General features: G+C 54.3%; 4 protein-coding genes and 1 pseudogene across 4 annotated transcripts; 1 reads left to right on the plus strand and 4 right to left on the minus strand.

Moving 5' to 3' along the window:
- Positions 1 to 928: 928 nt before the first annotated feature.
- Positions 929 to 79,193, minus strand: TRIOBP (TRIO and F-actin binding protein). The gene is given in 25 exon segments (XM_010389214.2): positions 929 to 1,626; positions 2,602 to 2,766; positions 3,648 to 3,734; positions 5,078 to 5,191; positions 5,266 to 5,425; positions 6,301 to 6,403; positions 8,566 to 8,713; positions 15,668 to 15,778; positions 16,789 to 17,314; positions 19,244 to 19,353; positions 19,716 to 19,805; positions 19,922 to 20,029; positions 23,023 to 23,079; positions 34,500 to 34,637; positions 36,809 to 36,886; positions 41,173 to 42,171; positions 43,177 to 43,291; positions 51,332 to 54,614; positions 60,847 to 61,015; positions 63,364 to 63,571; positions 66,395 to 66,534; positions 75,939 to 75,986; positions 75,988 to 76,113; positions 78,544 to 78,651; positions 79,149 to 79,193. Coding segments are annotated over 22 exon segments (7,017 nt in total). The 5' UTR covers positions 76,054 to 76,113; positions 78,544 to 78,651; positions 79,149 to 79,193; the 3' UTR covers positions 929 to 1,626; positions 2,602 to 2,607.
- Positions 73,364 to 73,613, plus strand: LOC115892866 (annotated as a pseudogene).
- Positions 79,194 to 83,805: 4,612 nt separating the features above from the next.
- On the minus strand, positions 83,806 to 89,242 carry NOL12 (nucleolar protein 12). The gene is made up of 6 exons (XM_010389213.2): positions 89,095 to 89,242; positions 87,607 to 87,712; positions 87,263 to 87,311; positions 86,645 to 86,787; positions 84,778 to 84,875; positions 83,806 to 84,392 (listed from the first exon to the last, which is right to left on the minus strand). Exons 1-6 carry the CDS (start codon positions 89,175 to 89,177, stop codon positions 84,230 to 84,232), a joined length of 642 nt encoding a protein of 213 aa, XP_010387515.1. The 5' UTR covers positions 89,178 to 89,242; the 3' UTR covers positions 83,806 to 84,229.
- An 8,048-nt stretch (positions 89,243 to 97,290) lies between these two features.
- On the minus strand, positions 97,291 to 101,800 carry LGALS1 (galectin 1). Its single transcript, XM_010389212.2, has 4 exons — positions 101,658 to 101,800; positions 100,294 to 100,373; positions 98,443 to 98,614; positions 97,291 to 97,490 (listed from the first exon to the last, which is right to left on the minus strand). The coding sequence occupies exons 1-4, from the start codon at positions 101,664 to 101,666 to the stop codon at positions 97,344 to 97,346; spliced, it is 408 nt and encodes a 135-aa protein (XP_010387514.1). The 5' UTR covers positions 101,667 to 101,800; the 3' UTR covers positions 97,291 to 97,343.
- A 13,251-nt stretch (positions 101,801 to 115,051) lies between these two features.
- PDXP (pyridoxal phosphatase) lies at positions 115,052 to 129,927 on the minus strand. The gene is made up of 11 exons (XM_030914462.1): positions 129,502 to 129,927; positions 128,201 to 128,243; positions 127,893 to 127,997; positions 126,739 to 126,815; positions 126,348 to 126,459; positions 126,181 to 126,257; positions 125,566 to 125,710; positions 124,655 to 124,723; positions 124,370 to 124,489; positions 123,378 to 124,125; positions 115,052 to 116,427 (listed from the first exon to the last, which is right to left on the minus strand). Exons 1-11 carry the CDS (start codon positions 129,558 to 129,560, stop codon positions 116,111 to 116,113), a joined length of 1,872 nt encoding a protein of 623 aa, XP_030770322.1. The 5' UTR covers positions 129,561 to 129,927; the 3' UTR covers positions 115,052 to 116,110.
- Between the last annotated feature and the right edge of the window lie 5,357 nt (positions 129,928 to 135,284).

Raw genomic sequence — 135,284 nt, forward strand, 5'->3', positions numbered from 1 at the left:
CGCCATTCTCCTGCCTCAGCCTCCCGAGTAGTTGGGACTACAGGCGCCCGCCACCTCGCTCGGCTAGTTCTTTTTTGTATTTTTAGTAGAGACGGGGTTTCACTGTGTTAGCCAGGATGGTCTCGATCTCCTGACCTCGTGATCCACCCGTCTCGGCCTCCCAAAGTGCTGGGATTACAGGCTTGAGCCACCGCGCCCGGCCCTGCAGCGTCATCTTTCAAAGCTGCCTCCAAAGGCACTCTTCCACCTGCAGGCTGGCCCGGGGTCTCTTCTGCGTTCTCACAGCCTTCCAGGACCCCTCCCGGATGTGGCCTATTTCTGTGGCTCAGAAACGGGACCTCTTCCCAGCCCCATGCGACCACAATCAGCACAGCTGGCCATGGTGAGGACTCCCAGCCCGCTGGACCTGGGCCTGGGGCAGCCACAACCCTGCCCTCACCCCGGCCCAGGGTTGGGCATGACCTCTGGGAAAAGCCTCAGGAGAGGACTGGGACTGAAAGAAAGACACCCATGTGATGGAGAGGCAAACTGAGGCTTGGTGAGGGGTGTGACTTGCCCAAGGTCATGGTCAGGGCCAGTCTTAGCTCCACGTCTCTCTCAGGCCTGGGCCCTACTCCAGGGCTCCCCAGACTTTGAAGGTCCCGTGAATCACTGGGGCACCTGTTAAAATGCAGACACTGGTTTGGTAGGTCGGGGTGGTGCTAGACTTGTTATTTCTCACTTGCTGCCACTGCCACTGGCCTGTAAGCCACACTGGGGGCGTCGCAGTCCTTACTAAGGGAGACCTTGGATTTTCAGCCCCACCCTCAGAAGCCCAGAGGCCACTGCTTTAGGAAGGGTGGCGTGTGGGTAGGGTGTGAGTAGGGAAGCCACTTCAAGAAACCCCAATCTCCATTTCTGTTCTGTCAGCCATCTAGGACACCAGAACTTGCTGGAACGTTTTATTAAGTTAAGAGGTTCAGGGGGCAGGAGAGAATCACCTTTTGGGTGGCTCTGGCGGTTCCGCACCCAGCACAGCCTCAGAGGAGGCTGTGGGGCCATGGAAGCCAGCTGCTGGCTCCCTCTGTCCTGAGCCCCATGGTAAGGGTCCAAATGGGGCAGCAAGTGTTAGTAGGAGGTAGGGTAGGAGGAAGGTGGCAGGCTCCCGCCTCTCCCCTGCAGAGACACCCCGCCATGGCCGCTGCCTGGGCCTCCACCAGACCCCCGGACCAGTGCCACCAGCCCAGAAGCCCAAGCAGAGGGTGGCTGGAGACAGAGCGGGACCAGGGCTGGAGGCACACGGCCACCAGGAATTGTTGTTGTTTTTTTTTTAAAGTATAACGTGTTTTGGAAAAAAAGGAAAAAAATCTATATAAAAATCTCTTCACATATAAAATCCTGAAGAAGGTGCAAGGTAAGACCCAGTGCGAGGGGCGCGCTCAGATACGCAGAGTGTGTGTATGTGTGTCTGTGTGTACATGTGTGCACGTGTGTGTGTGTCTGTGTCTGTGTGTGGGTGTGTGTGGTGGGTGCAAGTGCACGTGTGGCCCACAGAGGGTGGGGAGAAAGCTTGGCTTTTGACTTCCATCCAGGAGGGAAAGAGGGCGGCTGGTCCTCCAGCCTGGAGGGTCTGCAGCTGAGTGGGACCTGAAAGACAAAGTGTGACAGGGCTGAGGCCTGGGCTGAGGGGCTGCGAGGCTACCCCGAGGCCAAGCAAGGGTGTTGAGTGGGTCCTTTCACCACCTCTCAGCCCTGAAGGTAGTCAGATCCGCTCTTCCTGGCTCCTTCGTGAGTAGCTCGGCCATAGGGTGGCCTCTCCTGCGTGCCTTAGGAAGTCCATGAGGATTTAGCAGAAAGAGGATGCTCCAGGTAGATGTGGCATTGAAAAAGCAAAAATAAGAACACTTGGGCCAGGTGCAGCGGCTCATGCCTGTAATCTCAGAATTTTGGGAGGCTGAGGCAGGTAGACTGCTTGAGCCCAGGAGTTCGAGACCAGCCTCGGAAATAATGGCGAAACCTCGCCTATACAAAAAGTACAAAAATTATCTGGGCATGGTGGTGTGGGCCTGTGGTTCCAGCTACTCAGAAGGCTGAAGTGGGAGGATCCCTTGAGCCTAGGAGGTTGAGGCTGCAGTGAGCCGTGATTGCATCACTGCACTCCAGCCCAGGTAAGAGTAAGACCTTGTCTCAAAACAACCAATCAACCAACCACTTTGAGCCCTGCTAAGTCAAGAACGAGTGTAACACTAAATGGGACAGAGGCCTGGCCTTGGTGTGCGATGTCTGTGTGTGAAGCTCAGCGGAGACTCACTGTGGGGGTCAGGGATGTGAACACTGCATTTGCCTCCAGCCCCAAGAACCGGGGTACACTGAGCAGGCCGTGGCTCTGTACTGTGCCGCCCAGCTCTGAAGGAACAGACTTAAGCTGATGAAGCAGCCTGTGGCCCGGGTCTGATGGGATCTCTGCAACAATCCCATGTTGCTGGGTTCATCGTCCCTTTTACAGAATGGGAATTGGAGGCCAGAAGAAGAAAGTGGCCTGGCTGGGGTGGTCCAGGAGTTCTGGTTGTGGGAGAGCCTCAGCCCCTGCCCACCCTGCAGGGCGCACACCTTGGCACCCACCTCTACTCAGCCAGGGCTGTTGCGCATCGACTCCTTCTCCTGGAGGGCGGCCATGGCAAGGCGCAGGTGCTCCTTCAGCTGCTCGATCTCCCGCTCGGACCGCGTCTTGATGTGGCTCAGCTCCACGTAGACATCCTGGTACTTCCCCGAGGTGAAGCGCTTGTCCTGGGGGGCAGGAGGCAGGTATGAGGGCATGAAGCCTCTCCCTCCAGCCCTGCCCACCTGGCACATGGGCACCACCAGCAGCCAGACCTCCCCGCGGCCCCTCACTTCATCCCTCCAGGTGGCTCCCCGAGATGGCCCTGGGTCCTGGGCTTCCCTCTCCCACCTCCCTGGTACCACCTAGGGACACAGGTGCCATTGTCATCCTCATCCTGTTTGGGGGGGAGGAGATTTTGCCCAAGACCGCAGGGCAGTGAGTGGCTGGGATGAGAACCAGGTCAGCCTGGCTGGGTGCTCGGGCCCTTCCTGTGAGTTCACGCCACCTGTTCTTCAAGTGCAGTAAACATGGTCTGGCTCAAATGCGCTTACAGAACCACCAACGCGTCCACTTCCTACCCCAAACTGACAGAACGCACCAGGCAGTGACACAGCAGCCAAGCGTGGGCCAGGCGGGCTGCAGACTCGGACCTGGGCTGAACCCTGACCCACCCAACTCCTAGCAATGCGGTTATTCTCACTGGAGTGCAATCTCTCCACGGCAGAGATTTGGGGCTATTTTGTTCACATCTGTCTTCCCAGCGCCTAGCACAGTGCCCGGGACATAGGAGGTGCTCAATAATAATCAATAAATTAAATAATGCTAAATAACAGAAGCAAGTATGGCCTTGGGGAAGTCACTTCCCCTTTCTTAGCCTCAGTTTCCCCGTCAGTGAATGGGGATGACGACACCTACGTGGGAGAAGCACAGGAGAGCCTGAGGCAGGATGAAGCAAGTGGAGGGCTTGGCACAGAGCAGGTGCTCAAAGGATGGCATCCAGGTGGCTCCAGAGGCCCCCACGGCCCCCACGGCCCCCACGGCCCCCACGCCCAGCGGCGGGACCTACCTTCTGCATCATCTGGAGTTCATCCCGGAGGCACTGCACCTCCTTCTTCAGGTACTGGAGTTCATTCTCTTTTACACGAAGCAGCACCTGGGGATACAGGTGCTGGGCTGACCCAGAGCCAGAAGCCAGAGCTACCCTGGCCCACAGTGCCCTGCAGCCCGGGTTTTCTCTGCCTCAGGCCCCTAGAATGCAGCCCCTATCTGCACCAAAACCCTCTAAACCCTGGAGGCAGACTCCTCCAGGAAGCCCTCTCTGATTCCCCTGCTTTGCCTTCTCTTACTCTCACCCCTGTCCAGCCCATGTGGATGGATATCTCATGGTCAACTCTGCTGCAGCCCTCATGCAGCACCAGGCTCTCACCTCAGGGGTAAGATGGATGAAAAGAAGCCCTACATAAACCTGAGCAGGCTGAGCCACTCCACAAGGCACCTCATTAACCCCTCCCCAACCCTGAGGGCCAGGTGCTGCTGACCTGACCAAGGAGGAAACAAGTTCAGCCAGGTCTGGGGGTGCTTAAAAGCTCAGAATGGAGCCAGACTGCCTAGTTCAAATCCCAGTCCAGCTATGCAAGCTTTGGTAAGGTACTTGACCTTCCTGTGTCTCAGTTTCCTCATCTGTAAATGGGGACAGTAACAGTAGCTAATGTATGGAGCTGTCAGGAAGATTAGATGAGTTAACAGACAAAAAGGGCTTCCAGAAGTTCTAGGTACACAGTGAGCCTCACCTAAGTGTTTGTTAAAGAAATAAAATAGGCCGGGCGCGGTGGCTCAAGCCTGTAATCCCAGCACTTTGGGAGGCCGAGATGGGCGGATCACGGGGTCAGGAGATCGAGACCATCCTGGCTAACACGGTGAAACCCTGTCTCTACTAAAAAATACAAAAAACTAGCCAGGCGTGGTGGCAGGCGCCTGTAGTCCCGGCTGCTTGGGAGGCTGAGGCAGGAGAATGGCGTAAACCCCAGAGGCAGAGCTTGCAGTGAGCTGAGATCCGGCCACTGCACTCCAGCCTGGGCGACAGAGCGAGACTCCGTCTCAAAAAAAAAAAAAAAGAAAGAAAAGAAAAAAGAAAAGACAAGACTACAGTGATCCTGGCATCAAGCACACACACACACATACACACACACACACACATATTTTCTTACCCTAGTATTTCCCAGTAAGGAAGGTGCTGGTGCCATTTTACAGATGAGCTACTGGGACTCAGAAAAGTGATTTCCTATGGTACACGGCAGGTAGGTGACACAACGCAGGTGGGAGGGAAGAATTCTGGCTACTGGATGTGTAGTAGGTGTTCTGGCCTAGTCAGGCTGGCCAAGCCACTCAGAGACTTGACTTTCCTGCCACAGGTGACACGCAGCCTGTGGCGGGGGTGCACCACGGCCCTGGGCCCCGAGAACCACTGGGCTGCCTGGTGCTAGTGAGGGCACTCACCTCCAGCTCGCAGGAACTCCGCTCATTGCTGCGCCCGCAGCCGTTGCCCATGCCCTGCGAGGCAATGAAGCCGCGCAGCTGGTCTATTTCCTCTGACAGGCGGCCATGCAGCTCCTGGGAGAGGCACGGTGGTCAGGGGAGGGGTGCTGGGACCCGCCCGTGTCCTCCCAACCTGGGGCCAGGCCCACCTGGTTGTGGCGCAGCAGCTCCTGGCCCTCCTGCTGGCAGCGGCGCAGCGTGTGCTCACGCTCCTCGGCCTGCCGCGTGAGCGCCCCTATCTCCAGGCACTTCTGCGAGTACTGCTCCGATAGCACCTGCAGCTCCCGCTTCAGTGCCTCCACATCTGACCTGCCCCAGAGGAGGAGCAAAGGAGAGCATAGGTTATCTTGCCCCTGCCAAGCCTGGAGTCCAGTCAGGGCAGACTCAAAGCATGCCAGGACTCTGGGGTTCCCTCTTTAGGTTTGCCTTTAGCCTGCTGTGGGGCTGTGAACCAGTGATAGCCTGTCTGGGCTACAGGTATTTCCCCTAAGTGAGGGTGGTTTGGAGGAGCCCATCTTTTTTCTTTCTTTCTTCTTCTTTTTTTTAAATGGAGTCTTGCTCTCACTCTTGTTGCCCAGGCTGGAGTGCAATGGCACAATCTTGGCTCACTGCAACCTCCACCTCCTGGGTTCAAGTGATTCTCCTGCCTCAGTCTCCCAAGTAGCTGGAATTACAGGCACCCGCCACCACACTCGGCTAACTTTTGTATTTTTCGTAGAGATGGGGTTTCACCATGTTGGCCAGGCTAGTCTCAAACTCCTGATGTCAGGTGATCCGCCTACCTCAGTCTCCCAAAGTGCTGGGATTGAGGCATGAGCCACCGTGCCTGGCCGGAGGAGCCCATCCTTAGTCCCTGAAGCCTCAACATTCCAAAACTGTGTTCTGGGGCAGGGAGAGGCCTACTGGTCAACAGTGACACTGCAGCCCAGCTCCAGGGGAGACTAAAGGGGTGAAGAGGTGGGTGGAGGCCGGGACCAGCAAAGACAAGAAGGCACCTGAAGAACTCTGTGAGGACTGGCATGGGGTCTGCCTGAGGACCTTCTACTTCTGTTTCTTGCATCCATGAGACTGGAGCAGGAATCTCAGCTAGGGGCAAACTGATGTGTCCTCTGCCAAGGGGCCTCAGCAAAGTTCCTCAACCCATAACCATCAGGGTGGGCAGTTGGGCCCTGGCATCATCTTACTGGTGCTGCTTCCGGAGCCCATCCGGGCCCTGCTGGAGACTCCGTGTTTTGCTCAGCTCTCGGCTCAGCTCTTCCTGGTAGGCCTTCTTCATGGCTTCAATGGCTGGAAGCAGGGCAGAGAGGCACAAGAGAGACTAGAGGGGGTCACCAGCACCAAGTGCCACCAGCTCCGAGACACCACATGTACTGGTGGAGATAGGACCAACGAGTGCTATGCAAAGAGAACCGAACCAGGAGTCCAGAGCAGCCTAGGCTATGTCATAAAATGAGTGGCTTGGGGTAAGCTGCTCAACCTCTCTGAGCCCATCTATTAAGGAAAGATAATCCTGTTGGATGGGCCCTGCTGGGGAGACAGCTCAGTGTCTGACAATTGGTACCTCCTGTTCCAGTGATTTCTGGGTAGGACCCCACCTAGTACACCCTCCCTGCAGACTCTGAGGGCTCTCAAACAAGGCCTATCTGCTTTGCCCAGCCTAGTGGTCAAGAGCTCAGGCTCCACAGTCAGCATAAATCTATGTGACTTTGCACAGGTGACTTAACCCCTCGTGCCTCAGGTCCCTTATCTGGAAAATAGGGATAGATAACAACAGTACCTTTCCTCCATGGGGTTACTGGAAGGTGTGTGAAGTATTTAGAACAAAGCATGGCTCAGAGTAAATGCCCCAACATTAGCTCCTGCTGGCTTTATTCTCAGATTGTGAGCTCCTAAGGACTGAGACCGAGGCTTTTTTTTTTCTCACTCAGGGCTGTTGTGAGGATTAAATAAGTGCCACCCATAGTTTTACCCACAATTCTAAAATCCCAAACCTCTGAACATTGAAAGTTTCTTTTTTTTTTCTTTTTGAGACAGTCTCACTCTGTCACCCAGGCTGGAGTGCAGTGGTGTAATGTCGGTTCACTGCAACCTCCGCTGCCCGCTTTCAAGCGACTCTCCTGCCTCAGCCTCCTGAGTAGCTGGGATTACAGGTGCCTGCCACTGTGCATGGCTAATTTTTGTATTCTTACTAGAGACAGGGTTTCACCATCTTGGCCAGGCTGGTCTTGAACTCCTGACCTTGTGATCCACCCACCTCAGCCTCTCAAAGTGCTGGGATTATAGGCATGGGCCACAGTACCCAGACTTTTTTTTTTTTTCTTTCTTTTAATGGAGTCTCACTCTGTCACCCAGGCTGGAGTGCAGTGGTGCAATCTCAGCTCACTGCAGCCTCTGTCTCCTGGGTTCAAGAAATTCTCCTGCCTTAGCCTCCTGAGTAGCTGGGATTGCAGCAGCCCACCATCACGTCCAGCTAATTTTTGTATTTTTATTAGAGATGGGGTTTCACCATGTTGGTCAGGCTAGTCTTGAACTCCTACCTCAGGTGATCCGCCTGCCTTGGCCTCCCAAAGTGCTGGGATTACAGGCATGAACCACCGCACCCGGCCTCTGGTAACTCTTTTGGTGACAATCCCCACCCTGAATGGACATGAGGCTATTTATGGTCTTTATTACTACACTTAAGTGTGATTTTTATCCATTTCACAGCAGAAACCTTAGTACCAGATTACAAGGCGAAGTCCAGACTCTGCTGAGGAGAAAGGGGTCTCTAACACATGTGGCTGCAAAGATGGTCTTCCTAAAATGCAGAGCACACTGGCCCCAGGGCTGGGTTCAAGTGCATGAGCCCATGGTTGTTAGCTTCAGATCATGTGACATTGCCAGCATTTCTATTGTTCTACAAACCCCTAGTGATGCCTAGGAATGTGCCAGGCACACAGCAGGTGTGTGGTGGCAGGAGGGGAGGGAATTGTCCAGGATGAAGGGTGCTCCCTTGGGAAACATGTGGGGCCCAGTGCCTGGTACACAGCTAGCATGGACAATGCTCACACTTTCCCCTGCTCTCCCCAGGGTCTGGCCCATGTGCCCAGGGAGCAGGCACTCCTGTGAGGACCGGGGATGCAGCTGATCAGCCTCTCCCCACTGCATGTAGGTAGTATGTGGCTTTAGGCACTCTATGGTGGCTGAAGGCCCCTGAGCAGGAGGAGTCACCACCCATGATAGTGGTTGTGTTGGGGGTGGGGAGGGTGTCTTTTACTGCCTCAGTTTCCCTTTTCGAGTAGGGCTACAGGCCAGTTCTTGGGGCTTACAACCCCTGCTGACCCTTTACCCCAAATGTGGCACTGAGATCCCTACATCTTATTTGATAAAGTCCTCCCCAGTTTGGCTAGGAGGAGCCTCAGCACAGAGGCTCAGGGCCCAGCCCACTGTGCCCCACCGAGGGTCCATACCTGAGGCCGTGGCTGCCGTCTCCTCCGCCAGGAGCCACTCCTTCTCCTGCTGCAGCCGCTGCAGCTCCCGCTCATGGTGCCGCTGCAGCTCCTCCATCACCTGCTGGTGTGAGGACTCCATCTCTGCCAGGCTGCGCTCACATGCCTCCTGTGGGCCGGAGGCCAGGGTATCACCGGCTGCCCCATTTCTCTGGACAGCAGCCCTTCCCCAGCCTCCAGAGGAGAAGGTTCAGGGGCAGGTACACCACCTCTTCCTGGGTCCCAGCACCTCCAGTCTGCACCTGCTCCTGCTCCCACCCCCACCCCACGGCTCCTCATTCACAAACCTCACCTCAAGCCCTCCAGGGACTCCCCGTCCTAGAGTCAAGTCCCTGTTTCCATGGCTGACCTTTACGGTCTCATCCCTGGTCCTTCTCTGCCAAGCAATCTTATAGTTATGGTTGCAGCACGTTCACACCTCTCAGCTTTAGCTCATGCTATTCCCACTGCTTGGATTTTTTTTTTTTTTTTTTTTTAGTAGAGACGGGGTTTCACCGTGTTTGCCAGGATGGTCTCGATCTCCTGACCTCGTGATCCACCCGTCTCGGCCTCCCAAAGTGCTGGGATTACAGGCTTGAGCCACTGTGCCCGGCCCTTTTTTGTATTTTTTAGTAGAGACGGGGTTTCACTGTGTTAGCCAGGATGGTCTCGATCTCCTGACCTCGTGATCCGCCCGTCTCGGCCTCCCAAAGTGCTGGGATTACAGGCTTGAGCCACCGCGCCCGGCCTTTTTTTTTTTTTTTTTTTTTTGAGACAGAGTCTTACTCTGTCACCCAGGCGGGAGTGCAGTGGAGTGATCTCAGCTCACTGCAACCTTCACCTCCTGGGTTCAAGCGATTCTCCTGCCTCAGCCTCCCAAGTAGCTGGGACTACAGGTACACACTACCATGCCTGGCTAATTTTTATATTTTTAGTAGAGATGGGGTTTCACTGTGTTAGCCAGGATGGTCTTGGACTCCTGACCTTGTGATCTGCTGACCTTGGCCTCCCAAAGTGCTGGGATTATAGGTGTGAGCCACTGTGCCCAGCCTGGAATGTTTTTTTGGCAATTTTACCTCCCTGGGTAATTTACTGACCTGCAGCCCAGTTTAAATGTCTCTCCTAGCTCTGTCTCTGGGAAGCCTCTCCTCTGCCTCAGAAGGTTCTACTTCTGCTAAACCGTAAGTTCCCTGAAGACTGAGAACATCTGCCTGGTACAGTCCCCAGGGTCTAGGCCAGGGCCTGACATGTGGCAGGTGCTCAGTAAATGAGCTGAAACTGATGATGTAATACAAAATAAGGCTTAGTAGACAAGACGGGCAAGTATCTCAAAGACTAATAATACCCACTGCTGGGAGTGTCTGCTATAACGGTGTTGCAGGGGTGCGGGGGTGGTCCCGTGGCATCATCACATTCTGCGACCCCACTGGTTGACCTAGCAGGTCCGCTCCTAGGAATGATCCCACAGAAAGTTGTATGTGTACAGACTTTTGGAACAAGGGTATTCCCTACGGCAAGGTTGGTAACAGATGAAAACTGGAAACAATCTAAGTCCCTATCAGGGGAACTCTTGAATAAAAGATGGGATCGAGCTTGACAATGGGCCACAGGCAGCTGCTAAACAGTTTTTGTGTGGATGCTGTGGAAAAAGATCCCAAAATGAAGTGGTGAAAGTTGGCTTCTGACACTACACATGGTATGATCCCACTCATGGGAACAAAGGTGCAGACCTGTCCGTCCCAGTGAATGAACGCGAAAACACAGAAAAGGTAGGGAGGATATTGTGGGGGGTAGAATGATAGCCCCCCAAAGTCTTCCACATCCTACTCCCAGGATCTGTGACTACATCATGTTACGTGGCAAAGAGGAATTCAGGCTGCAGAGGGAATTAAGGTTGCTAATCAGCTGACCTTTAAATCGGGAGATTATCCCAGATTATCCCTCAAGCCCAGTGTAATCACAAGGGTCCTTAAAAGTGGACGAAGGGGGCAGAAGCGAAGAATTCAAGGGAGGTGTGACCAGGAAGGGATGGTCACAGTGATGTGGCGGGAGGACTCGACGTCCCCTCTGCAGGCTTTGAAGATGAAGGAAGGGGCTGAGAGCCAAGGGATGTGGGTGGCCACCAGAAGCCACAGAAGGCAAGGGATACAACGGGTGCCTGCCTCGGCTGCCCATGCCTCAGCTACAGCACAGCAAGACCTGCATTAGATTTCTCGCCTACAGAAGCGTGAGGTAATACGTGTGCATTATTTAGGTAGCTGTGGTGACAGGTTACAGCTGCCATCAGAAACTGATAGGCAGGCGGCAGCAGCCACTAACGGGACCCCGGGGTGGCAGCTGGCAGCGGAAGGAGTGTGGGGGTGTTGATTTCCACCCTTTCAGTTTGTTTAAATTATTTTTGAAAATGTAAACCTTTTTATTTGATAATTTAAAAAATGTTTAAGGTCATTAAAAAGGGAAGGGGAAGAAGAGCCAGGGAAGAAACTGAGGCACAGAGGGCCAGATGAGGGACTGTGTCTCCCCCATGCACAGGCCACCTCCCTGCCTCTCTGGCAGCCACACCTGGGCTACAGGGGATGATTTTTTTTTTTTTTTTTTTTTGAGACGGAGTCTCGCTCTGTCGCTCAGACTGGAATGCAGGGGCCGGATCTCAGCTCACTGCAAGCTCTGCCTCCTGGGTTTACGCCATTCTCCTGCCTCAGCCTCCCGAGCAGCTGGGACTACAGGCGCCTGCCACCTCGCCCGGCTAGTTTTTTTGTATTTTTTAGTAGAGACAGGGTTTCACCATGTTAGCCAGGATGGTCTCGATCTCCTGACCTCATGATCTGCCTGTCTCGGCCTCCCAAAGTGCTGGGATTACAGGCTTGAGCCACCGCGCCCGGCTGCAGGGGATGATTTGATGGAAGAGCGAGGGCCAAGAGCTTTATGTGGGGACAGGAGTGGCTGTCCCCTGGCTTCTGTTCCTGCCCTCTATATGTCTCCTGGCTTAGGACAACAGAACATGGCTTGGACCTCAGAGGGGTCTTCATCCTGGCTGCGCCTTGGAGTGAACCTGAATAAACCCCTTGCCCCTCTGAGCTTCAGTCTTGGCGTCTGTAAAGGAGACCTCGCAGGAGCAGCCCCCGAGGCTCCCTGGGCACGGGAACCCTGTGCACAGAGGGAGTCAGTATGCCAGCGCCCACCACTGGGGAGCCCAGCAATGTGTGGGTGGGCACTGCTCTTCTGCAAAGGGCCAGACTAGGCAGGCAGACCTGGCAGCTCAGGGGTACAGGGGCTGACACCAGGAGGCGGGACTCAGCTGACAAACAGGGGCTCCTAGGTGGCCAGGGGCTGCTCTCTCACCTACCTTCCTGAGTGGCCCAAGGTGTCCTGATCCTGGCTGCCACCTCTGACATGGACATCAAAGAAGATGAAGAAATGCCTGTGTTCCCCACTGCAATAGTGGGGAAGGGTTCTCTTTACCAGACATCCAGTGGGTGAAGCCCCAGACCACTCAACAGCTGTCCTGCAGCAGCAAGCCCCCAACCCCTGAAGGAAGGGCACCCACTCAGCCTGAGATACCAGCTGGGGAATCCCTCCCAGCTGTCACTCCTCCAGGTCCACCGAGTTTCCAGCCACCTCCTCCCATGCCTGAGGGTGACACAGATGACTCAGCACCTCTTCTCTGCTGCCCTCCACATCTGGGGTCACTCCTCCACCTGCCTGGTCTTCAGTTCTGTTTCCCAATTATTCCCTTCTCCCCTCCCACCTGCTCCCCCTGCCCACCCCACCCTAACGGGACGAAACACTGACAGACTTTGATGCGCCCAATGGGGAACCTGGGGACCAGAACGCCTGGACCCCAGACACAGGTTTGCCTATAGCTCAAAGGTCACACCCTTCTGTGGGCCTCAGTTTTGCCACCTGTAAGCTGAGAAGCCAAAGCAGTGCCTTTTAAACTTCATAGTAGTGGCAGAGCCTTTATCCAAAGGAATTCTGAAGCTGGCTCTATGAGTAAAATGGACAAAGACAGGCCAGTGCAGTGGTCACATCTGTACCCCCAGCACTTTCGGAGGCCAAAATGGGAGCACTTGAGCCCAGGAGTTCAAGACCAGCCCGGGCAACATAGTGAGTCCTTGTGTCTACAAAAAATTTTTTTTAATTAGCCAGGCATGGTAGTGTAGCCTGTGGGCTGAGGTGGGAAGATTGCTTAAGCCCTAGAGTTCAAAGCTGCAGTGAGCCTCTGTGCCACTGCACTGTAGCCTGGGTGACAGTGAGAGACCTCATCTCTAAAACAATGAAAATAAATAAAATAAAATGGAGGAAGATGAAGCCGCTCTGACTATAGGTGGGTATGAATAGGTCCCAGCCCCTCCCACCCAGAAAGTAGCCCCTGGAGCTTCTTAGAGCAGAGCGCAGGCAGAAGCCCCCTGGCTGGGGGCCTCGGAGGTCCTCCCACCTGCTTCAGCTGTGGTATTGGGCCTCCAACTCCCTTGTCTGCCTCAGGGTGGGGGCTACAGGCACAACACTGGCTCCTCCCTGCCCCTCCCTGGGACAAGGTAAGCCCCCAGGCGCGCCCTCTGTGTCCCACCCCAACTCCCCTGCCTACTCCTCTATCAGTAGAACCTCCATCCACTACTTGGCCCCAGGACGGTCTCCGGGCTTCCCTGTAGCAGCAGCCCCAGCCTCAGGGCCCCCAAAGGCCCCTCTGCCTTCTGTAGAACCGGTCATCCAGTCCTAAATTCTCCTTCCTCCATATCCTTGACATTCACCCTCCTTCAGCCATTTCCTAACACCTTACACCTGGCCCTCTCCCAAGCCCCCTCCACTCTGACATCACTTTCTTGATGTCACTGTCTGACCCCAAACCTCCGAAAGTCTGTGGAATGAGCTTCCTTTTATTTGATTTGTTCTTTTTGTTGTTGTTTTTAGATAGAGTCTCACTGTTGCCCAGGCTGGAGTGCAGTGGCAGGATCTCAGCTCACTGCAACCTCTGCCTCCCAGGTTCAAGCGATTCTCCTGCCTCAGCAGGAGAATCTGCCACTGGAGTAGCGGGGATTACAGGTGCCCACCACTGTGCCCTGATAATTTTTGTACTTTTTTTTTAGTAGAGACAGGGCTTCACCATGCTGGCCAAGCTGGTCTCGAACACTTGACCTCGAGTGATCCACCTATCTCACCTCCCAAAGTGCTGAGATACAGGTGTTAGCCACCATGCCAGGCCAGAGCTTCTACCTCTTAGCTCAGCACTGAAGGCCTCCACAACAGACACCAACCAGTCTTCCTTCTCATGCCCCAGTCAATGCCTTCCTGAGAGCCCCCTCACGACGTGACCTCCCCTTGGAAACTTCTAGAAGGCTCCTCCTGCCTAGGGCCTAGATCTCAGCCTTCTTTTCTGTCGCCAGGCTGGAGTGCCATGGCACGATCTTGGCTCACTGTAACCTGGGCCTCCTGGGTTCCAACGATTCCCCTGCCTCAGCTTCCCAAGTAGCTGGGACTAGAGGTGTGCACCACCATGCCCGGCTAATTTTTTGTATTTTATTAGAGACAGGGTTTCACCACGTTGGCCAGGTTGGTCTCGTTCTCCTGACCTCGTGATCCACCCACTTTGGCCTCCCCAAAGTGCTAGGATTACAGGCATGAGCCACTGTGCCTGGCCCCTTCTTTTCTACTTTAGATAATGGTGTGATAGGTGTGATAACTACAGACAGCTGATTGTCAAATTTTTAGGAATTCTGTGATGTAGTTGTTAAGCACAGCCATTAAAAATTAAATTTATATACTTATAATTAAATTAACTACATTAAAGACAACGTAACAGATGCTCAAATTTATTACTTTCTAATTATTTCACTGTGTTTTATTATGCATGCTCTTGGGGTCAATCACATCTACTGCATCTGCATGGTGGAAATCCTACTGGATAGTGTGAACATCTCTTCCCAACTCTGTGTCCAGGGACTTTGTGCTGGAAATGCAGCATTGGCCACAGTGGGAGTATTTACACTGCAGAATTTGTAAACATTACACATCAGGGCTTGATTTATTGTTTTGTTGACTGTCTAGACTTAATCAAGTGATAAGAAAATGTTAATAATGCAGATTAAACTTAAAAGTCTGTCATATCTATAACCATTACATTGTAAATAGAACAAAAAATTGCAAAAATATTCTTAATAGAAAATTCTCAAATATTCTCAGTAAAAAACTACTATCCGATTTAGCAAAGAAGTCACTCACAACATGGAACAGTAACGTTTCGACAAATGTCTTCGCATCTTACTCATTACCATAAACAAAAGTGTCAACCAGTATACATATTAAAAGAACCCCCGTTTGTTAATTAGTTGTGGATACAAGAGTATGGAAAAATCACTGAAAGCATTTTGAGAAAAATCCATTTGCTACATGAAATTCACAATAAAATTATATATTTTTTATTTGTAAATTGTGTACTAAGCATTGTTTTTATTGGTAAAATGTATAATAAACTCATATATGTGTACACACACACGTTTTTTCTAGAGAGTTAGTTTGCCCTAGTTGTGACAACCAAAAGTGTTCCCAGACACAGCCTAATGTCCCCAAGGGGGACAAAATGGACCCCATTGAGAACCACTGTCCTAGGCAGACAGTGCATTTTCTGAGGGCCACTGGAGGCTCTCCTGTCCTGTGGACCTCCTTGAGTGGGGCCTGGCCTGCTGGGCCTCAGTAAGATTTCCCTGTGTTCAGGGAGTGACTCTCGGGGCCACTGGCCCCCAACTTCCCCAGGGCAAGGGTCCAAGTGCAGAGTGTCACATGGGGACTCACACACAGGCTCTGCCGTCAGCCGGACCCTCGCTCAAATCCCACCTTTGACACCTGCAGGCAGGGTGACCTCAGGCAAGTCACATAACCTCTCAGAGTTCAGTGGCCTTGTCTGTAAAATGGGCACAGTGATCACGCCCACCAGCTGTGGGGAGAGTAAATGAGATGACACATGTCAAATGCCCCACACCTGGGTTCCAGCACACACAGGAAGGGCTCCCAAAATCTCAGCTGTTTCCTGATAACACGGCAACCGGAAACCTGCCCCCTCCCCCTGAAAAACAGCCCCTGGCCTTACCTGTGAGATGTAGCCCGGGGGGATGTGGCCGTCCTCCTGGGATCTCGGCGCACTCTGAGGAGCCTCCCCTTGGAGACGCCATGCCTCCAGCTGGGCCCGAAGAGCCTGAACCTACGAGGGAGAAGGGTGGTCAGTGGGGCCTGGAAGCTGGGGCAGGGCTGGTGGAAGGCAGTGAGGAGCCCACAGGCTTCCAGCTCCACACGGATAAAAGCCCAGCATCCCTGGAAGGCTTAGGAATGGCTCAGGGTTTGAGAAGAGCAAGCAGCCCTGGAGTGAGATGTGGCCAGGGGACATGCTGGGCTGTTTCCTGGATGGCCAGGTCAATGACCTGGGAGAGCCTTGGCCCAGAGAAGGCTAGACAGGGTTAGGAAGAGGAAACTATGGTCACAGATGTTTACACATCATGTAGGTGGCAGAGGAAACATCTTTGAGCCTCAGTTTTCCCGTCAGTAAAACCGCTGAGGTCTACCCTAGCGGTAGAGGCCGCTATGAGGATTCCATGAGTCAGTGCAGGCAGGGAGGTCACGTGCAGCAGACGCACAATAAACGGTCTCTCCCTTCTTTTTTTTTTTTTTTTTTTTTTTTTTGAGACAAAGTCTGGCTCTATTGCCCATGCTGGAGTGCCGTGGCTTGATCTCGGCTCAGTGCACCCTCTGCCTCCCGGGCTCTAGCCATCCTCTCACCTCAGCCTCCCAAGTAGCTGGGACTACAGGTATGCACCAGCACGCCCAGCTAAATTTTGTATTTTTTTGTAGACATGAGGATTTGCCATATCGCACAGACTGGTCTAAAACTCTTGGCTTCAAAGTGACCCTCCCACCTTGGCCTCCCAAAGTGTTAGGATTACAGGTGTGAGCCACAGCGCCTGGCAGGTCTCTCCCTTCTCTTCCCACTTCCCTTCTCTATGGCAGCTAAGGGCAGAACTAGGGGAAAAAAAACAAACAAACTACTAAGGTCTAAGGAAGAAGATTCTAGTTCGCAGGAGTGTGGGGTACATACTCACAGATTAGGGGTGAGCTCCCCATTACTGTAGGAGTGCAAGACAAATACCAGGGTGTGAATGCAGGGACTGGAGGGACGTGGGGGCAAGGGGCCTCCTAGAGAACCAGCGTGGTGCCTACCTCCTTCTCCAGTGCCTCGTGGCTGTCACTTGGGGTCCCTCGGCGCTCTCCGCGGCTTTGGTTGAGCAGGGCAGTGAGGGGCACCCGCTTATTCTCCCGCAGGGGCAGCTTCTCCAGCTCCTGCCACTTCTTCTCGATCTCCTCACTGAGCCGATTTTGCTGGTCCTCAGTCAGGGGGGCACCCAGGCCCCGGCGCAGCCCCTCACCAGCGGGCACCTCTGGGGTCCTGCTGTCTGTGGCCTCGAACCACTTGCGTCGCTCCTCGGAGCGCTGGGCCAGGTCCCGCTCCAGCTCCTCCTGCTTGGCCAGGCGGTCAGGAGTGCGGGCCGGGGTGCGGGCCCGCTGTGGGGAGGCCTGGGTCAGCGGGGAGAGCTCCACGTAGTCCAAGGCCTGCCGCTGCCCATCTGCCTTCCGAGGGCCACCCCGGCTGATGACCTCAACGCCCGCCCGCTGCTCCCCTGCCTTCAGGGGGCCCTTCTGTGTGCCGTAGTTGTGCAGCGCGTTCTCCTTATTAGAGTCCGAGAGCCTAGGGCACCAGCAGAGCCACGTCAGGTGGGTCCTCACTCCTGAGTCCCGCAATGAGCACTTTCGGAGTGACACCTGTGTGTCAGGCCCTGTGCCAGGGGCTGGAGACAGATCCCAGGGAAGGAAGCAGCCTGACCTAAGCTTCCTGGTTAACAGAGCCCGGGAACCTCCCAGCTCCACCACTCCACAGCCCAGGGACCCACCAGGATGCCTGGCTTCCCTCAACCCCTCTCGTTTCTGTTTCTCAAGGAACAGGGTCTCACTCTGCTGCCCAGGCTGAAGTAGAGTGGTGTGATCATAGTTCACTGCAGCCTTAAACTCCTTAGCTCAAGTGATCCTCCTGCCCTGGCCTCTGGAGTAGCTGGGACTATAGAAAGGCACCACCATGCTCAGCTAATTTTTAAAATTTTTGATAGAGATGGGGTCTCAGTATACTGCCCAGGTTGATCTCGAACTCCTGGGCTCACGTGATCCTCCCACCTCAGCCTCCCAAAGCTCTGGGATTACAGGCTCACGTGAGCCACCACGCTGGTCTCTTTGCCCTCTTTGAGCTGCAGTGACCTCATCTGTAATGTGGGACAGCAACGCCTCTCACAGGATGGATGTGAGGACGGGGTGGGCGAATGTGGAAAGCAGGCAGAGGGCTTTTTGCAAATGGTGATCAAGGAGTTGGTGTAGGACACAATGTCCCAGGTTCCCAAGGCTCACAGTGGCAAGGGGGATGCCCACAGTCACTGCTGATGGGGTGAAGGCAGGGACCTTGGGGTGCAGAGAACACAAGTTGTGGCGACTTTGAACAACTATGGCAGTTCTCTTTATCCACAGTCATAGCTGGGTACGTGGTCACCCTGCCAAAAACTATACTCGCAGTGTTCCCAGAGCTACCTGTAGCCACGTGACTATAGCCTGACAAGTGGGTATGGCACGTGGCTCCCCTGAAAGGGCAGACCGAGCCCCACCAGGCCAGGTCTGCATACCTCGGGGCTGTTCTGAAGGGAGACATAAACATCTGTCTCGATTAAGCGACTGTGCCCAGGGCTTCCTTCTTAAAGCAGCTGGGCCTATATGCTAAGTAACAGTCCAACTCACTGCACTTCAGAGTACACAAAGTGCTCTGGGCACATCATTGCACATGTACAGACATGACACACTAATATGACAGATAGGGACTCTGAAACCTAGACAGGGAAAGAGCCTCTGGCCTAAGGCTGAATAGCCATGGTGTGGCCAGGCTGGGGGACTCGGCCTCCAGGCTCAGATGATCCTCCCACCACGGCTGGCTAATTTTTAAATTTTTTGTAGCAACGAGGTCTCACTATATTGCCCAGGCCGGTCTTGAACTCCTGAGCTCAAGTGATCCTCCCATCTCAGCCTCCCAAGGTGCTGGGATTACAGTTGTGAGCCACCACGCCCAGCCCAGCCCCCTTTAATACCATACTCTGTTCCCGCTGCCCAGCAGCTCCAAGTCCCAGCACCACATAGGCATCTGGGGTGTATACGGTGGGGGACTCTGCCACTGGGTAACTCAGCCCTCCTGCCCCAGTGCCCATGGCAGCCTCCAGAGGGAGTGAGCTCCCCATCCCGGGAGGCGTGGGCTCCAAGGCCGAACTGCCTAACCACCCCTTCCCGACACAGGCTTAGACACGGCCGCCACGGCACAGAGACAGCACAGCCACCTGGCGGAGGCTTTTGACTCACAGGCATCTCCACCAAAGAGAAGAGGCCCCATCACATTTGAGGAGGCAGATCAAACCTCAAACCCTCAGCGTACTTCTGGATGATACTGAGAATGCTCACTGGTCTCTTCCCATGTTGTTGACAGAGAAACGAGGGCCCAGAATGTGCAGCCCTCAGGTGAGTGCCTAGAAATCCACTCAGGGACGCAAGGGAAAGTGCCTCTCCCAAGGCCCCAGTCCAGCTTAGTACGTACTTGGTGACATCTGGGGCTGAAGTTGGACGCACGGTCTTTCTCAGAGCCTCGATCCAGTTCCGCCGGATGCCTGAGGTCATGGCCGACAAGGTATAGACAGCATCCTTGGTCTGTAAGGCCACCGCACGGGTAGGTTGCCATATGGCCAGAAGCATGACTCCCTCCCCACTATGGACCCCGGGGAGGGCGGCCCTTCCTTCCAAAGGGGCATCTAAGGTCTTGAGTCTGGGGTGGGCAGGGGGTACAAAACCTCCCTTCCATTGGCCTGGGAAGAGCCCTGCCGGCTCCAGCGTCTTCCCCAGATACGCTAAGTGTTGGCATCACAGCTCTGTTTGGCTCTGAGGACAGAGCCTCGGGGTAAATGAGTGACAGGGATCCAGTCTCCATGGTGAGCCATGTTCAATACCAAAACCTCCCCCAGGGCCTCCAGCCATGCTGCCCACCACTAGCCCCAAGCTGCACGCAGCCTCACGTGGATCTGGAAGCCATAGTTGCGCTGCACCGCGTACTCCGTGACATCCGTGCAAGAACGCAGGTCGATCTCACCATCCAGCTCGTCTGCCTGGAGCATGAGGGCCCACTATGGTCCGTGTGGGTCCTGGTGTGACCCACCCCAGTGACCCCAGCCAGGCCACCCCAGGCCCTTCTGGGGGTTCATCAGTACACCCATGGCCTCACCTCCTCAGCAGTGGAGTCTCTGTAATATTTGAGACTTGAATCTGTCAGCACAAACCAATGTTTCTTCCACTGCGAAGTAGAGGTGGTGGTGAGCGAAGGGGAGGGAGGCTGTAAGGAGGATGGAATGAAAGAGCCAGTGTGTGCGACTGTACAGGTGTCCTGCGTGGCTGCCAACCTGACTATTCTGCACACAGGAGGGGTGGGGAGGCAGAAAATGCCGATTTGAGACCTGGCCCCTCCATTTCCTCTCTGAGCCTCAGTGGTAGCATCTGTGAAATGGGTTGGCTTCCCCTCTGTAACCACACCCGCCCCCCCCGTTCCTTCCTGGAGCCCCTTTTAAGATCGCCAAGGCTCCTCAGGCACCCTGGACCCAGTGCAGACAGGGAGGGGTGATGACCTGTGTAAGCAAGTCAGGGACTCAGTGGGGCCAGGATGTCACATCTTTTTCCATATTCCCCCAAATCACCACCATAGTCAGGGACAAAGGTCCCCCAGGAAGCAGGACTGGATGGAGCACCGGGGTAGGAGTGAGTGCCAGGCACGATCTGCTGATTTTTTTTTTTTTTTTTTTTTTTGAGACGGAGGAGTTTTGCTCTGCCCAGGCTGGAGTGCAATGGTGCAATCTCCACTCACTGCAACCTCCACCTCCTGGGTTCAAGTGATTCTCCTGTCTCAGCCTCCCGAGTAGCTAGGATTACAGGCGCCTGCCGTCATGTCTGGCTAATTTTTTGTATTTTTAGTAGAGATGGGGTTTCACCATGTCAGCCAGGGTGGTCTCGAACTCCTGGCCTCAGGTGATACACCTGCCTTGACCTCCCAAAGTGTTGGGATTACAGGCGTGAGCCACCGTGCCCGGCCGCATGGTCTGCTTCTTGATCTGTAGGCTGGCTACCCACATCCGCAGCGGGTGAGAGTGCACTAACCTCTATGTTTAGGGTTTGTGACTGGGTTCCTTCCTGCAGTGCCTGTCTCTGCTCCAGCTGGTGTTAGATTGACAGGGCACGTAGGAAAGGGGTGGGGGCACCAGAACAGCCCGATATTATGCCAAGCCCAGCCCACCTCTAGGCTTCTGGTCACTCCACTGGAATGCCAGTTACGGCCCGCCCACTGCCAGGTCAGTGCATGTCACCCGGTCCCCAGCCCTCCCGGAGTTCCCTCACATCACCAAGCCCTGTTTGTGCTGTTGGTTGCTTCAAGTACTTAGTTTTTTCTCCTCAAGAAGATGGTAAGTTTTCAAGGGGCATGCAAGGATGATACCTTCTGCTTCTTTCCACATTGCCTCCCTGAGAAAAAGAGTTTTGTACCCAAGAGTTCCCTTTTTCGCTGTGTGCCTTTAGGCAAGCGTCTCCACTTTTCTGAGCTTCAGTCTTCTGAACTGTAAAGTAGGGCTACTAAGAAGTCCCTACAGCTGGGCGTGGTGGCTCGCGCCTACAATCCCAGCACTTTGGGAGGCTGAGGAGGGCGGATCATCTGAGGTTGGGAGTTTGAGACCAGCCTGACCAACATGGAGAAACCCTGTCTCTACTAAAAACACAAAAAAAATTAGATGGGCCTGGTGGCACATGCCTCTAATCCCAGCTACTGGGGAGGCTGAGGCAGGATAATCGCTTGAACCTGGCAGGTGGAGGTCACAGTGAGACGAGATTGCGCCATTGCACTCCAGCCTGGGCAACAAGAGTGAAACTCTGCCTCAAAAAAAAAAAAAAAGGAAAGAAGTCCCTACACTTTCTGGTGAGGTGAGCAGTGCCTAACCCTCTCTTGTGTGTATGGCTGTCATGCCGTTGGCATAGGGATGGACATCAGGTTGTCAGGTTTGTCTGGGAGGCCAGGCCTCTTAGAAGCATTTTGCTCTCACTAAGTAAACGGAGTTGCTGCTGCAGACCTCAATTGCCTCTCTGTAAAGTAGGACAGGGGTTCTATGCCAAGTGGTTTCTTTAGCTCTTCCAGGCCTAGCCTATGACTGTCTGAGATGGAAGCTGGGTGGAGCTCCATGGACCTCAGGTGCGCTGAGTTCTAAGCCTGAGTCTGTCCCAGGTGCTCCTAGGCCTGGAAGAGACCAACACCCTCGTGGGCCCGTCTCCTGTCTGTGCACCAAGGGGTTGGGCTGGCTGAACTCCCAGGGCCCTTCCAGTTCGGACATTCCAGAACCCTGTGATAGAGGATGAGTAATGGCCAGCTCTGGGTGGGGCCTGTAATCCCTCTGCCCTCCGGGGACCCTGGGTGGGGAGGCCAGGAAGGGGTCACTGGCGGGGTGCCAGGCTTTGTGTGAGCCTAGAGAGCAGCCGCCAGGGACAGCGGGCAGGCAGCGGGTAGGGAAGGCTGTGGGCGGGAGGGAATAAAACATGTGGGCCGGAAACACAATGAAATCCCCTCTGGCTCAGAGCCCTCTCCGGTATGCAGGCTGCACGCAGACCGGAGGGGCAGGCGCATGCAGGGCAGGGGTGGGGAGACGCTCCCGCCCAGGCAATGTGGGCAGGCAGCCAGCCTGGCAGCCAAAAGAACAGAGCTGGGGAAACGGCCACTGTCCCTGCTTGTTCCAAGGACACATATGCCAGAGGAAGGGAAGGGTCTTTAGCTGAGCCCACAGTAAGTGCCAGGAGCTGTGTGGCACCTGTACGTGCTTGATCTCTGTGACCTTGTTATCCATTCAGGAAAGAATCGCCATCATTCATTATGCCCATGTCACAGATGTGGCCACTGAGGCCTAGAGGGGGCTTTGACTCAGCCAGCGTGGCTCCAGGTGGGTGAAACCCCAGCACCTGCGCCGAGCCCCATCTCCTCAGGCCAGGCTTTGTGAATCTGTGTCTCGGGCCAGACGGCTTCTATGAGACCTTCCACCCAAGACCCTCAACTCCCAGCCAGGCTCCTACTGAGGTGGGAGGGCCAAGAGACCCTTGATGAAATCAAGGGATGGGGCACTGGGTGTGAGGGGCTAGACGACACCTTGCTGTGATCCCTTTTACACACTGCAGACTGCTCCAGGAGGCAGAAGCCTGATGGGCAGCCTCTGCCCCTCCCAGCCCCACCCCCACTCCTGGGCTGCTCAGGGGACCAGCAGTGGCACAAGCCAGCCTCCTCCCCTCCCGCCTTGGTCCTCCTACCTCTCCAGGCTCATCCAAGATCGACATCCATCCCTTCTTGAAGTTGAGCAGATCGGGCTGTGGGGAGATGAGGAGGGAGGTGAGTCGGGCCCAGCAGGAAGCCAACAGGGGCTGGTGACGGGGACGTGTTGCACCCACCCTGTCCCCAAGTCCTGTGGGACCAAGCTCCTGGGAAGCCAGCCAAGAGGGCTAAGGGCCTAGGTAACCCCCAAGTCCAAGCAGGCCTCCCAGCCACTGAGGCAGCCCTGGCCCCTTTCCTGATAGTGGCACTCGGAGAGCCGAGAAGTTGGGCTGGGTGGCTGGCACACACACCCAGATGTCCCAGGGGCCTCTCTCCAGCCGACCCCTCACCCAAGAGTGGGAGAGAGGGGCTGGGAGGACTCTGCCTGTATAGTGACCCCCCGAGAGCTCAGAGGGCAGTCCAGACTAGTAGCACTGCGCGAACTGTCCGGTTCCTCCCTCTGACGAGGACCAGGTGCCCCACAGACCCTTCCATGGGCCCGCCAGTCCTGCCCTTTCCTTGGCTCCAGGAGACTATGGGAGGTGAAGCCAGTCGCAGGCTGGGGTCAGAAACCCTCTGGTCCCCACCTAGATCTCTTTGGGAAAGGTCAGTCCTGGCAAGCCCTACCTTCCGGGTGTTGCCCAGAGGGGCACAGCCCCGGGGTCTGGGGGCTGCCAGCTGCAGCATGTCCCATGGGGACCTGTGTCAGGCACCCCAACCCAGGCCTAGATAAAGAAGTTGCTCATCCTGGCATTTTTCTGACTACGCTCATCTAGTGGATGCCAACCACCAGACCCTCCCTTCCTGCTGGGGAGACCTCTCCAATCTAAGTCCCGGTCCCTCTGCAGTCTCCGCTCCTGCCGCTGGCAGGGAGGAGGTGGCCACCTGTTGCCATGGCTCTAAGCCTACCTATCAGCCCCTACATCGAGGCCTCACCAGGCCAAGGTGTCTGGTTGCGTGCAGAGAGCGGGTGGCATGGCTCAGTGGGATGAGTGGTGACAGTGGCAGCTGGAAACCAGAGCCACCTTGCCTGGCCACCTCTCCCGACCCACCCTCCTCCCATGGAGCCCCTTCTCAGGTACAGGAAGTGGGCCAAGGGCGGCTTGGGGCAGCTGAGGATCCAGAACCCCGAACAGCCACAGTCGGGGGACCCAGTAGGTTGGCATCCCAGCCCCGCCCTGCATACCTGTGTAAGGGAGAGACACAGGCTCTGCTCAGAGCCGAGAACCTCTGGGGCTGCGTTTGTCCCGCTGCTCTGTATTCTGCCCTCCCCATCTTCCACCTGAGACAGAGGCTGCCCAGGGCGATCCTAAGCTAAGAATGCAGATTGGTGACCACACCTGGCTCCACTTCCCCTCAGACTGGGATCTCCTGTGGCCCCAGGGCCTTGCAGGGGGCTTGACCACAGCAAGGCTCAGGAAAAACTTGCTGAGGAAATATCTACCCCCTGGTCTAAATTTCTGTGCTTTTTAGGCCATCTCCCCAACCCCCACCTAGCCTGGAGGAGCCAGGCTTCCTGGGTCCACAGAGCTGGCACCACTGGGCAGCCCCAGGCGAAAGTCCTTGGGCCAGGGCTGGGAGATCAGGGCAGGAATGACAGGCTGTCAGGCTGAAACCTCTAGGGCTGCCTGGGAAGTGGAGTCGCTGTGACCTTCCTAAGTCACATCCCCCTCTCTGAGTCCTGGCTGCCTGATGTGGCAAATGATGAGGCAGTCCTCCCCTCCCGCAGCTTCCGACAGGACTGAACGTGTCTGTACAAGGAGAAGCCTGGTGATCCTCCAGAGCCCAGTACAGACACATCACATACCATGTCAGGCACGCCATGACACAGTGACCTTGGGGATAGAAGGTCACCAATTTGAGTTTTGCTGAGACAGGGCCCTGCTCTGCTGCCCAGACTGGAGTGTGGCGGTGTGATCACAGCTCACTGCTGACTCAACCTCCCCGACTCAAACGATCCTTCCACCTCAGCTTCCAAGTAGCTGGGACGACATAGGCACTCCACCATGCTCAGCTAATTGTATTTGTTTTTTTTTGTTTTTTTTTTTTTTTTTTTTGTAGAGATGGGGTCTCCCTATGTTTCCCAGGTTGGTCTCAAACTCCTGGGCTCAAGTGATCCGCCCACCTCGGCCTCCAAAAATGCTGGGATTACAGGTGTGAGCCAATGTGCCCCGCCAACCAATGTGTTTTCAAACCGGCAGGGAAACCTATCCCCAGGGTCAAAAGGTCCGATCATCTAAATCTCACACGATGCCCCTTCATACAGGGCTCTTTAGGCCTCACTACCTCTTCTTCACCTGCTGGAAGCTCAGTTGCTCCTTTTGCCTTTCAGAAGCACTGACAGGTTCTCACGGCCCCACCTCCTACCTAGCCAGGGACACAGCCCCTCTACGCACCCTCGGGCTGGTGAGACTCACTCAAAAAGGCTTGGTATCCCAGGCTTGCTTAACAGTTCCAGGGACGGCTCCAGGTGGCTTTATTTATTTATTTTGAGACAGAGTCTCTGCTGCCCAGACTGGAGTGCAACGGCGCCATCTCGGCTTACTGAAACCTCCACCTCCTGGATTCAAGCGTTTCTCCTGCCTCAGCCTCCCAGATACCTGAGATTACAAGCGCCCGCCACCATGCCCAGCGAATTTCTGTATTTTTAGTAGAGACGATTTTTTTTTTTTTTTTGAGACGGAGTCTTGCTCTGTCGCCCAGGCTGGAGTGCAGTGGCCGATCTCAGCTCACTGCAAGCTCCGGCCCCCGGGTTTATGCCATTCTCCTGCCTCAGCCTCCCGAGTAGCTGGGACTACAGGCGCCCGCCACCTCGCCCGGCTAGTTTTTTGTATTTTTTAGTAGAGACGGGGTTTCACCATATTAGCGAGGATGGTCTCGATCTCCTGACCTTGTGATCCGCCGAGACGGGTTTTCACCATGCTGGCCAGGCTGGTCTTGAACTCCTGACCTCAAGTGATCTATTCCCCGCCTCGGCCTTCCAAAATGCTGGGATTACAGGCACACATGAGCCACCACACCTGGTCTCCAAGTGGCTTTAAAACAAAGTCCAGCTGCCTCAGGATGGCAGGGAAGCCTCATCACACTCTTCCAGCCTGGCCTCCCCTTGCTGAGGGGCCCGTGTTTATACCACTGCATAGTCCTTGCCGATCACAACACACCAGGACTGCGGACCCTTCACACGTGCCGTGTCCTTGGCCTGAAATACTAGACTTCCTCCTCCTCTGATGACCAGGCAAGCCCCTACTCAGGCCTTAAGACTCAGTTTAATGGCCACCTCTGAGGTCCCTTCACAGTCCACGCCACTCACCGTACCACCAGTGACCCCTGTCCTGCCCTCCCACGGCCCCTCTCGGAGGCCTCTGTTGCATCCGTGACTATTTTGAGGCACTTATCCTTCACAGGCTAGACTAGATGCAACTCAGTCAGGGCCACACACTGTTTACCTGCCAGGACCCAGCCCAGATGGGGCTCAGAATGTGTTTGCAGAATTTTTTTTTTTTAAAGCATCAGGCACTGTTCTAGGCCCGGAAATTAGCTGTGACCAAGAGGTGTGGCCCCTGCCCTGGTGGACTGCAGGAAACAGACAGTAAACAAGGGACCAAATATAATTTGATGCCCAGCAGGCGAGGGGGAAGGCTGCTCCAGGAGTAAAGCTGCATCCAGGCAAAGGCAAAAGGGGTGGAAGAGGATCCCAGCTCCCTGAAGCCCTGGAGCCTCACACAGTCACACACATGTGCCACTTGCCCTGTATGAATCCCTGACTCAGGGCACGGGGGCCAGGGGAGGAGGGTGTGAGGTGGATACAGGAGGAGCACCAGCTGAGAGCAGGCTGAGGTCTGCATGGCAGCCAGGATGAACTCAATGAACACTATTAATGGTGATCATAGCCTCCTCTCTGCTCTAAAACCTTTCATGGCTCCCTATTGCCCCTGACCAAGCCCTAGCAGTGAGGCCCTCCTCCACCCTGTCTTCCACCTGAGACAGAGACTGCCCAGGGCGATCCTAAGCTCTCGCTACTTCTCAAACACAACCACCCGCTTCTGTCCACACTGCTGTCTCCTCGCTAGTCCATCTCCACCTGACGAAACCTTATAATCACAGGAGGACACCTCCCTCGGGAAGGCTCCTGCCACCAGCAGGGATATGCTGTCCGTCCTCCAAGCACCCCACACACTGCTTCTGACAGCCTTACCCTTGCTCAGAACGTGCTGCCCCCAGGACAGGCAACTGTGAAAGAAAGCTGGAATGGACCTGGACACAAATTCTGGCTCAGACTGGGACTCGCTAAGCTACCTGGGGCATGACACTTCACCTCACCACACCTTGGTTTCCTCATCTGTTTGATGAAGATGTTACTACCGACCTTCAAGGCTCAAATCTGGTAACGTGAAAGTAAACGGCTAAGGGCCAGGCAGGCAGGTGGTGGGCACTTGGGAACGGCAACCACTCTCCTCCTGGCCCCAGGACAGACTCAGCTCCTCCCCCCACATCCTTTCTGCTCCTGACAGGGAAGGGGAGGCTGCTGACGACAGGAAGGGCCAGCAGGGAGGTGGCAGGATGTCCAGGAGGAGGCGAGGAAGTCCAGGCAAGGCGGTCTGGCCATCACACTCACAGGGCAGGGGCTAGGCGTGCCACGCCCCCCAGCAGCCCAGCCCACTCCTCCAAAGGGTCTCCACTCCCCTGAAAAAGGACTACTGGCGCCTGTGCGCACACACACCCTGCTCATCCTCCCCCAGGAGGGCCACTGGGCTGTCAGAGGCTCCCTGAAGCATTAGCCAGAAACCAAAAGCAGCCCCACCCCTCCCTTCCCGAACAGCACAGTCAGTGGGCCAGAAGGACCGGGAAAGGAGCTACTCCTTCCCTTATACTTGGGGTGACCTCGGGCAACTCACCAGCGCCCCTCCCCAAGCCTCAGTTTATCCGGCTGTGAAGTGGTGAGTCCAGTGAACCTAGCTGTGAGACTCAATATGCTAACTATGGCACAGGTAATTGATGGGGCTTGAGTACAGCTCACCCCCATGACAAAAGCAAACCCCTGCCATCGTGCCCCCTATCCAGACTAGCAGGCTTGTCCCAAGGCCCAGGACCGCTGCAAAGTGCAAGCCCGGGAGGACGTGGTACCCCGCCGCTTCAGAGGTCCCGGGACTGGCTCCCGGACTGGGTGGGGCGGTCCGGACCCTTCTCGCCCAGACGAGCTCGGGCCAGCGGCCACACGGGGGGCCGGCCTGCCAAGGCCCGGGTCAGCGCGACCCATCCGCGCCCGGGAGCGCCCCTCCCGAGCTCAGGCCCACCTCCGCTCCTCCCTGGGGCCCCTGGCCGCCTTGGGGTATCGGGTCTTTGCCTAGGGGGCTGGAGGGGAGGTGGGAAAGGGTCGCCCCGAATCCACCCTTTACTGGTGCCGCAACTGTGAGGAGGGGGCGCCCGGGACGGGTCGTTCCGTCCCCTCGGGGTCGCCTGGGCTTCTGGGGGCGAGTGGGCGAGAGAAGGCGAGGAGGAGCCTACGGGAAGGGTGAGGCCGGTCTGGCCGGCGCATCGGAGGTGGCCCCATCTTCCGGCCCAGCCCTCCTCTCGCCTCCGGGAAATGAGGAGGGGGCTGCCCCGGAGGGGAGAGGCTGGGCTCTGCCTGGGGTCGTCGCCCTCCTCCCGGCCTGGGGCGCGGGCGGCTGACGGGGGCACTCACCGTCATGGCGGCGCCCCAGGGCGGCGGGAGCAGGAGGCAGGAAGGTGGACGCGGCTCTCGGGCCGGGCTCCGCGGCGCGGGGACCCCGCCGCCGCCGCCCCTCTCGGCCGCCCGCCGCCGCGCCTCCGGCCCTTCCCTTCCCCGGCGCTGCCCCGGCCCCTTCCATCCGCCCATAAAACTTTTTTTTTTTTTTTTCAAACTTCCTGGGAGGACCCGAGCGGTCCAATGGGTGGTGGGGAGGCCGAGACAAACAGCGGCGGGGGCAGCGGCGGGCCAATGGGAGCGCGGGCCGGGCCGGGGGCGGGACCTGCCGCGACGGGACGGGCGCGCGAGGGCGGCGGGACCGCGGGGCGGGCGGATGGGGCCGCAGGGAGGGGAGGGCGGTGGCGGCCGGAGGGCGGGCGGGCCCGGGCCGCGGGCGCGCTGGGAGGAAGGAAGGGCCCAGCATGCAGGTGACTCCGTCCGGCCATGGCGCGGGGGCGGAGGATGCGGGTGGCCGGGCGTGGCACGCCTCGCCCGGGCTGCGCTTCCCGCCCAGGCCTCGGAGCGATGGGTCCGCTAGAGCTCGGCGCCTAGATTTGGCGGGGCTCGGGGCAAAGCACCCTGTACTAACGACTCAGCGGGTCCCACTCGCCAAGTGTCGATTTTCGTCCTCACCACAGACTTGGAAGGGAGGTCTCATTTTGCTAATGAGAAAACGGAGGCTCAGAGGGGTGAGACGATTTGCCCGAGGTCGCACAGGAAGAGGCGGAATTCCTAGCGAGTAAGCTGGACACAAAGTGAGTTCTTGGATGGCAGGGTCTTTCCCAATACCCACTCCTCACAAATGGGCCTTTTTTGGTTTTGGGTTTTTCAGGTGTGGGCGTGCACCCGTTGCTCAGGTTCCCAGAACTCTGGGCCGTTTGTTAGATGCTCTTTTCCTGCAGGTGGGGAGGGTCCGTGGTGGAATTGGTTGCTCAATGCACTAGGAAGCTCGTGTGGCACGGGGATTACAACCTAGTGTTATCTTAAGCAGGTACCTCTCGGTGCTCAATTTCACTCTCTGTAAAATGGGGTAATGCTGTTACCTCATGAGGTTGCTGGAAGGATTAAGTGTTAATTCAAGTAAGGCACCTAGGACAACCTCTTTATCCCTCATTAGCTATCCTTAGGCAGGGAAGCTTGGAATAATTGCCATTTCAGTTATTCTGCCATCTCGATTTGGGGTTCAAAAATTATTGCTCTTGCCGGGCGGGGTGGTTCATGCCTGTAATCCCAACACTTTGGGAGGCTGAGGTTGGTGGATCACTTGAGATCGGGAGTTCAAGAGCAGCCTGGCCAACATGGTGAAACCCTGTCTCTACTAAAAATACAAAAATTAGCCGGACGTGGTGTCAGGTGCCTGTAATGCAGCTATGTGAGAGGCTGAGGCAGGAGAATCGCTTGAACCCAGGAGGCGGAGGTTGCAGTGGGCAGAGATCGTGCCACTGCACTCCACCTTGGGAGACAGAGTGAGACTCCGTCTCAAAAAAAGTTATTGCTTTTATAATTACTATTCTCATTTTGCAGATAAAGAAATGGAGGCCCAGGGAACTGAAGTTCTTTCCCAGCATTTGCTGCCAGGAGTCTTTCCACCATGAGGAATGAGGCCAAGGGTAAGTCCATCTAACTCTAGAAACTGGCCTTCTAGCACCCCGGGCTGAGTTTTCCTACCCTACCCTTGCACCTCACTCAGGCAGTCAGTCCTTGGGAGAATGAATGAACACGCAGGAGACCTCACCCACCACCAGGGTCCTGGCCCAGTGCCCTGGGCACCTAACAGCACCAGCCTCCTTCAGGCTTTTCTGGCCACTGTGACTCCCCCCAATACTCTCAACACAGTGACCAGACCACTTCCCTGCTCAAAGTTCTTCCACACATCACCAATGCTGACAGATCAGTGCTACATTCCTGTTCTAGGCAGACAGGAACCATCACAACCTGGCTCCTGCCTGTCATCCTGGCCTTCCAGATTCACATTTGACAGGCTGGAGAGACACATACTTTGGTCAATTTTGCAAAATACAATAAATAACCAAAGAGATACACAACACTGGAGGCCAGGCACTGTGGCTTATGCCTGTCGTCTCAGCACTTTGGGAGGCCGAGGAGGGTGGATCACCTGAGGTTAGGAGTTCAACTAGTCTGGCCAACATGGTGAAACCCCGTCTCTAGTAAAAATACAAAAAATTAGCCGGGTGTGGTGGCATGTGGCTGTGATCCCAGCTACTCCGGAGGCTGAGGCAAGAGAATCGCTGGAACCTGGGAGGCGGAGGTTGCAGTGAGGAGAGATCACGCCACTGCACTCCAGCCTGGGCGACAGAGCGAGACTCCATCTCAGAAAAAAAAAAAAGATACATAACACTAGACTACTAGGAATTTAGGAATTCCCAGAATAAGACAGGTCCTTCTACCCCCTGACTGCAAATGTTCTCTGCTCTGCCTGGAACACTTCTCTTCCTGTCTTCTATACCCCAACACACACACACACACACACACACACACAGACACACACTCTCTCTCTTTATTTCTCCCCTTCCCCTCCCTTATTCCCAGAATAAGACAGGTCCTTCTACCCCCTGACTGCAAATGTTCTCTGCTGTGCCTGGAACATTTCTCTTCCTGTCTTCTATACCCCAACACACACACACTGATTCTCTCTCTCTTTATTTCTCCCCTTTCCCCTCCCTTCTTCCCTCTCCCAATGCTTGTTGGCCTGGAAAATTTCTTCCTTCAAGTTGCAGGCCAAAGGAAGCCAAAGTGTCCCCAGCAGACTTAGGAACTGCTGGCCCAGTGCTCCCTACATCCGTACATTTCCCCACTAAAGTGATGACCACACTGTTCTCATCAGTTACATGTCAGTGTCCTCACCTAATTTTGCTCCAGTGGCCAGGGCTGGAATGTTTTTTGTCTACATCTTGGAAGCCAGCACAGGGCCTAAGCCCACAGTACATCCTCCATAAGCACAGGTCGAATGAATGAATACACCGATGAAGGAACCACAACTCATCCTGGCAGGTCAGAGACGGCACAGCCTCAGGGACCCAGGGGTGAGTTATTAAACTGGCAAAGACCAGAGCTACCGAACTTTGAGGTTATCCAATCTCAAACTATTACTCTACCGCGAATAATGAGGTAAGGCTCAGAGCAGGGCACACAAGTTAGGGGCCAAGCCAGAATTGACCCCAGGCTTTCTGGCTCTTGGCCTTGGGCTAATTTCACTGCTTCAGCCCAAGAGAAGTTTAAATCTGCTCTGTGTAACTGGGAGGCCCCACTGGCAGTTCCATCCCTCGCTCCTCATTTCCCTCACTCCCACATGAGAGAACCACTGTAGCCAAACTCACCAAGCCTCAGTTGCCGCATCTTTCTAATGGGGAAAATCTGTGGGGACTCCCAGAGCCGCAGGAGAGCTCAGAGAGATCAGGATGTGAAGGCAGTGGTTTAGGGGGCATGTTAGAAGCACTGGGCTCTGAGGTCAGCCAGAGCAGGATTTGAATCTCAGTTCTGTTCTGCCCCTTGCTCCCTGTGTGACCTGGAGCAAGTGACCCTCCCTCTCTGAGCTTCACTTCGTCATCTGTAAAATGGACAGTACGAGTCTAACTGCACCTGGGAGTGCGGATCAAACGCAATTAGGTGTGCCACGCAGTGAACACAGAGCTGGGCATGTAGTAGGCGCACAATAAGTGCTGGTTAGTATCACCAGCATCGTTACCCCAAACTGCTTTCCCCACTTCGCTCCTCCTTCGCTCTACCAAGGACTTACCTGCCCCCTCCTGCCAGACGTGCTGTGTGTTGGTGACCTTTAGTTAGTTTGACAAGGTAATTCCTGCCCATGGCTTAAAGGCACCACACTACTCAGATAACCGTGCTTGCCTGCTCACCCTCGGTGCCGTAACCCCAAAGAGCAGCGAAAGGAAATTCTGGGCTCGGCGGGGTGACTCACGCCTGTAATCCCAGCACTTTGGGAGGCCTGGGTGGGCGGATCACTTGAAGTCAGGAGGTAGGAACTAGCCTGGCCAACGTGGTGAAACCCCGTCTCTACTAAAAATACAAAAATGCCGGGCTCGGTGGCTCAAGCCTGTAATCCCAGCACTTTGGGAGGCCGAGACGGGCGGATCACGAGGTCAGGAGATCGAGACCATCCTGGCTAACACTGGTGAAACCCCGTCTCTACTAAAAATACAAAAAAACTAGCCGGGCGAAGTGGCGGGCGCCTGTAGTCCCAGCTACTCGGGAGGCTGAGGCAGGAGAATGGCGTAAACCCGGGAGGCGGAGCTTGCAGTGAGCTGAGATCCGGCCACTGCACTCCAGCCCCGGCGACAGAGTGAGACTCTGCCTCAAAAAAAAAAAAAAATAAAAATAAAAAAAATAAAAATACAAAAATTAGCCAGGTGTGGTGGCACATGTCTGTAATACCACATACTCAGGAGGCTGAGATGGGAGAATCGCTTGAACTCGGGAGGCGGAGGTTGCAGTGAGCCGAGATAGTGCCACTGCACTCCAGTCTGGGGGATAGAATCAGACTCCATCTTAATTTTAAAAAAAAGACCTGGCATGGTGGCTCACATCAATAATCCTAGCACTTTGGGAGGTTGAGGTGGGCGGATTACCTGAGGTCAGGAATTTAAGACCAGCCTGGCTGACATGGTGAAACCCTGTCTGTACTAAAAATACAAAAAATTAGCCGGGTGCAGTGGCACGCACCTATAATTCCAGCTGCTCTGGAGGCTGAGGCAGGGGAATCACTTGAACCCAGGAGGCAGAGGTTGCAGTGAGCTGAGATGGCGCCACTGCACTCCAACCTGGGTGATCAAGCTAGACTCCCTCTTAATTAAAAAAAAAAAAAGGAAATTCTGAAATGGATGGGAAAGTTCGTGTTTTAACAGCAGCCCCGCAACCTCCGTGGATCCTGATCTCCCTGAGCCCTCTCTGCAGCCTTAAGTCTCCACAGACTTTTTCCTAATAGACAGATGTGGCAACCGAGGCTCAGTGAATTTGGCTGCAACCCTTCTGTCATCTGAGAATGAGGAAAATCAGCTCCTTTATACCCCAAGCTGTGCGACCTCAGGCAAGTCAGCTCACCTCCCTGGGCCTCAGTCCCTTCATCTGTAAAATGGGCACACTGTCTCTGAAGTGCCCAGCCTAGTGCTGGACTCGGTGCCAACAGCGGTGAGTAAGAGCATCAGCCTCTCACCAAGAGAAGAGACCCCATGGGCCAGCCTGTGGCTGCTGGAGTTGGCCAGGCCCCTTCTGTCCTGCTGTGAAGGGGTGGGAGGGAGCGGGTCTCAGCTCCCTGCCCTTATGGAAAACCTAGCCAGAGGCTTGAGTGTTTCCAGACCTCTCTGGGCAGGGGATGGGTTACGTAACGCCAGATGTTTGTGAAACTGGCTCAGGCCCAGGTCTGAGACTCACTTTGCAATCCCAGAGCCACTTGTAAGCCCGCTCTCCCTTCCCCCATACCTGGCTCCCCCTTGGCCCAGGGCTGGCGAGAGGAGGTTGCTGACTGGAAGCTTTCAGCTGTGTAGATTATTCCATCACCCTCACTCCAAAAGCTGAAAGCAGCCCCCAAGCCTGCCCCGGAAGTGGAAAATCCACTGGCTTGGTGAGACCAGGGTGAGTTTAAGAGCTCTGCTCCCACCTCTCCTGTCATGCGAGGGCCCCAGGTGCCTCCTCCTCAGCCCCCACTCTCTCTCCTTTGCTTAGCAACCCCCTGCTCCCTCCCCTCCCCATGTCTATCCACCCTCACCCCTCCAGCCCCCACTGGAGCCAGCCTACCCTTCGCCACCTGAGGACCCCCAGAGACAGCAGGAACGGATTGAACAGCGTGGGCCGGTCCCCGGGCATCCGCCATGAGGTCACCAGTCGGCCCTTGAGCGGGCTCCCAGCCTTGCCCTCTGCTGGCCTCTTGTCTGCCTGTCAAACAGGGTCCAGTGTTGGCCCCAGGTCCCTTTGGTGGGATGGAGGCACCCCTGGCTACAGCCTCCCCTGCCCATTTTGTGGTGCCCCCCTCCGCGGAGCCCCAGGGTTCCCATCTTTCTCTCCTCCCAGAACTGCCGAGACAAGAGCCAGTTAACTTGTTCTCACTACGTTGTGTTTGACTGAGCAGGTTCCCAGGGCTCAGCACCCTTGAAGGTGTGCACGTCATTACCCTAAAGTCAAACCACGGGCGCCAGCTGGAGGGGTTCAGACCACAGGTGTGTTTCCACCCACCTAGTCTTTGCAGAGTATTTCACATTAGGTTAGAGATTTCACATATAAATACGTATCTCCAGTGTTTCTTGAAATATCGAAAGATGTGGAAACTCTAGGCCCGTCTGCCCCATGGCAACAGCTGTCTGGAACCGAGGAGTCACACGAGTGTCCTTGGTCCCCCCACTTCTCACTGTTGTTACCTGCCTGGCCTTCAGGGCGTTAGGCTTGTGACCCCAGCTTAAGCAAAAGGAATGAGCTGTGGACTTCTACAGACACGCCCAGCAGAGCCCCTAAATGCTCCCTCTTTGGAGTCATCCTCGTTGGGGAAACCAAGGCCCCAGTGAAGCAGAGGCACTTGTCCAAAGTCACACATAGCAGGTTACTGGGAAGGGAGGAGAGAGCCCAGGTGTCCTCGCTCTGGAATCTGCACGCTCTCTGGAAGCGGAACTTGAAGCATCAAAGCACAGGGCTTTGGGGGTGGGGGTGCCCCCGACTCTGCTACCACATCTCCCATCACAGCCCTGACCACAGGCATGCAACTGTCTCACTTGACTGAACTTGATGGCGCTCTGACTCACCTGTGACCCACACCCGGGTATACAGAAGGTGCTCACTGAGTGCGTGTGAATGATGCATGAATGAGGTGGTTATCAGTTCTGACCAGTCAAGGCTGCCTAGGGGTGGGGGTAGGTTGAGATATTTTCCACGTTGATGTGCCAGGCCCGTTTCCTGGAGACTAGAGGGGCACCCCTGCATTGCTGTTTCCTCCTCGTTCACTACTCTGGCTCCAGGAAGTATGAAGAAATAGCCCAGAAAGAGGAAGAGCAAAGTTGTCGGAGCCCCTGGGAGGGCTGGCAGCACCTTTAGCGACCAGCATCCCCTGTCCCCTCCCATTCCACAGATGGGAGTACTGGACCCCTCAAAATCACAGCACTGCCGTTCAAAGCCACGCAAGAAATCAGAGCAGGGATGGGGGCAGCCTGGGTGGGGGGCAGGTGGAGGTGCAGAGAGAGCGCTGGGTGGTTCCTGGGCTGGGTTCTAGTCCCAGTACAGCTAGCCACTGACTGTGTAACCTGGGACGACTCCCCTGCCTCCATTTCCTCATCTGCACAGTGAGGGTTTGGGCAAAATTCCCCCAGCTTTGACTCACGGCAGGGCCCAATTTTGGGGGCTCCAGGCTGCCCGATGGATACTCCCTGCCACACCTGGCTCTTCAGGAGGCACCGGGGGAAGAGCAGGACCAGAAAACACAGCCCCAAACAGTCTGTCTCCTCCTCCCCGACCTCCTACTGCCCCATGGCCCTCAACGCTGATTTCACCTCTCTGGAGGCTGAGGGTGATGAGAACAGTCTGTTTGGCAGGTCACGGGGAGCGGCAGGCAGAGCTGTGTTCACCAGCTGCAGCCAGGCCTCAGAGCAGCATCTGTGGGTCCCACCCCCGCATATATCTCTCCCCTCTCCAGGACCCTGGAGACGCTCCAGGCCTGGCTGACTGTGGGCACATCCTCAGCTCTCTGACTCCTGCTCCTGGAAGCCCTGCTCTTTCAGCCTGGCGTGGCCCTCTCAAACCGGAAGGATCTCTTTCCTCGGAGACCACTGGGGCCAAACCGTCATTTGCCCAGGGAAAGACATTGACCTTTTCAGGCCCAGAAAATGAGAAGCATGGCCTAGGGTTCTGACCCCAGGACCACCCACCTACCCAGGTCCCCAAGCCAGAAGGTGGCTCCTGCAGAGCTCCTCTTCTCAAGGCCCCACCATGCACACAGATGACCCCATGGGGAAGCCAACTTTGGTCTGGATGATTCCAGGGCTCTTCTGAGGAATGACGCCCATCTCCAACCTGCTTCCCCTTCCCTTCCCCACCATGTGTACCCATGCCCATGACCCAACTACCGAGTCTGCCTGCTTCTGGTCAGTCAGGGGGTCTTGGCCTCTGCTTGGTTCTGACTCCTCAGGCTCCTCTGGTTGGAACTGGAGATTAAAAAAAGAACACAGCTTAGCCTAACTTATTCTCCAGGGTGCATGCATCTGTCCACCTCATCCATCCATTCTGTCATCTGTCCATGCAACACCCATCTAACGTCCAGCATCAGTAGATCCATGTATCCATCTAACCATCCAGTGTCTATCCCACATGACTCACCTTCTCATGTATCCAGCATCCATTGTCTATCACCCATTCATGTATCCACTCTCCATTGATCCATCATGTATCCATTTACCCAATACCTATATATCCCTCTCTCCATCCATCATCCACCTATCCATATTTCCATCATCTGTTCACCATCTATCATGTGACATTCATCCATCCATGCCACATCCATCCATCCATATTCCACCCAGCATTTATCCATCCATTACCTAAGCAACATCCATCATATATCCACCACCACCATATATTCATCACCCAGCTATCCGTCCATCATCATCCATCCGGACAGCTGTTGCCATGGGAAGACGGGCCCAGAGTTTCCACATCTTTTGATATTTTAAGAAACACTGGAGATATGTTTTGTTTTGTTTTGTTTTTGAGACGGAGTCTCGCTCTGTTGCCCAGGCTGGACTGCAGTGGCCAGATCTCAGCTCACTGCAAGCTCTGCCTCCTGGGTTTATGCCATTCTCCTGCCTCAGCCTCCCGAGTAGCTGGGACTGCAGGTGCCCGTCACCTCGCCTGGCTAGTTTTTTGTATTTCTTTTTTAGTAGAGACGGGGTTTCACCATGTTAGCCAGGATGGTCTCGATCTCCTGACCTCGTGACCCGCCCGTCTCGGCCTCCCAAAGTGCTGGGATTACAGGCTTGAGCCACCGCGCCCGGCTGGAGATATGTATTTATATGTGAAATCTCTAACCTAATGTGAAATACTCGGAAAAGACTGTGTGGATGGAAACACACACATCCAACAGGTGTCTATCATTCATTCCACATGCATCATTGATCCATCACCCATTCCCACAGTCACCCTCCATTCATCCATCGTCCACCCACTAACCCCTCTGTCCTCCATCTTGCATGCATCCACTGAGCTGCCCCCTCCTTTATGTCAGGCCCTGGGCCAGAGTCAGAGTTACAGAGATAAAGCAGGCAGAGATCCTGCTTCTGTGGAGCTTTTGGGGAAATTACAGCCCCATTAGATGGATGTTGCATGGACAGATGGAAGCAAAACTGCCAAGCCCAGAAGGGAACCATCGCCAGGAGTGACTGTTCAGGGAAGGCTTCTCAGGACAGGGCGTCTGACCTAAGACTTGAACAATGAACAGGGGTTTGGTGGCTGAAGAGGGAAGGGAAGAGCACGTGCAAAGGCAGGGATATATCTTCATAGGCCCTGCAGCCAGCTCAGCACCAATGAGTCAAATCTGGAGTGGAAGGAAGGGAAACCAGCCTTGAGTGCCATGCCAGGGATTTTCTTTCTTTCTTTCTTTTTTTTTTTTTTTTTTTTTTTTTTTTTTTTTTTTTCGAGACGGAGTCTTGCTCTGCTGCCCAGGCTGGAGTGCAGTGGCCGGCTCTCAGCTCACTGCAAGCTCCGCCTCCTGGGTTCACGCCATTCTCCTGTCTCAGCCTCCCGAGTAGCTGGGACTACAGGCGCCCGCCTCGTCGCCCGGCTAGTTTTTTGTATTTTTTAGTAGAGACGGGGTTTCACCGTATTAGCCAGGATGGTCTCGATCTCCTGACCTCATGATCCGCCCGTCTCGGCCTCCCAAAGTGCTGGGATTACAGGCTTGAGCCACCGCGCCCGGCCTCTTTCTTTCTTTTCTTTCTTTCTTTCTTTCTTTCTTTCTTTCTTTCTTTCTTTCTTTCTTTCTTTCTTTCTTTCTTTCTTTCTTTCTTTTCTTTCTTTCTTTCTTTCTTTCTTTCTTTTCTTTCTTTTCTCTCTCTCTCTCTTTCTTTTCTTTCTTTCTTTCTTTCTTTTTCTTTCTTTCTTTCCTTTCCCTCCCTCCCTCCCTTCCTTCCTTCCTTCCTTCCTTCCTTTCTTTCTTTCCTTTCTTTCTTTTCTTTTCTTTTCTTTCTTTCTTTTTTTTTTTTTTTTTTTTTGATGGAGTCTGGCCCTGTCACCCAGGCTGGAGTGCAGTGGCGAGAGATCTCGGCTCACTGCAACCTCCACCTCCCGGGTTCACACCATTCTCCTATCTCAGCTTCCCTAGTAACTGGGATTACAGGCGCCTGCCACCACACCTGGCTAATTTTTTGTATTTTTAGTGGAGATGGGGTTTCACTGTGTTAGCCAGGCTGGTGTCGATCTCCTGACCTTATGATCTGCCCACTTTGGCCTCTCAAAGTGCTGGGATTACAGGCGTGAGCCACCGCACCCGGCTGTGCCAAGCCAAGGATTTTCATAGAGAGGAGCAGCTGGAGCCCCGGCAGGACCTGGTGGCTCCTCGTTTTGTCATCTATGAAATGCCTTTCAGCACATAGTGCTCCCATCCCTTCCCAGCCACCATCTCCCAGCCTCCTGAGAACCCTGAGCTTCACCATGAAACTGAAGAATCTTTCTAACTGGGTCCCCACTTCCTTCTTGACCTGGCCGGCCTACAGCACCCAGCATGCCCCGGGACACAGCACCGTGTCCTTGAGCTGCCTGTGGTCTGTGTGCCTTCCCAGCAAGCCTGACAGCAACCTGAGGGCAGGACGAGCTGACTTATCCCTACTTCTCTGATGTTCGTGCATTGAGTTGATCAGAGGGTCAACTCATCAAAGCCACAGAAATACAGGGGAGAGGATTCTCCAGTCCTCCCATGGGCTCAGGAGCTTTGTGACCTGGTGGCTAAAAGTACAAACTTAGGCTGGGTGTGGTGGCTCACACCTGTAATCCCAGCACTTTGGGAGGCCAAGGTGGGCAGATCATCTGAAGTCGGGAGTTCAAGACCAGCCTGACCAACATGGAGAAACCCCATCTCTACTAAAAACACAAAATTAGCCGGGCATGGTGGCACATGCCTGTAATCCCAACTATTCAGGAGGCTGAGGCAGGAGAATAGCTTGAACCCAGGGGGCGGAGGTTGCAGTGAGCCGAGATTGCACGATTGCACTCCAGCCCGGGCAACAAGAGTGAAACTCCGTCTCAAAAAAAAAAAAAAAAAAGAAATAAAAGCACAAACTTTGGAGTGGATGCTTTGATCTCATTTCTCACAACCTATGCATGTGTGACCCCCAGCAAATGCCTAAGGAGTCTGAGCCTCAGTTTCCTCATCTGTCAAGTGGCAACTGCCTCCTATCCACCTGAGGCACATATGGCAAGGCCCTGGGGCCCGGCACGGGGTGCACCCTGATGCCTGGAAGCCCTGCTCATCCTGGGGGAGGTGGCAGCGGACTTTGCAGCGAGATGAGGAGGCTTTGGAGAAACAAGCAGGAACCCCCACGGCACCCCAGTGCTGCCCGTCAGAGAAGATTGGTCCATCTTACAGAGGGAGAGAGGCTGGTGTTCAAAACCACGTGCCGTCCTCCGAATGAGCTATCACCAGGGTGCAGGACTCTGGCCTCCAGGACCCTCCCTGCCCACCATCTTCAGATGAAGAATGTTCTGGGCTTCAAGGCAGCACCAAAGTACCACTGAAGCAGGGGAAGGGTGAGCACCTACTGTGTGCCCACGCTGGGCCCACTTTGCACACGAGCCTCATTTAAGCAGCCTGTTTTGGCAGCTAGCTGAACCCAGTGAGCATTGATGCACCCCCTTCTCTGTGTCTGAGAGGAGCTGTAGGGGCCAGAGAGGGTAAGCGAGGCTGTCCTGGACTCAGGAACCTGGGTATCACCAGGGGAAGGGGCATGACCACACTGGCTATAGTCCCAGGTGGGGTCAGGTGTGTGCCACCAGACACAACATAAACCAGGTATGGTGGAGCCAAGAGGGGAGCAGGCCCTGGCCAGAGCATCTTGCTTGAGGCCTCAGTGTGGTCTGCACTGAGCGGATCTGGGTTTCGCCCATGCCCCGCCAGCAAGTGGCTTCACCCTGTGCGTCAGTTTCCTTATCTGTAAATAAATAGTGTATTTCTCACTTGGTTGCTAAGGAGACTAAATGGTAAAAGTACACGTCAAACATTCATATCAGGGCTTGGCCCATAAACACTTAAAACGGTGTTGCTCATCATCAGTGTTGGGCCAGTTTGGTGGTCGGGATGGGTTGTGGTCAGCAGGGAGGCTGAGGTCTGAGCCTGGAGGGGGATGCAGGAGCTGAGGCTACTCAAAGGGGAGGCTTTTCCAAGGAGACTTGGCTGTGGGGGGCTGACTTTCTGGCTACCCTTGGGAGGGGGGAACCTCCTTACCTGCAGCTCTGGCAAACTGGGGCCCTCTGCAGTGCTCCCCAGGGGGCCCGTCTGCTCTAGGCCTGCCAGAGTTACGGTCGCTGGTCCTCTTGTCACTTTGGTCTTTGGCCACTGGGTGGAGGTGCAGGCAGGGCTGGGCGACTGGGCCGGGCTCTGGGGCAGCGGTGCGGGGCTGTGTCCGTTGACTGGGGTGGCCTCGGCCCAGCCTTCTGGCTGGCTGTGTGACTCCTGTTCGGGGACATCCTTTGTGCCTGGGGGACCCATCTCTGGCCCTGAAGCCCTGGCCAGGTCATCCCTGTGTCCAGCTGGGTCCTTGCGGGGCAGCCTGGCCTGCAGGAGCTCCAAGAGGCCCTCCCAGTCCAGCCTGGGGAGACGGACCCAGGCCCCCTCTCCTGGTGCCCGGAGAAGACCAAGCAGGTCCCTCCAGTCAAGCTCGGGTCGCCTCTCAGGGCCATGCGAGTATGGACACGCTCCCTCTGCCCCCCAGCCCACAGTAGTGGGTGTCCCAGGGTGCCTGGATTGTGAGGACTCTGTGGGGCCTCCCCAGTTCTCAGGGGGGCTTGTGAGTGGGCTTCTCTTCCCTAGTTCTCTGGGGGGCTCATGGGTGGCCGCCTCCTCCCAGGCCTCTGGCTGTCCCCAGCTCTCCCTGTACTCCCCAGGAGGGCCCCCCCATGCTCCCTCCAAGGCTTTGGCTGCCCCCAGGCCTCCCTCCTGGCTGCTCCAGCTCCTCTCCAGGTGTCTATGAGGGCCCTGGGACCCTGGCGGTTCCTCTTGACTCTGCCACACCCCCAGAGGCTGTCTTGGGCCTGCTTGGCCACTCTCCAGAGGTCTCTGTGTCTGCAGCTCCCTCTCAGGGGTCCTGGCTGATGTCCTGGGAGGTGGCACGGACCCCTGGAGCCACCGATCTCCCTCAGGTCTCTTCTCAGGACTCCGAGAATGAGGGGGCTCTGCTTGGCTCCGCCAGGTCAGTTCTGCCTGTTTGGCAGGGCGCTTGGTCACCTGGGGATGAGGTGAGGAGGTGGGTGAGGCTCTCTCTCTGGGGACCTGGCTGCCGGCTCTGCCTTTCTTAGGCCCCCAGAGAGGCAAGGCTGTGCTCACACAGCAGCCTGGATCAAAGCAGGCCAAAAAGCACACAGGGTCCCTGCCCTCCTCCCCACTTGGGGGTCAGCTCCTCCCTTTCACCCACTTTCCTCGGTTCCAGAAAAAGATCTGCAAAGACCTGCTCCCATTCTTGACTTCTCACCCCTCTCAAAGATACTGATTCCAACTTGGGCTATCAGGTGCCAGAACTTCCACCACCAATACCCCATTCCACTGCAGTGGGCCTGGCCCTCTGGGTTTTGTTAAAGCTACAAATCACCCTGAAAGAGAGGGCCCTTAGAGCCAGATTCATGCATCAAGGCTTTCCCTGAAATCTGCTCAGGACAGCAGTATTGGTAGCAGTATTGGCCAGGTGCAGTGGCTCACGCCTGTAATCCCAGCACCTTGAGAGGCCGAGGTGGGCGGATCACCTGAGGTCAGGAGTGACCAGCCTGGCCAACATGGTGAAACCATGTCTCTACTAAAAGTACAAAAATTAGCTGGGTGTGGTGGCACGCCCCTGTAATCCCAGCTACTGGGGAGGCTGAGGTAGGAGAATCTCTTGAACCCAGGAGGCTGAGGTTGCAGTGATCCAATATTGCCCCACTGCACTCTAGCCTGGGAGACAGAGCAAGACTCCATCTCAAAAAAAAAAAAAAAAAAAAAAAAAAAAAGCAGTACTTAGTAAAGGAAGGGGATAGCATGGGACAGGGGCTGTCTTCAGAGGACTCATGTGAGGTCTTGTGCAATTTGCCAAGAGCTTCTGGCCCTTGGGGAGAGGGGAGAGCTGGAGACCCATGATTGGACTCCGACCCTTTCATAGAGGACCTTCCTGTCCAAGCTCCCTACCTGGCTTCTAGCAGGAGGGAAGAGGCAGTGGCCACCTCTTGGGGTGTGGGGCCCCAGACAGCTGGCAGTGCTCACCTGCCTGCTGGGGGCAGGGCTGGACTGTCTTCGGAGAAGTTGGCTCTGGCCTTGGCTGGGCCGCTGTGACCGTCCCTCGTCCTGGGCCTGGAAGGCCCCCGCTGCCTCGGACTTCCTATGAGCAAATGCAGCCACTCCTCTGAGGAACTGTCCCACTCCCAGCACCCCAGCCCCTCTGCTCCCACCTCCAACAGAAGGAGATGTGGGAGAGCCAGGGACCCACTGCAAGCTGGTTGAAGGGCCCTAAGTAAGGGTGACTCTCGGGGCCTCAGTTTCCCCTTCTGAAAAATGGGGATGGTTAACACTGCTCTATTCTGCCTCACGAGGCTCTTGAGAAAATGACAAGAAAAATGGGGAGTAGAGGTGTTTGGGTGGGGAGGGGGATCTGGCCCTGACCGTGGCTGTCTCCTGTCTCATCCAGTACTACCTGTGACTAACCACCACCCCACCAGCAGCCCACCAGCCACCCCCAGACACAGGTTAGACTGGTCTTTGCAGGAATTAAGATTTATTGAGCACCTACTGTGTACCAGGCACCCGGCACACATAATCATAATGGCAAAGCATTTATTGAGCGCCTCTTATGTTCCAGGGGCCAAGCGCTTGTATCATGATCTTGTTCCATCTCACACAGCCCACGAGGTGGGACGACAGAGCCAGACTGCTGTGTGCCCCGTGTTCCATTCTTTTTGCCCTTTTCCTGTCCATATTGTAAATTTTGGATTTCTTGAGGCCGGGCACGGTGGCTCAAGCCTGTAATCCCAGCACTTTGGAGGCCAAGAGAGGCGGATCACAAGGTCAGGAGATCGAGACCATCCTGGCTAACATGGTGAAACCCCGTCTCTACTAAAAATACAAAAAAATTAGCCGGGCATGGTGGCGGGCACTTGTAGTCCCAGCTACTCGGGAGGCTGAATTCAGCAGGAGAATGGTGTGAACTCGGGAGGCGGAGCTTGCAGTGAGCCGAGATCGCACCACTGCACTCCAGCCTGGGCGACAGAGCAAAACTCCGTCTCAAAAAAAAAAAAAAAAAAGGCCGGGCGCGGTGGCTCAAGCCTGTAATCCCAGCACTTTGGGAGGCCGAGACGGGCGGATCACAAGGTCAGGAGATCAAGACCATCCTGGCTAACATGCTGAAACCCCGTCACTACTAAAAAAAATACAAAAAACTGGCTGGGCGAGGTGGCGGGCGCCTGTAGTCCCAGCTACTCGGGAGGCTGAGGCAGGAGAATAGCGTAAACCTGGGAGGCGGAGCTTTTAGTGAGCTGAGATCCAGCCACTGCACTCCAGCCTGGGTGACAGAGTGAGACTCTGTCTCAAAAAAAAAAAAAAAAAATGTTGAATTTCTTTTCCTTTTTCCCTCCCATCACTGTTAACCAACAGAATCCCAGCGCTTAGCCTTGAAAACACCAGGCCATCCTAGCTGTTGGCAAAAGAGCTCTGAGCAAGATCAGAAGAAAGAAACATTCTTCCCGACAACTCCAGAGAGGCCAACATAAACTGTACGAGCAAATGTCATTTTTTTTTTTTTTTTTTTTTTTTGAGATGGAGTCTCGCTCTGTCACCCAAGCTGCTGGAGTGCAGTGTCGCAATCTCAGCTCCCTGCAACTTCCATCTCCCGGGCTCAAGTGATTCTCCGTCTTAACCTCCCAAGTAGCTGGGATTACAGGCATGAGCCACCACGCCTGGCCCTGGGCAAATGTCATTTCTAAGACACTGGACTTCAGGCGTTGTTGCCGCATCCGATGAAGATCATCTCTAACTTGTTAGTAAAAAGTCTAGTTCCAGTTAGTTGTCTTGCTTACTAACTGGGAGGCATGGCTGTTAATGTTTAACAGTGGTATCTCTATTGACAGGTAAAACACCAAACAACCTAGGCTTATCTCTCCCTTCCTCTACCTCAGGGGTCACAACAAAAGACCCAAGTGTTCAGTGACTGTTTATTTTGGTTGGGTCTCAGTTAGCAAATGGAGCCGCGTCTTTGGTGGATGAACTGAACCAGGAAGAGAAGCCTGAAAAAGGCCACCCTGTGGTGGCGCCCAGAGTAAGGCAGCAAAAAGGGAAGTAAGAGGAACCTCTGCTCAGGCCTCCGTAGGACCTGCTCTCTGCGGTGGGCCTGTGCCTGAGGAACCATGCTGGAACACCACCTTCAAAAGTATGGGATTGGACAGGCCGCAGTGGGTCATGGCTGTAACCCCAGAACTTTGGGAGGCTGAGGCAGGCAGAGGGCTTGAAGTCAGGAGTTTGAGACCAGGCTGGACAACATAGTGAAACCCAGTCTCTGAAAAGACAAAAATTAGCCCAGGTGCGGTGGCTTATGCCTCTAATCCCAGCACTTTGGGAGACTGAGGTGGGTGGATCACTTGAGGTCAGGAGTTAGAGACCAGCCTGGTCAATAGAGTGAAACCCAGTCTCTACTAAAAATACAAAACTTAGCCGAGCGTGGTGGCACATGCCTGTAATCCCAGGTACTCAGGAGGCTGAGGCAGGAGGATTGCTTGACCCCAGGAACAGTGAGCCGAGATCGCACCACTGTACTCCAGCCTGGGCCGCATAGTGAGACCCTGCCTCAAAAAAAAAAAAAAAGTATGGGGTTGGGAGGCCAGGTACAATGTCTTTATACCTGTAATTCCAGCACTTGGGGAGGCTGAGGTCGGAGGATCACTTGAGCCAAGGAGTTTAAGAAAGCCCTGGCAACAGAATGAGACCTTGTTCCAGGGAAAAAAAATTTTTAAATGAGCCAGGCATGGTGGTACGTGGCTGTAGTCCCAGCTACTTGGGAGGCTGAGGTGGGAGGATTGCTTCCGCCTGGGAGGTTGAGGCTGCAGTGAGCCATGATCACACCACTGTATTCCAGACTGGGCGAAAGAGCAAGATCCTGTCTCAAAAAGAAAAAAGTATGGGGCTGAAGTTTTTTGTTGTTTCATGTCTTTTGCCAGTGTCATTAGAATCAGAGCCATAAAGCACAGTAATTTGAGTTGTTAGCAGTTATTGGCACCTGGTTCAGACAGGAACCAAAGTTCCCTGGAGGAAGTGTTTCTGAGCTTGAGGGCTCCCTGAGCAGGCTGTTTGTAATCTTTTTTTTTTTTTTTTTGAGATGGAGTCTCGCTCTGTGGCCCAGGCTGGAGTGCCGTGGTGCAATCTCAGCTCACTGCAACCTCTGCCTTCCGGTTTCAAGCGATTCTCCTGCCTCAGCCTCCCGAGCAGCTGGAATTACGGGTGTCTACCACCATGCCTGGCTAATTTTTGTATTTTTAGTAGAGACGGGGTTTCACCATGTTGGCCAGGCTGGTCTCATTTCGAACTCCTGACCTCAGGTGATCCGCCTGCCTTGACCTCCCAAAGTGTTGGCATTACAGGCGTGAGCCACTGCACCCAGCCAATTTGTAATCTAATTTGAGGTGAGTGTGTTTCCTTACTCTGTGAGAGCTGAAGGCCTTAGAGTGAATTTTCCCCTGAACTGGGGTATAGGAGCCTCGATGAAGCAAGAGCCCAAACATGACCCAGTGGGCCGTTCCTCCCTGATGGGGAGGAGGGGGAGGACAATAGTGGAAACACCCGGTGAAGGGAAGCAAGGCACTAGTGTGTTCTCTTCCGGATGGATGCATTTTCCATACGAACTCCAGCTTGCTTGATGAGCATTCCTCCTGAGAACTCGCCTTCCTTTTTTCCCCCATGTGGAATTGAGAGAAAAGAGCGAGGGACTCAAGAAGATTCTGAGACCCCAACAGAGACCCGGTTTGTCTGATGCTGAAGCAACAGCATCTCCCCGGGGCCACCTGTTCCCGAGAGTTGGTGTGACCACACCAAGCATGACAAAGGAAACATGTTTCCTTTGGAAACTTAGATGGGCTCTTCGACCTCCAGAGAGAATTAAAGGCGCAAAGCCATCAAGTCTGGCGAATCCAATGAAGTCTGTGTTTTAAATGAAAAATGACCACAGAATGCTTACATGACTTTAAAAGATTCCAAAGGCATCTAAGGAAAAAAAAATTAAGATCAAGCCAAAACTCCCAATGCTTTGATGTGATAATCTTTTAAGAAAAAAATTTCCAGACTTGGGACAATGCTTGGACAGAGTAGATGCTCAATAAATACATATTGATGAGGAAATGAGAGAAAATAAAAGCTCAATCCTATAGCCACCCACTCATAAACTCCAGTCTGTCCCTTACACACACACTACATAGTTTTAAAAATTTCCATCTTCAGAGGATGAATGGTTTTCTACTTGGAAAAGGTGCCAGATAAGAGGAAAAAATTTAATTATTCAGTAAAATTATAAAAACTCCCCTAAAAGGTAAATAATCTATTTCAAAGAGAGTAGAATTAAATGTACAGGAGTGATCATGTAAAAACAAATGGTTAATAAAAGTGTAAACATATTTCTTATTTCTATTATTAATATAAACACCTTATCTCTCTAAAATTATCTTGGAAAGAAGTAAAGAAAATTAATTAACTTTGGCATAAAGACCTTAATGTCGGCCGGGCGCGGTGGCTCAAGCCTGTAATCCCAGCACTTTGGGAGGCCGAGACGGGCGGATCACGAGGTCAGGAGATCGAGACCATCCTGGCTAACACGGTGAAACCCCGTCTCTACTAAAAATACAAAAACTAGCCGGGCGAGGTGGCGGGCGCCTGTAGTCCCAGCTACTCGGGAGGCTGAGGCAGGAGAATGGCGTGAACCCGGGAGGCGGAGCTTGCAGTGAGCTGAGATCTGGCCACTGCACTCCAGTCCGGGCGACAGAGCGAGACTCCGCCTCAAAAAAAAAAAAAAAAAAAAAAAAAAGGAAAATTGACATTAGACCAGAAATAGTAATCATAAAAAGGTCAAAGACACTTTGGGAGGCCAAGGTGGGAGCATTGCTCAAGGCCAGGAGTTTGAGACCAACCTGGGCAATAAAGTGAGACTCCATCGATACAAAAAATAGAAAAATTAGCTGGGCACAGTGGCGCACGCCTGTAGTCCCAGCTACTGGGGAGGCTGAGGTGAGAGAATCCCTTGAGCCTGGCAGTTTGAGGCCGCAGTGAGCCGTGATCATGCCACTGCACTCTTGCAGGGTGACAGAGCAAGACCCCGTCTCAAAAACAAAAGGTCAGGCCATGAGCGGTGGCTCACGCCTGTAATCCCAGCACTTTGGGAGGCCGAGGTGGGTGGATTGCCTGAGCTCAGGAGTTCAAGACCAGCCTGGGCAACAGGGTGAAACCCTGTCGCTACTAAAAATACAAATAAATTAGCTGGGCATGGTGGCGGGTGCATGTAGTCCCAGCTACTCGGGAGGCTGAGGCAGGAGAATTGCTTGAACCTGGGAGGCAGAGGTTGCAATGAGCCAAGATTGTGCCACTGCACTCCAGCCTGGGTGACAGAGTGAGACTCCGTCTCCAAAGAAAAAAAAAAGTCAAAGACAGTGAAGACTTTTAGGGTGAAACTACTCCATGATGTTACAATGGTGGATACTTGTCATTATACATTCATTCAAGTCCGTAGGCTGTACATCACCTAGAGTGAACCCTAAACTTTGCGTGATTTGTCAGTGTAGGTTCATGGACTGTAACAAATGTATCCCCTACTGCCCAGTACAGTGGCTCATCAGCCCTTTGAGAGGCCAAGAAAGGAGGATCCGTTGAGGCCAGGAGGTGGAAACAGGCATACCTGTCTAGTACAGGATATTGGTAGTGGGAGAGGCTGTGCATGGAACTCTCCCCTTTCTGCTCAATTTTGATGTGAACCTAAAACTGCTCTGGGTTTTTGTTTTTGTTTTTAAGGCCAAAGAAAGAATTATACTAGGCCGGGGGCGGTGGCTCAAGCCTGTAATCCCAGCACTTTGGGAGGCCGAGACGGGCGAATCACGAGGTCAGGAGATCGAGACCATCCTGGCTAACACGGTGAAACCCCGTCTCTACTAAAAAAATACAAAAAAACTAGCCAGGCGATGTGGCGGGCGCCTGTAGTCCCAGTTACTCGGGAGGCTGAGGCAGGAGAATGGCGTAAACCCGGGAGGCGGAGCTTGCAGTGAGCCGAGATCGTGCCACTGTACTCCAGCCTGGGCGACAGAGCGAGACTCCGTCTCAAAAAAAAAAAAAAAAAAAGAATTATACTAATACTGGAGACCACATGGTTGTCATCTGGATATTAAATGATCAAGCTTACTGGAAAATGAAATTTGAAGAACAAGAGATAAGGTTTCTTTTTTCTTTCTTTCTTTGTTTTTTTTTGAGATGGAGTTTCACTCTTGTTGCCAGGCTGGAGTGCAATGGCACAATCTCAGCTCACTGCAAACTCCACCTCCCAAATTCAGGCGATACTGCTGCCTCAGCTTCCTGAGTAGCTGGGACTACAGGCGTGTGCCCCTACATTCAGCTAACTTTTTTTTTTTTTTTTTTTTTTGGAGACAGAGTCTCACTCTGTTGCCCAGGCTGGAGTGCAGTGGCATGATCTCGGCTCACTGCAAGCTCCGGTGCTGGGATTACAGGAGGGAGCCACCGGCACCCAGCCAAGATTGATAAGGTTTCTCATGCAGATTCAAATCCAGGAGAAAACTTGCCCAAGAAGCAGCAAAGAGGAATTTTAGATACAAAATATTCCATACCCTTTAGGGTGATGAAAATGTTCTAAAGTTAGATTGTGGCAGTGGTTGGACAACTTGGTAAATATACTAAAAATTCACTGAATTAGATACACGGAAAGTTTTGAAACTTCCAGACTGCTTTTTGTTGCCGTTGTTCTCTTCACGCTAACTAATGGAATTCTAGCTCTGATCCTTGAAAACTCGAGGGCTGGAACTTCTGGGGAGAGAAATCTCAGCTGAATCAGGAGGAAATGCTCCCCTTCCAGGGGGGCCAGTGCTGCTCACCAAGGAGACTCAAAAGACACCTGGACTTCAGTTGTCCCAGGATGTTTGACTGCTAAAAATCTGTAATTCTGTGAGCTTTCTTTCTTAAAATAGGGTGACTCTGGCCATACTTTTTTTTTTTCTTTTTTTTTTAGATGGAGTCTTGCTCTGTCGCCCAGGCTGGAGTGCAGTGGTGTGATCTTGGCTCCCTGCAAGCTCCGCTCCCGAGTTCAAGCCATTCTCCTGCCTCAGCCTCCCGAGTCGCTGGGACTGCAGGTGCCCGCCACCATGCCCAGCTAATTTTTTGTATTTTTAGTAGAGGTGGGTTTCACTGTGTTAGCCAGGATGGTCTCAATCTCCTGACCTCATGATCCACCTGCCTCAGCCTCCCAAAGTGCTGGGATTACAGGCGTGAACCGACATGCCTGGCCCTGGCCATACATTTTTAAACTGATATAACTGTTTTCTGAAATGCATAGGGACCCATGAATTTTCTTTGCCAAGGCAGGAAAAACAGAATGGGCACTTTCTTCTTCTCCCTCATGCACGGAAGAAAAAAAAAAAACCCATGAGTCTGGATCAAAGGGTTTGAGAGTTCACCCTCATTTTGGCCGGGTGTGGTGGCTCACTCCTGTAGTCCTAGCACTTTGTGAGGCCGAGGCAGGCGGATCATTTGAGGTCAGGAGTTTGAGACCAGCCTGGCCAATATGGCGAAACCCCATCTCTACTAAAAATATTAAAAAATATTAGCCGGGTGTGGTAGCGGGTCCCTGTAATCCCAGCTACTTGGGAGGCTGAGGCAGGAGATTCGCTCAAACCCAGGAGGTGGAGGTTGCAGTGAGCCAAGATCGCACCATTGCACTCCAGCCTGGGCAACAAGAGCAAAACTCTGCCTCAAAAAAAAAAAAAAAGAAAAAAGAAAAAGAGAGTTCACCCTCATTTGAATGAATGGGCTCATGTTCACCTCCATTACAGATGAGGAAATTGAAGCTCACGTAGGTTAACTCACTGTATCAGGTCACATGAGTTGAAATGTGGCTTTGACCCAGGATTTGGACTCAGCCCTCCTGACTGCAGTCTTTGCTGTTAACCACTGGGCTGTGCATGACATCACTTAACCACATACACACACAAAACCAGAAAACTCCTAATATGCAGAAACAGAGAAATGGAGTGATTTGCCCAAGGTCACACAGCCAGTAAATGGCAAGCCAGGGGGATTTGAACACTCCTGGCATCCTAACCCTGAGAAACTTCCACCTGTCCTGCTGCCGAGCCTCCTCCCCAGCCCACTTGGCTGACCCCACCCCTGGGCTCACCTGCGCTCTTGCCCAAAGAGGCGCTCCACCTCCGTGCGGCCAGGGCTGCGGGTGCGGCCCCCGCTGCTGCGCTGCGCCTGGGTCCCTGGCTGTCTCTGGGCCAGCCTCCTGGGTGGGGGCAGGTCAGCCAGCACAGTGTACTCCTCCCGCTCCAAGTTGTGCCTGGTCTCCCCGGGAGGCACTGAGCCCCGGGAGCCCCCGGAGCTGCCTGGCGAAGGTGAGGGTGCCAGGAACGCTAGGTCACTGGGTGGGTGGCGGGGTGGGGAGGAGGCTCGGGGTGCATCCCGGTGCCCGATGCATACTTGGGGGATCAGCACTGGGGAGCCATGCAGAGAGTCAGTGGAGGGGGCCAGGCTCTCCATACTAGTTCCAGGGGGGTCCTGGAAGAAGAGGGATGGCTCAGGAGCCTGGCGTGGTGGGGATGAGAAGGAGGGTGCATCCCGGTGCCCAATGCACACAGGGGTGGGGATTTGGGGGCGCTCGTGCAGAGAGTCCATGGAAGGGACAACGTTCTCTGTGCTGGCCCTGGGGAGGTCCGGGAATAAGAGGGAGGGCTCTGGGGCCTGGCGTGGTGGGGAGGAGGCCCGGGGTGCGTCTCGGTACCCAATACATACAGGTGCGGGGAGCTGTAGGGGCTCGTGTTGGGGGGACTGACACCGATGCTCGGCGTCTGATGTGTCTGGGAGAAAGGGGAAGGGGTCAAATTGGGTGTGGCGGGGGGGCGAGGACGCCTGGGGGGCATCTCGGTGTCCAATGCACACAGCAGGTGGTATATAGGGAGGCTCGTGGTGGGGTGATTCACTCTCTGGGGCGTGGGGCTCTGGGAAGAAGGGGAAGGGGTCGTGCTGCAAATAGCGAGGGGGCGAAGAGGCTCGAGGGGCATCCCGGTGCCCAATGCACACAGCACATGGAGGCTGGGAGGGCTCAGGATAGGTCAAGGGAACCCCACAAGCAGCAGGGTGCACAGGTGAGGAAGTCCGGGAGGTGCTCTGGTGGCCTGGGTTATGGGAGGAAGAGGTGGCCCGGGATGGCAAGTTGTACTGGGTGGGGCCAAAGGAGGACTGGGGTGGGTCATGCTGGGCAGGCCTGCTGGGAGAGGATGTCTGAGGCCTGTCACCTTGGGTTGGCCGGAGGGCGATGGATGCCCAGGGAACCTCATTTTGCTTGGAGCGAGATGGGGAAGAGGTTTGAGGACCATCACTCTGAGTTGGCCGGAGGGGAAAGGAGGCCCAGGGGATGTCTTTGTTAGTACGATGTGGAGACGAATTCCTGGGATTGTTCCATTGAGTGGAGCGGTGGGGAGATGATGGTCTCAGATTCTCCTTTTGGATGCAGCATTGAGATGAAGAGGTTCCAGGGTTGTCTCGTTGAAAGGAAAAGGACTGTGTGCGGTCCCGCTGTGTACGAGTGGGTCTGAGGTTATCCTGTTTGGTACAAGAGGTTTTAGGTTTGTCTTGTTGGGTAGAAGATGATCTGGGGATGTTCTGTTGAATAGAAGTTCTGGGGTTGTCCTTTTGGGAAGCTCTACTGGGAGAGGAGGCTCTGGGATTGTCCCGCTGGGCACAGGATGTTCTGGGGTTGTCTCGTTGGGTGGTTCTGTTGGGAGAGGAGGCTCTGGGATTGTCTCGCTGGGCACAGGATGTTCTGGGGTTGTCTCGTTGGGTGGTTCTGTTGGGAGAGGAGGCTCTGGGATTGTCCCGCTGGGCACAGGAAGTTCTGGGGTTGTCCTTTTGGGTGGCCCTACTGGGAGAGGAGGCTCTGGGATCGTCCCGCTGGGCACAGGATGTTCTGGGGTTGTCTCGTTGGGTGGTTCTGTTGGGAGAGGAGGCTCTGGGATCGTCCCGCTGGGCACAGGATGTTCTGGGGTTGTCTCGTTGGGTGGTTCTGTTGGGAGAGGAGGCTCTGGGATCGTCCCGCTGGGCACAGGATGTTCTGGGGTTGTCTCGCTGGGTGGCTCTACTGGGAGAGGAGGTTCTGGGATCGTCCCGCTGGGCACAGGATGTTCTGGGGTTATCTCGTTGGGTGGTTCTGTTGGGAGAGGAGGCTCTGGGATCGTCCCGCTGGGCACAGGATGTTCTGGGGTTGTCTCGCTGGGTGGCTCTACTGGGAGAGGAGGCTCTGGGATCGTCCCGCTGGGCACAGGATGTTCTGGGGTTGTCTCGTTGGGTGGTTCTGTTGGGAGAGGAGGCTCTGGGATCGTCCCGCTGGGCACAGGATGTTCTGGGGTTGTCTCGCTGGGTGGCTCTACTGGGAGAGGAGGCTCTGGGATCGTCCCGCTGGGCACAGGATGTTCTGGGGTTGTCTCGTTGGGTGGTTCTGTTGGGAGAGGAGGCTCTGGGATCGTCCCGCTGGGCACAGGATGTTCTGGGGTTGTCTCGTTGGGTGGTTCTGTTGGGAGAGGAGGCTCTGGGATCGTCCCGCTGGGCACAGGATGTTCTGGGGTTGTCTCGCTGGGTGGCTCTACTGGGAGAGGAGGCTCTGGGATCGTCCCGCTGGGCACAGGACATTCTGGGGTTGTCCTGTTGGGTAGCTTTGATCTGAGAGAAGGTTCTGGGATTGTCCCGCTGGGCACAGGATGTTCTGGGGTTGCCCTGTTGGGTGGTTCTGTTGGGAGAGGAGGCTCTGGGATTGTCCCGCTGGGCACAGGATATTCTGGGATTGTCTCTTGTGGCTCTATTGGGAGAGGAGGCTCTGGGATCATCCTGCTGGGCACAAGATGTTCTGGGGTTGTCTCGTTGGGTGGCTTTGTTGGGAGAGGAGGCTCTAGGATCATCCCGTCGGGCACAGGGTGTCCTAGGGTTGTCCCACTGGGGAGTACAAGTAGGAAAAGAACTTTGGGGGTTGTCCTGCTGGGTAGAAGAGGTTCTAGGGTTATCTTGTTGGGTGGCTTTTTGGGGAGAGGAATATTTAGGATTATTTTGTTGGTTGGACGAGGTTCTGGGGTTATCCTGTTGGGTGCTTCGTGAGGGAGAGGAAGCTCTGGGGGTGTTCCGCTGTGTAAATGAGGCCCTGGAGGTGTCCTGTTGGGTGGATGAGGCCCTGGAGGTGTCCCTTTGGGTGATACGGTGGGGAGAGGAGGCTCGGGGGGTTTCATGTGTAGAGGCAGCCTGAGCAGTGTCCCTTTGGGCAGGGGAAGCCCGAGGCGTGGTGCTTCGAGGTCCGCTGTGTGGTGTCATGGAGGAAGCCTGGGTCAGTGTTGACCGGTGCCGCTCTAGGGAGAACCCGTTTTCTCCCCGGAGCTTTGCCCAGTGCTGTCCTGCGCTCTGGCCCCCACCGCCAGTGTCTGGAGAGAAAACAGAGGAGCTCAAGGTAAGGGGAGGGGTCCAGGCACCTCTCATATTCTACCTTTCTTTGTCCCTTTGGACTAGTAATTAGGGCAGACCCCATACCCTCCTCTTACAGGTCTCACTGTCCGTACCAAGTGACTCCACCTCTCTGACCAAGGCTGATGAGACAAGGGCTTGGATGCCTCTCTCAAGCCAAGGTCAAGAATTTGAAATTGAGACCCTGACTCAGTCAAGAGATGGACTCGACAACTGGAAGAGGCCACAGGGTCTGGGGATCCATGGACAAGACAGAGAAGAAGCAGACTTGTGGAGAGAAGTGTTGGCAATAGCCTGTGTAACTCCAGGGAGGGAGAGGTGGGCCCAGCAGCAGCCACCTGATAGTCTGCCCTTCCTAGTTTTACTTCCTTCAATCAGAATCTGAGGAATTCCCCCCATTTCTTGTTTTTCTGTTTTGTTTTTGAGACAGTCTCGCTCTGTCGCCCAGGCTGGAGGGCAGTGGCACCATCTCGGCTCATTGCAACCTCCACCTCCCGGGTTCAAGCCATTCTCCTGCCTCAGCCTCCGGAGTAGCTGGGATTACAGGCATGTGCCAGCATGCCCGGCTAATTTTTCTATTTTTAGTAGAGACAGGGTTTCACCATGTTGGCCAGGCTGGTCTCACACTCCTGACCTCAGGTGATCCGCTCGTCTTGGCCTCCCAAAGTGCTGGGATTAGAGGCGTGAGCCACCGTGCCCGGGTTTTTTTTTTTTTTTTTTTTTTTTTTTTTTTAGACAGAGTCTCGTTCTGTCACCCAGACTGGAGTGACAGACTCGGCTCACTGCAAGCTATGCCTCCTGGGTTCAAATGATTCTCCTGCCTCAGCTCCCAAGTAGCTGGGATTACAGGCATGCACCACCATGCCCAGCTCATTTTTGTATGTTTAGTAGAGATAGGTTCTAATGAGTCTGCTTCATGTGTGACAGCTCTAGAAAGCCCCTGGTTTTTGTATTCAAATGTTCCTACCCTGAGGCTTCTCCCAGGGCTGCCATGAGGATGGGAAAGGTGCACGGATGGACAAACTTTTATAAACTGATAGCTGGGAGTTTGCCAGAAATGCAGAATCTCAGGTCCCAGCCCAGATGCTCTGCTTCTGAATCTGCATTTAACTAAACTGTCTGGTGATTTGTACAACTTAGAGTTTCAGAAGCGCCGGCCTGAAGGATTAACGTAACTGTCCTCAATAGTGACCTCTTCGCAACTCCTAGCCTCATGACAGAGTTGCCATGACCTTGGTGTGTCACCCTCCATCCCGCTCAATCCCTCAGTCAACGAGCAGGTGTCGAGCACCAGCTATGTATATGTCCCTTGGCTACTGCTTTAGATGAAGAGTAAAGGGTATCGTGGCCTCACCTGAAAAGAGCCACAACTGTGGGTGTGGTGGCTCACACCTGTAATCCCAGCACTTTGGGAGGCCAAGGTGGGAGGACCACTTGAGCTCAGGAGTTCCAGACCAGCCTATGCAACATGGTGAGACCCTGTCTCTACTACAAGTTTTTTAAAACTTAGCAGGGCCTAGTGGTATGTGCCTGTAGTCACAGCCATCTAGGAGGCTGAGGCCAGAGGATTGCCTGAGCCCAGGAGGTGGAGGTTGCAGTGAGCCAAGATTGTGCCGCTGCCCTCCAGGGTGGGCAACAGAGCAAGACATTGTCTTAAAACAACAAACAAAACAAAAAAGTAGCCACAATTGCCTTCACGCAGATCCCCTCTCCTCTCCCTTTGCAGCCACTGCCCCGTCCAGCCTCCCTGGGCTGTTGTTGGTGAAGTCTGAGTTCCCAGCACCTATCAGAGAATTCAAAATTTGCATGGTTGCCAGGCGCAGTGGCTCACACCTCTAATGCCAACACTTTGGGAGGCCGAGGTGGGTGGATCATCTGAGGTCAGGAGTTCGAGACTAACCTGGCCAACATGGTGAAACCTGTCTCTACTAAAAATACAAAAATTAGCTGGATGCAGCCGGACGCGGTGGCTCATTCCTGTAATCCCAGCCCTTTGGAGGCCAAGGCGGGCGGATCACGAGGTCAGGAGATCAATACCAGTCTGGCTAACATGGTGAAACCCTATCTCTATTAAAAATAAAAATTAAAAAAAATTAGCCAGACATGGTGGCGGGGGCCTGTAGTCCCAGCTACTTGGGAGGCTGAGGCAGGAGAATGGCGTGAACCCAGGGGGCAGAACTTGCAGTGAGCCGAGATCGCGCCACTGCACTCCAGCCTGGGCAACAGAACAAGACTCAGTCTCAAAAAAATAAAAATAAAATAAAAAAATTAGCCAGATGCGGTGGTGCATGCCTGTAATCCCAGCTACTCAGGAGGCTGAGGCTGGAGAATTGCTTGAACCTGGAGGTGGAGGTTGCAGTGAGCTGAGATCTGGCCACTGTACTCCAGCCTGGGTGACAGAGCGAGACTGTCTCAGAAAACAAAAAACAAAAAATTTGCTGGTGGCTGATGTCCCATGGCTATTCTAAAATACATTTTGTGCCTGGTAATGGCTCACACCTATAATTCCAACATTTTGGGAGGCTGAGGCAGAAGGATTGCTTGAGTCCAGGAGTTGGAGACCAGCCTGGGCAACATAGTAAGCCCCCATCTCTACGAAAAATAAAAATAAAATAAATACATTCCATAGTTCACCTGTTTCTCTCATCTACACCCACTTCCTACTCCAAGCCACCACTGTTTCTCTCCTGGATGGTTGCAGTAGCCCCCAAGCCTGTGCACTCTGGGGCCAATGTCATCATTCATCCAGGGAGACTTTTCCTAAGTCAAAGGTGAGCAGATTGCTGTGCTCACAGCCTTCAGGGGAAAACTGGGAGAGATGGCAAAGCTGTCACAGATTGGAGGAGACAGAGATGAGGAGGGGGACTAAAGGCAATGTGGGATCCTGGAATGGATCCAGGAACAGAAAAAGGATATTAGTAGAAAAACTGGTGAATCCCATCAAGTCTGCAGCTTAGTTAATAGTATTGGAGCAGTGGGCCGGGTACGGTCACTCACACTTGTAATCCCAGCACTTTGGGAAGCCGAGGCAGGCGGATCACCTGAGGTCGGGAGTTGGAGACCAGCCTGACCAACATGGAGAAACCCCGTCTCTAATAAAAATACAAAATTAGCCAGGCGTGGTGGCTGATGCCTGTAATCCCAGCTACTTGGGAACCTGAGGCAGAGAATGGCTTGAACCCGGGAGGCGGAGGTTGCAGTGAGCTGAGATTGCGCCACTGCACTCCAGCCTGGGCAACGAGAGTGAAACTCCGTCTCAAAAAGAAAAAAAAGAAAGAAAGAAATGAGCGAAATAATGAGCGCAGTGTGGGGCCTGAGGTGTGGAGGGCTGGGCTGTATAAACTGGCAGGTTCAGGGGAGAAATCAAGGCCAGAGATGTGGACTCCAGAGTCATGTTTTTTCCCAGACAGTACTGAAAGCCAAGCAGCTAAATGTGCAGGGAGAGGACAGAAGGGGCCCAGGACTGGGATCTGGGGCATCCGATATTTAAAAGTGAAGCAGAGGAGGTGGCCTCAGCAAAGGAGAGCGAGGTGGAGGTGGCCTCAGCAAAGGAGAGTGAGGTGGAGTGGTCAGTGAGGAAGGAGGCAGGCCAGGAGTGAGGGGTTGGGGAGCCCAGAGTGATTCTGTGCAAGACATTTATTTAGCACAAGGCCTGGAACATCAGAAAAGCGGGTCACTGCTGTAATGCTGCTGCTGTTCTCATTGCTACCTCATCTATTCAGCCATGATTGATTTATGGGCTGTAAGTAAACGTCCACTGAGCGCCTGAGTGAGCATTGCCCCTCAGCTGAAGATGCTACATCTCCATCCCCTGCTTCCCTGAGCATCTGAAGCCTCAAAACCTCTTCCTTGGAGCTCGCAAATCCCACACAGCACAGCCAGCGCTGGGCGCACTGGCTCCCCAGCCATCTGCTCTCAGCAAAGGGCACACCATCCACGCAGACACCCAGGCCAGGAGCTGTGACCGTGTATCCTCCTGTCCTGAGTACCATCAAGTCTCCTTCCTAAACCTCTCTCCTTCTCTGTCCCCTCCTCACCCTGCAACCATGCCCTTTATTTTATTTATTTATTTATTTATTTGAGATGGAGTCTTATTCTGTTGCCCAGGCCGGAGTGTAGTGGGGTGATCTCGGCTCACTGCAACCTCCGCCTCCCAAGTTCAAGCGATTCTCCTGCCTCAGCATCCCGAGTAACTGGGACTACAGCCGTGTCCCGGATCTCATCAGGCTCAATATGGTGAAACCCTGTGTCTACTAAAAATACAAAAAGTTAGCTGGGCGTGGTGGCAGGCACCTGTAATCCCAGCTACTCAGGAGGCTGAGGCAGTAGAATCGCTTGAACCCAGGAGGCGGAGGTTCCAATGAGCCGAGATCACGCCACTGCACTCCAGCCTGGGAGACAGAGCAAGACTCCATTTCAAAAAAAACAAAAAATGCCCCAGTTGTCCCAGTAATGCCTGTCACAGGTCTGTCTCCTCCTGTCCCAGATCCCAATGGGCTCACACATGGCATTCCACGTCCTCGTCCCATTAGTCTCTTTTAATCAAGAACAGTCCCCAGCCCCATTTTGTCCTGTGAGGAGTCCAGTCATTTTGCAGAATGTCTTTCAATTCGGGTTTGTGTGATGTTTCACTGGGGTTAGGTGTAGGCAATGCATTTGCAGAAGGACAATTTAGAAGGGAAGGATTCTGTGCGCACCCCAGCATCCCCTCCCCCGACCCCATGCATCACATCAGGGGCATCTGATGTTGGTTTGTTCCACTCTGGGGATGCTGAACTGAAGGTGGTATCTTCCTGCTCCCCCCCAGCCTAAGGGCACCTTTCCTCTCAGTAATCGATGCAGAATCTGAGGAGTGATACTTTGAGACCACGGTGAAACCCCTGTTTCCTGACAACGTACCACCCTAGGGATTTTGCATCCGCCGGTGATTCGTGCCTGAACCAGTTATTGCTACGGTGGCTGCAACAGTCTCTTAACTGGTTTCTCATCCTTCAGCCCCTCCCTGCTCCAACTCATCCTTTACACCTTTGACCTAGGGAACTTCCTAAGGCACAGGTTCAATTACATGACTTTCCTCCTCAAAAAAACCTTCAGTGGCTCCCTACTACTTAGAGAAGAAAGTCCAAACTCCTTGACTAAGGCCAGGCACAGTGGCTCACTCCTGTAATCCCCAGCCAGGAATTTGAGACAAGCCTGGCCAACATGGTGAAACCCCGTCTCTACTAAAAATACAAAAATTAGCCAGGCATGGTGTTGCAAGCCTGTAATCCCAGCTACTAGGGAGGCTGAGGCAGGAGAATCACTTGAACCCAGGAGGCGGAGGTTGCAGTGAGCCGAGATGGCACTACTGCACTCCAGCCTGGGCGTGAGACTCTATCTCAAAAAAATAAAAATAATAGCTCAAGCCTGTAATCCCAGCACTTTGGGAGGCCGAGACGGGCAGATCACGAGGTCAGGAGATCGAGACCATCCTGGCTAACCCGGTGAAACCCTGTCTCTACTAAAAAATAAAAAAAATTAGCCGGGCGAGGTGGCGGGCACCTGTAGTCCCAGCTACTCGGGAGGCTGAGGCAGGAGAATGGCGTAAACCCGGGAGGCGGAGCTTGCAGTGAGCTGAGATCCGGCCCCTGCATTCCTGCCTGGGCGACAGAGCGAGACTCCGTCTCAAAAATAAATAAATAAATAAATAATAAAAAATTAAAAAAATAATAGGCCAGGCGCAGTGGCTCACGCCTATAATCCCAGCACTTTAGGAGGCTGAGATGGACAGACCACTGAAGGTCAGGAGTTTGAGACCAGTTGGGCCAACATGGTGAAATCCCGTCTCTACTAAAAATACAAAAATTAGCTGGGCATGGTGGCAGGAGCCTGCAACCTCAATTACTTGGGAGGCTGGGGCGGGAGAATCGCTTGAACTGGGGAGGCGAAGGTTGCAGTGAACTGAGATTGCGCCACTGCACTCTAGCCTGGGCAACAGAGTGAGACTCCGTCCCCTCCAAAAAAAAAAAAATAATAATACAGTGGGTAGCATGGTTCATTGTGGCTGCTCCATCATGACATGGGAACTGTTACTATTATTAACACTCAGGCCACCAAAGTAAGCCATGCCCAAGGTCCCAAATGGCCAGTGAGATGACTATCTGGGGGGCCCCAGGCCATCACCATGGGAACCAACCTGGCAGAAGGACTCACCCTCCTTTTTCTGGCCTGCAGTGTCTCCTCCCACAGGGGACCTGGTGAGGAGAGACGGAGCCTTTTGGGAGCTGTCAGCTCTCGGCCCCTCCTGAGGTCTCCTACGGATCATCACTGCGAGCTCGTCCCAGCTGGGGGCCTCCTCCTGCCTCTCAACAGTGTCCCAATCCTGCCAGAGAAGGGGAGGAGAAAGTTTGTGGGAGAAGAAAGGCTGCAGGACATACACTCCCCAAATGAGAGGGTAGAAGGAAGGGAAGGGAATTGACATTAAAAAGCACTTCCCTGGCCGGGCGCGGTGGCTCACGCCTGTAATCCCAGCACTTTGGGAGGCCGAGGCAGGCGGATCATGAGGTCAGGAGATCGAGACCCTCCTGGCTAACACGGTGAAACCCCGTCTCTACTAAAAAATACAAAAAATTAGCCAGGCATGGTGGCGGGCGCCTGTCGTCCCAGCTACTTGGGAAGCTGAGGCAGGAGAATGGCGTGAACCCGGGAGGCGGAGCTTGCAGTGAGTGGAGATCGTGCCACTACACTCCAGCCTGGGCGACAGAACGAGACTCTATCTCAAAAAAAAAAAAAAAAAAAAGAGCACTTCCCTGCTGGGTGCAGTAGCTCACACCTGTAATCCCAACACTTTGGGAGGCCGAGGCAGGTGGATCACTTGAGGTCAGGAGTTCAAAACCAGCCTGGCCAACATGTGGAACCCCGTCTCTACTAAAAATACAAAAACTAGCCAGGCATGGTGGTGGGCGCCTATAATCCCAGATACTCCAGAGGCTGAGGCAGGCGAATCGCTTGAACCTGGGAGACAGAGGTTGCAGTGAGCTGAGATCATGCCACTGCACTCCAGCCCAGGTGACAGAGCAAGACTCCATCTCAAAAATAAATAAATAAAATTAAATAAAAAATAAAAAGCACTTCCTAAACCACCAAGTTCTGCGTTCTGCCCCGGAGAGGTGACAGTGAGTGGTGCCACACTTTCTGTGGCGTAGACTCCGCTACATGGACTCAGTAAAAAGCACTTCCAGCCTGGGCAACACAGTGAGACCCTGTCTCTACAAAATTAAAAAAAAAAAAATTAGCTAGGCATGATGGTGCATGCCTGTAGTCCCAGCTACTCAGGAGGCTGAGGTCAGGGGATCACTTGAGCCAAGGAAGTCAAGGCTGTAGTGAGCCATGTTCAAGTCATTGCATTCCAGCCTGAGTGACAGAGCAAGACCCTGTCTCAACAATCAACCTTTTCTTTTTTTTTTTTTCTTTTTGAGATGGAGTTTTGCTCTTGTTGCCCAGGCTGCAGTGCAGTGGTACAATCTAAGCTCACTGCAACCTCCGACTCCCGGATTCAAGTGATTCTCCTGTTTCAGCCTCCCAAGTAGCTGGGATTACAGGTGCCCACCACCACACCCTGTTAATTTTTGTATTTTTAGTAGAGATGGAGTTTCACCATGTTGGCCAGGCTGGTCTTGAACTCCTGACTTCAGGTGATCGCCCACCTTGGCCTCCCAAACTGCTGGAATTACAGGTGTGAGCCACCGCACCTGGCCTTCAATCAGTCAATTAAATAAAAAGCACGTGCTGTTAGCCTGGCACTGTGCTGGGCTCTAGCAGGTGCTAAGTGCTAAGTCGCTTATCTTCAATGAACCTAGGAGGCATGCACGTCCATTGAAGCCAAGAGCTTTGCCCAGACTCCCCGAGTTCTGCATCTGGGACTGGTGTGAGATACCCCCAGGGGCCAGAGAGAAGTGGGTTCAAATCCTAGCCCCACTACTTCCCAGAGGTGTGGCCTCCACTAAATTGCTCCCCCTCTGAGCCTCAGCCCCATATGGGACAACTGAAGTCCCCGCCTCCGAGGGTGTGGTGAGTCTCCCTTGAGCCCACACCCACCAAGCCCTTAGCATGGAGCTGGCCATGAAGCGTGGGAGGCTGGGTTGTTTTATACTGAGTCTTATCACCACCCCCATCATTTTCCTTGTGAAGCGGTCTCCTGGGACAAGCCTGTCTCTCTGGCTCCGTGGCAGCCCCTCAAAGTGCAAATGCTAAAGGAAAGACTGCTGGGTCTTCTCTTTTCGTGGCTAAATGACCCCCGCAGCCTGCTCCCTTTCCTCTGTCCCTTGGAAATCTATGCCAGGGCTGGCCATGGGGCTCAGCACTGTGTGGTGAGGGCAGGGCCCTGGGGTTCTGTGCCACTCTTGCTCTAGACACCACACCCAACGTCCCAGCCCTCTGGGACCTGGCAGCCCGAGCCCGCTGGTGATTCACCCGGAGCTCCTGTCAGCTCAAACTCCTTTCCCCATCTTTTCACAGCCAGACCCCAGCCGCCCTGGGCCAGCCTGTGCAGAAACCCCCACCCTCTGGGGGTTCACTGGGGTGGCCCGAGGGGCCAGCTAATGGTCCAGAGGACCTCGCCGAATTCTCTGGTGTGAGGCTTAGCCCTGGCCTGGAGGTTTAGGCGGGACCCAGGGCTGCAGATGTAGGTGTGAGCCACTCTTGTCCCCCCATCTCCCGCTCCTGGCTCACCACAGAGGACGAGTTGCTGGTATCATCAGGGGTGGCGGAGTCGGAGTCAGGGCTGGAGCTGGGGTCAGAGCTGGGGTCCTCGTTGCAGCTGCCACGCAGGGAAGTGGTCAGGCCCTCCAGATAGGGCACTGCCTCAAGATCATGGCTCCTGCTCCTGGGGGCGGCTGTGGGACCCTCTTCCGAGAGCCCTGCTGAGGGGGATGGGCCCCTGAGAGACGAGACAGACCCATGACTTTTTCCCAAAAAGTAATGGGGAGTTAGGGGTACTCCCCACCCCACCCAGGCATTCACACTCACTCACACAGGAAGCCTGGGGCCCACACACTGGTGTAGGAGAGGGAGCCAATGCTGAGGGCTGCCTCTGTGTCAGGCTTTTTATATGGGTTGCCTCGTTGAGCTAAAACAGCATCTCTTTATTTTTTTATTTTTAATTGTGTTGTTGCTGTTGTTGAGACAGAGTCTTGCTCTGTCGCCCAGGCTGGAGTGCAGTGGCAGGATCTCGACTCACCACAAGCCTCGCCTCCCAGGTTCACGCCATTCTCCTGCCTCAGCCTCCCCAGTAGCTGGGACTACAGGTGCCCGCCACCACGTCCGGCTAATTTTTTGTATTTTTTAGTAGAGATAGGGTTTCACCGTGTTAGCCAGGACGGTCTAGATCTCCTGACCTCGTGATCCGCCCGTCTTGGCCTCCCAAAGTGCTGGAATTACATGCCTCAGCCACCTCGCCCGGCAATAGCATCTCTTTTTTTTTTTTTTTTTTTTGAGACGGAGTCTCGCTTTGTTGCCCAGGCTGGAATGCAGTGGCGCGATCTCGGCTCACTGCAAGCTCTGCCTCCTGGGTACACGCCATTCTCCTGCCTCAGCCTCCCGAGTAGCTGGGACTACAGGCGTCCGCCATCACACCCGCTAATTTTTTGTATTTTTAGTACAGATGGGGTTTCACCATGGTGGCCAGGATGGTCTTGATCTCCTGACCTCGTGATCCACCCGCCTTGGCCTCCCAAAGTGCTGGGATTACAGGCATGAGCCACCATGCCCGGCCATTAGCATCTCTTTAAAGTAAGTATAATAATTTGCGTTTTAGGCCAGGCACGATGGCTCACAGGTTCACCAGCCCAGATGCTGAGGGAGGGAGCTGCAGAGAAAGCCCTGCTTTAAAAGAAGTCGGCCGGGTGCGGTGGCTCAAGCCTGTAATCCCAGCACTTTGGGAGGCTGAGGCGGGCGGATCACGAGGTCAGGAGATCGAGACCATCCTGGCTAACATGGTGAAACCCCGTCTCTACTAAAAACTACAAAAAACTAGCTGGGCGAGGTGGCGGCGCCTGTAGTCCCAGCTACTCGGGAGGCTGAGGCAGGAGAATGGCGTGAGCCTGGGAGGTGGAGCTTGCAGTGAGGTGAGATCCGGCCACTGCACTCCAGCCTGGGCGACAGAGCGAGACTCCGTCTCAAAAAAAAAGAAGTCACAGGCTCAAGAAGGCTTAGCACTGGCAGTATCCCCAAAGAGTGACCCACAGACTGGCCTACAGGATGATAATAAGTGATGGCCATAAAAAAGAGCTCTGTAGTCAAATGACATACTTCTCTACTCCCCTTACCCAAAAGCCACAACGCACACAGGCAAGCTAAAGGCTCTGACAAGTCCTGCAGGAAAGCTATTCAACTTCATTTATTGCAGACTTTCTGAAACATACTTGATAACAAAGCTTTTTTTTTTTTTTTTTTTTGAGACAGAGTCTCACTGTGTCACCCAGGCTGGAGTGTAATGGCACGATCTCAACTCACTGCAACCTCTGCCTCCTGGGTTCAAGCAATTCTGCCTCAGCCTCCCAAGCAGCTGGGATTACAGACACCTGCCACCATGCCTGGCTAATTTTTGTATATTTAGTAGAGACAGGGTTTCCCCATGTTGGTCAGGCTGGTCTCGAACTCCTGACCTCAAGTGATCTGCCCAGCTCGGCCTCCCAAAGTGTTGGGATTACAGGCATGAGCCACTGTGCGTGGCCTGTTTATTTTTTGTTTTTCTGTTTTTTGTTTGTTTGTTTGTTTGTTTTTGAGACGGAGTCTCGCTGTATTGCCCAGGCTGGAGTGCAGTGGCCGGATCTCGGTTCACTGCAAGCTCCGCCTCCCAGGTTCACACCATTCTCCTGCCTCAGCCTCCCGAGTAGCTGGGACTACAGGTGCCCGCCACCTCGCCCGGCTAGTTTTTTGTATTTTTTAGTAGAGATGGGGTTTCACCATGTTAGTCAGGACCTCGTGATCTGCCCGTCTCGGCCTCCCAAAGTGCTGGGATTACAGGCTTAAGCCACCATGCCCGGCCTTCTGTTTTTTTTTTTTTAATATGTCTACCTGTGAGGAGCACATGAATGATCCCAGCACAATGCTGATTTGATTCAGTCCCTCTTATTTTACAGACAGGGAAACTGAGACACAGGAAGACACAGTAACTTGCTCAAGACCCATCAAGGATGGATCTGAAGCTGGAACCCAGGTTTCTAGACTCTCAGGCCATGGCCTCCCAAGGTATCATGACCTTAAAGGGGGAACTGCCACTCAGGCCTGAGGGTGGAAGGAACCCCAGAGCCTGGAGCAGTGCACACCCAGGTAGGTGGGTGACAGCAGGTGCCCCTGGGTGCAAGGACTGTTTAATCTTTTAAAGCTGTGCAAAGGGACCCAGGAAATGTGAGTAGGCTGTGGCTATGCCCACTGCAAGGTGGGTGCACAGCAGCACACACCAAAGCTGAGCTCGGTCTTGGGAGGTTATGGGCAGGGCAGGAGCCCCGGGAGAGACAGCCAGGGTTGGGGAGGGGAGGCTCAGCCACCCAAGTGCAAGCAGGGTGGTGTGATCTAAGTTCTTCCTGTCTGCCCAGGGAGCATGCCCACCGCCCACCTGTGCCTAGGTTTGGAGAACTGACCACGTGACCCATGCCAGCAGCCATTAGACAGGTGCTGCCTTGGGGAAGGAGTGCAAATGGGAAGGGCAAGGGCATTCCACCCCATGAAGCCGCTCCCCGGGCCCTGGGGCTTTACCCACCTCCTGGGCCCTGGCCCAAGGCCCGGGTCCACCACAGACCGGCAGCTGGAGGTTGAGGCGCTGAGTGGGTCCTCAGGGGCACGTGGGCATCGAGGCAGGTCGCAGTAGGGCACCTCAGTACCTGAAGGGCTCCTGAGCTCCTGGGCCAGGGTTGGAGAGAGGAGACAGCTCAGCGCCCACGTGGGGTCTCCCCTCCCCCTGCACAGCCCCTCCCAGCGGCGTGGGAGTCTCCAGGCATCTCCTCCAGGGATCTCGCACTTCTCAAGGAGCTGCCCATCAGGCTGGAAGTGCCCCTTGGGACTCAAGCCGAGGGCTGGCTGAGGTACCCGGTGTGTGCATGCACACGTGTGTGTACACATACGGGCCTTGGAGCAGGTATGTGTGTGGATAAAGGCCTGGTATTGGGGGCATGTGTGTGCACATAGGTGGAGTGAGCTCTTGAGCATGCATGCCTGCGCAGGTCCCGCGGGTACACCGATCCGTATGTTTGCATCAGTGCAAGTTTATGTTTATATGCATGTATGTTGTGCGCCCCAGAACAAGGTGGAAAGAAGGATCCACCAGGGTCTTTTGCGGCCAAAAGACAAGGGTGAGGAGGAAGGATTAGGCTGAATGAGAGAAGGAAGAGGTCTGAGGGAGGAAGAGGCAGTTTGATGGTAGAGGAGATGGGAAAACAAGGTCTTGGAGGACGGAAGAGATTTGCCCCACTAAAGGAGAGGCAGGGGCTCCAGGGCTGGAGGGTCAAGGCCCCAGGAAAAGGGCGGGGGTCTGGAGCCAGCTGCCCGCTCCTCTCTCTCTCCACCCTTGGCAAGGCCACACCTGTGAAGGCTGGTCTGGTGCTGGGCTCACCAGGGGAGAACGGTTGCTTACCTCCAGGGCCCCCCCCAATTCCTCCCCACCTCTGGAGAGCGGCAGGTCCCTCCCCTGGTGGTGGGAGACAGCGGCCATGGCACCCTGCGCCCCGCCTCCTCTCGGATTACCTGGGCTGCGGGCTCTGGCGGTGGTGGCGGTGGTGGCGGCTGTCGGCTGTCAGCACCCTCATCCCCGGGGGGCTCCGGCTCAGGCCCCCACGCTGCCGCCCTCCCAGGCCCCGACTCCGGGCTGTGGTGGCAACAGCAGCCGAGGCAGTGGAAACCTTAGAGGGGCCAGCTTTGGGAGCAGGGGCCCCTCATTACTGTTTCATAAGCCGGGGCCCAGCCAAGAACAATGCAGGACTTGAAACCGCAGGAACCCGATCCCAGCAGCTCACCTGAGAGCCGGGAGGGGCAGGAGCCTGGGCATGGGATCCCTGGGGACCCTGGAGCCCAGAGCCCGGGGCCAAGGCAGCAGCCTGGTCGGCACCATGGGGTGGGCACAGGCTCTCCAGGTTCCAAGAAGGCCACCGCTGGGGGTCAGGCGGTGCCAAGAAGTGGGGTCGGGGTGTCTGCCGTGACATCCAGGCCAGGGGAGCTTGGCAGGATTCAGTTTCGCCCCCTGCCCTGCAGCCAGATTCTGATCAGAGCTCGGCAGCAGGAGGTGTCAGATCCACAGCCGGGCCTGGCGCCTTGGCCACCCAGGGGACGGCACAGCAGAAATTAGGAGAGACTCGCCAGGCATCATCCAGGGGTCTCCGCCCCGCCAGGCCCAGCAGGAGCCTCAGCCTGATGTGACACCTCATCCTGGCTTTCATCCCAGCTTCTGTCACCACCCCACCACCCACTCGAGTGGGCCCCACAGTCAGTCCCCAGCTCTGATTTCCTGTCTGGCGGGTCAGCACTGGCTCTGGCTTCAGATAGACCTCGGGCCCCATCCTGGCTCCTCCACTTCCCAGCTTGTGACCTCAGGCCGATGACTTCCCCTTTTGGAGACTTGTTTTCTCCTCTCGGAAATGGAGGCTGAGATGAGACCAAGACCTGGGCCACGTGTATCCTCTCTGTGCCTCAGTTATCTCATCTACAAAACCAGCAGGATAGCAGGACCCACCTCCTGGGGGTGTTCTGAGAATTAAATGAGTTAATATTTGAAAAGGGATTTTTTTTTTTTTTTTTTGAGACAGAGTTTCGCTCTTGTAGCCCAGGTTAGAGTGCAATGGCGCAGTCTCGGCTCACTGCAACCTTCACCTCCTGGGTTCAAGCAATTCTCCTGCCTCAGCCTCCCCGGTAGCTGTGATTACAGGTGACACCACGCCTGGCTAATTTTTCTATTTTTAGTAGAGACAGGGGTTTTCCATGTTGGCCAGGATGGTCTCGAACTCCTGATGGCAGGTGATCTGTCTGCCTCAGCCTCCCAAAGTGCTGGGATTACAGGCGTGAGCCACCGTGCCCAGCCCCTAAAAATTTTCATTAAATTGACAGGGTTTTGCCATGTTGCCCAGGCTGGTCACAAACTCCTGGGCTCAATTAATCCTCCCACCTTGGATGCCCAAAGTGCTTGGATTATAGGTGTGAGCCACTGTGCCCAGCCAATTTTTTTTTTTTTTTTTTTTTTTTTTTTTTTTTTTTGAGACAGAGTCTTACTCTGTTGCCCAGGCTAGAGTGCAGTGGCACGATCTCAGCTCACTGTAACCTCCACCTCCTGGGTTCAAGTGATTCTCATGCCTCCGCCTTCTGAGTAGCTGGGACTATAGGTGCACACCACCATGCCTGGGTTAGATAGATAGATAGATAGATAGATAGATAGATAGATAGATAGATTTTTTTTTTTTTTTTTTTTTTTTTTGAGACAGAGTCTTGCTCTGTCTCCCAGGCTGGAGTGCAGGGACGCCTTCTCGGCTCACTGCAAGCTCTGCCTCCTGGGTTCACGCCATTCTGCCTCAGCCTCCTGAGTAGCTGGGACTACAGGTGCCTGCCACCATGCCCAGCTAATTTTTTGTATTTTTAGTAGAGATGGGGTTTCACCGTGTTAGCCAGGATGGTCTCGATCTTCCTGACCTCATGATTTGCCCGCCTCGGCCTCCCAAAGTGCTGCGATTGCAGGCGTGAGCCACTGTGCTCGGCCAATTTTTATATTTTTAGTAGAGATGGGGTTTCACCGTGTTGCCCAGGCTGGTCTCGAACTCCTGCGCTCAAGTTGATCCGCCTGTCTCAGCCTCTCAAAGTGCTGGGATTACAGGCATCAGCCACCGTGTCTGCCCTCAATTTTTGTTTTTTGTGTGTGTGTGTGTGAGATGGAATCTGGCTGTGTCACCCAGGCTGGAGTACAGTGGCGCGATCTCGGCTCACTGCAAGCTCTGCCTCCTGGGTTCACGCCATTCTCCTGCCTCAGCCTACCGAGTAGCTGGGATTACAGGCACCCGCCACCATGCCTTGTTAATATTTGTATTTTTAGTAGAGTCAGGATTTCACCATGCTAGTTAGGCTAGTCTCAAACTCCTGACCTCGGGTGATCCACCCGCCTCGGCCTCCCAAAGTGCTGAGATTATAGGCATGAACCACTGCACCCAGCCTATTTGTTTGTTTTGTTTTTGAGACAGGGTCTCACTGTGTTGCCCAGGCTGGAGTGCACTGGCACGCTCACAGCTCACTGCAACCTTAAACTCCTGGGCTCCAGTGATCCTCCCACATCAGCCTTCTGACTAGCTGGGACTACAGGTGTGCACCATCCTGCCTGGCTAATTGTTTTCTTTTTTTTGGTAGAAATGGGGTCTCACTATGCTGCCCAGGCTGGTCTCAAACTCCTGAGTTCAAGTGATCCTCCTGCCTCAGCCTCCCAAAGTGCTGGCATTACAGGTATGAGCTGCCGTGCCAGGCTGGCCTTTGCACATTCTACTCCCTTCCTCTCCTCTTCCTGCAATTTCACTGACTAATGCTAATGCCTGCACAGCCTTTACCAAGCAGCTGAAATGTCATTTTTTTGGAGACACTTTCCCCAATGCCCTATCCTTTACCTTCATGCCACTTACTGTTCCTTTATACATTTATCACAACCAAGATTAAATAATAATGTGCATGATTACTTTCTTACTGTCCATTTCTCTTGCTAGACTACAAGCCCTATGAAGTCAAGCCAGGGATATGTCCCCGTCTCCTCATCTCCTCCTCCTTCTCCCTCTCCCCTTCCCTCTCCCCCTCCCCCTCCCCCTCCCCCTCCCTGTTTTCTTTTCTGTTCTGTTCTGTTCTGCTCTGCTCTGCTCTGCTCTCTTCTGAGACATAGTCTAACTCTGTCACCTAGGCTGAAATACAGTAATGCAATCACGGCTCACTGCCGCCTCCACCTCCCAATCTCAGGTGATCCTTCCACCTCAGCCTCCCAAGTAGCTGAGACTGTAGCTGCATGCCACTATGCCCAGCTAATTTTTTAAATTTTTTGTAGAGATGGGGTTTTGCCATGTTGCCAGGCTGGTCTCGAACTCCAAGTGATCCGTCTGCCTTGGCCTCCCAAAATACTGGGATTACAGGAGTGAGCCACTGCGCCCAGCTGTGCCTCTGTGATTTATCATGATTTCCCCAACATCTAGTATAATTCCTGGCACATTTTAAGCACCTATTTTAGTATATATGAATTCGTGAGCTGATCCAAGGTCTCAGGTGGGAAATGGTGGGACTGAGACTAGAACTCAGACCAGCCTGAATCCAGAGCTCTCCTGTTTCATGCTTGCCATCTTCCAACCACTGGGAGAAGGTCATTTGCATGAAAGATGGACTCCCAGGCATCTGTTCCCTGAACCTGAACTTGCAGGTGAGCACAGGAAAGCTATTATTAGAGGTATCAAGACTGGTAGAAGCCAGGCGCGGTGGCTCACTCCTGTAATCTCAGCACTTTGGGAGGCTGAGGCGGGTGGATCACCTGAGGTCAGGAGTTCGAGAACAGCCTGGCCAACATGGCGAAACCCCGCCTCTACTAAAAATACAAAAATCAGACAGGCATAGTGGCGGGCATAGCTACCAGCTACTTGGGAGGCTGAGGCGCAAGAATTGCTTGAACCCGGGAGGCAGAGGTTGCAGTGGGCCGAGACTGCACCACTGCAGTCTGGCCTGGGTGACAGAGCGAGACTCTGTCTCAAAAAAAAAAAAAAATACTAGTAGAAAAGAGTCCTCCAAGGCTTACTTTTCTGGTCAGGAAGGGGGAAGACATGAAACTAACATGAACTGAATTAGCCACATGTGGCTTGGGCTAAGCAGTGCCAGATGTCCTGAATGAGAAGCCTACTGCCCCAACTTCAGCCATGAGGACAGTGAAGCCAGAGAAGTTAACCCCAGGTGACACAGCAGGTCATGGCAAACCTAGGACTGGAGCTCGGGCCTGCCTGGCTCCCAAGCCCAACAGCAGTAACCCCTTCCCAATGGCACCTCTAGGAAACTAACCCCTGCATGAAACTGGCTGCCAGGCTCAAGGGGAGCTGCAGGCCGGGCACGGTGGCTCACGCCTGTAATCCCAGCACTTTGGGAGGCCGAGGTGGGCGAATAACGAGGTCAGGAAGATTGAGACCATCCTGGTTAACACGGTGAAGCCCCATCTCTACTAAATATACAAAAAATTAGCCGGGTGTGGTGGCAGGCGCTTGTAGTCCCAGCTACTCGGGAGGCTGAGGCGGAAGAATGGCGTGAACCCGGGAGGCGGAGCTTGCAGTGAGTCGAGATAGCGCCACTGCATTCCAGCCTGGGCGACAGAGCGAGACTCTGTCTCAAAAAAAAAAAAAAAAAAAGAGGAGCTTCAGACCCCAGTGGGAATGACAAAGCCATGGGGGTCAAGGTTGGAAGGGCCCTCGGAGGTTCATGGGTCCGAGGTTTCTCATCGCGTGTGTATCAGGTCCTCTGTGTTTGCATGCATGGGGGCTTGGCAGCAGACTACATCAATCACAAAGTAAGAAAAGGACTCTTCTTCACTCCTTCAATAACTTGAAGAAGAAAATCTGGGCCGGGCGCAGTGGCTCACGCCTGTAATTCCAGCACTTTGGGAGGCTGAGGCGGGCAGATCACGAGGTCAAGAGATCGAGGCCAGCCTGACCAACATGGTGAAACCCAGACTCTACTAAAAATACAAAAATTATCCAGGCGTGGTGGTGCACTCCTGTAATCCCAGGTATTCAGGAGGCTGAGGCAGGAGAGTCACTTGAACCTGGGAGATGGAGGTTGCCATGAGCCGAGATTGAGCCACTGAACTCCAGCCTCACGACAGGATTCCGTCTCAAATAAAAAAAAAAAAAAAAAAGAAAAGAAAAAAATAAAAGAAAAGGACTCTTCTTCACTCTTTTAATAACTTGAAGAAGAAAATCTCCAGATCTCCAGACCAGGTGCAATGTCTCACACCTATTATCCCTGAAGTTACGGAGGTTGAGGTGAGGGGATCGCTTGAGCCCAGGAACTTGAGACTAGCCCTGGCAACATAGTGAGATCCCGTCTCTACAAGAAAATTAGCCGGGCATGGTGGCATGTGCCTATAGTCCCAGCTACTCAGGAGGCTGAGATGGGAAGATCATTTGAGCCTGGGAGGTCGAGTCTACAGTAAGCCATGGTTGGACCACTGCACTCCAGCCTGGGCTACAGAGCAAGACCCTATCTCTAAAAGGAAAAAAAAAAAGAGAGAGAGAGAAAGAAAATCTCCAGATGATGCTGGTGTATTCTTAACATCTCTCTAACATCTGCTAATCTCCCCTTTTTTTTTTTTTTTTTTTGAGACGGAGTCTTGCTCTGTCGCCCAAGCTGGAGTGCAGTGGCCGGATCTCAGCTCACTGCAAGCTCCGCCTCCCGGGTTCACGCCATTCTCCTGCCTCAGCCTCCGGAGTAGCTGGGACTACAGGCGCCCTGCCACCTCGCCCGGCTAGTTTTTTTGTACTTTTTAGTAGAGACGGGGTTTCACCGTGTTAGCCAGGATGGTCTCGATCTGACCTTGTGATCCACTCGCCTCGGCCTCCCAAAGTGCTGGGATTACAGGCTTGAGCCACCGCGCCTGGCCTGCTAATCTCCCTTTTTGATAAAGAGACAGCAAGACTCAAGCTCAGAGCCTTCCACAGAAAACACTCTTGGCCCTCGGAGCCCAGTGCCTGCCGCCATGTCCTCCAGGGCTAGCGCGAGTGCCCTGCAGTGCCTGGTGGAGCAGCTCAAGTTGGAGGCTGGCGTGGAGAGGATCAAGATCCCTCAGGCAGCTGCAGAGCTTCAACAGTACTGTATGCAGAATGCCTGCAAGGATGCCCTGCTGGTGGGTGTTCCAGCCGGAAGTAACCCCCTCCAGGAGCCCAGATCCTGTGCTTTACTCTGAAGGACTCTAGGAGAGAAGTTCACGGAGGAATGCCTTCAAGCACAAAGTGATGACTGACTGCCTTCAAGTCTCAAGAAAACACTTTTCCCTAGCTCTAATTAGAGATATTTGGCCGGGCGCGGTGGCTCAAGCCTGTAATCCCAGCACTTTCGGGAGGCCGAGACGGGCAGATCACGAGGTCAGGAGATCGAGACCATCCTGGCTAACACGGTGAAACCCCGTCTCTACTAAAAAATACAAAAAACTAGCCGGGCGAGGTGGCGGCGCCTGTAGTCCCAGCTACTCCGGAGGCTGAGGCAGGAGAATGGCGGAAACCCGGGAGGCGGAGCTTGCAGTGAGCTGAGATCCGGCCACTGCACTCCAGCCTGGGCAACAGAGCAAGACTCCGTCTCAAAAAAAAAAAAAAAAAAAAAGAGATATTTTAGCCCTTTCCTGTGGCCTGGTCCTATAGTGAAAATCACAGAAATTCATGAGTTTCTACTTGAGTGAGGAAACTGGGTGAAGGAATAGAGTTTTAAATAGCAATAGCCTGTTTTTTTTGTGCAAGTACTTTTATACATAAGACAAACAAAAACCTTACCACCAAATATACCAAAATGCACCTGTTTCATAAGTGAGTTACTAATATTTCTATACCTGCAATATCATGTATGTTTTATTTACTGGATGTCTACATTTTAAGAAGGAAAATAGTTGTGTTTATTTAAACAATTGAATACTTGTAAACTGTTGTTCCTGGAAGATATTTAACACATAAAAAATGTGTTCTTTTCTCATGAATTCACAATTCCTAAATGAATACAAGAAAGTACAAATTGCTGGGAGGAAGAATAGGCTTTACTAATTGACTGATGTCTTGATTTTTTCTTTTTTTTTTTTTTTGAGATGGAGTCTCGCTGTGTCTCCCAGACTGGAGTGCAGTGGCGCGATCTCGGCTCATTGCACCTCCACCTCCCGGGTTCACGCCATTCTCCTACCTCAGCCTCCCGAGTAGCTGGGACTACAGGCAGTCCGCCACCACGTCCGGCTAATTTTTTGTATTTTTAGTAGAGACGGGGGTTTCACCTGTGTTAGCCAGGATGGTCTTGATCTCCTGACCTCGTGATCCACCCGCCTCAGCCTCCCAAAGTGCTGGGATTACAGGCGTGAGCCACCACGTCTGGCCGATTTTTCTAAATGGGAAGATTGTTTTATTTTTAACACTAAATATAGGAGCAGTTTCTTAGCAAACTTGTTTGGAAAAGTTAATGTTATGATGTGCATTAGGCTGCCCCATTGTGTATATAAATAAAGCAAATTCGATCTTTGTAAAAAAAACAAAAAAGAAAAGAAAAGAAAACACTCTCAAGGCCAGGTGCAGTGGCTCACGCCTGTAATCCCGGCACTCTGGGAGGCTGAGGCAGGTGGATCACCTGAGGTCAGGAGTTTAACACCAGCCTGGCCAACATGGCGAAACCCTGTCTCTACTAAAAATACAAAAATTAGCTGGGCATGGTGACAGGCACCTGTAATCCCAACTACTTGGAAGGCTGAGGCGGGAGAATCGCTTGAACCCAGGAGGCAGAGGTTGTGGTGAGCTGAGATCATGCCACTGCACTCCAGCCCTGGCAACAGAGCGAGACTCCGTCTTACAAAAAAAAAAAAAAAAAGAAAGAAAGAAAAAGAAAACACTCTCGAGTTAGGGTTTAATGACATTTCTGTTTGTTTTTTTCTTTTTCTACCTTTCTTCTGTGTTTTGTTTTTTTTGAGACAGGCTAGAGTGCAGTGGCGTGTACTCAGCTCACCACAACCTCTGCCTCCCGGGTTCAGGTGATTCTCCTGCCTCAGCCTCCCAAGTAGCTGGGATTACAGGCGTGCACCACCACGCCCAGCTAATTTTTATATTTTTAGTAGAGATGGAGTTTCACCATGTTGGCCAGGCTGGTTTCGAACTCCCGACCTCAGGTGATCCACCTGCCTTGGCCTCCCAAACTGCTGGGATTACAGGTGTGAGCCACTGCACCCAGGCTCTACCTTTCTCCTTAACTTTATATACACAGAAAATAATTACAGTTTTCTACTTGTGTTGATGTGAAGTTTTGTTACAATAGGAGGGGAAAAAGATGTTGATTTAAAGACTAACAAAGTAAGTAATAGATTAGATGAGGCTATAGTAACAATCGTATCATATAAGCAGGAGGAAAGTGACTGAAGATTGTGAAACATTCACATGGTTCAACCACTTCATTGCAATGTGGGAAAACCGAGACTCTGGCCAGGAGGAAGGTCAGCATCTGGGTTCAACTGTGAGTAAGCGGACACCGCAGGCCCAGTCCTTCACCCATGCCCCCATCCCAAACCACCTCAACCACGTGGAAAACTGGCTCACCTGGTATCTTGCTCCATGGGCCTCCTCAGGGTGGAAGCAGTTTTGATGGTCGGTTCTGGGTAAGCATGTTGGCCTCAAAGTGTTCACAGGGGGCACCCCCAGGCACCTCCTCCATATTGGGTGAGTCAGGCCAGGGCAGTTCCTATAATCCAATGGCTGAACCTCTAGGTGAGGCCTGGCAAAAACGAGGGAGAGGCAAAGACCAGATGACTGGCTAGCCACTCACCTGAACCTCAGCCCCAGTTGCCCCAGTTTCCAGGCAAGGACCAAGGAAATAAGGTTACTCATCCATTCCTTTGGATGTTCCTATTCTCCATCCATTCCTGTTCATTTATTCACTCAACAAACACTCGCTAAGCACCTACTAAGCACCCAAGCACTCTGCCAGCATTTGATGTGCGATTTCTAGTCCTTACTGCAGTGTTGCTAAAAGTGCACGCCAAGGACTCTGCATTACACCCTCCTGGGCTGTTCATAAAAATGCAGATACCAGGCCGGGCACAGTGGCTGATGCCTGTAATCCCAGCACTTTGGGAGGCCGAGGTGGGCCGATCACTTGAGGTCAGGAGTTCGAGACCAGCCTGGCCAATATGGTGAAACCCCGTCTCTACTAAAAATACAAAACTCAGGCGGGTGTGATGGGGCGTGCCTGTAATCCCAGCTACTTGGGAGCCTGAGGCAGGAAGATGGCTTGAACCCAGAAGGCGGAGGTTGCAGTGAGCCAAGATCGCGCCATTGCACTCCAGCCTGGGCGACTAAGTGAGACTCCATCTCAAAACAAAAAACAAAAAAATGCAGATTCCAGCTGGGCCCAGTGCGGACGGATCATTTGAGCCCAAGAGTTCAAGCCCAGCCTGGGCAACTGGCGAAACCCCGTCTCTACAAAAAATACAAAAATTAGCTGGGCATGGTGGTGCGTGCCTGTAGTCCCAATTACTCAGAAGGCTGAGGCAGGAGAATCGCTTGAACCCAGGAGGTGAAGGTTGCAGTGAGCCGAGATTGCACCACTGCACTCCAGCCTGGGTGACAAAAGCGAGACTCTGTCTTTAAAAAAAAAAAAAAAAGTGATTTCCCAGATGATTCTAGTGCACCCCAAAGTTTGAGTGTCCTTGTATTATAGCTACTCTGCATTGTAGATCAAATTAATGCCAATTTTAGATCAGGCAACTAAGGCTCAGAGAGGTCCCTTTGCTCGCTCAAGGTCACAGTGGCTGATTCAAATCCAGGCCTGTGTGTGTCCCTGCTCTCTCGGAGGTGGAAGTGAGGAGCACTGGATCATACTGCCAACTCGCACAGCTCCCTTGGGAAGCACAGTGAGGGAGGCAAAAGGCTGGCCAGATATTTTCAGAGTTGAGGATGACGTCTTCGACAAACATGAACAGCCTGAAGTCACACAGCAAGTTTGTGGCAGAGCTTAGCCAAAAAGAAACCCTAATGTGTTTTTTTGTTTTGTTTTGTTTTTTTGAGACAAAGTCTCTCTCTGTTGCCCAGGCTGGAGTGCCGTGGTGTGATCTTAGCTCACTTGGCTCACTCGGCTCACTGCAACCTCCACCTCCTGGGTTCAAGCAATTCTTCCTCAGCCTCCCAAGTAGTTTCTGGGATCACAGGCATGTGCCATCATGCCTGGCTAATTTTTGTATTTTTAGTAGCGACAGGGTTTTGCCATGTTGGCCAGGCGAACTCCTGACCTCAGGTGATCCACCTCCTTCAGCCTCCCAAAATGCTGGGATTACAGGTGTGAGCCACTGCACCCGGCCCCTAGTTTCTTTTTTGAGGAGGTGGGGGCAGGGTCTTGCTCTGTCACCCAGGCTGGAGTGCAGTGGCTCGATCACAGCTCACTGCAACCTCAAACTCCCGGGCTCAAATGATTCTCTAGCTTCAGTCTCCCCAGTAACTGGGAATACAGGTGCACGCCACCATGCCCAGCTAATTTTTTAATTTTTTCTTTTGTAAAAATGGGCTCTTGGCCAGGTGCGGTGGCTCACGCCTATAATTCCAGCACTTTGGGAGGCTGAGGCAGGCAGATCATTTGAGGCCAGGAATTCAAGACCAGCCTGGCCAACATGGTGAAACCCTGTCTCTACTAAAACTACAAAAATTAGCTGGGCGTGGTGGCGCATACCTGTAATCCCAGCTACTCGAGAGGCTGGGGCAAGAGAATTGCTTGAACCTGGGAGGTAGAGGTTGCAGTGGAGCTAAGATCGCCCTGCTGCACTCCAGTCTGGGCAACAACGTGTCTCAAAAAAAAAAAAAAAAAAAAAAGGCTCTTGCTGTGTTACCCAGGCTGGTTTTGAACTCCTGAACTCCTGACCTCAAGTAATCCTCCTCCTTCAGCCCCTCAAAGTGCTGGGATTCCAGGTGTGAAGCATCACAACCTTCTGAAACCCTGGTGTCTTAACTTGTACAAGGGTTCTCCTTTCTGGGTGCCCCTAGGGGCCACCAACATTCATGCCCTAGAGTGAAGCTGGGTCAGGAGAGTCACTTCAAGATGCCCTCCCCACCCACACAGAGCCCCAAGGGAGGGTGGGGGGTGGGAGGAACCCAACATCCCAAAACACAAGCAGCTTTTGGTGCCCCCAGGTCACCTGCCCACATTCATCCTCACCTGGTGTGTTCCAGGGATCAGGCTTTTGTTGCCAATCTTGGTGGAGAGCTGAGGAATTTCACTTCCTCCCCTGGGACAGCCAGGGCCAAGGCTCCTCCATCATCAGACCTGGAGAAGGGAATGGGGTGGGGGCGACAGCAGGGCACGGTGGGGGAGGGCCACCCACTGGCCCTTCCGTGGCCCCTGGGTCTCTGATCCTCCCCGGGTGGTCGTCCTCCCGGCTCCTGGTGGTGGAAGAGGGGCGCATCGGCCCCGCCCGTCCTGGGCGTTTCTCTCCTGGTCTGGCCACATAAAGGAGCGTCGCCTAGCAGGAGAACGCCGCTCATTTTCCTGGGGGTGGGTAGCGGGCTCTACTCCACGTGCCCCTCTCTGCTCCCGTTTCCTCCCCTACCCACAACCAATAGGCAGAATCCTTCTCTAAAATGCACTTGAGATGTGGATATAATAATCAAAACCTTAAGCAGTTACACATGCCCCACCCAGAGAATGGACCCGAGACCCTCTCCATCCAGGCATTCAACCAGTTCCTCCCCGGATTCCTCGACCCCTACCCCTCCCGTAGGCCTCCCCCTACCAGCTCCTCTTTTCTGCGGCCCAGTGCTAACCTTGGCTGGATTTCCACGCACAGGGGCTGCCGGGGTGGGAGTGCCAGGGTCATGGCCTCTTTATTTTAACAATGAATCAGAGCGATGCTCGGGAAGTGGAAGGCAGGCCACGCCCCTGACACGCTCGCATAGGCTCTCTCTGGGTGCCTCATTTACATGAAGACTGTGGGACTCTGTGGGACTGGACAAGCCAGAACAAGGGGCGGGGCGGAGGCGGGCGGGGCACGGATACCTCTGAGAGCGGGACTCGCTGCACGTTTAGCCTGGGCCGCCTGCAGCCCTCGCCCACTGGGGGTCCCCAGGGAGCCCTAGAGAGGGCTGGTACTGGCGGATCTGGCTCCTTCTGACCTCTTTCCCGTTGGTTCATTCTGGCTACAGTCCGCTGGGCTGGCTTTAGCACAGACCTTGGGCTAGAGTCTTAACCTCTCTGTCATGACAGTTTTCTTACCGCGGGGGCGGAGGTTGCAGTGAGCCGAGATAGCTATTGCACTCCAGCCTGGGCGGCAGAGCAAAACTCTGTCTAAAAAAAAAAAAAAAAGCCGGGCGTGGTGGTGTGCGCCTGTAGTCTCAGCTACTCAGAAGGCTGAGGCAGGAGCATCGCTTGAACTCAGGAGGCTGAGGTTGCAGTGAGCCGAGATCACACCACTGCATTCCAGCCTGGGCAACAGAGTGAGACTCCGCCTTAAAAAAAAAAAAAAAAAAAAAAAAAAAAAAAAAAGTTGTTTCCCATCTTTTTTCCTTTTGGTTGATATTTGGCAACTGCGGTGACTGGGAGGGGAGGAAGAGGGTGAAATTCACTGCACAGGGAGGAAGGTTGCAGCAGGAGTCCAGGAGAGATGGATGCAGTGATGAGATGGGGAAGGTAGACTAGATTCAGACACTTTTAGGCAGGTGAGCTTGGCACTAAGGTCACGGAAATCTTAGATTATTTTGAGAGTTGTTGGGGATCACCTGGGGATTGGATTCAGACAGGATTGGCTGAGAACCTACATTGACACAGGCTTGTGCCCAGAGCTGAAACAGAAATGACTAAGACACAACTTCTCACTCAGAAAGCTCGTGATCTGGTTCGAGGGACAAACCAGGGTCCACTGTGTTCAGTGTTTAAAAGAAGGAAACACCTACTATCATGGGAGGCCAGGTGGAGAAAGGAGGAAGCAGAGAAGACTTCTCCTAGGAGGTGGCTCAAAGGTGAGGAAGCGAGAAAGGCTGAGAACAGCCTGCAAACCTCTGAAGGTGTCTGGCAGAGGCCGATGCTAGCTCAGAACAAGGCAGACATTTCTAGCATTCCTCACAAGGGAGCAGGCAGTGAGCTCTCCAAGCTCAGGAGGAACCGAAGCCCCTCACCAGAGCCACCTGCAAGCCAAAGGAAGGTCAATGGCTCAAACCTAGGGGTGTCAAGGTCGTCAACACCACTGGGACCTTGGAAAGGATGGAAGCTGAGGCTTATATGACCCCGGAACACCTGCCCCCACAGTTCCTCACCTCACCTCAACCCCCTGGGGAGGGCTCAGGCCACCCTGAAACAGATCCTACCAAAAGAAGTTTCCTTTCAGCAGGCTGAGCCCAGCTTCGGGTAACTATGGCCACAGCTCATCGTTTACCAGCACACGGCCTGACCTCAGTGTGAAAACCGAGGATGGATAAATGTCTGCTGTGACTTTAGCCCCACACAGATGGATCCCCTCATGACAGCCCTTTATATATTTGGCTTCTGTGAAATAATCTGATTGTACCCCAACATCCATTCTCTCCTTTTATTTTTGAGATGGAGTCTTGCTCTTGTCACCCAGGCTGGAGTGCAGTGGCGTGATCTTGGCCCGCTGCAACCTCCGCCCCCTCGGGTTCAAGCGATTCTCTTGTCTCAGCCTCCCAAGTAGCTGGGATTACAGGCACCTGCCACCACACCCGGGTAATTATATATATATATATATATAATATATATAATATATATATATTCTTTTTTTTTTTTTCTTTTTTAAACACAGAGTCCCGCTCTGTCACCAGGCTGGAGTGCAGTGGCGTGATCTCGGCTCACTGCAACCTCCACCTCCTGGGTTCAAGCGATTCCCTTGCCTCAGCCTCCCGAATAGCTGAGATTACAGGAGTGTGCCACCATGCCCAGCTAATTTTTGTGTTTTTAGTAGAGACAGGGTTTCACCATGTTGGCCAGGATGGCCTCGATCCTCTTGACCTTGTGATCCGCCCGCCTCGGCCTCCCAAAGTGCTGGGATTACAGGTGTGAGCCACCGTGCCCACCTAATTTTCGTATTTTTGTTTTCGAAAAGAGGGGCATGTTCTTCATCCCCTTTTCTTTCCTGCTGGCTGAAATGCAGACATGTTGGCTGCAGCTCAAGCAGCCACCTTGTGCTGTGAGGCAAGGGCCATATGTTGAAAATGGCACACAGCATAGAGTTAGAAGCCCAGCATCCCAACCTCCAAACTTCCCAGCTCCAGGCTGGGAACCTCCCATCTTTGTTAACCTGAGAACTCTTACACAAACCAGTTGTTTTTCAATTTTGTTTTATAGCATATGCAGCTAAACCTAACTCTTCTTCGTAAATCTCCCAGAGGCCCAACTCTCGAGAGCAACAGGAGGAAGGAACCCAGGTGCCTCCACAGCATGGTGAGAGGCTCCTGGAGAAAAGACAAGTTCTCCAGAGGGCTCTGAATCCACCACTCTGATCCTAGAATTGGTCAAATCACTGTGACTCAACTTCCCTGGTCTGCTGGAAGAACTGAAGACACACACGGAAAGGAGTGACTGAGAATTTAATACCGGTAAACACTATAAATTGTAAATGTAAGTTGTAAATGACCTTGTCACTGGAGAGGGGAGAAGGAACTGGAGTCAGGCGTCCCAGCAGAAGCAGCAGCGGCGACATGCAGTAGACACAGCTGGAGAGCAATAGGCGCTTTGGGAAGTGGTTCATGCACGTGGTCTTATTTTAGTCTCAGGGCAGCCCTAAGAGTACCTTATGTCATCTTACATACTGAGGAAACAGACCAGAGAGGTCAGCACAGCAAGAAGCTCATGCAGCGACCAAGCAGCAGAGCCTGGATTCAAACCTGAGCCCTGCTATGTGCAAGAACCCCTAGGACTCAGCTGTTCCTGCTCACAGCAGGCTGAGCACCAGAGCCACCTGGAGGGCCCATAATAGGCACCACTCTGCCCAGGCACGAGGCAGCCAAGTAGCACATGCCACCCAGGGAGGACAATGAAAAGGTGGCAGGGAGAGCAGGTGGGCGGAGCCAAAAGGCCAGGCCAAGGTGCTCAGCACAATCCCTGAGGTGCCTTTCCCATACCCGGTGCAGCCCTCAGACTCCCACCAGCCTTCATGAGTGGGTTTTGATGGTGACATGGGAGAGGCCCTGCCGACTCCCAGGTACAGCATAACTGAGCCACAGTCACTTAGCCTGCCCCACTGCAAGGCCTGGCTGCTGGCTGTGGAGAGAGGACGGCCCTGCAGACCCTGCCTCACTGCTCCCCCCGCTCCAGGAACTCCTGCATCACAGTGGGTAAAGCCCGCAGTCCTGTTGCAGGTGCCCCTCACCACACTGTCCTGTCATCCTGACTCCATAGTCCATGGTAGTCAGTGAGCCTGGGAACACAGCTCACTCCCCTTTGTGGTCCTAGTGTTTAGGACCCAACATAGCTCCTCTAACCAAGGCACAACCTGAAATTCTGTCACTCCTGCCCAGGACTGACAAGCTGGGACAAAGAGACAAGGTTTCCATCAGCTCACCCATCTGGAAGGAGCGCGAAGACATGGTCCCCTTGTTGAGTTCCAGCACCCACAGGGTCTTCTCTCGAGGGGCTACTTTTGTGCGAGTCAAGATGTAACTGCTTTATTTTTTAATTTTTTTTGAGACAGGGTCACACTGTCACCCAGGCTGGAGTGCAGTGGCGTGATCTCAGCTCACTGCAGCCCCCACCTCCAGGGTTCAAGCGATTCTCCAACCTCAGCCTCCCGAGTAGCTGGGATTACACACATATGCCACCACACCCGGCTAATTTTTGTATTTTCAGTAGAGACAGGGTTTCACCATGTTGGCCAGGCTGGTCTCAATCTCCTGACCTTAAGTGATTTACCCGCCTCGGCCTTGCAAAGTGCTGAGATTACAGGCGTGAGCCACTGAGCCGGGCTGCAATTGCTTTAAAAAGAATTAATTAATCCTTCCATGTCGGGCCCTGCCTGGGAGATACTGGAAGTCTGGGGACGCTGCCGCAGTGTGGTGATGGGGAATGACCTGGGACTCGACTGCTTCCACCACTTCAGTGTCAGCTGCGGAGACTCCTGGGGCCCAGGCACAGAGGCTCCTCGGTGAAGGGCATGGGGGGCACTGCTCCCCCACTGGCCTCAGGAGCCCGCTTTTCAGAGCAGCAGGTGGGCTCTGGATTCTAGCAATGCACACACGGATCCTTAACCCTGGTTAGGATCTTAACACAGGGAGAGCTACACAAAAAACCAGCTGGGCAGTGGTGGCGGGCGCCTGTAGTCCCAGCTACTTGGGAGGCTGAGGCAGGAGAATGGTGGGAACCCAGGAGGCGGAGCTTGCAGTGAGCTGAGATCGCGCCACTGCACTCCAGCCCGGGCAACAGAGTGAGACTCCGTTTCAATAAATAAATAAATAAATTAATTGATTAAATAAAACACAGGGAGAACTGTACTTTATTGTAGCCACAGGGCAAACTGCTGGAGACAGACCCATGGGCCCTGACCATTTCCACCACCCCAGAACCCTGCCCTGTGCGTGGTATCACCGACAAACAAATCACAAGCACACAGTTCTCTGATGAGTTCCAGAAATCTGATGAGTGCCAGGTGGGGTGCACATTTGGGAAGATGCCCCCGCATGGCTGTGAAGGCTCTTCCTGGGGAAGGCCTGCTCCCAGCTGCCTGCTCCTTCTGGAATTCAAACCCCAGGCAAAGGCAGCTGGCCCCAGGCCAGATAGGTCCTGGCTTCCCAACCTTGAGCTTTGCAGTCATTACCTAGGTGCAGGCTGGGCTACAGGACAGCCAAGCTGAGAAAGGACAGGTCCTCGAAGCCTAGGCCGGGGCACCGCTTGGTTCTTGGTCTCACTCCCCGCTGTGCCACGCTTTGCCTGTCAGACGGCGGCGCTGGGCCTTGCTGGTACGAGTGGCCCTTGGGGGCTTCTTGGAGTCCTGGGTCCATCGGGGATGTTTCCTCTTGACCTTTTTGCGGCTGTGTGCATGCAGTGAGGCTGTGAGAGAGGAGATCCTGGGGGAGGGCAGAAAGCCTCAGTTTAAGACTGCGTTGTGGAGTGACTCACCACCTGGCTCATGGAGGGGATGTCAGGACAGGTTGCAAATGCCAGGACCACCAAGTTCATGCCAGAGTTGGCCTGCTCTACCTCCAGAGTGCTTGCCAGCAACGCAGCTCAGAGAGACAGGCCCTTCACCCAGGCACAAAAGGCATCAGAGGTCAGACACTCTCAGCGGTGGGTGAGACAGGATGGGGCAATGCGGAGAGGCTGAGGATCACTGGACAGGCAAAGCAAAGGGCTGCTCCGGGCCCTACACCTGCTCCACACCACCCCTAAGAGCCAGGTCACTACTGCCAGCCAGGAGGGGTGGGACCGGGAAGGCAGCAGGCCAAGACTCACCGCTGAGAGAGCAGGGGGTCTCTGGACTTCCTGGGCAAGGCTTTGGTTGGCTTCTCCATGGATGATGCCTCCTCCTCAGACCCATCTCCAGACCCTCCCTAAAGAAGCACAAGAGAGGGAGCAGTAGCTCGGGGGGCCTGGGCTGGGCACCCCGAGCCACCATGGCTCTGGCAAGTGGTGGCGCGCCCTGCTGCATCACAGGCCTGGAAGGGGACTAAAGAAGGCCTCGGGGCCGGGTGCGGTGGCTCACGCCTGTAATCTCAGCCCTTTGAGAGGCCGAGGCGGGCGGATCATGAGGTCAGGAGATCGAGACCACCCTGGCTAACACAGTGAAACCCCGTCTCTACTAAAAATAAAAAAAAAAATTAGCCAGGCGTGGTGGCGGGCGCCTGTAGTCCCAGGTACTCGGGAGGCTGAGGCAGGAGAATGGCGTGAACCCGGGAGGCGGAGCTTGCAGTGAGCCGAGATCGCGCCACTGCACTCCAGCCTGGGCGGCAGAGCGACACTCTGTCTCAAAAAAAAAAAAAGGCCGCCTCGGATGGAAGAACAGTCTATCTGCCCTAAAGCAAGGTTTACACAGGGGAAGGCCTATTTCCAAACCCTCTCCTGCCCCTAGAAGCTTCCAGTATATACTTAAACATTCAGGAATGAAAATTCTAGCAAAATGGGGACAAGACTTGTCTTTGTATCAGACCTTGCAGAAGAATGAGCATAAAATGAAAGACTGGTGTGAGATCAGTATGGTTTTGTTTTGTTTTTTGAGATGGAGTCTCGCTCTGTCACCCAGGCTGGAGTGCAGTGGTGCGATCTTGGCTCACTGTAACCTCCACCTCCTAAGTTCAAGCGATTCTCCTGCCTCAGCCTCCCAAGTAGCTGGGATTACAGGCACACGCCACCATGCCCGGCAATTTTTTTTTGAGACGGAGTTTCGCTCTTTTTGCCCAGGCTGGAGTGTAATGGCACAATCTTGGCTCACCACAACCTCCGCCTCCCGGGTTCAAGCTATTCTCCTGCCTCAGCCTCCCGAGTAGCCGGGATTACAGGCATGTGCCACCACATCCAGCTAATTTTGTATTTTTAGTAGAGACGGGATTTCACCATGTTGGCCAGGCTGGTCTCAAACTCCTGACCTCAGGTGATACACCTGGCTTGGCCTCCCAAAATGCTGGGATTACAGGCGTGAGCCACCATGCCCAGCCCCGAGATCAGTATGGATGTGATAGGGGAGTGGCTCCAGGACTTAAGGACACAATAACCCATGCGAGGAAATAGGTTTTATATCATAACTGTGTGCATATATGCCCATAAATTCTTAGGCAAACCCAGATACAACTCCAATGGAAACAGCTGTCTCATGAAACAATATTTAACATGATACTTTCAGATATTTTCAATTACATTATTATTTTTTTTATGCTGGTTGCAACCTACTCATGATTCACCACCCACAGGTTGAAAACCCACTTAGTGCACAGACGCGCCAGGGCTGCAAATCGCACAAAGGGAACGATCACAAGCAGCTATCTTTTGTGAAGCACTCACAACAGGGCTGGGCGCTGCGCCAAGTGACTCACACGGATTAACAACTTTTATCCTTACACCAATCCCACAAGGCAGGTGCCACCATCAGCAACCCCAGTTCACTGATGGAGAAAGGGAAGCAGGCAAGGTGAAGGAGCCTGCCCAAGTTCCTGAGCTGCTCAGCAGTGGGGCTGGCCTCTGCAGCGCCCCGGAAGCAGGGAATGAAGGGCCCAAAGGGAAGGAGCCCCTGCAGTGGAATACCCACAACATGGGCCAGCACTGAGCAACCCTGAGAAGCCAGTCTGCCCCCACACCGCTTCTTCCCAGGGCTGAGACTGGGACCTACCTCAGGTGGGGTCAGCCCAAGCAGCCGGGCCCCTGAGAGGTCCAGGTCACTGATGGTGGTCACGGTGACTGTGTGGTTGGGGTGGTCATACTGCACTGACTCTGTCTTTGCTGTCACCAACCGGTCCAGCTCATCTGCCTCCTCTGTGGGGGTGGACACAGACCTGGGGTCAGCCAGGGGAACGAGAGACCAGGCTCCAGCCTCCCTCCCTCCCGGGAGTGCAATGCCCCCTCTACTCTGTGGATGTGGAGCGCATCCACAAGGTCACTGGCTGTAGAGCCTGGTCTGCGGACGCATGTTGTGAATGATCCTGTTTCCTTCATGCTCTAGCTGGTTCCCATGTCAGACAACCCCTCTATGACAGCTACAGCTGTCCCTCCCCTCCGCCCCTAGTCCTTTCCATCCTCAAAAACTGGGTTCTCTGCTCAGGCTTGGTTCACCGTGGGGTTTGGGCCTCCTTCTCCTGGTCTTTGTTCCATTTGCACTTAGAGGTGCTTAGGACAACCCCTGGCCCAGGGTACCCCCCGAGATCCCCAGGGCCAAGGAGGTCAGCTTCTATCCCTTCCACCCACCAGGCCCGTCAGCTGTTCTCCAGGTCAGGCCAAGCATGCCACTTACCCAGCGCCTCTTCTCTCTCTGCCAGCATCTTCAAGTATTCCTCGTGGCGCTGAAACCACATGGGCAGGGAACACAGTGAGTATGGCCTCTCAGTCCAACCTCAGGCCAGGGTATTAATCACCCCCAAGGTGAGAGAGACCATGATCCATACTGCAAGATCAGGAGGAGACTCCATCTTCCATCGCTCCCAGACCCAGGCCCAGGGAGTCTCCACCTGTAGAAGCTGTTCCCCAGTCCTGCCCACACACACGCCGCCCCATGCCTGCAGCTGCCTCTATTAGGGAAATCCACGGCTACAAGTGCCCTAAGGATCAAAGACCCCCTCCCACCTTCCCCCTGCACACCTCCTCCCGAAGCTTCCTCTGCTCCTCTTTCAGCCGCTGCTTAATCTCCTCAATGGCTGCCTTCTTCCGCTCGACCTTCCGCTTGTGGAAGCCTGTCAGGTACTCCCTACAGGAAGGAAGCCGGCAGAGACAAAGAGAGAAGGGCTCAGTCTAGGAGAAAAACGGCTAATGCCGCGCTCGCTACGTGCTAGGCACCATTCCAAAAATGTACAAGTATTAGTTCATTTAACCTTCACAACAATGGCCAGGCATGGTGGCTCACGCCTGTAATCCCAGCACTTCGGAAGGTCGAGGTGGGCGGATCACTTGAGGCCAGGAGTTCAAGACCATCCTGGCAAACATGGTGAAACCCCATGTCTACTAAAAACACAAAAATTAGCTGGGTGTGGTGGCACATGCCTGTAGTCCCAGCTACTCGGGAGGCTGAGTGGGAAGAATTGCTTGAACTTGGGAGGCAGAGGTTGCAGTGAGTCGAGATCGCGCCACTACACTCCAGCCTAGATGACACAGCTAGACTTCGTCTCAAAAACAAACAAACAAAAAACCCTCACAACAACCTGTGCAGTGGGTAGCAATCTCCATTTTACAGATGGAGACGCTGAGGCACAGAGTCTAGGTTACTTGCCCAAGTTTAGAGAACAGATACATTTAGGAAAATAAGGGAGATATTGCCTCTTTCCACTTAATACTCTCCAGGGATCTCAGGTTCAGGAAACAGGGCCAGGTGCGGGGGCACACACAGTACATGGGGTAACCCCTTCCACACCGGCAAACCTCATTACTCTCTCAAGAGGGCTTTCAGGCCACCCTCATCCAGACCTTTAGAAATCCTGCACTGGACCAACACCCATGTCTCCAAGACACCTGACCCTGAACTCGCCTGTAGGGCCTGTTGATGCACGCTAGGAGTTTCCTGACGATGCCCAGCATTTCCCACCCCCTCTCCCTCGGTCTGATCTCAGCCCCTTCTCATCTCCGCAGTGCCAGCTGCTCTCTTCCCATTTTGTCCCACAGTCCAGCACTGGGCTTTTCGCTGACCCGCTACCATGTGCCATTTATTTGTCTGGCCGGACGCTGAGGCTCAAGGGTTCACCTTCCTGATACGGGACCTGGCACACCAAAGGAGCCCAGTAAATGTCTGGAGAGCGAATGAACTTAGGCCACTCTCATTTCATTGACTCATCATTCATCAGCCACGGCTGGGCGCCTACTGTGTGCCGGGCCGATGGACTGGGCTGGGCTAGGGTGGTCGAAGCCACTCCTCTGAGACCCGAGCTTCCGGCTGTCTGGCGGCGCAGAGACACTAGGCGAGGTGGGGAGGCCGAGAAGGGAGAAGCGGGAACGGGAGCTGGGAGGCCGAGAGGGGTTCTCTAGCCACGCCAGGGGGCGGGGCCGGAAGAGCCCTCCGCGGGAGCGTGCTCGGCCCCAGACCTGGCCTTGGCCGTGAAAAACAGCTCGAGGGGAGTCCGGTCCGGCTTTGCCACTCACCGCCTCTTCTCCTCGTCGAAGCTGAGAACGAGCCTGGGCCGCCGGTCGTCACCATCTCTCCTCTTCTTCTTATTGCGGCCCATAGCGGTGAGGCTGCCGACTTCCTCTCCTTGGAGACACTTCCGGGTGTAGCGTACTCTTCCTTCCGGGCGCACACATCAGCGTCGCTCCGCAGTTCCGTCCGCCAGGCCCCGCCTTTTAAAGGGACCTCCCAGCTCGTTTTCTTCCCTCTTCTCACGCACGAAGCGCTAGTCCCTGACCTCTCCATGACTCCCAGCTTCAGCCCCACCCCAGTGTCGCTTCAGTGAGAGCGAGGTCCCCTGGACCCGATTGCCTAGGACTGTGCCTGGCACACACTCAATATGGAGTTACTTGTGAATGGCCAAAAATTTCTGTACTGTCAGGCCTCTGAGCCCAAGCCAAGCTATGGCATCCCCTGTGACTTGCACATATACGCCCAGATGGCCTGAAGTAGCTGAACAATCACAAAAGAAGTGCCAATGCCCTGCCTCGCCTTATCTGATGACATTCCACCACAAATGAAGTGAAAATGGGCCGGGCGCGGTGGCTCAAGCCTGTAATCCCAGCACTTTGGGAGGCCGAGACGGGCGGATCACGAGGTCAGGAGATCGAGACCATCCTGGCTAACACGGTGAAACCCCGTCTCTACTAAAAAAATACAAAAAAAAAAAAACTAGCTGGGCGAGGTGGCGGGCGTCTGTAGTCCCAGCTACTCGGGAGGCTGAGGCAGGAGAATGGTGTAAACCCGGGAGGCGGAGCTTGCAGTGAGCTGCGATCCGGCCACTGCACTCCAGCCTGGGCGACAGAGCAAGACTCCATCTCAAAAAAAAAAAAAAAAAGAAGTGAAAATGGCCAGCTCTTGCCTTAAGCGATGATATTATCTTGTGAAATTCCTTTTCCTGGCTCCTCCTGGCTCAAAAAGCTCCCCCACTGAGCACCTTGTGACCCCCCACTCCTGCCCGCCAGAGAACAACCCCCCTTGACTGTAATTTTCCTTTACCTACGCAAATCCTATAAAACGACCCCACCGTTATCTCTTTTCGGACTCAGCCCGCCTGCACGCAGGTGAAATAAGCAGCCATGTTGCTCACACAAAGCCTGTTTGGTGGTCTCTTCACACCGACGCGCATGACACTAACCCTACTTTGGATTTTTTTTTCTTTAATTTATTATTATTACTTTTGAGGTGAAGTCTAGCTCTGTCATCCAGGCTGGAGTGCAGTGGCGCGATGTCGGTTCATTGCAACCCCTGCCTCCCAAGTTCAAGCAATTCTCTGCCTCAGCCTCCTGAGTAACTGGGATTACAGGCGTGCGCCACCATACCCTGCTAATTTTTGCATTTTTAGTAAAGACAAGTTTTCACCATGTTGACCAGGCTGCTTGAACTCCTGACCGCAAGTAATCCTCCCATCTCGGTCTCCCAAAGTGCATACTCATCCTACCAGGTGTAACGTGTGAGCCACCGAGCCGGCCCCTACTTTAGATTCTGATGTCAACTCGTTGGTAGTCTCCAAGAGGGCAAACTGCCTGGATTTGTGTACTGGCACCCCACCTACTGCTGTGTGGTCCAAGACCAATGGCCTTCACAGTGCCTCACCCTATTTGTAAAATGAGGGATAGTAGCTTCGTAGGGTTGTTGTAGACAGTGGTTCTCAAGCTTTGGCATACACCAGAATCCCCTAGAGGGCTTGCTAAAACCTGGATCACTGGGCCCCACTCCGGAGTTTCTGATCCAGTAGAGGTTTCTGAGTGGATTTCCAGTTCTAGCAAGTTCTCAGGTGATGCTAATGCTGCTAGTCCGTGGACCAAACTTTGACAGCTGTGATTATGAGGAAGTAAGTTATATCAAGTTTGTATAACATAAGGCATGCATTCACGCGTTTTCTGCACAAGCCTTCTTCCCTCTTTGTGCCTCACTTTGCCCAAAGGTGGAATGAGTGTGTAATAACATCCTCAACTGAGAATGGAGGGCATGGGTGTGAAAGATTGTAGTGAAACAACACCTGAAGGGGATTTTTAATCACTTGGATTGTATGCCAGAATCCTTCATCCACTTTTTTCACTTTTTTTTTTTTTTTTGAGACGGAGTCTCGCTCTGTCGCCCAGGCTGGAGTGCAGTGGCCGGATCTCAGCTCACTGCAAGCTCCGCCTCCCGGGTTTACGCCATTCTCCTGCCTCAGCCTCCCGAGTAGCTGGGACTACAGGCGCCCGCCACCTCGCCCGGCTATTTTTTTGTATTTTTTAGTAGAGACGGGCTTTCACCATGTTAGCCAGGATGGTCTCCATCTCCTGACCTGGTGATCCGCCCGTCTCGGCCTCCCAAAGTGCTGGGATTACAGGCTTGAGCCACCGCGCCCGGTCTTTTTTTTTTTTTTTTGAGACGGAGTTTCACTCTTGTCACCCAGGCTGGAGTGCAGTGTCGTGATCTCCGCACTGCAATCTCCGCCCCCCAGGTTCAAGCGACTCTCCTGCCTCAGCCTTCTGAGTAGCTAGGATTACTGGCACCTGCCATCACGGCCAGCTAATCTTTGTATCCTGATTGAGTTTTGGAAGGAGGCAGGCAATAAGTGCAGCACTCCAGAATGCTGAATTCATTCCATACAACTCCTCTGCTTGGGGGAAATCTATGTGGGATCCTGCGAGGAAGTTACCCTTAAACTGCAGGCCAGGCCTTTCAGTTCCTGTGGCCCAGAGCACCGCAGGGGCCTCCCTTAGGGTGCTGGACTGCACCTCTGACCAGCTGCTTCTGCCCCTTAGTGGCAGTGCCTTAAGGCTACCCTTGGCACCCTCCTGGGTAGAGACATAACCCTGGCTGAAGGTGCCCAGAGAGTCACCTTCTGTAGCTGGTCTGTCTCCTCCCAGTCCCAGGCTTCGACCTGCTTGGTTTACCAGGGCTCCACTCCCACCCACAGTGGTTGGAGACGAAAAGTGAAGGCTCAGGCTGGGCGCGGTGGCTCATACCTGTAATCCTGGCACTTTGGGAGGCTGAGGTGGGCGGATCATGAGGTCAGGAGATTGAGACCATCCTGGCCAACATGGTGAAACCCCGTGTCTACCAAAAATACAAAAATTAGCTGGGCGTGGTGGCACACGCCTGTAGGCCCAGCTACTTGGGAGGCTGAGACAGGAGAATCACTTGAACCCAGGAAGTGGAGGTTGCAGTGAGCTGAGATCGCGCCACTGCACTCCAGCCTAGCGACAGACAGTAGAGCAACATAGTAAGACCCTGTCTCTACAAAAAATTAAAAATTAGCCAGGCCTAGTGACATACTCCTATAGTCCAGTGACTTGGGAGGCTAAGGTAGGAGGATCACTCAAGCCCAGAAGTTTGAGGCTGCATTGAGCTGTGATCATGCCACTGCATTCCAGCCTGGATGACACAGTGAGACCCCCATCTCTGGGGAAAAAAAAAAAAAAAAAAAAAAAAACAGGCCAGGCGTAGTGGCTCCTGCCTGTAATCCTAGGATTTTGGGAGGCCGAGGCGGGTGGATCAGTTGAGGTTCGGAGTTCGAGACCAGCCTGACCAACATGAGGAAACCCCATCTCTACTAAAAATATGACAATTAGCCGGACATGGTGGTGCATGCCTATAATCCCAGCTACTCAAGAGGCTGAGGCAGGAGAATCACTTGAACCCAGGAGACAGGGGTTGCAGTGAGCCGAGATCCTGCCACTTCACAACAGCCTGGTCAAAAGAGGAAAACTCCGTCTCAAAATAAAAAACAAAAACAATAAGAAAAGAAGTGATGATAAACTTAATGAGGAAAAAGAGTAACAAGAGCAGCTGACATTTATTTAGCTCTTTACTCTCTTTAGAGTATTTATTTTATTATTTGTTTACTTATAGAGATCAGGGTCTCACTATGTTGCCCAAGTTGGTCTCAAACTCCTGGGGTCAAGCGATCCTCCCCATTCAGCTTCATGAGTAGCTAGAACCACAGGTGCCCACCACTGTGCCTGGCTTATGATGATCTCTTTTGAGGTACAATCCACATTTTACCGAGGAGGAAACTGAGGCTCAGGTGCAGTCACTTGTCCGATGTCCCACAGGCAAGAACAGGTTCTGAGGGTGGGGAGCAGATGGTCTAAGGACAGAGGTTGACTTAACTTATCTGGACCCAGTTTCCTAGGCCCTCGGGACACATGGAACTTTAAAAGGGGTGAAGAGAGCCAACACTCACCAAACACCTATTGCATGCCAGGCACCGTGCATTTCTATACATCACCTCAGCTAATCTTTTTTTCTTTTTTTTTTTTTAGACAGAGTCTCGCTCTGTCGCCCAGGCTGGAATGCAGTGGCGTGATCTCGGTTCACTGCAACCTCCTCTTCCCAGGATCAAGTGATTTTCCTGCCTCAGCCTCCCCAGTAGCTGGGACTACAGGCATGCACCACCATGCCTGGCTAATTTTTGTATTTTTAGTAAATACGGGGTTTCACTTGTTGGCCAGGCTGGTCTCGAACGCCCGACCTCAAATGAACCTCCTGCCTTGGCCTCCCAAAGTGCTGGGATTACAGGTGTGGGCCACAGCACCCAGTCAATACTAGTGCAGTCTTTTTTTTTTTTTTTTTTTTTCTTGAGATGGAGGCTCTGTCACCCAGGCTGGAGTGCAATGGCACGATATTGGCTCACCGCAACCTCTGCCTCCTGGGCTCAAGCGATTCTCCTGCCTCAGCCTCCCAAGTAGCTGGGATTTACAGGCATGTACCACCATGCCCGGCTAATTTTTTGTATTTTTAGTGGAGACGGGGTTTCTCCATGTTGGTCAGGCTGGTCTCGAACTCTCGACCTCAGGTGATTCACACACCTTGGCCTCCCAAAGTGCTGGGATTACAGACGTAATCCCAGTCACTGTGCCTGGCCTAACTTTTATATTTTTAGTAGAGAAGGGGTTTCGTCATGTTGCCCAGGCTGGTCTCAAATGCCTGACCTCAAGTGATCCACTAACCTCGGCCTCCCAAAGTGGTGGCTCACGCCTGTTTGTTTGTTTTTTTTCTTTTTTCTTTTTTTGAGACGGAGTCTTGCTTGTGGCCTGAGAGCAGTGGCGTGATCTCAGCTCACTGCAACCTCCGCCTCCCGGGTTCAAGTGATTCTCCTGCCTCAGCCTCCTGAGTAGCTGGGACTACAGGTGCCCTACACCACACCCTGCTGGTTTTTTTTTTTTTTTTTTTTTTTTTGAGATGGAGTCTCGCTCTGCTGCCCAGGCTGGAGTGCTGTGGCCGGATCTCAGCTCACTGCAAGCTCCGCCTCCCGGGTTCACGCCATTCTCCTGCCTCAGCCTCCCGAGTAGCTGGGACTACAGGTGCCCACCACCACGCCCAGCTAGGTTTTTGTATTTTTTTTGGTAGAGACAGGGTTTCACCGTGTTAGCCAGGATTGGCTCGATCTCCTGACCTTGTGATCCGCCCGTCTCTGGCCTCCCAAAGTGCTGGGATTACAGGCTTGAGCCACCGCGCCAGGGCTGTTTTGTATTTTTTAGTAGAGATGGGGTTTCGCCATATTGGCCAGGCTGGTCTCGAACTCCTGACCTTGTGATTCACCCATCTCGGCCTCCCAAAGCACTGGTGTGAGCCAGCGCGCCTGGCCAACTAGTGCAGTCTTAACAAAGTTTGCCAGATGAGGAAACTGAAGTTCAGAGACGTTGAATATCTGGTCCAAGGGCACACAGCCACAGAGCTGGGGTTTAAACACATGTCTGTCTGACGCCAAGCCGGGTTTCCTTCCTCCACACCCAGTGGCCTCTCTTACCTGTCCCAGGACTTTCCTCTGCCCAGTTGTGGCCCCAGTCCTAGTGTCTTCTGAGTGTCAGCTAGTGTAAGGGAGAATCAGTGTGGGTGAACTGAGGACCGGGCAGGGCAGCCTAGGGGACGTGTTCTCCAATGTCCAGCAGAGGGCGCTCCATCTGCAGCCAGGCTTCCGAAGCTGTTTCTGGGTGGCCACCTGGGAGCCCCAGGAGAGCCTGGAGATTGGGTGTGGCTCATGGGAGTTCTCAGCATGTGTGTTCCATCCTGTTTGGAGAGGTGCGTGCCCCCAGCTCCCACCTAGGTCCCAGGGTACCCACTGAGATGGGAATCATCCACCCAAGATTGGTCTCATTTTATAGATGAGGAAACTGAGGCTGGGTGTATAACAGACCTAGTCACAGCTGGTGCCAGTTGCCCTAGAAAGGGAGATTTGCCAAGCTCCCCACCCCCCAGCCCACATACCATGCCTCAGGAGACTGTGCCTTGGGGCTATGGGGGAGCCCAATTATGATTCTAACCTTCTGTACTTTGGCTCAGTTCCTGCAGCTGTTTCCCAGGGAGGTGGGAGCCCTGGGAAGATCTGACTGCAGCAGCAAGCAGGAAGGAAAAGGTGCAGGGAAGTGTTCAGTGTGCAGGGCACCCCAGCCGTCCACTCAGGCCCCATCAGTTGTGATGGGTGGGTTTGATGGGGTTGGGTTAAGCATTACCCTCCAAGGTAACAGCCTGGGCTGGTCTTGGAGGAGACATCATCTTTGGAAACCAGAAGAGAACAGGCTCATGGAGACGTCATCTCAGGTTGAGTGAGTCACCCCTACTCTGTCCCCTGAGGAGGAGGCTGCGGGAGTCTGGAGGCTGGGGCTCATGTCGGCTGGCTTTTACCTCTTGGTTCTCTGCAGGGGCTGACGTAGCCCCCAACCCCAGCTCCTCCTACCACAGAAACAGGGGCTGGCAATGGGGTGCCAGGGTCATCACCCAAACCCACTTTCCCATTGTTGGGGTGGTGGCATCTGCCCAGGGATGAGAGCCGGCGGCTTCCAGACTAGTCCTTTGGTTGCCCATACACTCTAGCTAAGTGGGGTGCATGGCCTAAGCCCACAGACAGGATCCTGGGGAGCTCTGCAGGCTCAGCTGGGCCTGGTACGGACCTGGGAGTCATTTCATCTATCAGAGCCCATTTCTTCCCTTCAGATTGGAGTAATAGCACTTCAAAAGTGGTGCAGGGAGCTGGGTGCAGTGACGCACACCTGTGGTCCCAGCTATTCAGAAGGCTGAGGCAGGAGGATTGCCTGACCCCAGGACTTTGAGGCTGCAGTATGCCAGGATCATGCCTGTGAACAACCACTGCACTCCAGCCTGGGTAACATAGCAAGACCCCATCTCTTAAAAAAAAAAAAAAAAGGGGGGGGTGTCCACGAGGTATGGGAAACCACCATCCACTGAGCATTTGCCATATGCAGGTATTGAATATGGCTTGGTAGGCCGGGCGGGGTGGCTCAAGCCTGTAATCCCAGCACTTTGGAAGGCCGAGACAGGCGGATCACGAGGTCAGGAGATCAAGACCATCCTGGCTAACACGGTGAAACCCCGTCTCTACTAAAAAAATACAAAAATCTAGCTGGGCGAGGTGGTGGGCGCCTGTAGTCCCAGCTACTCGGGAGGCTGAGGCAGGAGAATGGCATAAACCCGGGAGGCGGAGCTTGCAGTGAGCTGAGATCCGGCCACTGCACTCCAGCCTGGGCGACAGAGCGAGACTCCAGAGCGAGACTCCGTCTCAAAAAAAAAAAAAAAAAAAAAAAGAATATGGCTTGGCTTCTTTCATGAAACACCTCATTTAATCTCCACTTGATCTCAGCCAGAAGGCCAAGAAGCGACTGATCTTTGCAACGACTCTTTGATAGGCTGTTTGCATTATCCCCCTTGTTATAAAGGAATAAGCTGAGGCTCAGAGAGGTCAGTTAACATGCACAAGGCCACACAGCTGGCAGCCCCATGTTGTCTGACTCCACATCTCTTTCTAGCTCATGAAGGCAAATGAGAGGGGTCTCGTATTCTTCGCTCTACCTCCCTGTCTTCTGTCCTGTCACCACACATGAAGCGGTCTGTCCTTGCCTGTTTCCCCCTTGATGTCATTTACACAACATCCTTTGAGCATCTGCTGTGTTCTAGGGCCCACTAGGCTAAAAGCAGTTTCAGGGCAGGGACTGATTTTTATTCGGTGGTCACTAACCCTCCTACTGTGTGTCAGACTCTCTGTGCTTGGTCTGGGGGACCCAGCGGAAGACATCATTGGAACTGAGGAGGTACCCGTGGACAAAGCGAATGGAAGTGAAGGAAGGGGGCAGGCCTGGAGGTGGGGGACCCCTCTCTCTCTCACAAACACACACACACACATGTGTGCGCACACACAAACACATACACACACACGAGGCTGGTTCAGAGGGGGCAGAGGCAGCTGCCTTTATTGGGGGCCATGGGCTGACTGATTTCAGTCAAAGGCCACACACTTGATCTTGAAGTCACCGTCAGCTGCCATGTAGTTGATGGCCTCCAGGTTGAGGCGGTTGGGGAACTTGAATTCGTATCCATCTGGCAGCTTGATGGTCAGGTCGGCCTGGTCAAAGGTGATGCACACCTGGCGGTACAGGAGAGCAGTGAGCCAGGCCCACAGGCCACGGGCCCTTCCAGAACCCGTTCCTCATGTCGCCCTGACACAGCCCCAGTTTGTGGCTGAGACTACGGAGGTGCATTTATAACATTTTTTTCTTTCTTTCTACTCTAATCCTATGACAGATTTTTTTTTTTTTTTTTTTTTCTTTTTTTTTTTTTTGAGACGGAGTCTCCTCTGTCACCCAGGCTGGAGTGCAGTGGCGTAATCTCGGCTCACTGCAACCTCCGCCTCCCAGGTTCAAGCAATTCTCCTGTCTCAGCCTCCCAAGTAGCTGAGACTACAGTTGCATGCACCACGCCCAGCTAATTTTTGTATTTTTCATAGAGACAGGGTTTCACCATGTTGGTCAGGCTGGTCTCGAACTCCTGACCTCAGGTGATCCACCCGCTTAGGCCTCCCAAAGTGCTGGGATTACAGGCATGAGCCACCATGCAGGCTAATTTTTTTTTTTTTGAGACAGAGTTTTGCTCTTGGTGCCCAGGCTGGAGTGCAATGGTGTGATCTCAGCTCAGCTCACTGAACCTCCGCCTCCTGGGTTCAGCCAATTCTCCTGCCTCAGCCTCCCGAGTAGCTGGGATTACAGGCATGCGCCACCACGCCTGGCTAATTGTTTGTATTTTTCTCCATGTTGGTCAGGCTCATCTCAAACTCCCGACCTCAGGTGATCCGCCCGCCTAGGCCTTCCAAAGTGCTGGGATTATAGGCATTAGCCACCGAGCCCAGGCTTTTTTTTCTTTTGTTTTATTCTAATCAACTACTGAGGTTCAAAGAGGGGCAGACACTGGCCATCACACAGGAAGGGAGGGAAGAGGAGGGGAAAGAGAGCAGGCAAGGCCAAGATCTCCAGTCACTAACCCAGCTCCGCCCCAGCCCACCCAGCCCCTGACCCTGGTCCCGGTTCCGGTCTGCAGCCCACCTCTGCGACACTTCCAGGCTGGAAAGGAAAGGCAGCCTCCCGCTGCTCGGTCCCCCAGGCCCCACCGTCCTTGCTGTTGCACACGATGGTGTTGGCGTCGCCGTGGGCGTTGAAGCGAGGGTTGAAGTGCAGGCACAGGTTGTTACTATCTTTGCCCAGGTTCAGCACGAAGCTGGGGGGTAACGGGTGGGTGTGAGGCCACCTCGGCCAGCTCCAGCCCCACCGACTGACTAATCTGTCACTCAGTACCCCATGAACACACGTTGCTTGAAGAACTCACTAACAGAGACAAGAAACCTGGATTCTAGCTTTGGCCCTGACACCTGATTACAGTGTGAGCGTGAGCTAGTCCCTGCCCCTCCTTCCCTGTTTGCTCATCTGTACGATGGGGGCTGAACAGGAGGGCTTGCTAGATTCTTTCTTTCTTTTTTTTTTTTTGAGAAAGATTCTCGCTCGATCTCAGCTCACTGCAAGCTCCGCCTCCTGGGTTCACGCCATTCTCCTGCCTAAGCCTTCCGAGTAGCTGGGACTACAAGCGCCCACCACCGCGCCCGGCTAATTTTTTTGTATTTTTAGTAGAAACGGGGTTTCACTGTGTTAGCCAGGATGGTCTTGATCTCCTGACCTCGTGATCCGCCTGCCTCGGCCTCCCAAAGTGCTGGGATTAAAGGCGTGAGCCACCGCGCCCAGCATAGATTCTTGAAATCACTAGCGTCCTAGCCCTTTTGGTCAAGGTCAGAGACTCCCTCCAGATGGCAACTTCCCGTCCTGTCTTGTACATCTCTGTGTTCCTGGTGCCCGGCACAAGTGGGGCACACCGGAAGGAGATGCTTAGTAATTATGGGGTAAATTAACAAATAATAATAATACTCCCGGGCACAGTGGCTTACTCCTGTAACCCCAGCACTTTGGGAGGCCGAGGTGGGCAGATCACGAGGTCAGGGGTTCGAGACCAGCCTGGCCAACATGGTGAACCCCCCAATCTCTACTAAAAGTACAAAAATTAGCTGGGCGTGGTGGTAGGCACCTGTAATCCCAGCTACTCGGGAGGCTGAGGCAGGAGAATCGTTTGAACCCAGGAGATGGAGGTTGTGGTGAGCCGAGATCAAGCCATTGCACTCCAGCCTGGACGACAGGGTGAGACTCCGTCTCAAAAAGTAAAATAATTAATGCATTTGTTTAGTGGTGATAATAGCTATACCTGCCTCTGAGGGTTTGGTTGCAATGAAATTAGTGCATGAGAAGTGTGCGGCTCTTAACAACATCAGCCGATCCTCACCCTCCTCATCATCACTACACCATCCGCATCTCACTTCCTCCACACAACCACCTCCCCCCTTGTTTTGCTAACAAACTGAGGCTAGGTGAGGTTGGTTGACTGGTGCAAGGTCACATAACTGCTGAGAAAATAAGGCAGCCGGCTGAGTGAACGAGGAGTGAAGGAAGAAGGACCGGACTGAGCCACTGAATGAATGACCTGACACAGGAGGGAGGGACTCAGAGGGAAGGCGGCGGTGACTCCCGCCTCACTCTTCTCCCCGCCCTCCCCAGAGGCAGGTCCCGCCCAGACCGGAAAGGGGTGGGGGCGGGGGAACCAAGGTATTATAGATGACGAGGCGGCAGCTGTTGTAGTTTAAGAGGCTACAGCAGGGAGGGAGCGGCGGAGGGGGCCGCAATAGTAGGGGCGCCCAGACCCCGCGGGGGAAGTGAGTCACCCAGAAAGCGCAGCAACGTCGGCCGGCCGTTAACCCACTCTCGGCCAGGGAGGAGACGTGGACTTGGCCGGCCACGCCCTCTCGGCTGGACCAAGCCCCCATCCCTGCCGCCCACCACCCTGACTTCACCTCTCACCTCTTGGCGTCGGGGGCCACCTCGCCCCGCACTCGGAGGCACTCTCCAGGTTTGAGATTCAGGTTGCTGGCGATCAGACCCTGCACAGACAAGCCCCGGCCCAGCGGGTTAGAGGACAAGGCCTCCACTACCCGAAGTGTCCGGGGGTGGCTGGGGGTGGGGGTGGGATTGTTCCTGCCCGGCATCCTCTGACCAAGCCAAGGAGAAGCCGGGGGACGGGGGACAGGATCGGGCTCTGATTTCTAGCCTCTGATTGTCTGTGTGGTCCTGGAAAAGTCCCTATTCCCAACGGGGTTGGCTTCAGTAACGTGAATCTGGTTCTAGAAGACAGGCTCTAGAAGATTTTGCAGATTGGCCTGGGGATTTTGAACTCAAGAGTGGCTTGGGAGGTGGGGTGCTCTGTCCCATCGCAGATGGAGAGGATCAGGCTGGGGAGGGGCAGGCAGTTGGCCCACGGTCACACTGAATGCAGGGGTCGGCCCCTCTGCTGGAGAGGAAGTGGCTAGGGGGACCCTACTATTCTCCTTCAAGCTCTTCTCTGCGAAGAGGCCCAGGGGCTAGAGAGACCATGAAGAACACGGCCCCTCTGCATTAGGGAGAGTGGCCTGCAGTCGGGCTGTGGCCGGGCTGGTTCAGGGTTAACGAGATTGAGCAAACTGCTGCGCACTGCTGCTCCCTGGCACCCCGGTGGGTGGGCAAGAGTTAATTTGATTTGAGTGGTTTCTTCTGCCAGAAACTTGAACCCTTTCCCTGGGGCCCCAGGAAGATTCTCAACTCCCTGCCACCCCAACCTCTCCCAGCTTGGGGGTGGTGGAAGGGAATTTCCCCCGCTCCCCTCCCTCCCACCAGCCTGGACACAACCACCCTGGACACAACTACCCTCCACCCCCGACCTAGAAAGACCCATCCTGGGCAGCCTGTCTCGGGTCCTGGCGACTTTTCAGCGTATTCTGGAGCAGAGGGTGACTCTGCCCTGGCCTGGTGACTGGGACAGCTGCAGGGGGGAGGGGACAGGAGGCTCTTTGGGGTGGAGGAGGGGGAAAGAGATAGTGGCCTGGGTGTCCCCCAGTTGGCCACACCCTTCCCACGCTCACTTCTCAGAGAGCTGCAGAATGTCAGCCCTGGGCAGAAATAACTGCTTTCAGACGCTGGAGGAATCCAAACAATTATCAATGCAGAGAAGGCCTTGAGGGACCATGGCGCCCACCCCCATTTTACAGATGTGGCCACTGAGGTCTAGAGAAGGCAGTGGCTCCAGGCCACACAGCTGGGGCTAGAACCCTGCTCCCGATCTGCCCAGCTCTCCTCCCGCCAACAGCTCCTGCCCTATCCCCTTGACCTTGGGGTGGGGTCCCCACACTCACACAAGCCATGATTGAGGCCAGGAGGATGTTCCCAGGAGAGGCGCACCAGCTGTTAGAAGACTCCACCCGAGAAAGATGGGCCCCTGGACGCTCCCACCCTTTTAACGGGACTCGACCGGGTGAGCCCCGCCCCCTGGAAGTTCAGCCAATTGCCAGTCAGGACGGGGCTGGGGGCCACCGAGGGCGGAGTCCTTGGAATTTTGAAGCCAGTTCTGGGGCAGAGGTGACCAATCACAGTGGCCATCTGCCGCCCCCCCCCCCCCCCCCCCCCGCACGAGGGTCCAAGCTCCACCTCCTATTCTTCATCCCTCTCCACCTCCCCCCGCCACCACCAAAATTGTGCTGTGGCAGAGATTGGGGGAAGCCAATGGAAAATAGTTTGATGATGAGCTAGGCCCACGAGTTGGCGGGAAGGGGCCTGTGGCCAGCAGGCCGGGGTCAGGGGGTGCCCAGAGAAGATGGCTGAGGAGGTGCAGGGCCCTTCAAGGAATCAGAGCTGGAAGAGACCAGGCCACTCCAGGGCAGGGACCAGGGCGTGGCTCCTGCGTGCGCGTCTGCAGAGGGCCACTGACTTAAACCACAGGCCCTGGCCCCACCCGGGCCTTCCCCGGAAGCAAGGACTGCGGCTGCTGCAGCGCTTGCTGGCTCCTAGCTAAGGCTAAAGAAAGGCTGGGCCGCATGCCAAGCCTTAGGCTGCAGGGCTTGGCTAAGTCCTCCGGCTTGGCTAAGTCCTCCGGCTTGGCCCCCTTCAGGGGCATGCAGGGGATAGTCAAAACGCCCTGGCCTGACAGCCTCTGGCCTGGGAGTGTCAAGCCGGGGAGATGACCCAGGGTGGTCCAGGCCAGGAGGGGGTGGGGTCCTAGCTCTGTGCACCTGTCAGGCCTCTGAGCCCAAGCCAAACCATCGCATCCCCTGTGACTTGCACATATACGCCCAGACGGCCTGAAGTAACTGAAGAATCACAAAAGAAGTGCAAATGCCCAGCACTTTGGGAGGCTGAGGTGGGTGGATCACGAGGTCAGGAGATCGAGACCCTCCTGGCTAACACAGTGAAACCCCGTCTCTACTAAAAATACAAAAAAACTAGCCGGGTGAGGTGGCGGGGGCCTGTAGTCCCAGCTACTCGGAGGCTGAGGCGGGAGAATGGCGGGAACCTGGGAGGCGAAGCTTGCAGTGAGCCGAGATCCGGCCACTGCACTCCAGCCTGGGCGACAGGGCGAGACTCCTCCTCAAAACAAAACAAAACAAACAAACAAAAAAAGAAGTGCAAATGCCCTGCCTTGCCGTAACTCATGACATTCCACCACAAAAGAAGTGAAAATGGCCAGCCCTTGCCTTAAGCGATGATATTATCTAGTGAAGTTCCTTTTCCTGGCTCATCCTGGCTCAAAAAGCTCCCCCACTGAGCACCTTGTGACCCCCACTCCTGCCCGCCAGAGAACAACTCCCCTTTGACTGTAATTTTCCTTTACCTACCCAAATCCTATAAAACGGTCCCGCCCTTATCTCCCTTGGCTGACTCTTTTCGGACTCAGCCCGCCTGCACCCAGGTGAAATAAACAGCCATGTTGCTCACACAAAGCCTGTTTGGTGGTCTCTTCACACGGACATGCATGACAGCACCCTGTCCTCTCTCTTTTTAATTTTTATTTATTTATTTTTGAGATGGAGTGTCGCTCTGTCGCCCAGGCTGGAGTGCAGTGGCATGATCTCAGCTCACTGCAACCTCTGCCTCCCAAGGTTCTCCTGCCTCAGCCTCTTGAGTAGCTGGGACTACAGGCCCCCACCACCATGCCCGGCCAATTTTTATATTTTCAGTAAAGACGGGGTTTCACCATGTTGGCCAGGCTAGTCTGGAACTCCTGACCTCAGGTGATCCACCTGCCTCGGCCTCCCAAAGTTCTGGGATTACAGGTGTGAGCCATCATGCCTGGCCACCCTGTCCTCTTTCTTCACATCTCTCCTCTGAGGCCTGGCACAGCCCTCCTTTCCCCGAGTGTTCAGCAGGTGTTTACTGAGCACCTACTATGTGCCTGGCCCTGGGCTCTCAGGATTCAAAGATGAACCCCTCCCAGTCCCCACTCTCAAGGAGCGCATAGTTGGGGTGGAATCTTACCACAACCACATTAAGAAGTAGATGATGGGCTGGGCGCAGTGGCTCATGCCTGTAATCCCAGCTGTTTAGGAGACCGAGGCGGGCAGATTACCTGAGGTTGGGAGTTTGAGACCAGCCTGACCAACACGGAGAAACCCTGTCTCTACTAAAAATACAAAATTAGCCAGGCGTGGTGGCATATGCCTGTAATCCCAGCTACTTCTGAGGCTGAGGCAGGAGAATCACTTGAACTCAGGAGGCAGAGGTGCAGTGATCCGAGATCAGGCCATTGCACTCCAACCTGGGCAACAAGAGCAAAACTCGGTCTGAAAAAAAAAAAAAGAAGAAGAAGTAGATGATGATGGCTCTAAGGGAAGCGATGAGGAAATGCTATGGTGGGCTGGCGGCTGCATGAATAAAGGAGGTGGGTCGTGAAGGTAGGCGGAGAAGCGCCTGGCTTTCCAGCATGGGCAGAAGCTCCGGAATGAGAGGGTCAGGGCTGGGGAACAGTGTTCTGGGCATGTAGGGGAAAGACCGGGATAAGGCTAGGAAGCCATCAGGACCTGGATCATGGAGGGCCTCATGGGCTGGGCTCAGGGTTTGGATATTATTGTACGGGAGGAGGCTGGGGAGCCAGGGTTAGTAATGAGGCCAGATTTGGGCTGTAGGGAAGATCACTGTGGCAGAGAATTGAGGGTGGGTTGGAGGGGTCTCAGGAACCTGGTGGAGGAAGGGGTGTGGGGAGCACTGGGAGAAGTGAGGGGCATGCTGGGGGGTTGTCACGGGGATGACCTCCTCCACCTAGCCATCCTCTTTCTGAAACTGCTGGCACCAAAGAGGGACGAAGATGCCAACCGGGAGTGACTCACATCTGCAGGCCAGGCCAGCAAACCCACCCTGCCCAACCCTGTCCCCCAGGGGCACCTTCCTCCAGATGCCCAAAGCCCACTCTGGTACAGGATGAGAGGGGAGTGTGTAGGGCCGCAAGGCGGACCCAGAGAGGGGATGGGGTTGCACCCCCGTGAGTGCCTTTCCCCTCCTTCCAGATCAAGTGGCTGCTTGGAAACCAACCACAGTAGCTTCACTTTCCTCCTGGCCTCCCCAAAACCTCAACCATAGGAAGGGCTGGGTGTGGCCCAGCCCAGCTCCACTGTCCCTCCCCCATGCCTCCCCTCTCTGCCAGATCAAGGAATAGGGCCTCTCAGGCAGAGTCCCAGATGGAGGGCCAGAGGCGCTTCAGGTGTGGTCCTCGCAGGGCTGTGGGCAGGTGGGTGTGGCCACTTTCCCAGCCCAGCCCAGTAGTTGGGTTCTTGTGGCCTCAGGAGCTGCTCCTGCATCCTCCTCCACCCTGGAAAATGGGCCCAGCACTGGGGAGTGTTTGCTGTTGGATAGAGGGACAGTTTACCCCCTGCAGCATCTGGCATGAGTGGGGCTGGCAGGGAGGCAGGGTGGCATGGTGAAGAGGTCCCCAGACCCCAGAAAGGCCTATTTGGGAGTCTGGACACACAGGTGCTGGCCCTGCTTGCTATGTCCCCTCAGAGCCTCCCTGTAAGCTGTTTCTCCCACTTGCCTCAGTCTCCCTATCTGTAAATTGGGGAGATTAAATCCTGCTTTCCTTGCGTGAGGTGAATACAGGGTGTAACTGAGGTCTGTTGTACTAAACAGATGATTCGTTTCTTCATGGAGTCTGAGAAGGTTTTCACTTCCTTTTTGTCACTTTTGCCAGGCTGTTACCTTCCCCGAGTCTTTGCAGGACCTCTGGGAGGTCTACATGTCATCCCCAATTGGTCCCCAAGTCTCCTCTTGCCTAGGTTGGGGCAAGAAATCTCTCCAGATTCCAGTGTCCTCTGGGACAGGAGCTGCGGTTTTCCTGGCGGGGAGGGAAGGCAGGGACACAGGTGCATCGTGGGCCTCCTCCCCCAAGTCCTCAGGGCCTCCTGGTGGCAGCGCCCACTTATCTTGCCAGGCCTTGTGCCCGGCGCCTTGCTTTCATTATCTCCCCTCTCATCTTCCCCTCACCCCTACTTTGTGTCTGCCAACTTGGTTGAATTTCTGCACAGGGAAATGAGGCTGCAGTTAGAATCAGGAGAAGAGGCCGGGCACGGTGGCTCATGCCTGTAATCCCAGCACTTTGGGAGGCTGAGGATCACTTGGGGACAGGAGTTCGAGACCAGCCTGGCTGACATGGCAAAACCCCATCTCTACTAAAAATACAAAAATTAGCTGAGTGTGGTAGTGGGTGCCTGTAATCCCAGCTACTCGGGAGGCTGAGGCAGGGATAATTGCTTGAACACTGGAGGTGGAGGTTGCAGTGAGCCAAGATCGCACCATTGCACTCCAGCCTCGGCGACAGAGCAAGACTCCATCTTAAAAAAAAAAAAAAAAAAAAAATATATATATATATATATATATATATCAGGAGATGAGACGAGAGGTGAGCTCTGATTTGGGGGCTGAATGGCTGCAGCTGTAGCTGAGGTCCTTGGCTTCTCTGAACCTGTTTCCAGACCCGGAAGGTGGGAATAAGGCCACTGCTTGGAGGATTATAGGAGTGATGTCTAAGGAGGGGCTCGATGTTAGTGCTCCCTCCTGTGTCCCCCAAGGCTAAGGCCACCACCCCAGGGATTTTCCTCCCCACGTTGTAACTCTCCTGAAATGAGGCAGCCAGCTCTCTGGAATTCCTGCGTCCCCCAAGGCTAAGACCACCACCCCAGGGATTCTCCTCCCCATGTTATAACTCTCCTGAAATGAGGCAGCCAGCTCTCTGGAATTCCTGCGTCCCCCAAGGCTAAGACCACCACCCCAGGGATTCTCCTCCCCACGTTGTAACTGTCCTGAAATGAGGCAGCCAGCTCTCTGGAATTCCTGCGTCCTAGGTGGGATCCTGGCTACTGCCGTGAGTCATGGGCTCAGCTTGGTCCAGACAGGTCATGCAGGCCAGCTCGGCCATTCCGTCCTGCCAGGGACGGGGCAGAGGCGAGGAAAGGGAAGCTGTACCTCCTTCAGCTGGCGGTGTTGAGGAGGGCGGCCCACAGAGGTGCCATCCACATCTGCAGCCAACCTGGCTGCTCCAGCCAGGGAAGGTAGGGGAGGTCAGAGCCAGCTCCTGAGTCCTAGAAGTCATAGCAGGGAGGAACCCTGAGACACATGCTTGACCGGCTCCCCCATTTAATAATGCAGTTTAACGTTGGGGAAACCGCCCAGAGAGGGTGGCCACTTGACCAAGGTCACACAGGGAGCCAGGGCCGACCCGCTTTCATCTGCTGAGCTAAAGATACCCAGGCTTGAAAAGCTATCTTTGCCCTCCTACTCTATGAAGGTAGGGGATGCCCCTGGCAAGCTAGGCCCTTTTCCAGCCGGATGGCACCGCAGCCGGCCCCCTCAACCCTGCTCATCCATTCTCGCCTCCCAGCCTTTGTCCAGAGAGAGCCCCCTCCACACCTGCCTTTGGCCTTCCCGCTTCTAGTCTGTATCTCTTCTGACTGTAGGCCTCAGCCCTCGGTTAGGCTCCGTCTCTCCTCTCAGGTAAGGTCTGGGTGGGGGCCAGGCCCTTTCATTCATAGCCCTCCCAGACTCAGGCCTGAGCCTTTACAATGCTTTTAGCATTTTATTTTATATTTATTTTATACTTATTTTATTTTATATTATTTTACTTTTTTTTTTTTTTTTTTTTGAGACGGAGTCTCGTTCTGCCGCCCAGGCTGGAGTGCAGTGGCCGGATCTCAGCTCACTGCAAGCTCCGCCTCCCGGGTTTACGCCATTCTCCTGCCTCAGCCTCCCAAGTAGCTGGGACTACAGGCGCCCGCCACCTCGCCCGGCTAGTTTTTTGTATTTTTTAGTAGAGACGTGGTTTCACCGTGTTAGCCAGGATGGTCTCGATCTCCTGACCTCGTGATCCACCCGTCTCGGCCTCCCAAAGTGCTGGGATTACAGGCTTGAGCCACCGCGCCCGGCCTATTATTTTACTTTTGAGACAGGGTCTCACTCTGTCACCCAGGCTGGAGTGGATTATAGCTCACTGTAATCTCAAACTCCTGGGCTCAACCAATCCTCCTGACTCAGCCTCCTGAGGAGCTCGGACTGACTACAGGTGCACATCACTGCACTTGGCTAATTTAATTTTTGGAGACATAGGATCTCGTTATGTTGCCTAGGCTGGTCTCTAACTCCCAGCCTCGAGCGATCCTCCCATCTTGGCTTCCCAAAGTGCTGGGATTACAGGTGTGAACAACTGCATCCAGTGAGCATTCTTTTTTTTTTTTTTTTTGAGAAGGAGTCTCACTCTGTCGCCCAGGTTGGAGTGCAGTGGCCGGATCTCAGCTCACTGCAAGCTCCGCCTCCCGGGTTCACGCCATTCTCCTGCCTCAGCCTCCCGAGTAGCTGGGACTACAGGCGCCCGCCACCTCGCCCAGCTAGTTTTTTGTATTTTTTAGTAGAGACGGGGTTTCACTGTGTTAGTCAGGATGGTCTCCATCTCCTGACCGTGATCCGTCCGCCTCGGCCTCCCAGAGTGCTGGGATTACAAGTGTGAGCCACTGCACCCGGCCCCAGTGAGCGTTTTATTTTGAAAATAATTATAGACACAAAGGAAATCTAAAAGCTTTTTAATAAAGAGTTTAGAGGCTGGGCATGGTGGCTCACACCTATAATCCCGGCACTTTGGGAGGCTGAGGTGGGTGAATCACGAGGTCAAGAGATTGAGACCATCCTGGCCAACATGGTGAAACCCCATCTCTACTAAAAATCCAAATATTAGCTTGATATGGTGGCACGCGCCTGTAGTCCCAGCTACTTGGGAGGCTGAGGCAGGAGAATCACTTGAACCAGGGAGGTGGAGGTTGCAGTGAGCCGAGATGGCGCCACCGCACTCCAGCCTGGCAACAGAGCAAGACTCTGTCTCAAAAAAAAAAAAAAGAGATTAGAAAATATCTGGCCAGGCATGGTGGCTCACGCCCATAATCCCAGCACTTTGGGAGGCCAAGGTGGGTGCATCACTTGAGACTAGGAGTTTGAAACCAGCCTGGTCAACATGGTGAAACCCCCATCTCTACTAAAAATACAAAAAAAATTCGCTGGGCATAGTGGGCATGCCTGTAGTCCCAGCTACTCAGGAGGCTGAGGTGGGAGAATCGCTTGAACCTGGCAGGTGGAGGTTGCAGTGAGCTGAGATGGCACCATTGCTCTCCAGCCTGGGTGACAGAATAAGACCCTGTCTCAAAAAAAAAAAAAAAAAAGCTTAGAAAATATTTGAGATCTGAAGAAAAAAATGTATTGGCTCCAAAATACTAAAACTGCAAAGCTGAAATTAATAAATGTTTGTTGTGCTCAAACTTTATATTAACTTGGGTAGTCAGAAAAATGTCATTACACTTGAAAACAACTCTGTGGCTTGGGTCTTCTCACTTCAAAAGCATGTCCAAGTATTCCTAGAGGTTAGTCCGTCCTAAATTACGTCCTGGTTGCCAAATAATCCTTCAAATAAAAGTATAAACATACTTCAAAAATATATATTTAATGTGGGGTATGAGTGGATTTTAATGTTTTCTTTTTTCTTTTCTTTTTTTGAGCCAGAGTCTTGCTCTGTGGCCCAGGCTGGAGTGCAGTGGCGTGATCTCGGCTCACTGCAACCTCCGCCTCCCGGGTTCAAGTGATTCTCCTGCCTCAGCCTCCTGAGTAGCTGGGACTACAGGCGCCCGCCACCTCGCCTGGCTAATTTTTTGTGTTTTTAGTAGAGACGGGGTTTCACCATGTTGTCCAGGATGGTCTCGATCTCCTGACCTCGTGATCCGCCCACCTCGGCCTCCTAAAGTGCTGGGATTACAGGCTTGAGCCACCGCGCCCGGCTCTTTTTGTTTTCTTTTCTTTTTTTTTTTTTTTTTTGAGGCGGAGTCTCGCTCTGTCGCCCGGACTGGAGTGCAGTGGCCAGATCTCAGCTCACTGCAAGCTCCGCCTCCCGAGTTTACGCCATTCTCCTGCCTCAGCCTCCCGAGTAGCTGGGACTACAGGCGCCTGCCACCTCGCCCGGCTAGTTTTTGTATTTTTAGTAGAGACGGGGTTTCACCGTGTTAGCCAGGATGGTCTCGATCTCCTGACCTCGTGATCCGCCCACCTCGGCCTCCTAAAGTGCTGGGATTACAGGCTTGAGCCACCGCGCCCGGCTCTTTTTGTTTTTGTTTTTTTTTTTTTTTTTTTTTTTTTTTTTGAGGCAGAGTCTTGCTCTGTCGCCCGGACTGGAGTGCAGTGGCCAGATCTCAGCTCACTGCAAGCTCCGCCTCCCGAGTTTACGCCATTCTCCTGCCTCAGCCTCCCGAGTAGCTGGGACTACAGGCGCCTGCCACCTCGCCCGGCTAGTTTTTGTATTTTTAGTAGAGACGGGGTTTCACCGTGTTAGCCAGGATGGTCTCGATCTCCTGACCTCGTGATCCGCCCGTCTCGGCCTCCCAAAGTGCTGGGATTACAGGCTTGAGCCACCGCGCCTGGCTCTTTTTGTTTTCTAATGATGTGCCTGAAGTCTGTGTATCAGGAAGGTTTTTGGCTGCAAGTAACAGAAAAGTCAATGGAAATCACTTTAAAATTAAGCAAAACTTTTTCATAAGAAGTCTAGGCTGGGTGCAGTAGCTCATGCCTGTAATCCCAACATTTTGGGAGGCTGAGGTGGGCTGATTGCTTGAGCTTAGGAGTTCGAAACCAGCCTGGGCAATGTGGTGAAACCCCATCTCTACTAAAAATACGAAAATTAGCCGGACATCGTGGTGCGTGCCTGTAATCCCAGCTGCTTGGGTGCTGAGGTGGGAGGATCGCTTAAGCCTGGGGGCATAGGTTGCAGTGAGCCGTGATCACACCACTGCACTCCAGGTTGGGCAACAGTGCAAGATCCTGTCTTAAAAACGAAACAAAAGGCCGGGCGCGGTGGCTCACACCTGTAATCCCAGCACTTTGGGAGGCTGTGGCGGGCGGATCACGAGGTCAGGAGATCGAGACCATCCTGGCTAACATGGTGAAACCGCATCTCTACTAAAAAATACAAAAAATTAGCAGGGCATAGTGGCGGGCGCCTGTAGTCCCAGTTACTCGGGAGGCTGAGGCAGGAGAATGGCGTGAACCCAGGAGGTGGAGCTTGCAGTGAGCCGAGATCATGCCACTGCACTCCAGCCTAGGCGACAGAGTGAGACTCCGTCTCAAAACAGAACAAAAAAAACAAAAGAAGTCTGCAGTTGGGAGTTTCCATAACAGATTCAGTGGCTCAACAAAATCATCAAATATCTGGGTTCTCGTGTAATCCTGGATTGTGGCTGTGTAGGCTGTCCTTGCTCTTAGGCCATACAAGCTGAAGAATTTTCAGTGAACTGTGTTAGCATCTGTAACACACTCTCAAATGGTTCAGTTAAAAAATGTAAACAAGCTGGGCGCAGTGGCTCATGCCTGTAATCTCAGCGTCTTGGAAGGCTGATGCAGGAAGATCGCTTGAGCCCAGGAATCGTGGGCTGTAGTGCGCTAAGACTGGCATCAATATGGTGACCTCCTGGGAGAGGCAACCACAAGGCTGCCTAAGGAGGAGTGAACTGGCCCAGGTCAGAAACAGAGCAGGTCAAAACTTCCCCAGTGATCAGCAGTGGGGTCCTGCCTGTGAACAGCCACTGCATTCCAGCCTGGACAACATAGTGAGACCCTGTCTCTAAAACAAAACAAAACAAAACAAAAAGGAAACCCCGTCTCTGCAAAATTTTTTTTAAAAATTAGCTGGGTGTGGTGGCATATGCCTGTGCTCCTAGCTACTCAGGAGGCTGAGGCAGGAGGATCACATGAGCCCAGTAGTTAGAGGTTGCAATGAGCTGTGACTGCGCCACTACAGCCTAGACTCAGCAACAGAGTGAGACCATCTCTAAAACAATAAGAAAAAGTAAACATATATAAAGAGCAATTAAGCAAACTAGGCAAATATTAACAACTGGTAAATCTAGGTGAAGGATGTAGTGGTATTCATCGTGTCATCCTTGCACCTTTTCTATTAATTTGAAACTTTTCTAAATTACAAGTTGGGGAAAAGCAAACCCAATAAGTTCTTGCGGTCTTTCTGTTCTGCTACCTGCAGCAGGGTCACCTGAGTTAAATGCTCAGCCATACCTCCTGATCACAGAATGGCTGCAATGGCTCCCAGCACCACACCCAAAGCCAAGAGAAGTGACTCCCTCCTCTACGTCCTTTAAAAGTGAGGCAAACAGCTGGGTGCGGTGGCTCACACCTGTAATCCCAGCACTTTGGGAGGCCGAGGCGGGTGGATTGCCTGAGATCAGGAGTTCGAGACCAGCCTAGGCAACACAGTGAAACCTACTCTCTATTAAAATGCCAAAAAATTAGCCAGGCGTGGCAGCGTGTGCCTGTGGTCCCAACTACTCAGGAGGCTGAGATAGGAGAATCGCTTGAAACCAGGAGGCAGAGGTTGCAGTGAGCCAAGATTGTACCACTGCACTCCAGCCTGGGTGACAGAGATGCTGTCTCAAAACAACAACAACAACAAAAAAAAAGTGAGGCAAGGCAAACATTCCAGACCTCTCTTCCTGTTTCATTGGTCAGAAGAGTAGCCAATCGCTGACCCTGAGGAATCAAATTAATGAGATTGGTTTACACTCAAGCTTTAAACTCAAGACTCAGTGTTTAGAGGCCGGGCAAGATGGCTCATGCCTGTAATCCCAGCATTTTGGGAGGCCGAGGTGGGCAAACACTTGAGGTCTGAAATTCGAGACCAGCCTAACCAACATGGTGAAACCCCACCTCTACTCAAAATACAAAAATTAGCCAGACCTGGTGGCATTAGCCGGGTGTGGTGGCAGGTGCCTGTCATCCCAGTTACTTGGGAGGCTGAGGCAGGAAAATCACTTGACCTTGGGAGGCGGAGGCTGCAGTGAGCCAAGATCGTGCCACTGCACTCTAGCCTGGGTGACGGAGCGAGAACCTATGCAAAAACAAAACACAAAACAAATTCAGTGCTTAGGCTGGGTGTGGTGGCTCACGCCTGTAATCCCAGCACTTTGGGAGGCTGAGGCAAGACTGTGTGGAGACAACCATTTCCTTTTTTTTTTTTTTTTGAGGCAGAGTCTCACTCCCAAAGTGCTGGGATTACAGGCAGTGAGCCACCGTGCCTGGCCTTTTCTTAAATTTTTATTTATTTATTTATTTATTTATTTATTTATTTATTTATTTATTTTTGAGACGGAGTCTTGCTCTGTCGCCGGGGCTGGAGTGCAGTGGCCGGATCTCAGCTCACTGCAAGCTCCGCCTCCCGGGTTTACGCCATTCTCCTGCCTCAGCCTCCCGAGTAGCTGGGACTACAGGCACCCGCCACCTCGCCCGGCTAGTTTTTTGTATTTTTTAGTAGAGACGGGGTTTCACTGTGTTAGCCAGGATGGTCTCGATCTCCTGACCTCGTGATCCGCCTGTCTCGGCCTCCCAAAGTGCTGGGATTACAGGCTTGAGCCACCGCGCCCGGCATGAGACAACCATTTCCTTACTGGTGGAGGGTGAAGGGGAAGGCGGGGAGGGTCACATGGCCCAATAGCTGTGTCCCATCCAGATGGGCTATGACCCAAGCCAGGCCGTGAGAATCTGTCCTAGGATGTTGGTTGGGGAGATGGTGACACAGAACTGAGGAGGATACACCTGGAGGGTGCTAGACCACCTCAGGGAGCAGACCAAAACCCCCTATGCCTTAGCCACGTTGAACTGAGTTTTCTTTTGTTTTTTTGAGACAGAGTCTTGCTTTGCTGCCCAGCCTGGAGTACAGCGGCATGATCTCAGTTCACTGCAACTTCAAGTGATTCTCCTGCGTCCCAAGTAGCTGGGACTACAGGCACACGCCACCACCACCACGCCTGGCTAATTTTTGCATTTTTTTTTTCGAGATGTTGTCTTACTCGGTCACCCAGGCTGGAGTGCAGTGGTGCAATCTCGGCTTACTGCAACTTCTGCCTCCCAGGTTCAAGCAGTTCTCCTGCCTCAGCCTCCCGAGTAGCTGGGATTACAGGCTCCTGCCACCATACCCAACTAAGTTTTGTTTTTAGTACAGATGGAATTTCACCACGTTGGCCAGGCTGGTCTTGAACTCCTGAACTTGTGATCCACCTGCCTTGGGCTCCCAAAGTGTTGGGATTACAGGCCTGAGCCACTGTACCTGGCCTGTTTTTTGTCTGTTTTGGTTTTTGAGACGGAGTCTCGCTCTGTCGCCCAGGCTGGAGTGCAGTGGCGCGATCTTGGCTCACTGCCACCTCCACCTCCCGGGATCAAGCGATTCTCTGCCTCAGCCTCCCGAGTACCTAGGATTACAAGTGCCTGCCAGCACGGCCAACTAATTTTTGTATTCTTAGTAGAGACAGGGTTTCACCATCTTGGCCAGGCTGGTCTTGAACTCCTGATCTTGTGATTCCCCCGCCTCGGCCTCCCGAAGCGCTGGGATTACAGGTGTGAACCACCGTGCCCGGCCGAACTGAGTTTCTGAAACAAACACAAGTCTCCACGACTGCACTACATTTGCTCCTACTTCACGAAGCATCTGGGCTCTGTCAAGCACCCCTTCTTCTCAAGAATCATACTGGAGAAGATTTCCCAGACCCTGAAGTCCCACCGTCACTCTCACAAATGAGACCAAAGCTGAGCTTGTGCAGCGCCCACCGCACCTCCCCACGCAGCTCTCAGCTTCTCTGGGCCTTTCCAGGCTGCCCCTGGACCCCCGCTAGCTCATGGCTGGGCACCTACTCTGCATTAGGCCCCGGGGACGCAGCAACGAGGGAGACACACAGCCTCTGCCTGGAGGAGCTCAGGCCCAGCAGGGCAGTCACTGGCAGCATCCCAGGTGTGGGGATGTCTCAAAGAGCATCTCCCCTGAGCTTCCTGAGGTTGAGACCTCCCTCCGCCCTCCTGTCTCCCTTCTCAGTGTCTCCAGAGAGGGGGCTACAGCTTCCTACAGTCAGCCAATGCATGTTCAAATCCTGCATAAGGCGAGCACAGCGTCCAGCTGTTCACCCTTGGTAAGTTAACATCGTATTTCCGATCCCCCATTTCCTGCTGTAAAGGAATGAATAATTCAAACATGCTGGGTTTTCCAAAGCACTGAAGTCAGTCGGTACACAAAGATTCAGCGACATATAAAGTGCTCTTGACTCAAAGTATCCCTACACGCAGAAGACACTCAGGAACGGGAATGGGTCATTTCATGCAGGGAACAATGTGTCAGGCCAGCTCCAGGGAGAGCAGGCTCCAGCAGGGGGTCCTCCTCCCTCCCCAAACATGGACTCGAACACAGGTGAAGACTCCCACGCGCACTTTATTAAGTACGGAAGGACAGGTCACAACAGGGGTGGAGATGGCGGGGAAGGCCCAGCCCCCACCCACCGTCACTGGCACACATAAATTAAATAAATAGCCTGAGAGTGGGCACGGGAGAGAGGTGGTACTGCAAACACTGACTGCACAGGGAGACATGAAAGCCCCCCTTCGAGCTGTGGCCATCAACACTGTACGGGTACCATGACCAGGAAAGGGTGGGGCTTGGCCACAGAAGCCCCAGAGCATCACAGTCTTTGTAGAGGAGGGGCGTCTTCAGGACATGGACCACTGTTATTTACGGACTGAAACCTGGACCCCTGGCTGGTCCTGTGAGACCCAGATTATCAAGGGGCCACTGTCTCTTAGGCTTCTGGATTGTTCTACTGAGGATCTAAAAGACCACTGGGTCACTATCACTTGGGGTCCTGATGGGTCCACTCAGGGACCTAGGACATGCGAGGGTCATCATCACTTAGGCTTCCGATTGGTCCACTCGGGCTCCAGGACAAAAAGGGTCACTGTTACTTAGGAACCTAGACTGGTACCCCACAGGACCCAACATCGATGAGGTCACTGGCACTTAGCCTTTGCCGGCACTCAGGAAAATAAGGGTTGTGGTTCCCTAGACCTCTGGTTGACAAGGACCCAAGGGCCAGGACCTGAGGGGCAGAGAGAGCTCTAGAAGACCCAGAGAAGGGGGAGAAGACTAAGTGCTCAGGGCTAGAGGAAATCTTCAGCGGGCACCAGGGCCCAGATTTCAAGGAGGGGAGGTGACAGGGCAGGAAATAAGTCCACCTGGCTGGGTCAGGCCAAGATGAATCTGTAGGTCGGGACCAGCTTCTGGGGCAGCAAAGAGTGCCCAGCCACTGCTGGGAGGGGGTTGCAAGGGCCCTCAAACCTTCCTCAGGTCCCAGCCTCACCCCGGTGCAGAACTGGGCCAAGGAGCCGGTGGTGTGTAACACGGCTCGTGACCCATCGCCCCCACCTACAGGATCAGGGAGTGGGGAGGGGTGGGCCTGTGGCTGCAGGTGCAGTGGGCTCAGTCCTCCAACCCCTCTGTCAAGTCTGCGATGCTCTCCACATAGTAATGCGGCACGAGATCGTGCTGGCCAGCCGCCAGGTAGGCCTGGGCCTCTTCTAGGCGGGAGACTCCTGTGAGTGTGAGCACGGTGGTCATGCCGCAGCGGTGGCCGAACAGGATGTCGGTCTCCAGGCGGTCACCCACCATAAGTGTGTGTGCGGGGTCGATGCTGAAGTTCTCTGTGATGCACTCGAACATGTAGGGGCTGGGCTTGCCCACCACCAGGGCCTGGCGTCCCGAGGCCGTCTCCACCGCAGCGGCCAGGCTCCCGGTGCCTGTAGGGAGATGGAGACGCAGTCAGCAGGAGGGCGGCAGGGACAGCGTCAGGCCCTGAAACTGAAGTCCAGGGAGGCAGATTGTGCCGGGGTCAATCAGCTGCTGACACGAGCCAGAAAGCCCACTTCCGAGTCTTACTGTAGTGGCTAAGGGTAGAGAGGGCAACCAGATGCCAGCATCTGGACTCCATCTCCACCGTTCTTGACAGGCTAGCTATCCTCTCTGTGCCTTGATTTTCCCATTTCTAATACGGGGATGTCTACAGCACTTATCTCATGTGGGTATTGTGAGGACAGGTGGAGCTACTGCAGGTAAATAGGGCCTGGCTCGGTCAGTCCTGCCTGAGGTTCGCGATTTCACCCTGGCAGCTGTGGGCCTTTGGGCAAACCACTCGACCACCCCGAGTTTCTCCAGACTCCTGCAAAAGCGAAATTCAAGCAATGCCTACCTCCAAAGGGGCGCTGGACATCACAGGGGCAAGTGCTTTGTAAATGGAGCTGCACTTAACAAATAGCAGTTGTGGTTACTGCTGCAAGAAATCACGCAGCTGGCATCAGAAACTGGCACAGCCCCTTTGGAACACAGCGGGGCACAGAAATGTTCGCACCTCTGACCCAGTCCGCCTCCCCCGGGAAAGTGATCACAAGAAGAGAATTCCAACTGGAGACAAAAAGCTGCAGGCTGGAAGATGTCTGGGGCTACAGTAACTGATAAGCCAAACTGTGGAACACACCCAAGTGTCCAACAATAGGAGGACTGTATAGAACTAAAGGACAGTCCTGTCTCCCAGCCCAGTACCATCCTGCCTCATACAATAAGTCCACTGTGCCTGTCCCACAGACGTGTCTTTGTGCCAGAACATTCTGCCTTCATGCTAATGTCCCTGAACAAATGATGATAATCACCATTTACTAAGCATATTCTAAACCGCTTGGCCTGTGCTGGGTGTTTATGGAAGCCCATTTTACAGATGAGAATGCCAAGGCTCAGGGACATTAAGTAACTTGCCCAGAGGTGTAGAGCTTCATAAGTGGCAGCAAAAGGATTTGCATTTGCGTGGGTCCAACCCAGCTCTGACCTGGGAGTACAAATTGTTTCCTTTGCAGGAATTTTATGAGCTGGGCGTTAAAGGAAGGTACTATTTTTTTTTGAGACAGAGTCTCGCTCTGTCGCCCAGACTGGAGTGCAGTGGCACGATCTTGGCTCACTGCAAGCTCTGCCTCCCGGGGTGACGCCATTCTCCTGCCTCAGCTTCCCAAGTAGCTGGGACTACAGGCACTCACCACCACGCCTGGCTAATTTTTTGTATTTTTAGTAGAGTCAGGGTTTCACCGTGGTCTCGATCTCCTGACCTCGTGATCCGCCCGCCTTGGCCTCCCAAAGTGCTGGGATTACAGGCGTGAGCCACTGCGCCCAGCCAAAGGAAGGTACTATTAAAAGTCAACTTATGGCTGGGTACAGGGGCCCATGCCTGTAATCCCAGCACTTTGGGAAGCACAGGTGGGAGGACTGCTTGAGCCCAGGAGTTCAAGACCAGCCTGGGTAACACAGGGAGATCCCATTCCTACTTAAATAAATATACATATACATTAAAAAAAAAAAAAAAGAAAAGTTGGCCGGGCGCCGTGGCTCACGCCTGTAATCCCAGGACTTTGGGAGTCTGAGGGGGGGTGGATCATCTGAGGCCAGGAGTTTAAGACCAGCCTGGCTAACATGGTAAAACCCAGCCTCCACTAAACACACAAAAATCAGCCAGGCGCGGTAGCACATGCCTGTAATCCCAACTATTCGGGAGGCTGGGACAGGAGAATCACTTAAGCCCGGGAGGCTGAGGCAGAAGTGAGGTGAGATCGCACCACTGCAGCATTCCAGTCCGGGCGACAGAGCAAGGCTCCGACTCAAAAAAAAAAAAAAAAAAAAAAAAAGTCAACTTATTCCAGGTACAGCTGCATTTAAAATAAACAAACAAATAAAAGGCCCAGCCTGCACCATGAAACCCCGCCTCTACAAAAAATAAAAAAAATGATTGGCCTTTGTAACACCGACCTCCAGTCCAGGGCACTCTTCATTGCTGTCATCTTGTGAATTTGGCCCTGCAGGGGAGGCGGGAGCAAAAGGAAGCCCCTCCACTGTGGAGGGTTCAAGTCAGATAAGAGCAGGTGGCAGCAGAGACCACTTGGCAGTAGTCAGTGTGTGTGGAGAGGTTAATAGCCCAGTAGACTATTAGTAGACTGGGGCCGTGGACAGATCTCTGTCACTGACTCTCAGTTGGCCACTGACCCGGACAGTCATTGATATTAAATCCTGGGGGTACAGGATGGTATTGAGTGAAGAGAAGTAGACACAGGATTATAGTGGGGTGCAGGGGCTTACACCCATAGTCCCAGCTACTCAGGAGACTGAGGCAGGAAGAGGGCCTGAGCCCAAGAGTTTGAGATTAAAGTGAGCTGTGATCATGTCACTGCACTTCAGCCTGGGTAACAGAGCAAGACCCTGTCTAAAAAAAAAGTCAGCTGGCCGGGCGCGGTGGCTCAAGCCTGTAATCCCAGCACTTTGGGAGGCCGAGGCGGGTGGATCACGAGGTCAGGAGATCGAGACCATCCTGGCTAATATGGTGAAACTCCATCTCTACTAAAAAATACAAAAAACTAGCCGGGCGAGGTGGCGGGCGCCTGTAGTCCCAGCTACTCGGGAGGCTGAGGCAGGAGAATGGCGTAAACCTGGGAGGCGGAGCTTGCAGTGAGCTGAGATACGGGCACTGCACTCCAGCCTGGGCGACAGAGCGAGACTCCGTCTCAAAAAAAAAAAAAAAAAAAAAGTCAGCTTACAAATTTACAACTAAATGATAATGCTTTTTATATTTATTTATTTATTTAGAGATGGAGTCTCGCTCTGTTGCTCAGGCTGAAGTGCAATGGAGCGATCTCAGCTCACAGCAACCTCCACCTCCTGGGTTCAAGCCATTCTCCTGCCTCAGCCTCCCGAGTAGTTGGGATTACAGGCGCGTGTCACCACACCGGGCTAATTTTTGTATTTTTTTTTTTTTTTGAGACGGAGTCTTGCTCTGTCGCCCAGGCTGGAGTGCAGTGGCCGGATTTCAGCTCACTGCAAGCTCCGCCTCCCGGGTTTAGGCCATTCTCCTGCCTCAGCCTCCGGAGTAGCGGGGACTACAGGCGCCCGCCACCTCGCCCGGCTAGTTTTTTGTATTTTTAGTAGAGACGGGGTTTCACCATGTTAAGCAGGATGGTCTCGATCTCCTGACCTCGTGATCCACCCGTCTCGGCCTCCCAAAGTGCTGAGATTACAGGCTTGAGCCACCGTGCCCGGCCAATTTTTGTATTTTTAATGAAGATGGGGTTTCACCATGTTGGCCAGGATGGTCTCGAACTCCTGACCACAAATGATCCACCCGCCTTGGCCTCCCAAAGTGCTGGGATTACAGGCGTGAGCCACTGCACCCGGCCTAAATGATAATGTTTAAAACAAAGGTAGTAAGTTCTCAAAACTCACCACTTGTTAGTTATTGAACCACACTAGCCTCTGCTCGTTTTGCTCTTGAAGTTCCACCATACCTGTGACGGTGGAAATCGGTAAGAAGGTGTGTGCTACTGCACATCTCTTCCCAACCCTACATTCAGGGACTGACTTCACGTTGGTAGCTCAAGATTGGCTGTATTGGGAGTATTTACACCACAGAAGCCAGCACATGGTATAATCATGGCTTTCCCTGCTATTCCACATTTCTCAGTGCGCCACTGGTCTGACCCCAAATGCTCTGGGCCTCCTGTCTCCCTTCCCATAGCCGACAACACTCCACTCAGTTAAGCCAAAGGCAAAGATGGGGAAGGGGAACAAAGGGGAAAACAGGTGGGGAGAGCAAGAATCCTCAGCCCTGCTGCCCCCAGATGAGGAAGAGGAACTTCCCAGGGTCACAAGATCAAGGCTGAGGTGGGCCAGAACGCATGCTTTCAGGCTGGCCCAGGGCAACACCCCTGGGAGTTCTCCCCTCATCTGACATCTTGTGACATGCCTGTTTTAAGAACTTGGTAGAGATTAAAAATTAGCCAGGCGTGGTGGTGTGCACCTGTAATCCCAGCCACTGGGGAGGCTGAGGTAGGAGAATCGCTTCAACCTGGGAGGCAGAGATTACAGTGAGCCGAGATGGCGCCGCTGTACTCCAGCCTGGGCAGCAGAGTGAAACTATGTCTCAAAAAAACAAACACAAAAAACAAAAAACAAAAAACCAAAAAAGAGAGAATAAAAGCCGTGTGCTCCGTTGGTGAGCAATTCCTTCTTGGACGGAAAGGGCTTGCACTGAGTCATCCCAAAATGTTCTTCTGAGCTCAAGAATGGCCCCAACTCTGTCCTTCCCCACCAGGATGGAGCTGATCACCTTTGGGCCCTGTGTCCCACTTCCTTCATTCAGCTAATATTCACTAAGGCCCAACTACATGCGAGACACAGGGGACAGAGCAGTCAACATTCCAAAGCTCCTGACCCCAGGGAGCGAGCCTCCTAGCAGGGGCATCTGGGCCTCTCTCAGGCCCACGTCTCTCAGGCCACCATCATTCCAGTCCCCTCCACTCTAATCCACGGCTCTGCATGTTATGCTGATGACGTATTCCTAAGACAGCAGGCCTTTCCATTTGTTAGCTCAAGTGGCTGTCATGTGGTGACAAGATAAACACACAATTTCGGAGGTCCCTGGGGCGGGAGAGGAAGAATTGGGGGTGAGATATTTGCATTATTTCAGACATAAGCATCATGAGGGCTTTTAATACTGTCACACCACACCACACCGTTTGAAAGCTGCATCGTTAAGTTGTGCACAAATATGATTGCAGAGCTGTGTTTGTTAAGCCTCTGCCTCCCCCTCTAGACTGTGGGAGTGACAGCAGGATGAGTGGGCACAGCCGGGTGGCTACTGAGACCACAGGGGTCTGGATTCCACAGAGGCCTGCAAGGCAGGCATGGGCAGGGCCTGGTTTCTCCCTAGCTCCTTGACAACCAGCCTTCCTGCGCCCTGGAGAACCTCTTAACCCACAGCCTTAACCTGAGCCTCCAGGCCTCCTGGGAAAAACTTTTCATAGCATGCCTAAGGCAGGCAGGAGCTGCTGCAGCTCCTCCTAGGCTCACGCAATCCTCCCCCGCTTCAGCCTCTTGAGTAGCTGGGACTACAGGCTGTTGCCACTGCATCCGGCTGCCTCAGTCTCTTTCAGAAATGGGACAATAACTCCCATCTCCAGAGTAATTTGGAAACCAAAGAAGAACACACACCAAGCTGTTTCATTAAGTTCTCAGTAACATGGCCTGACCAGAGAGCCCTCAACACAGATTTATGGGGAAACTGAGGCTGAGGTGGGCCCACATGCCAAGTAGGTGTCCAGCACAGCCAGGAGAAGCCAAGGACTACGGAATCCCTCTCTGCTATGCCACAACACTGGGTTTACATCTCCTGATGTATTATCACTCTGCTCCGCATCATGCCTCCTCCAGGGAGTCTTCCCAGATGCCCCTGGCACTAGGCCCTGCTCACCACCCCACCATAATCCTGTGTTTACTTCTCTTCACTCAATACCATCTTGTACCCCCAGGATTTAATATCAATGACTATATGGGTCAGTGGCCAGCAGAGAGGGAGTGACAGAGATCTGTCCACAGCCCCAGTCTACTGACTGGGCTATTAACCTGACCACACACACTGACCACTGCCAATTAGCCTCTGCTGCCACCTGCTCTTGTCTAACTCAATCCCTCCACAATGGAGGGGCCTCCTTTTGCTTCTGCCTCCCCTGGAAGGCTAAACTAGCAAGATGACAGCAGTTAAGAGTGCCCTGGACTGGAGGTCTGTGTCACAAAGCCCAAATTCAGGTTCCGGTGCTCTATCACTCTGCCAGTGAATTGCTGGCAGATTTCTGTCCCACCCATCATTGGGGTGGGGTTGGAGGGGAAGTCTGGGAGGACTGTCCCTATGTGTGAGGGCTGAAATACCAATTACCAGAGGCAGGATGGAGGCAGGTGTATGGGGACACAGGAGGTGGAGGGGCTCACTATATACATTCTTGGGCAGCTCACTTCCCTTCTCTTAGCCTCGTTTCTTTCCTCTTCTTTTACAAACAAGGTCTCACTATGTTGCCCATGCTGAAGTACAGCTGCTTTTCACAGATGCAATGATAGCACACTACAGCCTTGACCTCCTAGGCTCACGCAATCCTCCCCCGCTTCAGCCTCTTGAGTAGCTGGGACTACAGGCTGTTGCCACTGCATCCGGCTGCCTCAGTCTCTTTCAGAAATGGGACAATAACTCCCATCTCCAGAGTAATTTGGAAACCAAAGAAGAACACACACCAAGCTGTTTCATTAAGTTCTCTGTAACATGGCGGACTCTGACTACAACTTACATCATCTGAACACCTACTACGTGCCAGGCACCCACCCTGATCACCGTCACCGGGCAGGGTGAGCACTGCCATTTTTTCACCCAGGCAGAGATGCTTGCAGGTTATGTAACTGAACATGATTACACAGCTGTGGAGCTGGAGATGGACCTGGAACTGAGGTCAAACTCCACCGCCTTTGCTCCCCCACACACCTGCCTACACCCTACCTCTGAGAATGGAGTTTCAACCCTCACAACGGGTGACAATCCTCCCAGGCTTCCTCTCCAACCCCAGAGCGATGGTGGGTGGGGCAGAATTCCGCCCAACTCCCTGAGTTACAATGGGCCTGTTTCCTCATCTCTCCAACAGGGACCACACTCTGCCCTTCACAGGATGGCGGCTACAGGTATCATCCCCCTACACACACCAAAGCACCCTGGGCCTCCCTCGCACTCTCCTGTTCCCCACCTGCCACCTGGAGACGCCTCTTCCCCGCCCCTCACCCTTAGGCGTGGAGGCGAATGCGCAGATCGCCTCCATCTCGGTTTCCCCGCCATTCCCGCGCTCACCAGGGGTCCGACTGCCATCGCTCAGCGGGTGCCATGGGTCACGGTCGGTGGCCACGAGCAGGCACTCAGGGTCGCGCAGGTGTGCGCACGCCTCGCTCAGCTTGGCGAAGGAGAAGTGCTCGTCGTAGCCCACGAGCACGGCGCGCACGCGCGGGGCCGCGCCGTCCCCCGCGCTCGGGTCGTCACCCGGATCCCCAGCCAGGCGCAGCCCCGCAGCGCGCAGCTCGGCGCGCAGCCCCTCGCCGCCCAGCACGAACACGGCGCCCGGCGCGCCCGGAGGCCCGGGCAGGCGCTGGCGCAGCAGGCGCGCGGCGCACACCGCGGAGCTGAAGAGCTGCTCGGCGCGCAGCCCCCCAAAGCCGAGGCGCGCGAAGCGGAGGACCAGCTCGGGCCGCGCGCGCCGGCTGTTGTTGCTCACAAACAGAGCCGCCTTGCCGGCCCGCGCTAGCCGCTCCAGCAGCTCCGGGGCGCCCGGCACGGCGCGCTCGCCGTTCCACAGCACCCCGTCACAGTCGAACAGGACCCCCTGCGCCCGGCCCAGCACTTCGCGCAGGGCCGCTCCGCGAAGCCTCTCGCAGCGCGCCATGCAGCCAGCTGACCGCCGGCCTCCCGCGCCGCGCTCTCTCCGCGGGCACGGCGCGCTCGTCCTGGCACGTTCCCCGCAGCCGCCAATTGGCGCGCTGGAAGGACCGGGGGCGGGGCGAAGGCGTGGCCTGCGGCCAATGGGGGCGAGAGTCTGGGCGAGAAGCTAGGCCGCCAGCGAACCGAACTTGGAGAAAGGGGCGGAATCGTGGCCAACAACGAGGGGAAGGGACCAATGAAGAGCTAGCCTGATCCCTCTCTCCGTCCCTGGTTCTGCTGGGCCAGTCGCCGCCGAGTTTCAACGCGGACTACACTCTTACTGCACAGATTAAACCCAGCTCTCAGAACCCAGCCACAGCTTTCTGCTGCCTCAAGCTTCTCAATAAGCCCCGAGCAGGGCGGGGTCAGGGGTGTGGTATCGCCGGGCCTATGTCCCCACCTGCTTGGCCGTGGTTCTCCCTCAGCTCAGCCAGGGCTGTGTCCAGAGAGCTCAGTGACCTGCGATGGTAATCGGCTTGAATCTCCAGGAGCTGTGGGGACGAAGGGACACCCTGAGCGGAAGTGAGGGAAGCTGAGCCTTCTCTAGGGTCCTTGAGAGCAGACACCCCCTCCACCATCTCACAGAGCCCCACTGGCCCCTGGCTGTGGCATTCAGCCCCGAGCTCTGGATGGCTGGGGCCCGGTCTTGGACTCACATGAATGAAATAGTTGGCATAGGAGTCCTCCTTGGTAACAAAGTGGTACAGGTCAGCCAAGTACTCGTCCTTGGGGACAGAGAGGGGAGAACTTACATTGGGTGAGGCTGGGGGTCTAGAGGGAAAGAGGAGGCTTGGAGGGATTGCTGACCCACCCCAGTCCACACAACTGCAGGTGGAAGTCCCAGCCAGGCTCCTCTCTTCTGCCAAGGTTGGTGCTTGGAGCCAGGCCATGGAAACTCCCTCAAACTTTTCTGGCTTCTCGTCCCCATCTCTGTGTCCCCATAGCCTTAGCACAGTGCCCTGTTTTTATTTGTTTTTGTTTTTTTGTGCGGTTTTTTTTTTTGAGACAGAGTCTCTCACTGTTGCCTGGGCTGGAGTGTAGTGGCGCGATCTTGGCTCACTGCAACCTCCGCCTCCTGGGTTCAAGCAATTCTCCTGCCTCAGCCTCCCAAGTAGCTGGGATTATAGGCGCCTGCCACTACGCCCAGCTAAGTTTTTGTATTTTTAGTAGAGATGGGGTTTCACCATGTTGGCCAGGCTGGTCTTGAACTCCTGACCTCATGATTTGCCTGCCTCCCAAAGTGCTGGGATTACAGGTGTGAGACCCCGCGCCCGGCCATGCACAGTGCTGTTATCATCCAATCATTCATTCACTCTTCATCCATTCACTTACTCATTCAGCAAACACACAGACTCAGGGAACAGACCAAGTCTCTGCCTCCCCATGTTATGCATGGGGTACAGACAGAAGAGGGTACAAGGGAATGGCGGAGCTCTGCTGCCTCCTAGCCACATGGCCTTAGGCACGTCATGTCACCCCTCTGAGCTTCAGCTTCCTTGCCTGTGAGATGGGGCCAGGACCCACCCCTGCCACCCCTATACATCCAGGAGACCCATGTGGCCCTCACCCTGCATTGCTCCACCTTCCTCTTCAGCTCCTCCTCCTCCTCCTTCAGCGACTCCACCTTGTTGGCCATAGTCGTGTGGCTGTGACTGCCCGGGCCGCCTCCCAGGCCTTGACTGCTGCCTGAATTCTTGGTTGCCTGACTGAGCCTGGGGATGATCCCAAGGGGAGCTGGTCACCTGCCCTGTTGCATGTCCAGAGCCAAGTGTCCCCTCCATACAGCAGACCACATGGTATTCTAGGATTTAGAGCTGCAGATCTGAGAGCTCCACTGGCTGGGGCCTCTGCCCAGGCTGGGCTACGAGTGCGCTGGGTTGCCCCCTGGTGGCGGGTTTGGTGATCACAGCCACCCAGCAGAGTGGAGAACGGGGTTGGCCGCAGGACGGTTTATGGCGGTCCTACGCTTTGGGGTCGCCCCAGCACCAGCTGTGACACACACGGGCACACCCTCACAGATACCCTCACCACCTGTGTTTCAGGGACCAGGCATGCGCAAGTATACACACTGTACTCAGCGGACCCCACAGCATCCTCCCGGTGTGGCCAGGGCCTCATAGCTCTACAACCATCTCTGTGGGCTGACCCAGATATGAGCCCCCTGAGCGGCCGGGGCTCCCACCTGCTCTTGAGTGTGTTCCAGTCGGACACGAGCTTCTGGAGGCTTTTCTTGTGCTTGAGGATGGCTGGCAGCTCCTCCTGAGGATGGGCATGGGGGGTCAGTGTGCTGGGGGAGGAGGGAGCCAGCAACCGGGGAAGCTGGGGGCTGGGAGCAGGGCACAGGCTCACCTCACTCAGCCTGCTGAGTGGCTGCAAGACGTCCCTCTCCAGGGTCATCTCAAACTCGGCCAGGATGCGGGCCAGCTGGTTCTGGATGGCACAGCTCATCTCCAGGGCCTTCCTGTGGACACAGCACCCCATGGGCCCAGGCGCCCGCTGCCCTCACCTCCACTGGAAACACCTAGTGGGGCCTCTCCTCCTTCAATTCCGGCCCCTCCTAGATATCCTTCATCTCTGCTAAGGCCGAACACCCTCCCAGGCCTGGCCGCCCTCACTGACCTGAGCACTGTCCCCGGCCTGGTCATTCTTCCGATGTGGATGCCCTCACCACCTGGACCCCTCCCAGCTGAGATCACGTCTTGGTAGCCCCAGGTGAGGGCAGGGCCCCGTCTATGCTCACCCCATGCTGGAATCAGGGTCCAGCTCCTTGAAGCTCTCGGCCATCGTGGTGGACAGAGCCATGAGGGGAAGCTTCTTCTGCAGGAAGGTTGGGGCCGGCGGTGAGTGTTCTTGCCTGCCTCCACCCTGCCTGAGCACCAGGCCAGCCCCTTGGGGGCAGGCGAGGAGGGAACCCAGGAATGCCACAGTCCCAGATGAGAGTAGAAACAAGATGACAAGGCGTGGTGGGGGTGACATTTCCCTGAGACCATGGATGGAGCCCCTCCCCATCTGGAGTGCCCTTTTCCTCTTCCCAGAAGCCACTTGACTGGGCAGGAAGGGATGACCAAGTCCTACTGCAGACTGGGAAACTAAGATGCAGGGAGGGCAGGGAGCTTGCCCCAGGTCACATGGGTGGAGGGAGAATGGGAGGGGGAGCTGGCCTGGGAATGGGGGCTCTTTCCCCTGTCCCAGGGTATATGTGGCTGACCTAGCCACTGCTGAGCTCCAACGCTCTATGACTCCCAATTTCCTTGCCTTGGCCACACTGAATTGTCATCTGATTCCAAAACATGGCCCCACACTCCAACCCCATCTGGAGTTACGGAGAATGCCTGCTTTGGGATCAGAGACCAGGGTTCAAACCTCAGTTCTGCCACTTACTGGCTATATGACCTTGGGCAAGTGACTTTACCTCTAAGCCTCCAATTCCTCATCTGTAAAACAGTGCCTTTCCCTAGGGTTGTCGCCAGTGTTCCATGAGACAATGCGCTAATATGTTAGCAATAGGCTGGCAGTTATCAGCCAATAAACACTGTCTCTTGATTAATACATGAGTATCCCTCAAAAGCCAGCTCAATTGCTACCTCCTTCAGGAAGCCCTCTGAGGCGTGCCCCATTGACAGCCTGCTCTGCATGCTGACTGGACAGAGAAGTTCAGGTGCTGGCAGAGGCCTGGCCTTGGCTTATGGGGATTGGTGCACAGGGAAGTGGGGTAAAGGTGACAGGGAAGGTACAGGGCCTTTTGAGTGCAGTGCCAGAGAGGCCTTGGAACAGAGCAGTCTCCATGCCCTTGGTGCCACTCAGACTGGCAAGGAAACCCCAGCCCCGACTTTGCTTCCCCATTGGATGGAAGTCTCCTGCTCAGGCTCCTCCTTCCCAGGACCCCCAACTCACCACCCGCTTGTCCATGTCTGCCCCACTCTGGCCCTGCAGACAGGCCTGCAGCCGCTTGTGGACGTTGTGGGCTGCTCGCTTGGCCGGCTCCAGCCGCTGTTCCACCTGGGAAGGGGGTGTGGAGGTTAAGGATCAAGAAAGGTTGTCTCCCCTTGAGCAGGAAACTTTCTCCTGTCCCCTGGGAACCCCATGGCCAACAGCTTGAGGAATGACTCAACCCGGGCCCCTAGCTGGCATCCCCGCCCTGGCCCTCTGCTCCGACAGCCTGCACAGGCCTGCCTTCCCACCCGCCCGGCCCAGGCACGTACCTGCAGCAGGTCCTCACCCAGGAACTCAGCGGTCTCCGGGGTGCTGCGGGGGGAGAGTGCTTCTGCTGAGCCTGCCTGGGTTAGAACACCCCCTGCTCCCCCTCCCCGCAGCAGGGCACCTGGACCCCAGTGCTTCCACTGTCCCTCCCAGGTGCGGCCCGCCCTGGGTGGCCCAGTTGCCTCATCCCAGTCAGAGCACATTCCACGGGGGTGGGAATAGGATACCTGAGTTTTTCCTCCTCCACCCAGGGCTGTGTCCTGAGAGAAGGCGGACAGATGAAACTGAAGGGGAGGCTGGGAGACCCACCCAGGGCCTAGCTTTGGGACATAGAAGCCTCTCTTCTGCCCACTCCCAAATCCTCAGTCCACCCCAGGAGGAGGAGTATTAGCTGGCTCCAAGAACGGGAAGTGCGGGAGCTCAGAGTCCTGGGCTCAGTCACACAGCACTCTGGACTACAGCTGTGTGCAGGGGTGCACAGGCCCCTGGACCCCACCTGGGGACACATGGGGGATGCCGAGGCCCATGGCAAGGTGGCCTGACTGCCCAGGCTACATAGGCATCTGCGCCAGTGTGAGACTAGAACCAGGTCTCTGGACACCCGGTCCCCTCTCCCCGGGCCCAGAGAATGGGGAACTCCTGCGGCGGGGAAGAGGAGCAGAGAAGACAGGCCCTCAGAGGCTCCCCAAACTTCCGGCCTCCATGCCACCGGCTCAGAGGCTGCGGGTGGGAGCTGGGAGACGTGGGGATGTTTCCACCTGAGTCTAGGAAAAGCAGAAACGAGACAGAGAAGCAGGAGGCCCCTGAGGTGGGGGGAGGGGGAAGGGAAGGGACGCTGCAGGCCAGGGGCAGGCCCCTCCTCCCGCCAGGCCAGGACCCGTCTCCTCCCCTCGCCCCAGGTCTGCGGCCCTAATGGACCCTCCTCCCTCCCCGGCCCAGCAAGCAGAGGTGGTGAACTGCCCCATTGTCCAGAGGGAACAAGTGAGGTCAGGAGGACCATCCACTTAGAGACTCGTGGAGACAGAGAAATCTCAGTGTCCTAGGGCAGAGAGCATTCTCCCGCCTGAAGCCCCCTCCAATCCAGTAAGGGGGGGGCATCCCTTCCCGCAAAGGCCATCCCGGTCCTCCAGCTCTGCCCGAGAGACGGGGGCGGCGTTCAGAAGGGAGGAAGAGAGGGTCTGGCCGCTCAGAGAGTGGCTGCCTAGCCGTCCCCAGTCTCCCCCATCCCCGTCTCCCCCAACCCTTTTACGACCCCTCAGGTCCTGCCGGGGTAAGAGTGGGGCTGGAAGGGGGTGACACTCACCGTCCCAAGCTGCCCGTCTGGGCCAGCTGCCGCATGCGGTGCAGCTGCCTCTTCATCATCTTGGGGGCGGGCTGGGGGCTGCGGGGTCACGGCGGGGGTCGCGGGCCCGGGCAGCCCCCGGCCCAGCCTGTCTCTCCTGCGGCGCAACTCTCGCCCCGGATGGGTGGGCGGCGCTCTCGCTTCCTGGGCCGCCGCGCGACTCTCGCTGGCGGCCGGCTCTCTCCTCCCCCGCTCACGACTCCGCCCCCGGCCCCCAGGTCACTCCTCTCTCCAAGTTGGTTTCCTCGGTCTCCCCCGGCTTCCGGGCCCACCGGCGACCCCCGGCCGGGCCCCGCTGCTGTCAGTCCGCCGGCCGCGGCCGTCCACAGGTTGTGCCCCGCTCCTCCTCCCCGCAGCGCCCCGCCCAGCCCTGGTGGCGGGAAGCAGGTAAGCCCGTTCCTGCCCCCGCGCCCGCAGCCCGCCCCTGATGGGGTGCCTGCCCCACCCGCAGCCGGCAGGCCCAGGGTATAAATAACCTTTGCATCCCTCGCAAAGGGGAAAGAGGATGCCAAGCGAAGGAGGGGTGGGTCTTTCTGACCTGTCCTGGCCCCTCTGGGCTTGCAGGGATACTGCTCTGCACTTCCTCCCGCAATGGACCTCTGGCCCCCTGGAACTAAACCCCCCACCACTCGATGACTGGCTGGAAGCTTTGGCTTCCTGGGGCCAAGGGCTGCTGTATGGCCGTGGACAAGTCCCTGGAACTCCAGACTCGCTTGTCTCTAATGGTCTGATGGGCCAGCTGTCCTGGGCCTGCCCATCCCGCAGAGTGGACAAGACACCCCTGCCTGCCCTTTAAGGGAGGTGTGTGCCACCCCCCCAGCCACCAGGAACCCTCCCAGAGCGGTTCCCGACACCCTGTTCTCCACATCTCCCGGCAGTTTGCTCCATCTGTGAAGCTCATCTCCTCTCATTCCTCCTGGCAAACGGCCTCAGTCCCCCTTCCTTCTTGTAGGGCAATGATGTGAGTGCTGCTCTGACCGCCCCCAAACTCAGTAGTTCTCTTTGGCCCTCCCCTCAACACAGAGTTAGGCATACAGTAGGTGCTCCATAACTGCTGGTTATACAAAATGTGAGAGCCTTTGGGAGACAGTAGGCTCTCCTTACCCAGCACTGCTGTGGCATCAGGAGCCGCAGGGGTGGGGGGGAGGAGGGGAGGGTGTGCCCAGGAGGAGGGGAAGGTGTGCCGCAGAGTCCTGCCACACCCTCTGCACTTTGCTTTGTTAGTTTCAGTTCAGTTTGAGACTAGAGCCACTACTGTGTGCCAGTGCAGACTGGGCGCCTCTCAGAGGCAGGACCTTGGCCCCACACATCTCCATTCTCCCAGTGTCCAGCACTGGGCCTGGCACACTCACTGGCTGCTTCTCTCTTCCCTAATGAGGCAGGCCTCACTGGGGGTGGGAGGAGCTGAGAAGGGAACCCAACAGCTGCCTGCTATGGCCAGAGCCTCCCAGATGGGAGCCCACCTGAGTGTGGAATCCTGGTGGGAAGTTGGGAGGCTCCAAGATCAAAGCTCAGGCCAGGATGAGATGTCAGGCAAGGTTCCCTCCCCCATCTCCCTTTTCCCAACATGAAGACTGCTGGCCAGTGACTGTGGGTGGCATGGCAAGGGAACCTCAGGTGCCATCCTTCCTGTCTCTGGAAGTCTCTGGACTATGTAGTGCCCCCACTCTGTTCCAGCCAAGCCTCCAGCCCAGACCACACTGGGCCTGAGCTTGTCTGCTTCTCTAGCTGGCCGAAGGTCCTTGAAGGCAAGGTTTGGCTTATACCTCTGTCCCTCCTAGATGTGCCCAGTCCTGAGCCCCAGCTCTGGCCTGAGGAGGGTTCAGTACACGTGGGTTGTAAAGGCAGCTGTGGTGGAAACTATCCGAGCCATATTGTCAGGCTAACTGAGCTCTTGCCCCGCACCCCTGCCCTGGTCTCCAGACTCCCCTCCAGCCAGACCCAAGCGTCCTGGGCAGGAAAGGTGCCCTGGGCCTTTGAGTTGGATTCGGGTGGGACGGCTGTGCCTCCTAGCTGGGTGATGGGTAGATTTTAGGCCCTCCCTTGTCACACTTGGATGTTGAATCATAGAAGGATGGACTCCCCAAAGGTTGGGTTAGAGTTATAGGCTGTTCCTTAGAAGGATGTTGTAATCAGAGACTTAGGGACTCAGAAGTTTTGATCAGTGGGTGTTGGGATCATGGCCTTTCTAAACTGTGGACACAGAAGGGGGACCTCAGGGATCCCCAGCCAACCCCTCATGGGACCCTTTCCCAATCCAGGGGCCTGTTGACTTGGGTGGTTCTCTACTAGGCTGGTCTTAGCTGGCTCCTGCCAAATCCTCTGGGGCCCAACAGTGTGCCTGTCACAGTGGCTCAGGCAGCAGGCACAGAGAGAGCTCAAGGGTGTGGAGGAAGCTAGCTGGCCAGGCTCTGGCTCTCACTAGCTGGGTGACCTTAAGTGGGACACTTCACCTCTCTGAGCCTCAGCATCCTCCTCAGTAAATTGGAAATAATAGTACCTACCTCATAGAAGGATTAAGTGAATTAATAGATGCAAGATGCTTATAAAGTGCCTTGTGCTGTTTCTTGTTACCATGTTTTTTTTTTTTTTTTTTTTTTTTTTTTTGAGGCGGAGTCCGCTCTGTCGCCCGGGCTGGAGTGCAGTGGCGCAATCTCGGCTCACTGCAAGCTCCGCCTCCCGGGTTCACGCCATTCTCCTGCCTGCCTCCCGAGTAGCTGGGACTACAGGCGCCCGCCACCTCGCCTGGCCGTTTTTGTATTTTTAGTAGAGACGGGGTTTCACGTGTAGCCCGGATGGTCTCGATCTCCTACCTCGTGATCCGCCCGTCTCGGCCTCCCAAAGTGCTGGGATTACAGGCTTGAGCCACCGCGCCCGGCCTCTTGTTACCATTGTTATTCAGCTTGCCAAGTCAGGAATGGAAAGACCCCTTACCCCCATTCCTGCCGCCCCAGAGACCCCTGTGTGTGTCTAGCTGCCTTGGGACAATGGGACTTTTTGTCAGTGCTATAGCATATCCTCCCATGAGGCTGTTATCACTGTCCCCATTTTACAGGTGAATAGCCCAAGGCACCTGGCCTAAGGTCCCCAGCTGGGAAAGTGGTAGAGGCCAAGTTAGGAAGCAGATCTGACAGTCTCCTAAGCCCACATGGGCTCTCCCGCTGTGCCAGACCCAGAAGCATTGCCTGGGAGCTCCAGAAATGCTGGCCCTCAGCCCCGCCTTAACCCCTGTGGTTGCTTTGAGGGCCCGGCAGCCTCTGTGCAGATTTGTCTGCAAAAGCCTGGGACAGTCTAGGTAGCGTGTGTTGGTAAGCCTTGAGCAGGATGTGGGCAGGGAGGTCAGCAGCTGAGTGGTGGTGGTAGCAGGGGCTGCAGGAGCAAAAACATCCTATTTTAGACACTTTGACAAATTGCCTGTTTGTAGCATCCCGCGGTACTGCCCTATGTGTGGGCTTCCACCCAGAGCAGCTGGGGCATAGTGAGATCTCTGGAGCTCTAAAAACTCCCTCTCCTCCTTCCCCAAGCCCAAAGGACTTTCCAGGAAGTCCTGGGGTGGCCCTAAGGCCTGAGGACTCCATTTTAATCCCGATAGCCCTGGAGGAGTGTGTACCCTTAGCCTAGCTCCAGAGGACAGCCCGACAGAGGCTGGGGGGAGGACTTGGGAGGTAGGGGGCAATGTGCCATCCTGGTAGACACTTCAAGACTGCTGGCCCAGGCTCAGCCCCTAATGTGTGACTTCTCTGAGCCTCACTTCCCATTTCACAGGGCAGTTCAGAGGCCTAAGGCGGGAGGCTACAGGCATCAGGTCTAGTGTCGTACCAGGTCCGGGGGCTCCGTCTTGCCTGCCTTGCTGGGCCAGTGCCCTGGTTGGGGGGCCCAAAGAGACGGGGGTAGGGGGTATGTCGAGAGACCAGGCACAGTGGCTCACCACAACACTTTGGGAGGCTGAGGCGGGTGGATCGCTTGAGCCCAGGAGTTCTAGACCAGCCCGGGCAACCTGGCAAAACTCCGTTTATACAAAAAATAAAAATATTAGCCAGGCATGGTGGCACACGCCTGTGGTCCCAGCTACTCAGGAGGCTAAGAGGGTAGGATTGCCTGAGCCCAGGAGGTCAGGGCTGCAGGGAGCTGTTTTTACAAGACTGCCCTCCAGCGTGGGTGACAGAGACCTTGCCTCAAACAAACAAAAAAAGAAAAAACTGACTAGGGGCCGGGTGCGGTGGCTCACACCTGTAATCCCAGCACTTTGGGAGGCCAAGGCGGGTGGATCACCTTAGGTCGGGAGTTAGCCTGACCAACATGGAGAAACCCCGTCTCTACTAAAAATACAAAATTAGCAGGATGTGGTGGTGCATGCCTGTAATCCCAGCTACTCGGAAGGCTGAGGCAGGAGAATCGCTTGAACTCAGGAGGCAGAGGTTGCAGTGAGCCAAGATCGTGCCATTGCACTCCAGCCTGGGCAACAAGAGCGAAACTCCGTAAAAACGACGACGATAACAACAACAAAAAAACTGACTAGGCAGGAGCAGGCTCCCAGGCTCCCAGGCCCTTACCACTTCTCCTGGCTGCCATAAACAAAGAGTGTGCTGTGGTTGCTGAAAACCAAAATTAACTGCTGCCTCGGCCAAACCAACAGAAATGGAAGTGTGGCTTTGAGATCTGGGAAGTCCCACTGGTCTTGGCATGGCACTGGGGGTCACCCTTCAAGAGACAGAGCACACGCCTCCCCAGTGCACTGCATCCCAGCCCCTGAGACTGCAGGGCGTAGTGGCCCGGACCTCTGTGCAGCAACACGGTATTTGGGGAAGTGGAGGCCTAGGGTCCTCTCCTCTGGTTAAACCCACCCCAGACTCTCAGACAGATGCAGGGCTTCTGTGCTATCTCATGTCTTCACTCTCAGGGTGCCACACTAGCTCCCAAGTCCTTGCCAGCTTGTGAACTCTTAGGACAGGGGTTGGCCCAAGGGCTGCTCAGGAAACACTGGCATGACGGACAGGATGGTTGGGTTAAGGAGAAGGCAAGGGAGAAGGTCCAAAGGCTGAAGGGACCCCACCTCCCCATCCCCGGAACAACATCCTGGGTCCCTCCAAAGCTGACAGCCTGGCTCCTTCGCCCAAGGACTCCTCAGAGGGACCTTATAGCTCGAGTCCCTCTCCCCTTTTCCAGAAAGGAAAGCACCTTCCTCAAAATCACACAGAAAGCCAGTGACCCAGCCAGAACCAGCCCCCAGACTCCCAGCTCACAGTCCCACCTGTTCCCCACACCAACCTGTAGTCCTCCCTGCCATGGCCAGTAATGAGACTGTGCTGGAGGTGGGACTCCAGCACCCCAGGTGGATGCTGCAGGCGATATGGTTTTATTTCAGGTAGAATAAACTTCCAACCTGAGTTATCTTCAGGAGACATCACAAGTGTGAGTCCTGCAGGGTAGGGGAGGGGAACAGGAACGAGGCCACGTGGCTTCCAGGGTGTCTGGAAGCCTCCAGGGGCCAGACATCTGTCTGGAGGGCTGTGCTAGGGTGGGAGTCCCACTGTAGGGATCTGATAGGAGGCGCCCGCGGGGTGCAGCTAATGCCTCTTGTCCCCTCAGCAGTAAGGTGGACATGGAGGAGCTCTCAGCCTGCGCTTCCAGTGTGGGCCAGCAGAGAGGGGCCCCTTGCTTGCTGATGAGTGTTAAAGAGAGTACAGGCTGGGAGGCGGGTGTGCTGGGCAATTCTCCAGCATGTCACAACCATATCTAAGGAG

This window comes from Rhinopithecus roxellana, chromosome 13, assembly GCF_007565055.1.
Source record: "Rhinopithecus roxellana isolate Shanxi Qingling chromosome 13, ASM756505v1, whole genome shotgun sequence".
Classification (NCBI taxonomy): domain Eukaryota; kingdom Metazoa; phylum Chordata; class Mammalia; order Primates; family Cercopithecidae; genus Rhinopithecus; species Rhinopithecus roxellana.

Excerpts from the sequence above, each read along its gene's own strand:
- NOL12 (XM_010389213.2), bottom strand. The coding sequence starts at position 89,177 with ATGGGCCGCAATAAGAAGAAGAGGAGAGATGGTGACGACCGGCGGCCC. Across the intron at positions 87,713-89,094 it reads TTCGACGAGGAGAAGAGGCG|GGAGTACCTGACAGGCTTCC; the intron begins GTGAGTGGCAAA and ends TCCTTCCTGTAG. Across the intron at positions 86,788-87,262 it reads AGAGAGAGAAGAGGCGCTGG|AGGAGGCAGATGAGCTGGAC; the intron begins GTAAGTGGCATG and ends CCACCCCCACAG.
- LGALS1 (XM_010389212.2), bottom strand. Across the intron at positions 98,615-100,293 it reads GTGGCCCCCGACGCCAAGAG|CTTCGTGCTGAACCTGGGCA; the intron begins GTGAGAGGTGAA and ends GTTACCCCCCAG. Across the intron at positions 97,491-98,442 it reads AGCCTGGAAGTGTCGCAGAG|GTGTGCATCACCTTTGACCA; the intron begins GTGGGCTGCAGA and ends CTGTACCGCCAG.
- PDXP (XM_030914462.1), bottom strand. The coding sequence starts at position 129,560 with ATGATGAAGAGGCAGCTGCACCGCATGCGGCAGCTGGCCCAGACGGGC. Across the intron at positions 126,258-126,347 it reads CACTCAGCAGGCTGAGTGAG|GAGGAGCTGCCAGCCATCCT; the intron begins GTGAGCCTGTGC and ends GCCCATCCTCAG. Across the intron at positions 124,126-124,369 it reads TAGGCCCGGCGATACCACAC|CTTCTCGCCCAGACTCTCGC; the intron begins CCCTGACCCCGC and ends CTGGCGGCCTAG.